The sequence below is a fragment of the Sycon ciliatum genome, chromosome 11, assembly GCF_964019385.1.
Source record: "Sycon ciliatum chromosome 11, ocSycCili1.1, whole genome shotgun sequence".
NCBI lineage: Eukaryota > Metazoa > Porifera > Calcarea > Leucosolenida > Sycettidae > Sycon > Sycon ciliatum.
The window spans coordinates 14,862,750-15,006,928 of record NC_088653.1 but is presented as its reverse complement, the minus strand read 5'-3'; the positions used below and the strand labels follow the sequence as shown (position 1 = coordinate 15,006,928).

General features: G+C 46.7%; 5 protein-coding genes and 3 long non-coding RNA genes across 8 annotated transcripts; 7 read left to right on the top strand and 1 right to left on the bottom strand.

The window, feature by feature from the left end:
* The first annotated feature begins 25,691 nt into the window (after window positions 1-25,691).
* Window positions 25,692-29,785, top strand: LOC135827126 (uncharacterized). The gene is made up of 2 exons (XM_065339651.1): window positions 25,692-28,289; window positions 29,087-29,785. The coding sequence occupies exons 1-2, from the start codon at window positions 25,692-25,694 to the stop codon at window positions 29,783-29,785; spliced, it is 3,297 nt and encodes a 1,098-aa protein (XP_065195723.1).
* A 5,209-nt stretch (window positions 29,786-34,994) lies between these two features.
* On the top strand, window positions 34,995-39,285 carry LOC135827125 (uncharacterized). The gene is made up of 2 exons (XM_065339650.1): window positions 34,995-39,112; window positions 39,276-39,285. The coding sequence occupies exons 1-2, from the start codon at window positions 34,995-34,997 to the stop codon at window positions 39,283-39,285; spliced, it is 4,128 nt and encodes a 1,375-aa protein (XP_065195722.1).
* A 2,039-nt stretch (window positions 39,286-41,324) lies between these two features.
* On the bottom strand, window positions 41,325-43,277 carry LOC135827124 (uncharacterized). The gene is made up of 2 exons (XM_065339649.1): window positions 41,888-43,277; window positions 41,325-41,338 (listed from the first exon to the last, which is right to left on the bottom strand). The coding sequence occupies exons 1-2, from the start codon at window positions 43,275-43,277 to the stop codon at window positions 41,325-41,327; spliced, it is 1,404 nt and encodes a 467-aa protein (XP_065195721.1).
* A 19,147-nt stretch (window positions 43,278-62,424) lies between these two features.
* Window positions 62,425-69,368, top strand: LOC135827123 (uncharacterized). The gene is made up of 4 exons (XM_065339648.1): window positions 62,425-62,685; window positions 66,838-67,014; window positions 68,173-68,247; window positions 69,205-69,368. The coding sequence occupies exons 1-4, from the start codon at window positions 62,562-62,564 to the stop codon at window positions 69,366-69,368; spliced, it is 540 nt and encodes a 179-aa protein (XP_065195720.1). The 5' UTR covers window positions 62,425-62,561.
* A 13,552-nt stretch (window positions 69,369-82,920) lies between these two features.
* On the top strand, window positions 82,921-84,201 carry LOC135827584 (uncharacterized). The gene is made up of 2 exons (XR_010555507.1): window positions 82,921-83,334; window positions 83,819-84,201. It is a non-coding gene; the product is annotated as an uncharacterized LOC135827584 (long non-coding RNA).
* Window positions 84,202-90,502: 6,301 nt separating this feature from the next.
* Window positions 90,503-92,377, top strand: LOC135827466 (uncharacterized). Its single transcript, XR_010555457.1, has 3 exons — window positions 90,503-90,573; window positions 91,255-91,485; window positions 92,213-92,377. It is a non-coding gene; the product is annotated as an uncharacterized LOC135827466 (long non-coding RNA).
* A 6,004-nt stretch (window positions 92,378-98,381) lies between these two features.
* LOC135827631 (uncharacterized) lies at window positions 98,382-105,651 on the top strand. The gene is made up of 3 exons (XR_010555519.1): window positions 98,382-98,464; window positions 101,766-101,936; window positions 105,517-105,651. It is a non-coding gene; the product is annotated as an uncharacterized LOC135827631 (long non-coding RNA).
* Window positions 105,652-120,576: 14,925 nt separating this feature from the next.
* Window positions 120,577-127,525, top strand: LOC135827122 (uncharacterized). The gene is made up of 3 exons (XM_065339647.1): window positions 120,577-120,823; window positions 121,945-123,061; window positions 125,959-127,525. The coding sequence occupies exons 1-3, from the start codon at window positions 120,577-120,579 to the stop codon at window positions 127,232-127,234; spliced, it is 2,640 nt and encodes an 879-aa protein (XP_065195719.1). The 3' UTR covers window positions 127,235-127,525.
* The last annotated feature ends 16,654 nt before the right edge of the window (window positions 127,526-144,179 follow it).

The following is a 144,179-nucleotide window of genomic DNA, read 5'->3' as shown; positions in this document are numbered from 1 at the left end:
TTGTGGCGATCAAAGAAAACGAGAATCAGGGAGAGAACGTCTCCTTGCCAAACTAATAATAATTATTATTATTTTGTGTTCAAAACTCCCGCGTTCGCGTGCGGATTCCGTATTTTACGACTTCTGTGCGAGGCAGGTCAAAGCTGCCATGGCAACTGCTGCTTGAAAAGCATGTTGCGACACTCGTGTGAAATCACGCGCTGTGTACTGTGCCTAGAACGCCCATTCGTGAAAAGCCATGTATACCTCGTGTGAAACGGCCCTTAGGAGTCAACGCCGTCTTCTATCAGCTTTCACAGGCGTCAGCTTTTCTCAAAATGTCGTCGAAGTCACACGGATAGCTTTGCCAAGTCATGGCGTTGGGAATGAGTCTGTGTCGATGTCGTTTTCGTCACATCGTGAGAGTAAATTGCATCGCAGCTCAAAGAAATTGGGCACGAAACGAATTGGGACCCATCCCGATCGTCAACATTTACCACACTTTCGACATGTCCTCTCTGACTCCATATCGATACGAGGAAGAACTCGTTTGTTGTAAACCAGACGTACATGTACTGAAGTGAGTGAGTTGTCATTTTTCATGCTTTCGCGCGGATTATTTCTTCGAGTTCACAGTGAGTTTTTCCAGCCAGCTCTCGACCGCGCATACGGTAAGACGGCAAACTCCGCGGGCGATCGCCAGGATTGCTAATCTTTTTGAAACAGACTGTAGCTATATAACTGGTTGTTTTAGTGATTCTTACTATGTGACGATGTTCCACTGATGATGGTCACACGAAAACGTTCTGGAATTGTTTCATTTTAATTGTTTATACATGGTTATGAGTGCACAATTGATAATTTTCATTGCTATTAATTTTAACATGCGGTTTGGGACGCCATGCAGTCCGGGGACAAATATCCAAATGTATTATTGTCTCCAGATCAACCAACGATTGTTATCATACTTGACAATTTCAAACTCTACGACCGCCATGCCAACTCGAGCAAAAAGAAACAATGGAAGACGGAGATTTCTATTTGTGCAGCCATTCAGGGAGGAGCACGAAGGCTGTTTTAACATTATAGGATTCGACTGTGCATGCACATCCCAAAGTGTACTTATCACATACCACGTGACCTCTTAGGCTGTTTGCAGTTCGATATACTTGCATGTGCAGGCCCTTGCCGCACATTCACACTCCAGTACAAACCATAATAATATGCAAATATGTAATGCACATAATGTGACATTCTACGCTTGAAAGCAGATCAGCATTCGAACGTTTTGGAACATTTGAATGCTGACATTTTCATTGCCTTCAGGTTGCAACAGCATAATATTTATTGCAAGAGGGCACAATGGCCCACCCAACATCTTCCAGTGAACACCATCGGCCATGGCAGTACAGACCCTCTGACATCACTCACACCACCCACATAGAAGAGAAGCAATGTTGATACTTGATAGTAAACACGTTACAAATACTACTGAGCTGAGTACATATAGGCCGTACACCAGGTTCAGGATGCATTGATCCATTCTTCTGCTTCAACTACCTTAGCTGCTCATTTCATCTATGGCTACAAGGCCGTCACAGCCAGCTGGGGCGGCTGAGGCCTTTTTTTTTGCTCCGGTCGCTGAATGTCTCAGTAGCTTGTCACTTTTGTGCCCTATTATCGCACTTTCTGACCGTTTATCATCTTGCATGCAGTCTTGGATAGTTACTGTTTAACTCGTTCTCATGTTCTTCTTCTCTTTTTTTTCATTTATTACTGCTTCATTATCTAAGTCTAATATATTTTTAGCACCCTGCAACAAGCGCGATGATCTCAGCTCAGAGCAAACGTGGCAAATCCTTGTCCATGATCGTGGTTTGTTGCAAAACAAAAAAAGTCTTTCATTGCAGTTGCACTGAATGGCAACAAACGCCTGGAAATACTTGCAATTGGTTTCAATTTTTGAAATCTTTTCCCCGGGGAGGGGAATGTTTGTCCCCGATCGTAGCGTCTTCTTCGTTTGTTGCAGAATCAAAAAGTATTTCATTGTAGTTAATAGCTACACTGAAATGGCACCAAATGCCCGGAAATTCTTGCAATTGGCTTCAATTGTTTAACCCCTCCGGACCCTCCCCCCCCCCTCGCTCGCATGGCCGCCCTACCTCCAAAGTCGGTTCGACGGGCCTGGGCTATGCATGCTGTAATCAGGGAGTCACATCATTGTGAAAGACTGATGACGGAGAGATCATTGAGCCTGTGTAGTCACAATGCTATCAGAGAAATACGTTTGGCAAATATAGGAATACTGTGGACAAAATTGTACACAATAACCTGCCTTGAAGCAAATCTCAGAAAGAAAGCGCTGTGCAGATATATGTCAGCCGCTTCAGATTCAGTCACTTCGTGAGATCCAATAATCATCCAACTGTACTGTTCAGCCTTCGGTGATCCACAGAGACAGACAATCTGTTCCGTCCTTCCACATCAGAAACAGAGACTGCAGGCAATGAAAGTCATCGTTGGGCCAACATGACCAGCTTTCAGGCATGGGTTCTCAGAGACCTTCACTCATGATAATGGCATTCACCCTTGGCTACAATTCTGCAAAAACACGTGAAAAGATTGCATCAAAACAAACTGAATGTTATAAAGAAGCAATTTAGGAAAAAAAGCCTATCGTATTTGTAGTACAGTGAAGCTAAGATACAACACCCAGGAGGCAGGCTATCTTGCTAATATTCTATGGATTAGCATGCCACCATCACTGCTGCGTCTAGGCACAGCGCCTGCTCATTACTTGTCAGTTTGTCCTAGTCTCCGTACCATTGTCTTTCCTTATTCTTTTCGAGCTGGTTATGTGAACATAGAAAAAAATGCCTGGTCATGGCACACCGGGTATAAAAATCATGTAACCAGCATAACGTTTCCACCAGTATTGATAATCTATCGTAACGTTATTATCAAAACTACGTAACTACTAAGAATGTGCAACTACTAACATAAGGTACGATCGGCTTCAAAATCAATTAATGATTATGAGCAAGCACGCATATATTCCTACATGTGCCATGTAGATAGAGATTAGGCTCAGTAGGCATGGATCCACAGTTCATTGTTCAGCTTCAACTATCATAGTTGTGATGTGCAAGTTTTGATCTTTGGCTACGCATGATGGTACCGTAAAGTACCGCCAGAGCGCCCCGTCTCGCGAGAGCGCCCCACCTTGATTTTACAGCCAAGGGAAGAAAATCGTATGGCAGAATGCTACTAAGTTTGTACGATTTGAGAACCTTCGTGTACTAAGGTCACACTTGGTATGCTTTTATGTGAAGCTCGAAGGTAAACTGGGTACGGATTGACTTTGTACAAGGTCCGTGTCGTATGACCTACAGACAGGAATCCACCTCCACAACTTGCACAAGGCGGCCACGAAAGGACGAGATGGTGGGGCGCTCTGGCGGTACTTTACGGTATTAGTGAGCCCAGTGGCCCACAAAACTGAGGTGATGAAACTTTCTGCCGTGGGCAGAGGGATCATCGAGTTGCCCACTCTTGGTTATGTACTCATGCCATTATCAACTATCAGTGCACAAGTACCGCTAGACCAACACTATGATTCATTGCAACAATATCACCAGGCACATGCATGCTACTGCACCCATCAAACCAAGAGTCGCACATAGGAAAATCTTTCCTGTAAGCCACAGCTATAAGGTGCTTTGAGTCCATTTTTGGGGGAAGGTTGCATTGCACGATGCACAATACCACATCGAGCGAAACTCTTTTTTTCACATAGCGTGAAGGGTCTCTCGAGAAATGCAATGCACAATGCATAGCACATCGCAGAAAATCATGCATTGCACCTGCAGTCTAAAACTGCTTGCCAGCCAGAGCTCTTGAGTCACATACACCAGCAGGCAGAAAGTGATGCCCATCACTTGTCACCCAACCTAAAAGTGGAGCTGGACTCAATTTCCCGAAATACGACCTGTGATGGAGCTGCAACAACCAGCGATGCAAGTTTGCAGTCCAATTATTTGAAACTGGCCCGCTATGTTGCTGAGAAGGTACTCAAGTCAACATTTGAGAAATTACCTTTTCGAAAAAATGTTCGGTACAAACCTGGCCGAATATTGTTTAAACTTTACGGTACTGTGAGAAGAAAACAACTATTTTATTGCATACACTAAGGTGCTACCCAGCATTATAGATAATTTTCACGAAACGAAAGAAGGACCCTCCTCCCCCACAATCCCCCCCCCCCCCTTGATTGATATCGATCACATCAACATGTTTTCGAAACAAAACTCCCCTTGACCCACCCACCAATAAACAAAACTTGTTCTCTTCCTTGTCAGGGACCGTCCGGGGTTACCAATAGTTGTTGCAAAACGAAAAGTTTTAGTATGTTTTATCCCCCACCCACCCACCCACCCACCTTTTCTGCAGGTAAAACAAATGCAAATAAAATATTTACACAAAAGAGAAAGACCAAGGAACTACACGTTACGCTATAATATCCACTAACAGCACCAGTTCCTTGACAATCAACTCATGCGATAACATTGCACGACACGGACCGACGATACTGAAGTTCTACAACTAACTGGCTAACCGCTCTAGCACATGTTGGATGCGCACCCAAACAGCCTTCAAACTTTGATGGTTCTAAGTTATAGAAATAACATAAGGAGGGGAAGTTGGTTCTTCCAACGAGGAGCACACGCTTGAGCAGCGAGTGGTGCTTTCTTTCAGGTTTGCCGAGCGGAAGGTGCAACGTGCTCCTTGTGTGCTTCGGATGGCAGTCGTGAGTCAGTCAAGTGTCAAGTTCGGCAAGAAACGTGTGCTCCTCTTTGGAGCAACCAACTTCATGACAATTACTGCCAAAGTCGCAAGTTCTAAGTTCATAAGGAGGGGAAGGTGAGCTGAATGTCTCAGCTGTTAAGGACGTTGGCGGATGTTCATGCATGTCGAAGACGATACTGGCAAGACCATTGGACAATACGGTCAACCACGATTCAAGAACGCAAAGCAACATTCCACTGTGGAATGTTGCCACCAATCAGCTCACACCGACTGTCTTTGCCTCTCTAGACTTCCAACTTCTTAACCAGGGGCTTCGGAAGTGGAAATTCAGAGCCCAAATCAGTGCAGTTTATTGATTCACATGATACTATGGGCAAAGAGTGGTATGGTCAATGCCGTAGTGACCGTACCGTGTCCGACACCCCTGTTAACTACAGGGCCGGGGACTGGCGCTGACCGTGACATTCCTGCTACAATCAACCCCAATGCCGCAGTGGGATACCGTGTGGTGCCTGGCAGAGCGCCTACTCTGGGCACCATGGCCAGCAATCGAGGACATCTGAGAGTTGTAATTTTTGTACTCCTCCGAGGTGTGATTTTCGGCGTGCTGGGCCATGCACAAGGAAGCCATCTGCAAAAAAACTGAAGAAAATGGTTGTTGATTGATCCTTTGATGTAAGCTTTGTTTCTAGTCAAAGCTATAGTTGCTGTTTGGAGCAGAAACGCTCAGTGAAATGGACTATTTTCTACATGTACTCATGCTGTACTCATGTACTCAGGCATGCAGTCGCACTAGTATTTTAGCTCTTTTTCTGGAATGGATGCTGCTCTGCGACCCTTGGTGAACATTTCCTGCGCTTGTGGAGCAGCTGAAAAGGACCACTGGCGTGTCTGGTTCCTGGTTTGAAAGTTGAGAGTCGACTTTTGTGTCTTAAAAAAGGAGTAGAGAGCGATAAAGGTACGTCTGTAGCTTTTTTTGAGTGCTCCTCGTACATTTTTGATCGCGATAGAAAATTCTCAGACCAAAGTCAGACCAAAGCCAGTGCGAAGATGGACGTACAGTTTTTTTGTGGATCTTTTAGTTGCTTCATCTCGTATCTATGTCAGTATTGTGGAGAGGGTGATTTTCTTACTCTAGGCTTCGTTCGGCTCGACATTGCTTCGTCCTCATTGAAAAGTGATCCTGAAAAAAGGTCGATTCGCAAAATTATGTTGATTTTCAATGTACGTGATGACATGGGATTGTTGGCAATGCTACACTTCCGCGATTGGCCAAAAACATGGGTTGGCTCCAACAAGGCCCTGCTTCCTTGTGTTTGTGTAATATTAATAAACCTAGTTGCCTGATGATCATAGTAATACGTGAAACTGAGAGTTGTGACAAAGCTTCCATTCTCTCTTGTGTATTGATAGTCCTCTAAAGCTTATAGAGAGTGTTGGAGCACATTTTGGGATGGTGAGAACTCCGAAACTCAAAGTTCAAAATCTTGCTGGTTCCGTCATACCACATGTGGTCAAAGTCGTGCAAGCACATTCACGCGGGTTACCATGAAGGCACTTGAAGCTGAGACCCAGTTCACACGGCGCTGGGCAAACTTTGCAGGTGCCTGTGTATCCATAGTGACCCCCAGGTTAATGCGAGGGAAATATATTTTTTGAATGAATTTTACCGTTTTTATGCTAGAGAGCTTGAAAGCTCAGGGGCCTAGGTCGTTATACATAATAATGTTTTTCAAACTGATGGAAATGTGTTTTTTTGCAATAGCCGATGATCGTATTGCAAAAACACCAAGCGAGGGCCCTGAGCTTTCAAGTTATCTCGTTGAGATGTGAACAAAATCTTGAGAAAGTGGTAATGGACAAAGAAATAACTATGACGTAAATGGAATGTGAAGAACAATAATATCAACTATGAGAAATGTTAGGAGCAATGAGACATGAGCGTTGCGAGAAAGCTAGTTCGATGCATTTTTATATTTCTCATCGTTCCTATTATTATCCTTCACATTCCATTTCTTTTTCCATCACCACTTTCTCCAGAATTTGTTCCTGACATCCCAATAAATCCTCCGTGAAATGACACTTCTCCAATTTTTCCTTGCCGTTGTAGTTAACGCTAGCTTGGGTGATGTGTATAACTACTGCATTAGAAGCACAGTTAACGCTAGCTTGAGTGATGCGTATAACTACTCCATTAGAAGCACAGTTAACGCTAGCTTGGGTGATGCGTATAGCTAATACATTAGAAGCACAGTTAACGCTAGCTTGGGTGATGCGTATAGCTACTGCATTAGAAGCACAGTTAACGCTAGCTTGAGTGATGCGTATAGCTACTGCATTAGAAGCACAGTTAACGCTAGCTTGAGTGATGCGTATAGCTACTGCATTAGAAGCACAGTTAACGCTAGCTTGAGTGATGCGTATAGCTACTCCTTTAGAAGCACAGTTAACGCTAGCTTGAGTGATGCGTATAGCTACTACATTAGAAGCACAGTTAACGCTAGCTTGAGTGATGCGTATAGCTACTACATTAGAAGCACAGTTAACGCTAGCTTGAGTGATGCGTATAACTACTACATTAGAAGCACAGTTAACGCTAGCTTGAGTGATGCGTATAGCTACTACATTAGAAGCACAGTTAACGCTAGCTTGAGTGATGCGTATAGCTACTACATTAGAAGCACAGTTAACGCTAGCTTGAGTGATGCGTATAACTACTACATTAGAAGCACTGGACACATAATACCTGTACTGCATCTAAGTAGATTGCTTTTGTGACATCAGTGCGTTGTGTGTGTGTGTGTGTGTGTGTGTGTGTTTTTCTTCTTCCTCAGTTCTAATAACTTTTTCTCTTTTTTGCTCATCATCTTCCTAATTTCCGCGAGGTCGCGTTTTTTTAAAATTTTTACGCTTGTAGTACGTTAGCTACCTCCTCCCGTGAAATTTACAACCTTTCCCAAGCCGGCCTGTATGAATCCCGTACTCGCCTTTCGTTCCGTTGGCCTGAGTACGTACTTGCACGCCCATATTTGCCATAGTCACCCAGCCTCTTTCTCTTGCAAAACCACACGGAGAAGTACTGTTGTTGCAGCTGTTATCCCAGAGCCGGAGGCGGCTTCCGTAGAGTGCTGCGGCCGAAGGGCCATCCTTAAGGGGGTCTGGGGGTTCTCCCCGAAAAAAATTGGAATTTAGACGGCAAATCCTGCACTCTGGGCGACTCCCTGTGCAAAATCATACATCGAAACTTTTCTCCCCCGGTTTTGGACGTTCCACGGCCACGTGGACCGACTTTTTGGGAAGGGTTTTTTGTTTTTTGTTTATTGGTACGGCCATGGCCGTACCGGCCGTACCAGTGGCGCCGGCCCTGTATCCATGCCAACTAATGTAAAGAGCTAGCTACATAGTATGAACTAAAGAAAACAAAGAGGACATAAGAGCTACAATGGACTCGGATGAAGAGCCAAGGATTAATTTATAAAAAAAAAGAGGAAGGACCAAAGAACTACAAGCTATGCTATACTGTCCACTAACACCGCCATTTAATAAACAATCAGCTCGTGCGATAACATTGCACGACACCAGTACCGTCAGTCAGTGTCGTGCAATGTTATCGCGGGAGCTGATTGTAAAGTAGCTGGCGGTGTTAGTGAATATCACTTGTAGTTCCTTGGTCCGTTTTTTTCTTATAAATAAATCCTTGACTCTCCACCCGAGTCTAAAAGAAAACAAATTACTTTTTTGGGAATGTCACTTCAAACACCAGTATTAAAAAATGTATAGACATCTTTTTTATAAAAATTATTAATAATTTGCACGCAGACAATTACTTTATTACTTTGTTGCTTTAATAGCAGAAAAAAAGAAAAAAGAAACGCTATTCACAATGGGGTGCTCGACCCATGAGGGGCGGTAAGTCATGATATTACCACTCACGACCTGGGCAGAAGGATGGTAAGAGGACTGGTTTGTGACTTTGTATTCACCTACCCTAGAACAGTTTTGATTATATACATGTATGATTTGACTCACTGTAACAACCAGCAGTGTTCTGCCACACTCCCTTATATGGACGTGCCGGTATGTCCTCGCGCAACGGTTTTCTGTAGCCATACTTGCATGTCACGTGCCCATTCTCATCGATAAAGTCAAAGCCTTCATACTTGCGAACCCCATGGCTGGATACTGCACTCGCCGGAAAACGAGCTCCTGAGAAACACAAGTCACGGCAAAGAGGCAAATGTACAAGTTGCTGAGCCCAAAGGGATGCGACTCACCTCCTTTTCTCAATTTTTATAACTTCCTTCGCACCTCACCCTTCTTACTTATCTGCTGTCATTTCACTGGTGCTTCTTACAGCAATATTGAAGTCATTTGATCAGTTAAACCCGACCTAGCAGTGAATTAAAAGTGGGAAGGCTTCCTGCAGTTTCATTAACAGTTAGGAGTAGAGCTCACATGCTCTCTTCCATTAATTAAAGGGGAAGTATACCCTAAAATCAAATTTTCACCAGTTGTAGTCTTCGGGGTGCCGAGTCGAATGGTCTTGGTCCGAGGAAGCTGAGACGCTCCCTTCCTCCTTTATTCCCAATCGAACTCGCGCACTTCCACCGAAACTGGGTGACTGCGCCCTACTAGGTAGGGATTTGTATGGAACAAGTCACTAAAAACGCCGTTTCGTTCTTATAAAAGCATGGTTGACCGCGATTGATCCATAATTATGTTGTAGTCTTTTGGCCGCTGAGTCGACTGGTTTTGGTCGAAAAAGGCTGCGATGCAGCGTTCAGCCCTTATTCCCAATCGAACACGGTTGAGTAAGTGGTCACGTGCTCATTTACAGCCTGTTTGGGCCCGTTTATGTCACTCGAGTTGAACCTTTGAACCAGGGAGTCGTAAAAGCCTCTTACGACTCCCTGCTTTGAACCTTAGAGTTGAACCTTGATTTTTAGTAGCCTGCACGCATGGTGCAGCCGGTGACCAAGCGACTGGTGTACGCTTGAGCACGTGACCGCTTACTCAACCGTGTTGGATTGGGAATAAGGGCCGAACGCTGCATTGCATTCTTTTCGGACCAAAACCAGTCGACTCAGCGGCCAAAAGACTACAACATATGGGCCAATCGCGGTCATCCCCCTCCCCCCTATCTCAATCTCAAATTCTCCCCATTATCATTTGCAAAGCCGGTGCTTCCCTCTTGGATGCACATGTTTCTTTTCTCCTATGTATCGGCGCACAGGAGTAACGATGATTCTTAGACCTTTGGTCGGAGGAGTTACTTTTGCCGCGCCCCACTTCCATCCAATATGCCACCGCCCCCGCTGTGCAGCATCTGATGGTACTGTGGTATTCAGTAAAAAAAAGAAAATCCGTGCTTTTATAAGAACGAAACGGCGTTTTTAGTGACTTTCCATACAAATCCCTATCTAGTAGAGCGCAGTCACCCAGTTTCGGTGGAAGTGCGCGAGTTCGGTTGGGAATAAAGGAGGAAGGCGGCGTCTCAGCGTCCTCGGACCAAGACCATTCGACTCAGCACCCCGAAGACGACAACTGGTGAAAATTTGATTTTGGGTATGCTTCCCCTTTAACACTGCAATACTTCAACTCATTTCACAATATTACAGCGTTTCGGCAAGATGCCTTCATAAGGTCCACAGTGATGTGCAAGCTCTCAAGCAAGCATTGTTAAAAGCCACCACCCCTGTCCTCTTAACTGTTTATGAAACTGCAGGACGTCTCCCCACTTTTACTTAGCTTGTTCTCCTCTTTCAGGAGTGAGGCGTCATGGTGTTATTTGCAATGGTCGTGCAAGCTTCAACGGACCGACTGCCCGCTATCATTTCTGCTACAGTGCCGGACAGGGGCGTTGGCCTGTATCAATGCTGGTTTGAGACCTTGGCCTTCATCATTGTGAGCCTGATGAAGGCAATTTGCCTAAAGGTTGCAATACTGTGAAATGAGTTGAATTATTGCAGTGTTAATGGACGAGAGCGTGTGGGCTCTACCAGTTACTGCATAACACGTTTAGTTTAAACTTTAATTTCGGTAATTTCGTTAGAGAAACCAGGCACGTAAATTTAGATTACACCTAAAAGTCACTACAGTACACACTGTCTGTGAAGGGTAGACTGGTCACCTAATTCTACGTTACACCTGAAACCTGGCAGGTCCCTGGCACCGAACGTTTAGCACACCTAAAAATACACGTTATGCAGTAATAGCAATGAAAAAACTAAGTGTGCACTCATAGGCATGACTGTATAAAACAATTATTGACTGTGATGGAGAACTGAGGATAAATTTATAGTAAAGAAAAAAAGACCAAGAAACTACAAGTTAAAAAGAGAAGAAACACATGAGAACGAGTTATGCAGCAACTATCCACGACTTCACAAGCGCTTCACAAGCCAAGGAAGTCCCAACGGGGCTCCCCACTGGCGAAACTACACAACCGGCAAGAGATGCGTCCTCGACCTCCCCTGGTCACCCAACCTTTGCTGCCGTGACCGCTGCCGTGACCGCTGCCTCCTCTTCCTTGCAGTCAAAACCCGATCTTTCTGATGAAACAGCTGACAACCACACTCTAGAAAACTCAGAAAGCATAGCAGATTCTCATGCCGACACCAACAGTATGGACTTGACGCAGACTGAACAAACAAACAACGACACTAATCTTCACCACAGCGACGACCTTATTCCAAATTCTGAATCATCCGTGGCTGCATGGTCAACAGCTCCAGCAGCACAAACGCAAACTCTTCCGGCAGCATCTCCTCCCACGATCCAATCACCAGCCACCTCCTTGCCTTGTTCGTCCGTTTCCCCCTCCAAGAAACGTCACACCACCGAGTTTGATACGTTGCGGTCGGACCCTACTGAAAGCTATTTGAAAAAAAAGAAACACTAAAAAATGATCCGTTTATGTCTACTAAACTGTCAAAGAGCAGTAAAGAAGATCTCCGAACTGACATATCTATTAGCCGCAAACTCTATTGATATTTTATTAGTAACAGAAACTTGGTTCAACGATTCCACTCATGATGGTCAAGTCTCCACTCCCGACTTCTTCCTACTCAGGAAAGACCGTGTAAGTGACACCCAGAGGCAAGGTGGCGGAGTTGCAATATACTACCACCAGTCTCTCAGTGCATTCATTTCCCGCAGGGCTGACTTGGAGCCTCCTCCTCCCATTGAATGCCTCTGCCTTGAACTTCGCCTCAAAACAACATCGGTTATGCTTTTCAACTGCTACAGGCCTCCGTGGCAGAATATTCAGACATTTTGCCAGGACATATCTGGCAAAATTGAACTTGTGTCAAACACTTGCAAACATAACATTGTCCTTGCGGGCGATTTCAATGCCAAAATGTCGACTTGGAATGTTGGAGACACCTCTACCCGCGAGGGCCTGACATTACAAGATACCCTGGACAATTTAGGACTATATCAACTAATGCGTGACACACCTACACGTTTCTCCTCCACGGGAACTTCCAAGTCGTTGCTGGATCTCGTGTGCACAAACAACATTGACTTTGTGAAATTCACATCTACGCTTGCACCACTGGGCGACCACACTCCAGTTATCTTCCACTTTGATGCATTGCCACAATCGGCCGACACGACACCCTCGAGGTGGGTGCCTGACTACAAGAATTCAAATTTCAAAGCCTTGTGTGATCACCTCACCCAGCAACCTCTCTCAGACTGTATGACTGGCGCGACTCATGGTGACAGCGCTCTATTTGCCTGGCAAGGTGTTTTTTTATCCACAGTTAATAACTATGTCCCGATGAAACTGATCACGAAGGGTAGCAGGACACGATCACGCCACAAACCGTGGTTTTCCACCAGTCTTCGCACGCTTCACCGAACTAAAGAACGACTTTTCAAGCGAGCTAAATCTACGGGCCTCCTATGCGACTGGGTCGCCTATAAATTGTCTCGCAACGCTTTCGTTTCAGCCAACAAAACTGCAAGAGATAGCTACTACTCCCGCCTGGGACATGACCTTAATAATGGGTGCCAAACTAGAACACGGTGGAACCGTATGAAGCGGCTATGTGGCATTTCCTCGCCCCTTGGGACAATACCAACTTTAGTTTCTGCAAATGGTTGTGACATAGTGAGTGACTTTGAAAAGGCAAACCACTTAGCAGACCATTTCGCACGACAAAGTCAGACTCAGAACCAACAAAATCACCAACGGCGTACACAACCCACAACACCTTGCACACCACAAGCACCACAGCTCAAAAATTTGTTTGAATTGGACGAGGTCACTCCTGGCCAAGTCTTTGATGAAATAAAACTGTTAAAGGTCCATAAGTCCTCGGGCGGACCCATTTCTAACACTCTTCTGCGGGAGACCGCCTCGGTAATCTGTGATTCTTTGGCAACCCTCTTCAACATTTGCATTCGGACAAGCTCCTTCCCTGGTCAATGGAAAACTGCCGTCATCACACCAGTCCCCAAACCAAAAAAACCATCGCACTCAGCTGAAGGTTATCGTCCAATTTCTATCCTGCCCAGTATTGGGAAACTTTTTGACAAGCTGGTAAACCGACAACTCGTTCGTTTCCTGACGGACAATAATATCCTCAGCCAGACACAATTCGGATTTGTTCCTAAACGGTCCGCAATTGATCAACTCCTTGTATTAACACACAATATATACTCTGCATTGGACCGGCGTTGTACATACAATATGATATTCTTGGATTTCGCGAAAGCGTTTGACAGAGTTTCACACCACGATCTTATCACAAAACTCACCTCGTTTGCCAACACCTCGACCACCCGCTGGTTTGAAGACTACTTGACGGACAGACGCATTCAGGTTCGAGTTAGTGACTCACTGAGTGACCCCCAACTACTCTCTGCTGGGGTCCCACAAGGCTCTCACTTGGGTCCAGCCTTATTCCTCCTATATATCAACACCCTGCCTTCGTTAGTGCAATCAGGTCTGTATCTCTTTGCCGACGATACAGCATTAGGTAACACATCGTCTTCCGAAGTACAAGAAGACCTGGACGCGTGTGGATCTTGGGCTCTCTCCGTGGGGGGGGGGGGAGATTACAATGCTGAGAAGTCAGCACATGTGGTTTTCTCCTCCTCAACGGACCCTCCTCCCTACACCTTCCCCTTAATAACAGTAACATCCCAACACTCAACGAGCACCGCTACCTCGGAGTCATCTTGGCTCACAACATGTCCTGGACCCCACATTTCCTTAAAATGATAACGAAATTTCGCCAACGCATTGTTCTGCTGTGCCACATGGCCTCTCGTTTACCGCCTGCCGCCATATTTGGCGCTTTACCGCGGATATGTTCGGCCTGTGGCGGAATACGCTAGCCAGCTTTGGTTCTGTGGCGTACCTGCACGAGATACCGGGTCACTGGACCGCCTTCAGGCAAAGTTGTTGTTGTTGACTTTTATTTTACTTCACCAATTGCACAGGCATGATTGCCTTCTTACCGGCCTATAGGTCCGGTTCTCACAGAAAGATGAAGAAAATTATATGAGGAAATGTATAGAGATAAAGACATGCAAGCGGTATGATTATTATTATAGAAATGTTTGTTATGACATTGTGTGTATGCTGACAAAGGTCGCTAGACGATACCTGTACCGGAAAGGCTGCGCAGCTGAGTGGAGCACTTCCAAATCCGAGCTCTTTCGTGCAGCCGGTTTGGAATCTCTCAGTTGGCGCAGACATATTGGAGCCCTCTGTCTGGTTTTTAACGTTATAAAGTTTCATCCACACCTTCTTCGTGCATGTCACTTCTCTCTTAGCTCTAGTGCTCGTCGCCCATTCTATCTCTTATTTGCTTCTGCTCAAGGTCCATATCGAAGCCGCCATGTTCTCTCTCATTCCCTAGCTGTATGGAACAATTTGCCAAAAGACATGCGTGAGATTGCACATGCTCATACATTCAAAAGAGACTTAAAGCGTCATTTCTCTCAGTACTGTTACGACATTGCTGGGATCCCTGGATTTTAAACTGTGTTTTTCTTTCTTTTTCCCGTCGCGTGTGCATGTGCTGCTGTTGTCTGGCGCACTCCTGCACGTACTTCTCTGACATCCGATGCTTCATATTTTTCTTTTTCCCGTCGCATGTGCATGTGCTGCTGTTGTCCAGTGCACCCTGCAAGTACTGGCTGACATCCCAGGCTTCCTGTTTTTGTTTGTTTGTTTTCTGACGTTTTCTGCTGGCTGAGCTCCTTGCTCTGTGTTTGGTCCGGAGACACCCCCTGATTTAGGTACCATTGCCTTTGGGTTATCCGTCATAATAATAATAATAATAATAATAATAAACTGGTTCAATGAATCCTCAACAAGCCGGAACTCGCTTCGTTTCCCGATTGCAAGAAACAATTCCATGAGCAAATCGCCTGTATTCCTAGCATACCAATTATTAGATTCTCTTCCTCAGCAATTAAAGTCCAGCAAACCCCTCAATGCGTTTTTAAGCTTGATAAATATACACGTACGTCGATCTTCATTTACTAATCATTGATTTCAATTCTCTTTGTGTATTACTCCAATCTCCAAAGTAAATCACATACGCTACCTGTACAATTCATTTGGGTTTTGGGTTGATTTTTATAATTGATTTTAGTTTTGGATCGATTTACTTTTTATTTCATTTTCATTTTCATTTAACTTGCCATATTTTTCGTGTGCATTTTTACCTCTTCTTGTTCTTTTATTCCATGTCTGGTAGCCCTCATTCATAAATATTGGTTGACACCATGTCATCCATGAATTGAGAATAATAATAATAATAATAATAATAATAATAATAATAATAATTTGGAAAGGATTGGGAGAACTTCAAATTCAATGGATCAGTCTGGAGTGAAAAACTTGTCGGCGCCTTCTAGGTTCAGCCTGGTCCCATAGCTCAGTGGTTAGAGCATTGCTCATGACAAGCAGGATCCCAGGTTCGAGTCCTGGTGGGTCTGGCGTTTTTTTTCTCTTTTCAGGCAGTTCACTTCCCCGACTGATCCATTGAATAATAATAATAATAATAATAATAATCAACGCAATAAATAGAGTACGCTGCGCACTCAGTACAAACACCATAAGCAAAACTTGTTTTCATGTAAATAAAGAAGCTTGTTCCTAAACGTTTTCGTCGCAAGAGACTTATTTAGGAACAAGCTTCTTTATTTACATGAAAACAAGTTTTGCTAATGGTGTTTGTACTGAGTGCGCAGCTTACTCTATTTATTGCGTTGATTACATTTTTATCTCCACGGAATCTTTTTAATAATAATAATAATAATAGTAGTAGAAAGGAAAAGGACATAATTATGGAAACGAGTTAAGAGTAACTCTCCACCACTGTAACTAGATACTAGTTACTCTTAACTCGTTTCCATAATTATGTCCTTTTCCTTTCTACTTTTATTATTGGCTCAATACCCGAGTTTCAAATAATAATAATCCCTGCTATACATCTACTTGTATTTATACGTTCTAATTATTATGCTATCGGCCTACATGCGATTCCCGGGCTGGTAGACAGGCGACCCAGCCAGCCTGCTAGTGGGATCTTGGCCTCGCACACAAATCCACACACAAAATGCTACTGCACTATCGGCCTGAATGCATTCCCCCGATTCACATTATACATGTATACTCATTCTCTTGATGATACCGTACTCTTGATGATAGGGGACATCAGGTACGGGATAGCGCCAGGCATGCCGATGGCACAAATAAACAAAAATATTGTGGCCAGCTGTCTTTGCTGGTACGGTACGGGACAGATACGGGATAGGGCCAGGCGTGACACAAACACCAAATTAAAGCTGTGTGGACCCTGGCTAGCGCCAGACGTTACTGAAGTAACGTCTTCTGCATAGCTACGGGAATAATAATTATTATGGACATATTTTCACCTAGCCTGCATATGTTTCCAATCCCACATTTACTCATTTCCCTTGTCTAATCCGCTTTGAATTCTGCGTGCATGACCGTCAGATGCAGTAAATGTCTGTGGTTACTGATCACGGCTCATTTCTAGTAGCACCTTATAAGCGCGCTCTTGCCGGCCAAGATAGATTCTTTTTTTCGTAGTTTACACACCGCATCATTACCCCTACCCAACTGCATCCAAATATGTGTTCTTTTCATTTGCTTTGAGTTTTTTTCATTTGCTTTGAGTTCTTTACATTTTAAAATTGTTTTGGGTTTTAGTTGCATTTCTAGTATTGATCAAGAAGGTATTTTTTCCCATACAAGAGGCTTGAGTCAGAAAACAACACAAAACGTATGAACTTCTTGCAGCTACTTTACTACTTTGCTGCTCACAGTGGTGCGCCTAGCTGCCTAGCTGGTGAAAGCTGGGTGAAAAGGGTCTGGCGTTCTAATGTGCACCAGAAATTCACGTATGGCATTGTCGACCGGTCGAAAACGCTTGCAAAAGACGATGCACGTGCTACGCGTCAACAGGGTTCAATGGCGTTATTATAGTTGATTGCCCTCTACATACCGACACAAAATGATGGATGGTCGGTCCTGTCGGCTTCTTTCCCATGCCTTGCATACCAGCGGGGAATGTAGCCAAAGTTCTCTGCCAGTTTCCTGCATTCCGAATCTGTTGATACCTTCATTTCCTTCAGTACGCTATTCCACAGTGTCTCGCTTGGCAGGAAATAACCCTTATTAAGATGGCACGCAGCCTGGGCAACATAGGCAGTTTTTATCCATTGGTATTTTTTGGTATGCAGAAGAATTTTCCAATGACCGCACAATCTTTCAACCTCCATGGTTGTGTCTCCTGGGGGACAAGAAAGGCGAAATGTCCAGGTGCAATAATCTTATGAAATGTGTGGAAACTGTTAAAGGGAAGTTAAGGCTAAAATCAAAATTTCACCAATTGTTGTCTTCGAGGTGCTGAGTCGAATGGTCCGGCTTGGTCCGAGGAAGCTGAGACACTCCCTTCCTACTTTAATCCCAATCGAACTCGCGCACTTCCACCGAAACTGGGTGACTGCACCCTAATAGATGGGGATTTGTATGCAAAATCTCACTAAAAGCACAATTTCGTTCTTTTAAAAGCACGGATGACTGCGATTGGCCCATATATTGTAGTCTTTTGGACGGTGAGTCGACTGGTTTTGGTCCGAGAATGCTGCGACGCAGCGTTCCTCCTTTATTCCCAATCGAACATGCTTGAAGAAGCGGTCACGTGCTCCTGCGTGCCCAAGTCACCTGGTCACAGCGCCAGCAGGCGACAACTTTCACACCAAGGTTCAACTCGAGTTCAACTCGAGTGACAGGACTTCACCCAAAAAAGGTCAAACAGGCTAGTAAGTTGTACCCTGCAGGCACGGTGACCAGGTGACTGGTGTACGCAGGAGCACGTGACCGCTTGTTCAACCATGTTCGATTGGGAACAAGGGCCGAACGCTAAGTCGCAGCTTTTTCGGACCAAAACAAGTCGACTCAGCGTCCAAAAGACTACAACATATGGGCCAATCGCGGTCATCCGTGCTTTTATAAGAACGAAATGGCGCTTTTAATGAGATTTTGCATACAAATCCCCATCTACAGTCCATTTCAAAACTATAGACGCGTACCTAGGCAAAAGCCGTTATGCCAGCATCTATACCACATAAAATTTGTGATCACTTTGTGCATAAATTTTTCCAAATTGGGCGTCTGTTATCCAATCCTTTAGAAACTATATGAGAGTAATTGTGGAGCGATCCTGAGCAATATTCCGAAAACTATTCTCAAAAAGGTCCAGCCAAATTTGAAATATTTCAAAAACCCTACGCGTCTATAGTTTTGAAATGCACTGTAGTAGGGCACAGCCACACAGTTTCGGTGGAAGTGTGCGAGTTCGATTGGGATTAAAGTAGGGAGGGAGTGTCTCAGCTCTCTCGGACCAAGACCATTCGACTCAGCACCCCGAAGACAACAGCTGGTGAAATTTTGATTTCAGCCATACCTTCTTATTTAACTAGTTACCATGTTAATATGGCTCAGCATCATTACAGCTCTGCAAAACCTGTAGCTTTTGTAGCGTCTGGCGATAGCCAGGCTCCACAACGCTTTATTTTATATGTGTGTGTGTGTGTGTGTGTGTGTGTGTGTGTGTGTGTATGTGTGTGCCCATGTGTGTATGTGTGTGTGTGTGTATGTGTGTGTGTGTCCGTGTGTGCGTGTGTGTGTGTGTGTGCGTGTGTGTCCGTGTGTGTGTGTGTGTGTGTGCGCGCGCACGCGCACGTGCGTGTATGTGAGTGTGTGAGTGTCACTGTGTGTGTGTGTGTGTGTGTGTGTGTGTGTGTGCGTGCACGTGCAAATTGATTTTCCGCGCCGAATTTCTGATGCTGCATGGATGTCCGACGTTCGTCAACAGTACTTCACGCTTTCCATTTCCCACGTTATCACCTCAGCTACGTTTTGTATGTGGAAACCCTATTATAACAGCAGTTTGTTCTTAACCTCTCAACGTCTATCTTCACTGATGAGCTATGTATTAGCGAAACAGCTGTCTGAACGAACGTCACGCGAAATAGCACGTCATCGTACATTTGAGATCAGCTGGAAGAAGATGACAACGTCCACTAATTTAGTATCTGTGCACACGAATCTGCTGAGTGTGTGACTCTGTGTGTCAGGTACGGCATCATCCCCTGTGGTTCCATGCCTAGCATGTACGTCTGAACCATCCTGCAAAGTTTGAATGACGTAGGTTGAGCGATCGCTCCGCGAAACATACTTTTTGAAATTCTCTTCATAGTATATCTTCCACCATTGAAATTTTGAATTTCTTGCTGAGAGGGGTGGCTTGCAACCTCGATATGGCTTGTTCCAGGCATGATTTGGAGCCATCCCCTGTTGAAGTAGTGGCGGGGATCTGCCCTGCAACTGCTACAACAAAAAAATGATTCGATCTGAGAAAGGGTGAGACCGCGAATCTCGGTTGAATATTGAGTATTTCAAGCCTTTTCACGATGAAGATGAAGTTCTTTTTGGAGATGGACATCGCGGCAAAGGACATGGTGTCCGACTTCTGGCGTCTGAAGCCAGGGGTCATTTGTCCAGTCAGGTCGGCAGCCTAACCATCAGTAAGCTTGTGTTTGGATCCCGTTCTGCTCGATGTGGTAGATCACAAACAATTTGATATTGCACAAACTGATCTCAGCATCGTGCGTACGGTATTTCATATTCAGAAAATCCCAAAGTGTCTCTGTGTGGCCGTCCTATGCCACGAGAAACTCCAATCAGGCTCCTATGTCCTCTGCCTTCATGATTGAATGTCCACTTCGTTTGAACAACGAACACCACAATTGAGGACGGCTTTGCAATGAAAAATACAGCTATACTGGAGCTGAAAAAAAGAAGAAAAAACGTGCTCAAGATGAGACTCGATTACACGCATACTCTCCCAGCAGGTGAAACGCAAATTTTTGTGAAAAATGCGTGTCGCCGACTGACCAGTAATTTCGCCTGACGTAAACGTTGTTAATATCGTCAACGGAAGTGTCCTCACAGTGGTGATGGTTGTGTGCAGGAGGGTCTAGTCGCCTGAGAGCACATTGTACTGGTGGAGGTGATACTCAACATTCTCTTCAATAACCGAGAGCTCTGTCGCACCCTGTAATAATTTTGTATTATCTGCCCGTTGCAGTTTCAACAGATACCTCTACATTTGTCAGCGCTAAATTGGACTGCCTCTTAGCTTTTGTCATAATTCTCTTCCACTCTCTTTCAGTCTCTTTCAGTCTCTCTCACTCTCTCTCTTTCACTCTCTCTCACTCTCTCTCTCTCACTCTCTCTCTCTCACTCTCTCTCTCTCTGTTTCACTCTCTCTCTCTCTCACTCTCTCTCTCTCTCTCTCTTTCACACTCTCTCTCACTCACTCTCTCTCTCTCTCTTCTTCACTCTCTCTCACTCTCTCTCTCTTTCTCTCTATCACTCTCTCTCTCTCTCATACACATCATTCTCTTGGTTCTATTCGCATATCTTTTTCGCACGCACGCACTCACACACCCATGAACTCTACCCCATATACTGTATAGCACCTTTATTTCGGTGTAATTTAAATTTCGATAACTTCGGTACTGGTTCTGGATCACCTAATTAAACATTACCGTAAAATCCCGCCAGAGCGCCCCGTCTCTCCTATCCGCCCCTCCCTGACTTCTTGTCAGGGATGTATCCTCGTATGACTCTGTCACAGTCTGTGATGCGTACTGTACTGCAGACGCGTGCTCGACCCCGTTGGAAATGTACGCAACAGTGCCCACCCTAGGTACCCTCTTGACCAGGGATCGCACAAACCCTGAGTTTTGACGGGTCTGTACGACTCCTGGCTCTTGACCTTTGGTCGGTGTACGAGATGCACGCACAGTTTTCTTTTCTTTTTTCACTCCAAAAGAGTTGGCACCTATGAATTCAGGGGATGGCCCACGCCTGGTAAAAAGAAAAGGAAAGAAAAAAGAATGTTTGGCACCTATGAATCTAGGGGATGGCCCACGCCTGGTAAAAGGAAAAAGAAAAAGTTTTCGTAGGGTGAGTACTTTTTCATGTTGCACTGAATGCGGTAAGTAGGACTCGCCCATCCGCCCCTCCCCACCTGAAGCGACGAGGAGGTAGGGGCGCTCTGGCGTAATTTTACGGTACACCTAAATTTTCCGAAATACCAAAAATATGTAAAAAACAAAACTTAAAATCATGAAAATCACTGTCAAAAAATCAACTTGTATACTGGCACTGTGAAAGCAGAAATTTTCGGTGGTGTAATATTTTCGGTATTCTCCAAAATCGGCGGTTCGGCGGAGGGAAATTTTCGGTAAACCCGCGTTCCAGGTAAGTGTACTAGTACTATACCGACATTTTCGGTGTGTTTTATTTTCGGTAAATATTTCGGCACCGAAGTTACCGAAAATTAAACACCATCGAAAATTTCTGGTTTTACAGTATAGCGCATGTATGTACAAGTATATGTATGTGGTCAAGAGTACATAACCCCAAGAGTACATAACCCTGGGGGTTATGTACTCTTGATGTGGTCCATAATGTGGAGCCTAGCCTAGCCGGAGATATGTAAGTGCCAAGAAGAGCGTTTTTTTTTGTTTTTTTTTGGTGCCACATACCGAATTTATCCTTACGCTGAAAGGTCAGGGGTTGGCTTTCACCGAAATTTTACAACACCGAAAATAAGGTGATATAAAGTATGCACGTACACACACACACACACACACATACACACACACACACACACACACACACACACACACACACTCATACACACACACACACACACACACACACACTCACACACACACACACACACACACACACACATACACACACACACACACACACACACACACACACACACACACACACTCATACACACACACACACACACACACACACACACACACACACACACACACACTCATACACACATTTCTGCATGCACCCTTTCCCATTCCCGCTTCTCGAATATGCTACAACTTCTTGCTCCCGCGCTCTCCCCTCACTTTCCCCACATTCCTGTATAATTCGTTTGGCCTGGGTAGCTGCATAAGCGCTTTCCTACATTATTATTATTAGTGTTATTAGACACAATCTCATAGCATGTGACAAGCATAGCTAATGCAGGGACAGAATCCCCTGAGACAAGGGCGTTGAGCCAGCCACGGCAATAGTAAGCTAGGAAAACAAAGCAAAAATGAATAAGCAAAAAATGAATGGAAAATTACAAAGAAAAACGATTAACGGAAGTGAGCACCATCAAAATTCGTGCATCACCCAGGTATTCGAGAATTCATTGCCATAGCTACCCAGGCCATTCATAACCTCCTGTCTCATCCTTCATCCTTTATCATCTCGAGTCCCTCGTGCGAACCAAGAACTTTGACTTCCATTATGCATGCGTGCGTGCCGTGAGACTTCAACATAAGCATTTAAATTGATACTTTTTTAATAAGGAAGTTGATTGTTCCAACTAGGAACACACGCTTCTTGCCGAACTTTACACTTGACTGACTCACGACTGCCATCCGGAGCACACGAGGAGCACGTCGCACCTTCCACTCGGCAAACCTGCATGAAAGCACCACTCCCTGCTCAATACACGATGTTTCGGGAATCCACCCCTCATCAGTTGAGCTTGAGTAGGCTAAGGAAGATTGTGCCTGAAAAGCACCACTTATATACTGCTCTCCAGGCCAAACCATCACCAGGGATACAAACTTACAGAGACGTGTGTTGAGCACACCGTGTATTGAGCAGGGAGTGGTGCTTTCTTGCAGGTTTGCCGAGTGGAAGGTGCGACGTGCTCCTCGTATGCTCCGGATGGCAGTCGCGAGTCAGTCAAGTGTCAAGTTCAGCAAGAAGCGTGTGTTCCTAGTTGGAACAATCAACTTCCTGACTACTCCCGCCGAAGTCGCAACTTCTAAGTACTTTTTTAATAATTGATACTTTTTTAGTTTACTGAATTTAAACATGAGCTTGTTTGAAGAGATGTGCAATGCGTTTAACATGTAGAGGAGAGTTTACTGAATTTAAACATGAGCTTGTTTGAAGAGATGTGCAATGCGTTTAACATGTAGAGGAGAGTTTAGTGCCATGAAAACAAATACCTTGTCATCACAAGTATGCACTTACTGACACACAGCATTGCTGGTAGTACACCGTCACACTTGATGGTAAAGTCTTGAGCAACTTCACCAAAGAAGTGTTCACCCCTCTTAATTCCACTCCTTGTTCCGTAATTGCAGGACCGTTTTCCAGCATACATTGCAAGCTTACGAGTTGTCTAAAACATAAGACGAGAAATTCCAACAGTCAGCAATCGGCGATCAAGAGTCATCTGTGTGTTAGTGATAGTTGTCGTGAGTTGTACAGAGATGATGTTTTCTCAGTTTTTGGCCCGTGGCAGATCTGTATTACATGTGTCTGTTTTGGAACTGCGTTATATATTCACAAGTTGTCCCCTGAACTATGTGTCCAGAAGGAAAATGTTTTGTCGCTTCAGTTGTTTGGCGCTAATCCTCGTCAAAGTGTCAGTAATGCTTCTCCTCATTGATGTTTTCATTATAATTATTTTAATCATTTCTTCACCTTCACCCTGTTGTTGACTTGTTCAGCTGAATTTTATTTTTCCACACGTACAGCGTGAGTTGTCAATCTATGCTTTTGCTCTAGAAGTTACTGTATTTGACAGTTGTTCCATTATTCCCTGTGTTTACCCATGATGAGAAGGGAATGAAAACGCTCGGTTTTTAATTGGCTTACCTGACTGTGTGTATTGCGTCGGTGCTGACACCTTTAATTCAAAATAATAATTAATAATACGAACATAGAAGTTGCGACTTCGGCGGTAATAGTAATGAAGTTTGTTGCTCCAACGAGGAGCACACGCTTCTTGCCGAACTTGACACTTGACTGACTCACGACTGCAATCCGGAGCACACGAGGAGCACGTCGAACCTTCCGCTCGGCAAACCTGAAAGAAAGCACCACTCCCTGCTCAATACACAGTGTTTCGGGGAATTCACCCCTCATCAGTTGAGCTTGAGTAGGCCGAGGAAGATTGTGCCTGAAATGCACCACTTATATACTGCTCTCCAGGCCAAACCATCACCAGGGATACAAACTTACAGAGACGCTTTGTTTCCAGCGTGACAAACACCTCGTGAATCCCCAGGTAGCAGCGTGAGTCAGAGTCGCTCATGGAGTTGTGCTAAACAGACGTTGAGAGCCAGTATAGCTATTCACAACGCTGTCACCTCCAACAACTAGCTTGTGCTCCTCGTTGGAGCAACCAACTTCATGACTATTACCGCCGAAGTCGCAACTTCTAAGTTCGTATTGTTGTCCCTCACGCGGACGTGCGACTAGTTGTTGGAGGTGACAGCATACACTGAGCTATGGTGTAGTCGTCATCCCAGCAGAGGCCGTTCAACATTTTCTTCAGACTTCGTAACTCACCGTCCAGGAGCGACACTGACTCACGCTGCTATCTGGTGTTCACGAGGTGTTTGTCGCGCTGGAAACGGAGCGTCTCTGTAAGTTTGTATCCCTGGTGATGTTTGTGCCTGGAGAGCACTATATAAGTGGTGCTCTTCAGGCACAATCTTCCTCAGCCTACTCAAGCTCAACTGATGAGGGGTGAATTCCCCGAAACACTGTGTATTGAGCAGGGAGTGGTGCTTTCTTGCAGGTTTGCCGAGCGGAAGGTTCAATGGACTTCTCGTGTGCTCTGGATGGCAGTCGTGAGTCAGTCAAGTGTCAAGTAAAGTCGGCGGAATAGCGCGAGCTCCGGTGTGGGAAGCAAACCATTTCTTACAAATAATAATAATAATAATAATAATAATTTGGAAAGGATTGGGAGAACCTAGCAGGCGCTGACAAGTTTTTCACTCATGACAAGCAGGGTCCCAGATTCGTGTCCTGGTGGGTCTGGCGTTTTTTTCTCTTTTCAGGCAGTTCACTTCCCCGATTGATCCTTTGAATTTGAAGTTCTCCCAATCCTTTCCAAATTTAATCACTTTCTTTCACCTCTGGTAGTCTCCAGAAACTGACCGAGGTTGGTCCCCTGGGGGAGGGAAAAAGACGCAAGTGCCATCAGTATGTGTGGCACGTGTTGTGAGCTGCCTTTGGAGTGAAAAACTTGTCAGCGCCTTCTAGGTTCAGCCTGGTCCCATAGCTCAGTGGTTAGAGCATTGCTCATGACAAGCAGGGTCCCAGGTTCGAGTCCTGGTGGGTCTGGCGTTTTTTTCTCTTTTCAGGCAGTTCACTTCCCCGACTGATCCTTTGAATAATAATAATAATAATAATAATAATAATAATAATAATAATACTCCCTAGACTTCTGGAGTGTGACCGTGGGTTGCGAGATGACACCACCTCGCTTGGCCAGATCAGTGACATGGTCTATGCTGGGGCCAAGCTTGTACTCTCACTGCTGGATATCAATACAGATGGTACCCCTGACACAGCTAGAGGAGAACGCTCCTTGCCTGCCTGGCGACAACGCCTTGAAAAACGTGTTTGTGCACTGAGGGCTGACGTCTCCCGGCTGACCAGCTTCCTGCGTGATGGATCCCTCTCTGACACCAACATCAAGCAGCACAGGATCCACCGGCAATATAAAGTCCAGACTTTGGACCAGGCCCGCCAGCTACTGGAGCATACGAAAATGCAGCTAGAAGCAACAGCCGCACGGATCCGGCGCTATAAGCTAGAGGCAACACGCAGGTCGGAGAATCGTGTTTTCGTCACGAGTGAGCGTCAGTTCTACCGCAATATGACCAAGTCTACGGAAATGCCTGGGCAGCCACCTGTCGACCAGGCTGCTGCGCATCCATCGGCTGAGGCTGTTACTGAGTTCTGGTCATCTATACTGGAAGAACCCGTGGAGCTGCGTGGCGGTGCTTGGCTTGATAATTTCGAGAGGGACTGTGAGGAGATTCAACAACAAGACCGTGTCATTCTTCGACTGGAGGACCTCAGGGACATCTTGAAGAAATCAAACAACTGGAAAGCCCCAGGACGGGACAAGATCCATGCATTTTGGTGGAAGAAGTTTCCGTCTATCCACGAGCGTATTGTGGTCTCCTTTCAATCAATCCTGGATGCAGAGACAGAGTCGCCGGCCTGGTTCTCGTTTGGTATCACCACTCTACTGCCTAAGAAAGGAGACCTTTCTAGGCCCGAGAATTATCGCCCAATAACATGCCTGCCAACGATTAGCAAGATATTCACATCCTTACTCGCTGCTGCCATGTGGCGCCATTTATCCTCAGAGGATATCTTTGCAGATGAGCAAGTTGGCTGTACTCCAGGGCGTGGTGGATGCCTTGACCAACTAATGATCGACAAGATGGTTCTAGAGGATGCAGCATCCCGTAGTCGGAATCTTTCGACATGCTGGGTGGACTTCCGCAAAGCCTTCGATAGCCTGTCTCACCAGTGGATCCGGAGATGCCTGTTGATCTACCGCTTTGCAGACAATCTTGTCTCATGCATCTCAAGCATGATGGATCATTGGAGAACGCAAATGGTACTGCCTGGTCAAACACCCCGTGCATTCAGTCGCCCAATATCTATCCACCGTGGCATTTTCCAGGGCGATTCCCTTTCTCCACTGCTATTTTGCCTGTCTCTAAATCCGATCAGTGGCGAGTTGACCAGGACGGGTCTTGGCTACCGCTGTGGCCCACCGGCCCAGGTGTGCCCTGTATCGCACCTGTGGTACATGGACGACATAAAGCTCTTCGCCCGAAACGACAATAATCTGCTCTCCATGACCAATGTTGTGGAGTCAATGGGCGACTGCATTGGTATGCGATTCAACCCATCAAAGTCTAGCTGGCTCACCATGAAACGGGGAAGAGCCCAGAGCGATCAGCAGTCTGCTCTCCAGACACTCCAGGGTCACGCCATTGCTAAGCTGCAGGCGGAGGAGTCCTACAGGTACCTTGGTGTCCCGGAATCAGCACATTTTCACGCCACCGAATTGAAGACCACAGCAAAGGCTGAGTTCGGCCGCCGCCTTCAATTGATATGCTCGTCTCAATTGAACGCCAGGAACTTGGTCAAAGCCATCAACACCTTTGCCATTCCAGTCATCCTCTACTCTCTGTGCATCGTTGAGTGGACAAAGGCAGAGATAGAAGAACTCGACCGACAGACCCGCCAAGCACTGTTTAAAGCACACGCCCGCCACCCCAAGGACTCTGCCGCCAGGGTCCACCTGCCTCGTGACATGGGTGGTCGAGGAATTCTATCATTCCGGGATCTCCTGGATAGAACCCGTGTCCGGGTGGCGCGGTACTTACAAGCCCACCCAAACGTGCCACTGTTGGCTGCTGTTAAGCGCCATCACGACAATGATGTGGCACCGTCAAAATCAGTTACACGTCAAGCCTCCAGACTTCTGGGTGAACTTGACCTACCCGACTTGGAGACTGCCACAAAAGTCATTGTCAAGAAGGCCGTTGCTCTCCGGTGCCTGGCCGTTATCCAAGGTAAGCCTCTCCATGGCCAGTTCTGGAGACGAGCTTCTGATGCTGGCTTGGACCTGGGCTTGAGTTTTCGCTGGCTGAAATCGCCAACGATCAGGCCTGCGACAGAGGGACTCTTGCTGGCTGTACAGGATCAGGCCATTGCGACCAGGCACTATCAGGTCACGGTGATTGGACGGGGAGACGTTGTGGACATTTGTCGAGTTTGCGGCACTCGCGGAGAAACAGTTGATCACATTGTGGCCTGTTGCCCAGCCCTAGCCAAAACACTGTATATCGAACGGCATGACACGCTCGTCAAGTTGGTGCATTGGGCACTATGCAAGCGGCATGGTCTAGGTCAGCCGGGAAGCAACCCGCTGAAGCATCATCTTGTGCCTGTCACGGAAAATCCTGATATGAAGCTCCTGTGGGAGTTCAATATCCCAACGGATACGCAAGTGCGCCACAACCGTCCAGACCTGGTGTTGCGGTCCAGCACACAGGTGCTGCTGATGGATGTCAGTGTTCCACTGGACCAGAATGTGCCCACAAAAATCGCCGAAAAAATAACAAAGTACGCTCCCCTTTGCCAAGAGCTGCGGCGCATCTGGCATGTGGATGATGTCCGCGTTGTGCCCCAGGTTGTTGGGGCGCTTGGTGGACTGACTGGTGTGTCCCTCTCACACTTTGTGTTGGCATTGGCAGGCACTCTGCGCATTGAAAGGGCTCAGCAATGTGCTATCCTGGGCACGCTGAACATCATCAAGTCGGTTCTTGGCATTCGGCATTAGGCTCCTCATGTTACGGGTAGAGCTAGTCTGTATAAACCTCCAATACCGCATTTGCTTTGACATCCATGAATGTGCAGTATGACGGTTCTCACAGCCTGATTTTTCTCTTGCCATTTGAGTATGTCCGGCATTCATCTCTTCCTCTATTTCTACAGGTCTATTCCTGTACTGGTAGTCCATTTTTGTAATTACTCTTTTTGTATTCGAATATGTCCTGTCCTCCTCCATCTTTTTGTATTCGAATATGTCCTGGCATCCTCCATCGTACTGCTTATTTCTGTCCGTCTCTCAGTTTCTGCGTCGGCTTTCAATATTTTTGCTTTGGTTTTAACAATCCTTTTTGCTTCGGTCTTCATTGCGTTGGCCATTTATCTATTTTTTTTTCTCTCATTACCCTTGGTCTCTTTTGGCCCGGTGATGGGGTTCTTACCTCATGTCATGACAACGTGAGTGAAATAAAGCCAACTCCATAATAATAACAACGGGTGGCCCACCCAAACGTGCCACTGTTGGCTGCTGCTAAGCGCCATCACAACAATGATGTGGCACCGTCAAAATCAGTTACACGTCAAGCCTCCAGACTTCTGGGTGAACTTGACCTACCCGACTTGGAAACTGCCACAAAAGTCATTGTCAAGAAAGCCGTTGCTCTCCGGTGCCTGGCCGTTATCCAAGGTAAGCCTCTCCATGGCCAGTTCTGGAGACGAGCTTCTGATGCTGGCTTGGACCTGGGCTTGAGTTTTTGCTGGCTGAAATCGCCAACGATCAGGCCTGCGACAGAGGGACTCTTGCTGGCTGTACAGGATCAGGCCATTGCGACCAAGCTCTATCAGGTCACGGTCATTGGACGGGGAGACGTTGTGGACATTTGTCGAGTCTGCGGCACTCGCGGAGAAACAGTTGATCACATTGTGGCCTGTTGCCCAGCCCTAGCCAAAACACTGTACATCGAACGGCATGACACGCTAGTCAAGTTGGTGCATTGGGCACTATGCAAGCGGCATGGTCTGGGTCGGCCGGGAAGCAACCCGCTGAAGCATCATCTTGTGCCTGTCACGGAAAATTTTGACATGAAGCTCCTGTGGGAGTTCAATATCCCAACGGATACGCAAGTGCGCCACAACCGTCCAGACCTGGTGTTGCGGTCCAGCACACAGGTGCTGCTGATGGATGTCAGTGTTCCATTGGACCAGAATGTGCCCAAAAAAAACCCCGAAAAATAACAAAGTACGCTCCCCTTTGCCAAGAGCTGCGGCGCATCTGGCATGTGGATGATGTCCGCGTTGTGCCCCAGGTTGTTGGGGCGCTTGGTGGACTGACTGGTGTGTCCCTCTCACACTTTGTGTTGGCATTGGCAGGCACTCTGCGCATTGAAAGGGCTCAGCAATGTGCTATCCTGGGCACGCTGAACATCGTCAAGTCGGTTCTTGGCATTCGGCATTAGGCTCCTCATGTTACGGGTAGAGCTAGTCCGTATAAACCTCCAATACTGCATTTGCTTTGACATCCATGAATGTGCAGTATGACGGTCCTCACAGCCTGATATTTCTCTTGCCATTTGAGTATGTCCGGCATTCATTTCTTCCTCTATTTCTACAGGTCTATTCCTGTATAGGGTCCAGCGGATAATGCTCCGAAAATGTTCGTATAAAAAAAATATAAAAAATTCACGGTTCGCGTGAGACTCAGCCAAAGGCCCAGTTTTCCGCATCCGCAGGAACGCCACCACCCTCTTGGATCAAGGCGCAGATGCAGCTCCTAAGCGGTGGGAGGTGATAATGCTATAATGCTAACCATAATGCTCCAAAAACTGCCTTATAATGCTGATCATAATGCTTCAGCAAGGGATATAATGCTCTTGGTTTGGGACAAAAATGGAAGAAAGTCTGCACATTGTCAAACTTCCAGGAAATTATGCATATCGTTGATCTGCATCTGAAGTTGCCACCTTATCTCTTACGAGCTCCACCACTTCTTAGCACTATAAGACATGATCGCTTCTCCATTGATTGCTCTCCATTCCAACTTTGATGCAGGGTTGTGGCAGAATAGTCGGTGTATCAAATCCCTCCCCTAATTATTCATGTAGCGAGAGATGAAACCATTATTGCAGGTAGTCATTCATTGTTGGGATGAAGTTAATCTTGGCAAATAGTATTCCTGCCTGCAGACAAGCTGTTACTGCGTCCACTCTGTGGATGATGTCTTCATCTGAAACACCAGACGTGAGGCCAGCTCCTGAGATCCGATCTCAGATGGAGAGCCCTCCAATTTGCGGAAATCCTGAAAACACGTGGTCAGAAGTTATTTTGCCACTTTACATCCTTTGCTTGTGCTCTCATCTTCTCCTTGAGATGATGTGTAGACGTATGGCTTGCCACAATACTCTTCCTTTCTGATAGCATTTGACTGTAGGCCTGGCATTACAACCATCCACAACTAACTGTATGTGCTTCATGAGGAAAGTAAGACAGGCGCTGCTGAGCAATCGACTTGGTACTGAGTCCATGAGAAGATCTAGTTCTTTTCGAGCCTCCTGATCTGGACTCAGCAAAGACAGTTCTTTTGGAACGAGCTCTTTCTGTTTATAGCCGCTCCTTCATCCTGGTCCAAATATAGCAATACAGTGTCTACTTCAGTATCGCTAGAGATGCTATCGCCAGAGCCTCTGGCACAACTAGAAAACTCTTCTTCGTCTGTTTGATACTCACTTCGCGTATGTCTCCTCCATAGCTCTCCATTATTCTAAAAGTAAAAGAAACGTCGTAAATAATTTCTCCGGATTTGTGCCACTTGAACTGTCTCGGCCTCGGTTGGGCATGCTTCACAAATGGCTTGTATACATTTACCTGACCACATCGCTACAATCATACCGTTCTTATGTAGCAATAGTTATGTAGCGTTAGTGCTAAAGGTGGTATGTGTCTACACACTATCCAATCACAAAGTCATGCGCCGGTACAATGCATAGTGCTCAAATGCCCGGAATGGGCGGAGCGCAGTATGCAAGAGGTACACACAAGGAGTAAAATAGGGCTGTTTCGTTGTTACTCAGAGTTTCATGGCAAAACCAATCATCAAACAACATCTCATGATCATGATTGTAGCCGATTGTTGCCAAAAACCTGGGATTTCCCGATATTATCCTCTATGAAACTCGTTATGCTGCTCAAACCTCACATAATGCTCGTTTTGTTCCTTTCTAATGCTCCATAATGCTCCGATGCTCGAATAGTCGTATAATGCCGAATATAATGCCGGCCTTATCCGCTGGACCCTATTCCTGTACTGGTAGTCCATTTTTGTGATTACTCTTTTTGTATTCGAATATGTCCTGTCCTCCTCCATCTTTTTTGTATTCGAATATGTCCTGGCCTCCTCCATCGTTCTGCTTATTCCTGTCCGTCTCTCAGTTTCTGCGTCGGCTTTCAATATTTTTGCTTTGGTTTTTACAATCCTTTTTGCTTCGGTCTTCATTGCGTTGGCCATTTATCTATTTTTTTCTCTCATTACCCTTGGTCTCTTTTGGCCCGGTGATGGGGTTCTTACCTCATGTCATGACAACGTGAGTGAAATAAAGCCAACTCCAAAAAAAAAATAATAATAATATAATAGCTATAAAGAGAACAAATTCTGCTGTCATCGCCACACTACAACAAAGTCTTGAAGGTTTACCAAAATCGATTTTCTTGTCACAATCATCAGTGGAAAGCCGTGACTGAAGAATAACCATGCCAAATCAATAATTTATATACATTCAATAATGTGTTACGAGAACACTGATGATTGTGACAAGAAAATCGATTTTGGTAAACCTTCATGACTTTGTTGTAGTGTGGCGATGACAGCAGAATTTGTTCTCTTTATAGCTATTATAAAATTGTTGTCTCCGCGTCGATTATTTACAAATAATAATAATAATAATATAAACAGGCGTCGAGGCGACAATAGTTTTAGAATTGCGATCAACAGAACGCGCTGAACCGACATTTCACAAAGGCTTTTATTGTATTCAAAAAACGAGTGGATACGAAGGCAGTGAAGAACATGGAAGAAAGAAAAAATGTGATATGGAAAAAATGATGAACAAAAAATTGTACTTCGAACTAGTTTTCGCACAACACTCCTCAGGAAGCTGCGTTGTACTAATGAAAAACAATCCAGAAAGATACTAATAAAGAGAAATGGAGTGAGAAGAAACAACACCTATGAAAATGATAATCCTAGCACTAAGGTAATAACAGGAAAAACTGCGAAAGCACTTAACGAACTTGTAAGGACTACTAGTATATTGCGAAACAAGATATGACACCATGGCGAACCAGAGCCAAGCAGACAGAACAAGCTGCTACTAAAACAATTTTAAACGAATAATGCTGTCCTTCTGGACACCCAGATTAGGCTTATGAATACGAAGAAGAACAACTGCTAATTACACCATGACCTATTTCAGTACGGAAGTACCGAGCCAACGGAATACACAACAGGAATGTGAGACGAGGGATGGGAGGAGACGGGACCTGATTGCAAAGAGGCAGGACGTCGTTGAGGAGGATTCGGCCAGTGAGTCCAGTGATTCCGGTGAGTGTGAGAGCGAGAATGATTGTGTGAGTAAGAGTGGGTGCGAGCGTGTGTTTTCTAGTAGGAAGTCATCAGTGTATAAGCATCTTGCATCTCGTCCTGATTGCTGCAAGGTTTATTCTGATTCTTCTTTTTCTGTGTTGTGCCGTGCTCGTCATGGTTATAAGTTGCAGTTGAGTGTGTTAGAAGCTGTTTGTCAACGTATTCATAAGCCTAATCTGTGTGTCCAGAAGTACGATTTTTTGTTCATCATTTTCTCCATATCACATTTTTTCTTTCCTCCATGTTCTTCACTGCCTTCGTATCCACTCGTTTTTTTAATACAATAAAAGCCTTTGTGAAATGTCGGTTCAGCTCGTTCTGTTGATCGCAATTTTAAAACTATTGTCGCCTCGACGCCTATTTAAATAATAATAATAATAATACGAAGTAGTGGTTGCAACTTTGGCGATGATTTGTAAGAAAGGGTTTGCTCCCCACACCGGAGCTCGCGCTATTCCGCGGACTTTACTTGACACTTGACTGACTAACGACTGCCATCCAGAGCACACTAGAAGTCCATCGAACCTTTGACTCAGCAAACCTGCAAGAAAGTACCACTCCCTGCTCAATACACAGTGTTTCGGGGAATTCACCCCTCATCAGTTGAGCTTGAGTAGGCTGAGGAAGATTGTGCCTGAAGAGCACCACTTATAATGCTCTCCAGGCACAAACATCACCAGGTGTACAGAACTATCACATGTCACATGTTGCACGTTGACACTATTAGTGTATTGTAGTTACGAATTGTGTACAGAACTGTCACATGCTGCAAGGGCAGTATTGTCAAGACATGCTAGGTCGCTTGCAATATTGGTGCGGTGCGTATTACTGCTATGCATTTCGCGAGTGTAATATATATTTGTTAGTCTGTTAGATCTGTTACATCACGAGTGCATATCTGTTACGTCTACGTCGAGACACATTAATTTTTACGATACAGTAATTGCTATGCGTGTTCGTACCACGACATGTTCACGAGCGGAATATCTTGTGAATCGTGCTAATTTATTATAAGCAGAATTGTTGACACACTAATTTGGTTGCAATGTACATGTACTTACTAGTACTTGATCCGTTGCATTATCGCCATCCGCGGCAACTCCGCTACGATCTACTTGGCGAAACTTACTCTCGCTGACAGGGTGTGCTGTCACCCTGTCGCTGGGTGCAAGCACCCCTTGACAGACACTGTTTTCACCTCCGTAATAACAATTCTTTAGTCTTCCACTTCAGCAGATTGCTAGTTTCTGTTTTGTTCTGCATTCAAATTATTATTGCTTTTCTTTTTTGTTGCACCTGCACTCCGCGCTGCACGTGCACGCGGACTTTGGCAGTCGCCATAATTAGTATCTCTATGGCTACGATGATTCATGCATTTTCTGTACGCTGCATTTTCTCTCTATGCCACGTCGTTGTGTACATGCATGCGGCGTAAGCCAATGCACGCACGCGAGCACGTTTCGCTGAGGACAGCGATTTGAGAGAGAGAGTTTGTCAAGTTTGAGAGAATGGTGGTTAGCTTCTTGCCCAGATTAGTGACAGTTGTGGTTGTTGTTTGCCTTTGCGTTTTCCTGGTTTCATTCTCTGCATTTTTAGTTGTGTTCCATGTCTGCATGTTGTTTTCCGAGTGTCAGTTCACTACACCAGAGTTCGAACAATTAGAATTTAATACAGTCTTCACCGAAAGGGAAAGAGTCCTAAACAACTGGTCCTTCGAGCCGGATCTCGGACTGAGCTTGTTCTGTAGAGTGTAGTAGTATGTAGACATTGTAGTAAAGTTATAGTGCTGTGGAACGTAAAGTTAGCATCATGTCCTCGGCGTTAGCTCCGCGTACGAGCCAACGCACAACCAAGGGTGTGCCACCATTGAGATATGGACACGAGGAGCCCGAACTCGCCGTGGCTGCGGATAAAAGGAGCTCGGTGTCCGCTGTCCCGTCCAGGGCCAGTAGCGGTTCCCAGCTCAAGGTCGAACTGAAAGCTACAGAGCTGGAAGCGGCGGAGGAGCTCGCCACCATGGAGTTAGATGTAAAGAAAAGGGAGATTGAACTCCGCAAGGACATTTGGGCCAAAAAGTTGGCGTTAGAGGAAGCAATAAAAACGGAGCAGCTGTCCCAGAGGAGTTCCCCGAGGCGGCGAGGGCATGGCTTGACTGCGGAGGCACTTGCCAAGTTTGACGATGCCTTGCAAAGATGTGGCAATACTCGTGTCGTCCCGGCCGCAAAGTGCGTATCATTGAGTTGTGTGGACCAGGGTCGCGTTGTCAAGCCAGCAGTGCAAGCTGGTGCCGAAACCCGGGGATATGATAGCCTGACTGAACATACAGCAGCAGTGGATGGCGCGCGGAACATGGACTGGAGAATGTTAGCCGCAAGGCAGTCAGCTGGCACGTCTGAGGCCTCCGACGATTCCGCAGTGTCATTCAGTCAGGCTCAGCAGCCAAGGCCAATCTGGCACTCAGCTGTGCGGCATCCAGGAGCTGCAGTGCAGCACACAATGGCAGTGCAGCACGGAAAGCGAGCCGTGCACCATCACCACGCTTCAGTGCACCAACCAGTAGCAGCTGCCTCGTACCTAGTGCGGCAGCAGCCAGTGCTCAATCAGCTACCTGTAACCGTTGCGGGTGCTCTGAGCATGCCTCAGCCGCAGCCGCCACCACAACAGTCACAACCGCAGCAGACGTACAGACCACAGCCTCGTCGAATCGTCGAACATCAGACGCTCCCACCCGACATGGCCCGCGTGCAGAAATGGGCAGACGGCATACCAGACGGTTGGCGCCAGGGCATCCGCCAGGCACAAATAAAACCGTTGGAGCTGCCAAAGTTTAATGGGGAAGAGAGCAGCTACATGAAGTGGCAGCAGCGTTTTTTGCGTCTGGTGGACGAGGACCCATATGTGTCCGACCACTACAAGATGGCTCGTCTTCGCGAAGCAGTGGCCGGTGGAGCAGCAGAAGATCTGATAGCGGACTTGCTGGACGGCGAGGGTGCGTACCAGTCCGCAATGGCTGAGCTGGATGCGTGGTATGGTGGCAGCCAGCGCGAGCTCGAGCGCCAGCAGAAAGAGCTGTATGCACTGCCACGCATTCAGCACGACAAAGACACCACCGCTCTGCAGACGCTCGCCATCAAGCTCCGCAACGTGCTGCTAAACATGCAGGCAGGCCACATCATGCCGGGAAGAGAGATGTACGTAACGGTAACACAGAAACTGCCCCGCAACCTTCTGCTGCGCTACATTGAGCGTTATGACGACGCCACTGGTAACGTGGATGACCTGTCCAGATGGCTGCTGGATAGAGTGCATCGCATGCGCCAGGTCGATGCTCGCATTGGGGACGTCTTGACGGTCAAAAAGCCGGAGAAAGCGGCTACAGGGCGTACGCAAGGCCACCACACCATGGCCACCGTTCCAGCAGCTAGCAGCAGAACAACGTCGGCCTCGGCACCAGAGCCACGAACAACGGTGTGCCCGGTGTGCCAGGGGCATCATGCCCTTGCTGTATGTGCTGAGCTGCGCAAGATGTCGGTGCGCGAGAGGTGGGGAGCGGTCAAGCCCTTGTACAGCGTTTGTACGAATTGCCTACAGACAGGGCATCGTTCAAATGACTGCTCTGCTAAGCCATGTGATGCGTGTGGACGAAAACATAACAGTTTGTTACATGTTTGGAAATCGGACAAGCCACACATTAATATCTCTACTACTGACGCCAAGGCCAGACACACAGCGGTCAGCAGTTCGACACAGGCAGCCAGGCAGCACACAGCATCGCCAACAGCCAGCGTGCCGTCAGCAGGTGCGGCACTGCACATCCTGCAAGAGCCAGCTGCGACTCTACGCGCGTCCGGTGGAATGGCGTTCATGACCGTGTCTGCCACACTAGTCAACAAGGACCGCCAGATGCAGGTGACCGCCCTGCTCGACTCAGCGTCATCAACGAGTTACGTCACCGAGTCTGTGGCCCAGGAGCTTGGACTTACGGGTCCTCAAGAGTCATTGCAGACCACAGTACTCGGAGGGAAGACAGTTAGTGGTACCCGATCGCACATCAATGTCGGTGTCCAGACTCAAGACGGCAGACTGGCCCAGTTTAGTGCGTGGGTGCTGCCAGCTGTAACGCCAATGAGTACGGTGGACTGGGCCCAGAACAGCGGCACGTGGGCAGGAAACATCGAATTCCAGCCGTTGCCGTCTCCCACAGTGGGCATTCTGATCGGTCTGAATGCAGCAGAGCTGCACACGTCACTGGAGGAGCGCAGCGGCCACTCAGAGAGCGGACTGATTGCCCGGCGCACACCACTCGGTTGGGTGTGTTTCGGCCCCTTGGGGAACAACAGTACTCCACTGCAACATACCTGCATCGCCCTGTGCACTGAGGCTGGCGTACAAGAAGAAAGTAAGCTCGATGAGATCGTTCACAAGTTCTGGGAGACAGAAAAGGTGGGCACGGAAGCGGCAGCATCCAATGTCGAGACGCCATCGCCAGCTGATCGCCAGGCCGAGTTACACACCAACGACACTGTGCGGTATGAAGACGGGCGCTACACGATGTCCATTCCATGGGCGAGCAGCCAGTCACAGCCTCAGCTGACCTCCAACCGCATCATGGCCGAGCAGCGGTTGAGGTCCTTGGAGAAAGCACTGGACAAGCGACCAGCAGTGAAGAAGCAGTATCACGAGGTCATGAACAGTCATATTGAGAAAGGCTACGTCAGCATGGTACCTACTGAGCAAGCTGACGGAGAGGACCAATGGTATCTGCCGCACTTTCCGGTGGTACGCGACGATAAGAGTACCACGAAAGTCAGAATTGTCTTTGACGCAGCGGCAGAGTGCAACGGTGTCTCGATTAACGACGAGATGTTGACCGGTCCAGCGCTGCAAAACGACGTATCCTCTGTGCTGCTGCGCTTTTGTATGGAGCCAGTTGCTCTGGTAGCGGACATCGCTGAAATGTTCCCACAAGTCGTTCTCGCAGAAAGTGACAGGAAATACCATCGTTTCCTGTGGAGGGTGGATGGAGAAGTCTGTGTGTTTGAGTGGAACCGGCTAGTGTTCGGCATAAAGGCATCCCCCTACCTGGCAGGCAAGGCGGTCAAGAAGACCCTGGAACACGTTGGTGATGGGTACTCTGCAGCAGCGGTGGAAGCCATCGACAAGTCCACGTATGTGGACGACCTGCTGAGCTCGGCTGCATCCGACGAAGCTGCGTGCAACACCCAGCAGCAAACGCAGTGTCTCCTAGCGCAGGGTGGGTTCCACTTGCGGAAGTGGTTATCGAACAGTGCAGCCGTCATGGAGTCCATCCCAGAGGCCGACCGTGCCAAGGAAGCGGTGTTAAACTTGGGTGAGCGAGATGCTCACAGCTGCCTACCAACAGTGAAGACACTCGGCGTCAGCTGGCATTCACAGTCCGACACGTTCACCTTCCGCTACCAGCAGACCAAGCAGAGCCCAACGAAGCGTTCAGTGCTGAGCGGGCTGTCGACTGTGTTCGACCCGAGAGGCCAGATCGCGCCATTCACTATCCGGGCACGCATCCTTTTCCAGGACTTGTGTCTACTTGGTGTTGGCTGGGATGAGCGACTCCCTAGCGCAGAGACGAAGAAATGGCAAGCCTGGTTCGGTGAGCTGCCAGGTCTCTCAGGAGTTCAGGCTCCACGCAGCTTCAAGGCACCAGGTGCACCAGAGAGCCAGCTGTCGGTTCACACCTTTGTTGACGCATCTGATCGAGCTATTGCCGCGTCAGCATACGTGCGTGCAGTGGACACTACCGGCAACGTCAGAGTAACTCTGGCAATGGCCAAGGCAAAGCCAGCTCCAATCCGTCGACAGAGCATCCCTCAACTTGAGCTACGTGGTGCGGTAGCAGGGAGTGGTGCTTTCTTGCAGGTTTGCCGAGTCGAAGGTTCGATGGACTTCTCGTGTGCTCTGGAAGGCAGTCGTGAGTCAGTCAAGTGTCAAGTAAAGTCGGCGGAATAGCGCGAGCTCCGGTGTGGGGAGCAAACCCTTTCTTACAAATCATCGCCGAAGTCGCAACCACTACTTCGAAATGTAATCTTGTTACCCTTTTTCCGTTTCCTCTAGCGGTACATAGTTATAATAATAGCTCTATTAATCGTCAATAATCGATGCATTTTCTGAAAGAGATTTCGAATTTTTGGAGATGCTTGCTTCATGCAAAACCATAAGAGACCGCTGTGGTCTTAAAGGGGCACTCCGGGCATTTTTTTCGGTGGTGTGTTCTCTTCATGGGGGCCTTATATGGCCCCCAAGGAACGGGGAATCGCGAAAACTAGACCCAAAAAGTCGATACTACAATTTCCTGGCCCTCATTATTATTATTATTATTTTATTTATTTTACTAGGGTCATCAGGCCGCGCTTCTACCAGGGGCACCTCAGGACGTCCTTCAGGTTTCTTAGAGTATGGTCCAAGTTATGAAGCTTGGGAATGTTGACCAAACATCGTTCTTGATCACCAGAAACTTCAAACCACTAAGATCTTCAAATGCAGAGAATTTGAATACTAACCACACGTGACGTCATAAAAACAATCAAAAGAGGAGACAAACGTGGCCCTCCCTGGCTTCATAATACATGTATCGACTTTTTGGGTCTAGTTTTCGCGATTCCCCATTCCTTAGGGGCCATACAAGGCCCCCATGAAGAGAAAACACCACCGAAAAAATTCCCGGAGTGCCCCTTTAATTAAGGCTAATAAGGGCCAGATCGTCGAGAGTATTCGGACCCAGTCTACCTCATTGTACGCACAGGTACGTCACGGTCAGGAAGAGAGGCTAGAGTCCTAGCCAAGCAGAGCTAGATCTATGGAGCCGGCTTTGTACCCACGGTATGCCATGCGCGGCCAGACTGTCTACGCCAAATCGGGACTTTCCGCACCCGCAGTGGTGCCGCCAGAGAGGTTACTGTATACTGTACTGTAACTACGGATGCCGCCGCACCGCCAGCCTCCTTCTTTGGCGACAATAACATCAAGAGGCGGTACGCCGTCCCAACAGTGACCCAGTTCCGTTGCGCTATTAGCAGATTTGGGACGAAAAGGGGAGGTTCGTTGTAGCCTTAAAACAAATAAGGAAGGTAGGCTTGGGCCATGACTCATTCTGCCTCGTCAAAGTAAAGAAGAACACAGTGAGCTGCTTGAAATAAGAAACTCTACTTCAGGTTTACCAAATCCAGTAGGGCTTGTAAATACCCAGGGAGCAATAATTGTCCAACCACTGTAGTTCAGTAATATTTTTAATAGTAGCCATTGCTGTCGCAGAATACGTATATTGGAGGAGAGGAAGAAGGTGTTGCCGAGCCATATCTGCAGGTGAGTGAGACATTAGGAAGTCCGTCGTTAGACGCACATCCTGTTAAACTTCCCTGTGAGGTCCTTCTCCTAACGCTTTCAACTCGTTCATGCACGTATATTGGCTTCACACACACACACACACACACACACACACACACGCACGCCGATGGACATTTTCGTCGGCGTAAGATGAAAGTTGCTTGTTCTCCACATACGGAATTATTGGGTGGGGGAAACTCGTTCAGGCACCACGGCTGTGGTTGTGAACATCCGCTCTTATTCTGAACGGAAGGTCGGCTGGACACGCTGCCTTGGTTGGTTGGTTGTGTATATTTGAATTCGCAAATCGAACGGACTGAACATGTCCAATGACAAGGAAAGCGAATGAGGTCCAAGTAATCCAGGAATGGGAAACTCGCCCAGGCGACACAGATGAAAAGAAAATATGGGAACAGAAAGCTCTCAGCAAAGGAAGAAGAGAGAAAGAAAGAAAGGAAAAAGAAATAAAGGAGAAGAAGAAGAAAAAAGAAAAGAAAAATCGGGGTCACGGCGAGAAGAAAGCTCTTAGCAAAAAGAGAAAAGAAAGGATGAAGGAGAAAATGGGGAGACAAATCGTGGTCACGTGGCCAAAGCCGGAGCAGTGGCATGACACAGTAGAAACGTACATGTGCTTACATATCACAACAACAACAGGAACAAACACGCATGAAGCATGGGCCATGCCGGCCCAGAAGCGGGAGACACCGACAGGAAGAGAGAAATTGAAGCCTTGCACACCCGAACCCCCCCCCCCCCCCCAACACACACACACACACACACTCAAACACGCACACCTGCACACACACCCACACACACACGCAAACACGGACACATACCCCCCCCCCCCCCCACACACACACACCTCAGACATCAGACCTGCCCATCGCGGAAGCGATGATAGCGAACAGCTATGTAAGGCATAGAAACTTGTGCTGGGATTACACCATTCAACAGCTTGCAACACACACACACACACACACACATACACACACACACACACACCTGTTCCTGTTCCTGTTCAGCACTGCCACAAGGGCCACGTGGCTCTCCTTAAGAGAGAACCGGGGAGGAGGGAGGTCGCTGGCATCTGTGTCGGGTGAGGTCGCTCCCGCGGCGAAAACGGCGGCCACAGTCGGGGCAGGACCATTCAAATGTCAATCGTGTTGCTGCAGTCGGGCGATGCGTATTACGGTGGCATTTGTGTCGTGATCTGTCAGACGGTCTGGCGAAACAGCGGTCACATGTGGGGCAGTGAGCTGCGCAACAGTCCCTTGCAATAGCTTGGGGATGGTCTCCACGGGGCTGAGGATCATGGGGTGTGCATTTATGCCGCGATAGCCCACCACGGCTGCGTAGCCACCGTTGACATTGGGGACATTGCACTGCACCGCGCTGCTCTGCTATGGGCTTGGCCCTTTCATCCAAGCACTTGTGACGGCGCTTGTCCGAAGGCCTGCTAAATACGCGTCGGCAGACAAGACACTGCACATTACGCACTGGTGACGAAGCTGGTTCCAGCTCACGGTAGATGTTCCTCCACCCTGGTCGTGACTGGGTATCTTCTGGCCAAGAGTCCTGTACGTCACATCGCTGTAGATCCGGACTCAGAGCGTCTCGCCAGCGCTTTCGTGGGCCGCATGCAGGTCGGGTCTCCGGTCGGCAGCCGAACAGAACAACCCGGGGTGTCCGTTCCATATCCATGCGCATAACGTGGCCAAACCATTCCAAACGGCGTTGCACAATCCGGTCCTTGATGGGCAGGGGTCTGGCATCATTCCACTGCTCCAGGATGGTGGTGTTGCTGATGTGGAAGTCCCAGACGTCAGAGCGTGACACACCCATGATGGTGCGGAGGCATCTCATGTAAAAAGATGACAGCTTGGCAATATCGGCTTGGAGTGGTACCCAGCACTCAGACGCATACAGCAGCAAGCTCAGCACACACGCCTCAAACACTGTTCGCTTGGTGGCCAGCGTTAGATTGTTATCCCGAAACACTGGGCGACTCAGAACGCCAAAGGCACGTGATGCAGCAGCTATCCTGGACTCGATATCCCGGGAGCAGCGGCCATCAGCGTGGATATTAGTTCCGAGGTAGCGAAACTCAGAGACCACCTCCACCGCATGGCCATTCAACATCAGCGGGCGCACATCCTCTTCAGTAACATGATGACCGGTGACCATGAGCTTGGTTTTCTCTAGGTTAACTTTGAGACCGAATGCACCTGCCACCTCAACAAATGCCGTTAGGCAAGTCTCTATTGCCTCCCGACGCGTGGCCATCAGGGCAGAGTCATCTGCAAATTGGCAGTCAAGGATGGAACGTCTAGTGTCTGTGCGGTGTCGTCGGAAGAACAGACGTTGCCTTGCATTAGTATGAATCGGAACACCAGCTCCGGGGATATCTGCGACGCGGGCATACCACCGTTGGAAGACTGCCCACATGAAGATGTTAAATAATGTGGGAGCCATGGAGCAACCTTGACGGAGGCCATTCCTCACAGCAAATGGATCGAGTCTATCACCATCAACGCAAATTGTAGCCTGCATAGAGGTGTGGAAGGACTGAACAATGGATAGGAGACGGGGAGGAACACCAGCTTTCTCCAGTACGCGCCACAGGCAATCCCGACTGACAGAGTCATAGGCCTTGCGGAGGTCGATGAACAGGAGGAAAGCTTTCCCTCGATGTTCAAATGCCTTCTCCACCATCTGGCGGACCACAAATATCATATCCGTACAGGATCGCCCTCGTCGAAAACCACACACACACACACACACACACACACACACCTTGGTCCTTGGTAACACTGCCATCAAATGGTCACGTGTCCCCTGTGCAGGGGTCGACAGCACTGAGTTCAGCATTGGACCCAGAAACGCCGCTCTACTTCCTGGACAGGAAATTAGCACAGCTATGCAGGTCGAAACCACGGGATGACTTGCAGCAGCGACCGCAGCCGAGACAATGCGCTCTGCAGCAGGGCAGGGCAACCCGCTGTTTCCGGACCGAGTCTGCCGATGCCACAGCCGAGACCGACGCCACTTCAGCAGCCGAGTTGGAGAGACACTTATGCGAAGCTAGCCCGCCAGCACTCAAGAACCATCTCCCGCACGCATTACATAGTCGGCTGCCGGACTGCTCAGATATGGGCTTCCTCCTCTCGGCCAGGCACTTGTGGCGATTCTTGTATTTCTGGTGGGCGAAAGTACGCTGGCAAACATCGCAGAGCACAGAAGTGTCACGCTGAGCCGATCGCGGTACTGGTTGAGCGGAATACGCACTGCGCCATCTCCCACGCTCCTGGGCGAGGTCGTACCATTCCGTGTGGTCGATGTTCACTGCGGAGAGGTCAGCTCTGACAGAGTCTCGCCACCGTTTCCGAGGACCGCAAGCCGGCCTCGGCGGAAGGAGCGCACCAAACAGGAGCTGGCGCGGAGTTCTACCGCCGTCCATCCTAGCTAGATGGCCTAGCCACTCCAGACGGCGGCGAAGAACACGTGTGGTAATATCCACTGGATCTCGACGATTCCAGGCCTCCAGAATGGTCTTCCTGTTGATGTGGAAGTCCCAGGTGTCTCTTCTACCGAGGGCTAAGATTGCGCACACACACACACACACACACACACACACACATGCACACACACACACACACACACACACACACACACACACACACACACACACACACACACACACACACACACACACACACACACACACACACACACACACACACACACACACACACACACACACACACACACACATACATGTACATACACACCTACCCACACCTGCACACACACCTAGACACAAGCCCAGCCTTCGGGCAGAAGTCGCTGAATAAAAACAAGCTGTACATGCAGCATCTGTCCAAAAGGAATGGTCGCAGCTCTTCCTCCGTTCACGATATTGGTGAGGAGTGAAATGTAACAAGCAGCGGCGGATCCATCGATCTCCACAGAGGGTTGCAGTGTATTCAAAAACAGAATAGCTGATACATGTACTGGTACATGGACACACATATGGTTGCGAATAGAACATTTACGAAATTGAGGGGGTTCCTCGGAAGCCCCGGAACCCCTCCTGGATCCGCCCTTGACAAGCTAAACTCCTCTCCACTTGGTTGATTTTGCACATGTTAAATTTCAGTTAGTGTGTAGTTAATACGAAGAACAGACCGCCAAAAAAGCTACAAGTTACACTATACTGTCCACTAACACCAGCAGTTACTTTACAATCAGCTCATGCGATAACATTGCACGACACTGAACAGCGATGCTGACGTCCTACACCTAACGGTCAAGTTGGTCCTCTCATCTTCTTGGGCTTTCTGCAAAGCTCGTCGAAAGAGGAACACATTGACGCCACACTTGCCACCACGAAGATCAAAAACCAGCGTCTTAGCTGCAACGCCAATATTCCGACAGAGGTTGTCTTGTATCAGCCAATTCGCCCTCCTTGCTCATAACAACTAATTTTTACTTCAAAATATCACAAACTGCCACGAGTCCGCTTGCCATTTTGAACTTGTTTCTACGTCACTGCACGCACAGAATGATGGGGAAATCCCTCATTCAAATCTGAACACACGGCTATTGAGCGACATTTGCACGGATTCGACTTCCGAGCTTCGTAACTCTGGAGCTGCAAATCGGAGCGCTCCAGCAATGGATGGCTGAGAGTTTTCTCTTCGATCTACATTTTTTCATTTTTGGAAATGCCCCATAAATGGCTGAGTTACAGTTGATTGAAATTCTGAAAGGTTTCGATCCCAGGCGACCAACAGATGTACAGCCCGTAAACAAAGGGTTGATACCCCGCTCTGGACCCAATCTTCATGCGTAGCAACAAGAAGGCATAGCAACACTGGTTATGTACCTTTGGAAACGTTGACCGTAGTTAACATTCCCACTGCACCCACAGACATTCAAGACAGGCCTTGTACTAGAATATAAGTCATGCTGGGAAAAGAGATCACAGTGCGTTTTAATGCTACGGATCTCACAAATGTAAGAGAAAGTCTTCTGTTTATTTATACAAACGAAAAAGGACCAAGAAACTACATACATACATATATTATAAAGTATCTGGTGGTGTTAGTGGATATAATACCGGTAGCGTAACTTGTAGCTCTTTTGGCGGTCTGTTCTTCTTATACACCAAATTATGTCAGATGGAGAGCCAAGGATTAAGTTGAAGAAAAGAAAAAGGACCAAGGAACTATACGTTTTGCTAAACTGTCGTTGTTGTGAATGGCGTCGTCGTGGGAAAGGTCTTCAGTGAATGTGTGTCAGATCTCGTCATGACTGTAACTCCTACTTGATTCCCTGGCTAGGTGCTTCTATGCTAGGCTATGCTATGCTTGATTTGTTTGAATTCTTTCTTGAGCTTTGAATTTATTGATTTGTATTTGACCTGTCTTACCTGTGTCTACGTAACTTGCTGTGCAGTATCCTTGATCGCTGTGTTAGATAAGTGCCCAGATGTCGTAACATCCATGCTGGATTAGTCAGTAGACTGCTCTGCGGCACTGTTTGACGACGTAGTTACGTTCCTTTATTTCGCTTCGCACTCGTAGTTTGATTTTCTTGAGTGCACGCACGGCGTATTTTTTGTGTTTAGTTTTAGTGACGTCGTGAGGTACTAATTTGGCTACTCGGACTGTACGAACTGTACTCGGGCGCGCGCGATCGAGTATCGATCTGGCTACATGTTGGCGCTAGTGCTTTTGACAGTTGTTTTCATTTTGGCGCTAGTGCTTTTGACGGTTTGTCTTACCTGGTTTCTAGGCAGTGCTTCTTCTCTCTCGCTTCAACACAGTCATGTAATTTCTTTCGTTTCCTTTTCTATCTTGCATCCTCTGTAATTGTTCGTGCCATGTAAATAAATACTGGTCGGTCTCAGTTCTTGGAACCTTTGAGTGTATGGTACACAACAGTCCTCAAACACCACCAGTTACTAAATAATCAGCTCATGCGATAACATTGCAGGACACTGATCGACGGTACTGACGTTCTACAACTAACTGGCTAACAGCTCTAGCACATCTTGGATGCGCACTAGAACACCGTTCCAACTTTGAAGGTTCTAAGTTATGAAAATAACATAAGGAGGTCATCAACTTGCTTGAACATTCGCCAACCTCCTTCACAGCTGAGACTTTCAGCTCGTGCTTATCTTGGTTGTGCTCACCTTCCCCTCCTTATGTTGTTTCTCTCTCTCTCTCTTTCTCTCTCTCTCTCACTCTCTCTGTCTCTGTCTCTATCTGCCTTTCTCTGTCTCTGTTTCTCTGTCTATCTGTCTCTCTGTCTCTCTGTCTCTCTGTCCCTCTGTCTCTCTGTCTGTCTCTCCGTCTGTGTCGCTGTCTCTCTGTCTGTGTCTGTGTCTGTGTATGTGTCTGTGTCTCTGTTTCTGTCTCTGTCTTCTCTCTCTCTCTGTTTCTCTTTGCCTCTCTCTCTCTCTCACTCTCTCTCTGTCTCTCTCTCTCTCTCTCTCTCTCTCACTCTCTCTCTCTCACTCTCTATCTCTCTCTCTCTCTATCTCTCTCTCTATCTCTCTCTCTCTCTCTCTCTCTCTCTCTCTCTCTCTCTCTCTCTGTGTGTGTGTGTCTCTCTGTCTCTCTGTCTCTCTCTGTCTCTCTCTGTCTCTCTCTGTCTCTCTCTCACTCTCTCTCGCTCTCGCTCTCGCTCTTTCTCTCTCTCGCTCTCTCTCTCTCACTCTCTCTATCTCTCTCTCTCTCTGTCTCTCTCTCTCTCTCTCTCTCTCTCTCTATCTCTATCTCTCTCTCTCTCTCCATGACTTGGGTTGATAAACAGTTTAAAGTTGAATGTACATGTGTGAATTGCGTGTTGTTGTTTGTGATTTGCAGATTTTCTAGCAATATGGCTCAACGGCATGGATTTCCGGCAGTCATTTTCCTGCTGCTCTCTGCCTGTATTCGTGAGTGCATCTTCTCTGTGATACCCCTGTATTCGTGCCGTTATGCTAGGTGCCTTAAAGACACCCTGGCCCTGGCACGGTGTGTTCGTATGTGTGTGTGTGTGTGTGTGTGTGTGTGTGTGTGTGTGTGTGTGTCTGTGTGTGCATGCGTGCGTGCGTGTGTGTGTGTGTGTATGTGTGCGTGTGTGTGTCTGTGTGTGCGCGCATGTAGGGAATTGGGTGTCGGTCTCTACCTGGAGACTTGGATCTCACTTGAATGACGCACGACTGCCATTCAGAGCACACGAGCAGTCCATCGAACCTTCCACTCCGCAAACCAGCATGAAATTCTATAGTGTGATTTCACAAATTTTCGGTGTACTTATATGTTCGGTACTTTCGGTGCATCTGTTTCACACCTTAAATTTCAATACGCCAAACAAACACTAACACACATAGTCCAATAGGGAACTGCTTCTCTGTACCTAAATTTCCTGTTCACCTAACCTGGCCTTTTGCCTTCATACCGAAAATACCGAGTACCGAAAATTTCTGAAATTAGAGCATAATCTTTTAGCATATTTTCCCACCGTTGTAAGAATGCTAATAGCGAGAAGGAGATAAAGGGCGTGTCCAAAAACACTAGCTGTTGAGCAGATGTTGAGATTCTTTTCGAAGATCATCCATTCAGCAGGCCCGATCGGTTGGGCGTTGGCGCGTCTGGTGACATTACTGTTGAATTCCTCTCCTTAAATTTGAGGCGATTCGTATGGTCATAGCTTACTGGTTTTAAAGGTATTATTCCGCTCTTCTGTGTTTTACAGCATTGCTGCTGGATGCCTCGCCAAATATACGTAAGTTTGACAATGGTAGAATCCCCCCCTCCCCTTTCTTTTCCCTAGTAGTCTTGTGAGACCTATGTAGGTTGTAGAAGATGGTATGGCCAGATATTCTTGTTCATACGTAATGTGTGCGTGTGTGTGTGTGTGTGTGTGTGTGTGTGTCTGTGTGTCTGTGTGTGTGTGTGCCCGCATATGTGTTCAAGCATGCCGGTGTGCTTGTGTACGTACATGCGTGTGTGCATGTGTGTGTGCGCATGTGTGTGTGTGTGTGCGCGCATGTGTGTGTATGTGTGTGTATGCGTGTGTGTGTATGTGTGTGTGTGTGTAAGGGAATGGTTATACATATGTGCAGCTTCAGCCCGGGCTGATCGACAGGCGGGCCAGCCCGCCTGCAAAGGGATCTCGGGGTTGTACACAAATCCACACAAAACCTGTGGTGCGTTTACATGCCAAGCGGGCTGGCCCGGGGAGGCGGGATCCCACCTTGAGGCACCCGGGACCCCGTCTAGCACATATAAACAGACCAGCCTGGGCCAGAGTTGTATTGTTATGGTGTCGACACTGCGTTCATACTACAAAATAGATACTTTCACCTTTTGAGGGAAGTTATAAAAAGGATTCTCGATATTGCCTTGAACATCTATGAAGCTTTTTGTACAGCAACACGAAGTATGTGCCGTGAGCACTGTTTTTGTCGACCTGCCTGATTATATTTTACAATGGAAGGGGAACTACTTGCAAAATGCTTCGATATGGACAGCTAAAAATGTGAAAACAGGAAAAAGAAACGAGGCGATACAACACACCAAGCATGTGCCATAGCGCGAAAAGAAATCAGCAGAAGAATATATTGTATGAGAAAAAATGTTATTAAGTTTATAACACGAGTATGGCTTGCAGCGCTGCGTTTCAGCCCGGGGCAGCACACTACAGTCGTAGTGTGTTCGTTGCACACTCACAACGGGCTGGCGTGTGCTCAGCGCATATAAACTCACTGCGGGCTAGCGACCAGCCCGGCCGTGCACCTGTAAACACTCTCGGCGGGCTGGCCCGCTTGCTCCAGCCCGGGCTGGCCCGCTTGCTCCAGCCCGGGCTGGAGTTGCACATATAATAGGCCCCTAAGTGTGCGCGTGTCTGTGTGTGTGTATGTGTGTGTCCAACCTGTCGGAAGGCTACCCTCTTGCCAAAGCATTTTGGAAGTTGGACTAGTTTCGGCTCCACAATCCAGTGTGTCGTTACTATATGAGCCGTCAGATGCGAAAAGGGTGCTTAGGGCATCACACAGCAAATCGAGTAAAGTGCTTCAGAGTGACGTCTGACAGGCTGTCATGTACCTGTCACGTGCATGAGTGAATCTTGACGTGACGTCATTTTCGGCTTTTTTTCGGCTCCACAATCCAGTGTGTCGTTACTATATACTAGTTTTCATGGCTGAGGTTGTTGGTACGTCTGTTGGCCCTGGGTTCCCAGTACCCAGTTCCCGAGGCTGGTTGGTAAAATAACTCGAATTCCACAAGGTACCAGTGCATCTAGTGTCTGCTTTGATCAAAGCAGCGTGCTGTCTAAACTGGTTACCCCAGCAAGTGTAGGGTGTGCATAGATATCTGTCTTTGCCGTCCCATTCCGATGTACTCCGTGTGGTGTAGACCAGGTGTGCATTGGGGGGTCGATTCACATGGCTTCGCCAGTTGTGTGGATTAGACAGTTATCTGGCGCTTGTCTTGATCTGTTTCAATCAGAATCAGATCCGCTATCGTTGCTATAAAGAGAAAATCTGTCGGTGCACATCCAGTGCATTTGCAGATTTGCGTGCTTCTCTTGCGACGGGCGTATACATGGTACATGGTACATGTGTGTGTGTGTGTGTGTGTGTGTGTGTGTGTATGTGTGTGTGTGTGTGTGTGTGTGTGTGTGTGTGTGTGTGTGCGCGTGCGCGTGTGTGTGTGTGTGTGTGTGTGTGTGTGTGTGCGCGTGTGTGCGCGTGCGTGTGTGTGTGTGTGTATATGCACATGCATAATTGCATATCCCTGTGTGTGTGTGTGTGTGTGTGTGTGTGTGTGTGTGTGTGTGTGTGTGTGTGTGTGTGTGTGTGTGTGTGTGTGTGTGTGTGTGTGTGTGTGTGTGTGTGTGTGTGTGTGTGTGTGTGCATGTGTGCGTACTCCAGCATGTGTAGGGTATGCATCGGTGATTGTCTTGCCTGTTTTATGCCGATGTACTCCGTGTGGCGTAGACCAGGTGTGCATTGGTTTGGTGGTCGATCCTCATGTCTCTTCGGGTTGTGTGCATTGGACACTTATCTGGCGCTAGTCTTGATCTGCCTCATTCGGATCTTGTCCGCCATTGTTGCTATAAGAGAAAATCTTTGGGTGCACATCCCCTCGCAGTTGCAGATTTGCGTGCTTCTCTTACGACGGGCGTATACATGGAGCATGGTGAACATTATGTGTCTGTGTATGTGTGTGCACATGTATGTGTGTGTGTGTGTGTGTGTGTGTGTGTGTGTGTGTGTGTGTGTGTGTGTGTGTGTGTATGTGTGTGTGCATGCGTGGGTGTATGTTCTTTTCCACACTGGATAGCCGAAATCCGATGTCCATATCACTTGTCAACTATCATAAAGTACTTCCCTGTGGATATGACGTTCGGTGAAGCAACCGCTCATTGTCAGATCTTCAATGCAACCATCGCTACTAAAGCACGGTGTGCGGAGGACTTTCTTCGTCCCACGGACAGCGTTGCCTGGTTGGACCAGACGATTGGGGGTTTGCAGGTTGCAAGTGATTCCATACCGTACAATCTAACATCTGAACCGCCACCCAAGCACAAGGTTGTATGTGAATTTTCACCAGGTAAGCCTAGTTCTTTTCCTGAGCCAATAAACATGCCAAAAATTTCTGTGCGTTTTCCGGTTAAGTTCTCCGTGTACGAGCTTGTGTGCGTGAGTGTGCACATTTGTGTGTATGCATGTGTGTGCTTTTGGTTGTGTGTGTGTGTGTGTGTATGTGGGTGTGTGTGTGGGTGTGTGGGTGTGGGTGTGTATGTGTGTGTGTGTGTGTCCTTGTGTGCATTGGTGCGCCTGTGCGGTTCAGTTGATTTTTTCATTGTTGTTATAGGTTCATGTTCTCCCAATGACCATTGGAAGATAGTGGATGTTGTCCGTCCGTCCGTCCGTGCGTCCGTGCGTCCGTCCGTGCGTCCGTGCGTCCGTGCGTCCGTCCGTCCGTGCGTTCGTCTGTCCGTCCGTCCGTCCGCCCGCCCGCCCGACCGCCCAACCGCCCGGCCGCCCGCCAGGCTGCCCGCCTGCCCGCCCGCCCGAAACCCTCCCGACCGCCCGCCCGCCCGCCTGCCTTTCAGTCTAATTTTCTCTCTCTTTCCCACTTTTTCTCTCTCTCTCTCTCGATCTCCCCCCCCCCCCCTCTCCCTCTCCCTCTCCCTCATGCTCAGTTTCTCTGCCTGTGTGAATCTGCTTATTTGCTATTTTCATTGCATAGAGAGCAGCCACACGTGTCTGAAAACTAGAGCTCACTACGCTGTGTACGCAAATAGAGCAACATTGGATCATGCAAAGGATCAGTGCAGGCGTCTAGGAGGACGGCTGCCTGCTGGAAGTGACGATGCTGATTGTCTAATGCACGCTCTGACGATAGTGAACGAAGGTTCGCCAGCTTACCTAGCCAAGCCCTGGGTGTTAAGCTATGAGGACCAACCACTCTATCCGACTAGTGAGAGCAGGTACACTTTGCAAGACACCAATAGAGGTTTCTGGCATCACCTTCATGCCAGGCACACTGTGGCATGTGCATTCAATCTCAGTAAGCCGAACACGTGTGTTGATCAGAATTTCTTGTTTTTGTTTTTGTTTGGAAATTTTTATTTTTCATTGCTATCAGTCTCGGCCTCATTTCCTCTGTGCTGCGGTGATGAGTCTTCAGATTGAGTATAATATATAATGAGAAAATGAGGCCGAACCTGATAGCAATGACAAATAAATTTCCAAAGTCAGATTTAAACCAGCCCCAGACGTCCCTTGCCAGAGTGCTCAAACTGACAAGTCAATGAGCTCTGCATAGCGCAAACAGCAAAGGCACTAGCCCACATGAGAGTACTCAACTGCTACAAGACCAGGAGCGAAATGCTCAATCTGCGGACAGAACTGTTTCGTCCGTTGTGGACTCATCAGCGCAGCACAGAGGAAATGAGGCCGAGCCTGAGAGCAATGAAAATAAATTCTCCAAAGCCGGATTTAAACCTGGAGTGCTCAACTGCTAGCAGAGTAGCAGCGAATATACAATTGTTATGTATTGAGCTCTCCACCTCCTCAGGCCCACTCGGTTTCTACTTAAGGCAGTCATAGAAAGACAGACAAACCATCACACTGCGATTTTACTTAGCAAGACACTGATGCAGTACAGGAGGGACTTGGGAGGTGGTACGACCAGAGGATTGAGCGGGCTGTGAAGGCGGGTCCGGGGTACTCTCCCTGGCAAATGTTGTAAAAAAGAGACACTAAATCCTGTGCTCTGTGCTCTTTTGGCACATTTTTTACTAACTTTTAGTCAGAGAAAAGATGTGAATTGACACGTACAAGAACGTATTAATGTCATGCAGATAACTGCTAGAATCATGGTCATGCTATAAAAATCAAAGTGACAATTATTTGATAACCGCAATCAACAACTATTAGTTTAACTTCTCGGGTCGCTGAATGAATGTCTCAGTAGCCTGTCAGTTTTGTGCCCTATTATCGCACTTTCTGACCGTTTATCATCTCGTTACAGTCGTGGATAGTTGCTGCATAACTCGTTCTCATGTGTTTCTTCTCTTTTTTAAGTTTTACTTCTCATAGATTTTAATAGAGCGATAAAAAGACCTAACTCTGCCGTCGCCATCATGCATCAACGAAGTCAAACGTTCTCCGAAAACCTTTGACTTCGTTGATGCGTGATGATGACGGCAGAATAAGTTCTTTTTATTGCTTCATTAAAATTGTTGTCTAAGAGGCGGGTATTCCCATAGATTTTCGGTACTTTCTGCATGTAATAATACTTTCTAAGGTTCAAACCTGGCACGAGGGGAACATGGATGCAGTGAATGGGATTTTCGGTCTTTGACCACTTGCTGGTGAGCTGATCTACTCACCTCCCATCGCTTTAGGAGCTGCATCTGCGCCTTGATCCTTGAAGGGTGGTGGCGTTCCTACGGATGCGGAAAGCCCGGCTTCCAGCCGAGTCTCACGCGAACCGTGAAATTTTTTAACTTAAAAACTTCACAGCTTAGATTCCACACCAGTGAGTAGGTAGACGACTCAAGCATAAAGGAAGCCATTGCCCTCGAACAATTTTGCAAAATCCGAAGTACAAGCGTGCCGCGCATACAGGGTTTAGCGCCAGCCGCTGTGCAACATGAATTGTCATGTCATGCGAAAGTGCATCATGCGCCACATGCACTACATGCACCAACATACAGCAGAGAGTACAAAATAATTGGTTAAGCGGGTTTGTCAACTGACGACCGCTCTATCCAGTTGCTATTCACAATCGCATGTATGTCCATGTACAAAAACAAACAAAACACACAAATGATACCGAAACACACTAACGAAATACGCAATAACCATATGAAACTTAGTATATGATTTCGCATGTTAAACAGACAAGGAGGAGTGCGCTAAAAGAGTGGGTATGCAAAAGCTCAGCTCATGAAGCGCAGGAAGTGCATACGAAGGTGCATACAACAATCATTGCGCGTACAACCCTGTACAGACACAAAAAGATTCAGCAGTTTGATTGCGAGGGTGCTAGCGTCTTCGACGGCAATCCAAAGCATACATGGATATCTGGAAGACGTTCCCGAATCCCGATGGATTCTCTTATGTTACTTCTGGCCACCCTTGTCCCCAGAGCATCACCTTCTTCTCATTGCCTTCACAGTGGAACTGCTGAATCTTGCTGTGTCTGTACAGGGCTGTACACCCAGTGATTGTTGTACATAATTCGTACACATTTCTTGTGCTTTATCTGCTGAGCTTTTGCGGCGATACATGGTTGTGTGGGGTATTGAACAGTGCATAGCTGATCTCTGGTTGTGTCGGGTGTAGAACAGTGCATAGCTGATCTCTGGTTGTGTAGGGTGTAGAACAGTGCATTGATGATCTCTGGCTGTGTAGGGTGTAGAACAGTGCATTGATGATCTATGGTTGTGTAGGAGTTGAACAGTGCATTGCTGATCTATGGTTGTGTTGCGTGCAGAACAGTGCATAGCTGATCTATGGTTGTGTAGGGTGTTTGACCGTTTACTCATGATCAATGGGTTGCATATGGAGTGCTTCATTGCTGGTGTAGTTGATTGGATTGTTTGTTTTTTCTTTGCCTTTCCCGGTTGCCTGCCTGACAGGGGAATATTTCTGTGAGCAGTCTAATGGTGCAGGCGGAGTAGCAATGGTCCACTATCCTATCACTGCATTGGACAGCCAGGAAAAGACGGAAACGTTTTGCAAGGCGCAAGAAGGTCGCACTGCCAACACCGGTGAAATACACTGTCTTTCGGAGTTCAGAGATATCATTTACAAAGAGACGGGCCACTTGGAGAATGAACTTGAGAATGAGGTGTGCGTTTTCGATCCGCGTAAGTTGATTGGTCAATACACTTATATATTAAAACCGGTTTTAAGTGAACACCCCACGGTGCAAGCAGAGGTGGTCTTTAGAACCGGGGGTCCCATACATTTGCGCCATATGGGATCACGTACACACACGAGCATGGATTTCCATGTACTCAAAACGACAGCTGTGGGGCTTAGTCCACATTTGTGCAGGCGAAGCTCCCATGAGTTTAACACCCCACTCAAGCCCATGCAGCGCACCCTACGCTTTCACGTGTTCATATAAAATTAATATTGTCACTTCGGTGGACTGCATGCTCTGCTTTCCGAGCGCACCTCAACCCTGTTGCAGTCAAGCCTCTTAGCCAGGATAGCACTTTATACCGCAGTGAAACCTGTCCATCACGACCGCTAAAGGGATCTTCAAAACAGGGTCTCTGTTACCTGGTGGTCCACTTATCCAGGGTCGTTTGCCTGGACAGGGTGGGTGTGTGTGTGTGCATGTGAGTGAGTGTGTTTCCATGTGTGTGTGTGTGTGTGTGTGTGTGTGTGTGTGTGTGTGTGTGTGTGTGTGTGTGTGTGTGTGTGTGTGTGTGTGTGTGTGTGTGTGTGTGTGTGTGTGGGTGCGTGCGTGCGTGCGTGTGTGCGTGCGTGCGTGCGTGCGTGCGTGCGTGCGTGCGTGCGTGCGTGCGTGCGTGCGTGCGTGCGTGCGTGCGTGCGTGCGTGCGTGCGTGCGTGCGTGCGTGCGTGCGTGCGTGCGTGCGTGCGTGCGTGCGTGCGTGTCCATGTGTGTGTGTCCATGTGTGTGTGTGTGTGTGTGTGTGTGTGTGTGTGTGTGTGTGTGTGTGTGTGTGTGTGTGTGTGTGTGTGTGTGTGTGTGTGTGTGTGTGTGTGTGTGTGTGTGTGTGTGTGTGTGTGTGTGTGTGTGTGTGTGTGTGTGTGTGTGTGTGTGTGTGTGTGTGTGTGTGTGTGTGTGTGTGTGTGTGTGTGTGTGTGTGTGTGTGTGTGTGTGTGTGTGTGTGTGTGTGTGTGTGTGTGTGTGTGTGTGTGTGTGTGTGTGTGTGTGTGTGTGTGTGTGTGTGTGTGTGTGTGTGTGTGTGTGTGTGTGTGTGTGTGTGTGTGTGTGTGTGTGTGTGTGTGTGTGTGTGTGTGTGTGTGTGTGTGTGTGTGTGTGTGTGTGTGTGTGTGTGTGTGTGTGTGTGTGTGTGTGTGTGTGTGTGTGTGTGTGTGTGTGTGTGTGTGTGTGTGTGTGTGTGTGTGTGTGTGTGTGTGTGTGTGTGTGTGTGTGTGTGTGTGTGTGTGTGTGTGTGTGTGTGTGTGTGTGTGTGTGTGTGTGTGTGTGTGTGTGTGTGTGTGTGTGTGTGTGTGTGTGTGTGTGTGTGTGTGTGTGTGTGTGTGTGTGTGTGTGTGTGTGTGTGTGTGTGTGTGTGTGTGTGTGTGTGTGTGTGTGTGTGTGTGTGTGTGTGTGTGTGTGTGTGTGTGTGTGTGTGTGTGTGTGTGTGTGTGTGTGTGTGTGTGTGTGTGTGTGTGTGTGTGTGTGTGTGTGTGTGTGTGTGTGTGTGTGTGTGTGTGTGTGTGTGTGTGTGTGTGTGTGTGTGTGTGTGTGTGTGTGTGTGTGTGTGTGTGTGTGTGTGTGTGTGTGTGTGTGTGTGTGTGTGTGTGTGTGTGTGTGTGTGTGTGTGTGTGTGTGTGCATGGTGGGCCCTGTATGCGTGGATACGCACACGTGTACTCTGCGTTTGTTCTTCATTGGGGTACAGGTGAGAAGTTTTGTCCAACTTCTACACGGGTTCTGAAATCTTTTCCGAAGAGGATGACATATCGAGATGCGGCAACACACTGTTTTAGAGTGAATGGACGGCTACCAGACAGGCTGGAATGGGACTGTATCTTATCTAGCTTTCCATCCACAAATGATAGATCAAAGTCTGCCTGGCTCTTGATTGATGACGGGCATGGCAATATGCTGTCCACTACTGGTGTTGCATACAATATACAGCACAAGGACCAGGCGCTCAACTACGTTATCTGCTCTCTTGAACATGGTAAGTAGTGGTCAGTAACATGTCCTGATAAGAAGTAGCTACACACACATACACACACATACGCACACATACGCACACATATACACACATATGCACACATACACACACATACAAACACATACAAACACATATGCATACACATACACACACATATGCACACGCACGCACACACACACACACACACACACACACACACACACACACACACACACACACACACACACTCACACACACACACACACACACACACACACACACACACACACACATACACACACACACACACACACACACACACACACACATACACACATGCACACACACACATGTACCCCCACACCCAAACACCCCCCCCCCCCACAGACACACATACACACACAGAAAAAACACGCACAGAAAAAACACGCACACAGACACAGACACACACCTACACCAACACAAGTGAACACACAGGCACATACACCCGGATGTATGTACGGTGTACATAGCCTTCTTGCCAGGACGAGGAGGGGGGGGGGGGGGTACGACCAGCGGGGGACGATATTCCCAATAAATGTTGAAGGTCAGCAATGACAATAACGTATGCGACTAGGGCACTGAGCATACTTATTTATTCAACACAACATGACTCAGCAGCGACATAAGATAACCCCGCTTACCGTCAAGGAGGTGTGTGTGTGTGTGTGTATGTGTGTGTGTGTGTGCGCGCGCACTGCTCATGCGTCTGTTCTTGATTTCCTTGACTTTTCAGATTCAGATTACCATGCTAATTCAACTTACCACTTTAATGAGATGGATCTGGTTATTGCTCCGAATGCTCTTTCTTCCCTGCAATATAAAACCACGCATGTCTGCCCCAAAGGTACCGAGCACATCAAAGTGGCTGATCTAGAGCCAATATGGACAGAATTACAGAACACGCCTCTTCGTCATATTTCATTTCTACATGGCATCTTCGGCAGTTCGGTAGGTTTATATTTGGAGAAGAGTGTCCGACAATGGTTTCAATTAACAATAAAGCTTACACAATATCCGTATTAGTTGGGGTCAATTGACCCTTACGAAATTAAAGGGGAAGTTAAGGCAAAAATTAAAATTTCACCAGTTGTAGTCTTCGGGGTGCTGAGTCGAATAGTCTTGGTCCGAGAAAGCTGAGACGCTCCCTTCCTACTTGAATCCCAATCGAACTCGCGCACTTCCTCCGAAACTGGGTGACTGCGCCCTACTAGATGGGGATTTGTATGCAAAATGTCACTAAAAGCGCCGTTTCGTTCTTATAAAAGCACGGATGACCGCGATTGGCCCATATGTTGTAGTCTTTTGGACGCTGAGTCGACTGGTTTTGTTCCGAAAAGGCTGCGATGCAGCGTTCCTCCTTTATTCCCAATCGAACATGGTTGAACAAGTGGTCACGTGCTCCTGCGTACACCAGTCAGCTGGTCACCGTGACTGCAGGGTACAACTTACTAGCCTGTTTGACCTTTTTTGGGTGCAGTCCTGTCACTCGAGTTGAACCTTGGTGTGAAAGTTGTCGCCTGCTGGCGTGGTGACCAGGTGATTTGGGCACCCAGGAGCACGTGACCACTTGTTCAACCATGTTCGATTGGGAATAAAGGAGGAACGCTGCATCGCAGCCTTTTCGGACCAAAACCAGTCGACTCAGCGTCCAAAAGACTACAACATATGGGCCAATCGCGGTCATCCGTGCTTTTATAAGAACGAAACGGCGCTTTTAGTGACATTTTGCATACAAATCCCCATCTAGTAGGGCGCAGTCACCCAGTTTCGGTGGAAGTGCGCGAGTTCGATTGGGATTCAAGTAGGAAGGGAGCGTCTCAGCTTTCTCGGACCAAAACCATTCGACTCAGCACCCCGAAGACTACAACTGGTGAAATTTTAATTTTTGCCTTAACTTCCCCTTTAAACCCCTTTGCCCCTTGTAGTAATACGTGCAAGTTTCGACCACAGGGGTTGGATGATTTCTTCGTGCACAGCCCTGCAATGTTTCGCCGCATCGAGCTGGGACTTTCCATGTGGGTAGCTGAGTTATCAAAGCAATGGGCGCACATGATTGAGGAGTAACATGAAACATTTTGGAAATCACAACTGAAACAAGGGCCTCGCTAAATGCGCGTATTGCAACTTTTCCTAGTGTCCCCAGATGCTTTTTTTTCGCATTTCGCTTGAGCTGTGCCCAAAAAGCACGATCCCAAATCTGTGAATATTCAGGAATTTTGACGAAATATATTCTAAAGCTGTGAGTTCATGTTTGGATAGTTAATAGGCAAGGTAATACTGGGTACATATATCGGAAATATGGAGTAGTTCCTAGCCATGTAGGGTTCGAATATTCCATTTTTGACAAGAATATAAGTCACACCTTTTAATACAGTACGCTTCAATTGCAAAGAAGATTGTGTGATTTACAATCAAGAGTTTACAATCGAGAGTGAATGCCTTAGTTTTTTATCCGCCGGCACTCATCCAAAGGCCATGTATTTTACACCAGCTCGGCTAGCATCCAACAGCCAAATATGGATATCCATATCAAGATTTTACACCCACTGGACAAGCATCCAACAGCCTAAGGTGGATATCCATATCAACGTTAAATGATGGTAGGGAAACAATTGTCCTAAAAAAATACCTGCCCACCCAATTCTTCCTCACTATTTCTCCTCTCTTACTCTATCATCTGTTATTGGGCACTGGCTAACGCGAGAATAAAGATTTGAAATGCGGGAGGTTTCGAGGAAAGAAGGACCAAAGGAACTTCTAATGTCTTTGCCTTGGAACTGCTGACCCGAAAACCCTATTCTTTGAATCTTGTTTCTGTTGGTGTCTGCAGCGAACATGGTCACTGTATACTGGAGAGCGGGAATGCTCCTGTGGTGGCCATAGTCGAGTTGGTAGATTGAGGTACGAGAGATCCTATGTACTACGGAGGCATGACTGGTACCTGCTCTGCAATGAACAACCGCCAGCATTGCTTTGCGGCAGTAAGTTTGCTCATAGGATGCAATGGCCGCACCACAAAGCGTTGTTGTTGCTGTGGTTTTCTTTATTTGAATTCGCTAGAACCAAACGGGGGAGAACTGTCCAGTAACAAGGTGGCGAATGGCACCTCTCTTGTTTGACACATGAAATGCCAGAGCTTTGACACATGCGAATCATAGTACATATTAGAAGTTTCTCCGCGTTGGCATCAATGCAATGTAGATATACACAGCATGTATAGCTTTCACATAAGCCGAAGCGACAACAGCCAAACAGGATATTGATGGCGATATAAAAAAACATACTTCCTCCGTGTCATCGAAATTGTCGCAGTTTGACTAGTGACTTGTCACTTGTTACTGACAACTCCATAAGCTAAGCCATTCAAAACTTATTACACAGTATGATAGTCTGAAGACTAGAGTAACGTTCCAGGACTGTTGGACTGAGAGTTTTCATGCAGAGATGAAGTCCTCGTCGTCGCTGATGTCAATGGACGCAAAAATATCGTTCCGGAATATTTCAAGGAAGGTTGAAAGTTGGTCACGCCTCATCTCAAACACTTTGACTTTCTCCACAGGACAAGAGCTGCTATGCTTGTCGTCTGCTAGCTCTGGATGATTTCTACTTCACCACCAAGGAAGCCTAGTAAGAATACACGATCGTTGCGAGGTCGATTGATTACCGTCGGCGGAATCACCTCGATCTTGAAATGAACTTTTTTTAGCCGTGGCATGCCCATTTATTTTAGCTGTGTGGTCACAGCTCATGCAGGTAAGTGTACTATCACGTCCAGCGCGCCCTCTTTTTCAGCATCACTGGTATACCATGGTACGGCACCTGCGCGTGCACCACTAGCGCTACGTGTAGAGTCTACACGGCTCTTGCAGGTACAATCATGTACTGAGTGTCTCAGCCAGAGCGACAAATTTTATCGCTGTTGCAGGCATTTAGTTTGCTGACCCCTCGATGTTTCTCCAAGCACTGCTACTTGTTCCACGAAGTCATTCTCACCCAGCTAAGGTAAAACAGTAATGAGGCTTGAGTGAATGGCCATAAGCACGAGAAATGTGCAGGCTGCAACGCCTGACTGATCTCAGCGAGTCGAAATTACCATCGCAGCGACATCAGCGAAGAAATTGCGTCTAGTACAAAAATTCCAGCTTCCAATAACAGAAAATAGAACTTTGCCGTCACCCTATACTGATGATTATCGCGTATGTCCGATTCCTTGCCTCTGGTACGAGTGCTGGTGAGTAAATACCCCGTTTTATATCAAAAGTCAAACTGCGACAATTTCGATGACGCGGAGGAAGTTTGAGATATAAAACGGGTGACGAAAATAGAAAAAACAATTAAAACGAGCAAACGAACTTGAATCTGCTGTTCATTGCATTTTAGTACTACCAGAACATTATGGACAACGAAAGTGATATACTGTAAATATACAAATTTTCGGCAGCTATTTAATTTCGGCTATATTCGGCACCGACCCAAAACGCCTAAATTAAAACGCCGATGAAATTTTTCACAGCATCTGTCGCACTATACCATGCCCTCTACCCCACGCCGAAAATAAATCGCCGCCGAAATGTCAAAAATCGCGAAGTGCCGAAATTTTGTATATTTACAGTAAATAGATTTTCATCCAGCACATGCGTTCAGTGGGAATAAAAAACTGAATAGAGTGGTTGTCAGTTGACTAACCCCCTGTTTCTTTACAATGGAGAAAGGAATTTTATCTATTTTCCTACTTCAATCAATCATTAGGAGAAAGAATATGTGTGCAGGAGTCACCGGGTGCAAGCCGCACAGTGAGGTCAATAAATTTGCACATGGTCAAAGAGGGCCCAAATGTCACACGGGCACTTGCCATGATGTGTGTGAGTTTATGTGCATGGTGCCATAGCTAGCGCTGAAGCACATACTATCTCACTGTTAATATGGTACTCCTTTCCTCCATTTCTGCACTCACAATCAGCCTCTCTCGAATTGTCGTGGCAAAAGAAGAGAGAAAACTTGGCTGAGAAAGATAATAATTTTGGTGTGTGGGGTTGAGGTCGGGTAAACAAAGAAGAGTTGTAACATGCCTTCGGAGGCAGAACTGTTTGCACGGTAGAGTATATGTTGTGTGAAACTCTGTGTTTCTAAAGTGGACTTGATCTGAGAAGAGGAATTTTTTTTCATAACTCAAGACTGAAAATGAGAGCATGTGGTGATGCTACACTTCACATTCATGACATTTCTATTTGATTTCAGTCTCTATTTGATTTCAGTTGCTCCACATGATGAAAGCACTAGTTTTCAGAAGCACTGCGTCTCAATTGGTTATTTTGAAAATTCACCTCCCCCTTTTTACAAGGTTTTGTGTGTGAGTGTGTGCGTGTGTGTGTGTGTGTGTGTGTGTGTGTGTGTGTGTGTGTGCGCGTGTTTCCACCTTTCTTGTAACCCAGGAAAGACTACTCGCAAGTCCGAAACTTTGTGCGGAGATTGGAAAGTTCTTGTGCACACCAAGACTTTCGAAAAGCTAACGTACGACAATGCCCTGGATGCATGCCGCAAGAACGTCGGGTTTTTCCTGCCAAGCGAGGCACTATGGAATAGCGTATTGATGGAAATGAAGACTGGCACTGGTGAATGCAGAGAGCTTGCCGCAACATTTGACCAAATCCCTCTCTGGTTCACACGGCATGGGAAAGAAAGAGACAGAGCGCTGTTTTCATCAATTTGCGTTGGTAAGTGGAGGCTATAATATGCGTGTGTTCACCTCATTGGCCTCGCTCGTTCCTCATTTCTTTTGTCCACTTGGCTTACGTGAAGACTAGCCAAGCTTGCTTGGAGATGTCAACGCGGACAAGCGTATAATAATTATCTGTGTACCTAAGCTTTCGAAAGGAGCAAAAGCGAGACCCAGGGCTAGACTATGTGTACAATATATACAATAGTTTATCAGGTGGGGTTTTAGGCCGCGGTCTCACCAAGTTCAGCCGTTTTTGGCTTGCGCCGAAAGTGGCTTGCGACTAGCCAGCTGACGGTCACACCAAAACTGGCTGATGCGGGCATCGCTATCTGTATTTTATTATGTGCAATGGTGGTGATCCAAATAATTTCCCCTGAGAATCACCTTACTTTGCCGATGATGAAAAATACCAGGCTTTGTTGCCGGACGAAGCGACACGTTTTCGAATTTGTTGATGAAGACGATACTGAGGAGGCCCTCCCTTCATTCGCAGCAAACTTTTTCAGTTTTTCTAAGATCCAGGCGCGTTTGCTCGTATCCTTTTTCATTGTCGTCTGATACCGCGGTTTTGCTTCATACCACAGCTCGACCAATTGGTGCTCCAGTCCCACGATCCAACTATCCATGGCTGACAACGAAAACCCTCAAACACTTCACACAACTACGGTACAATACAAGAGAAAAAGAAACTACCTGACTACAACAAATGTCAACTCAAGTTCTTCAACTCCTCTTGCACATTTGCCCTTCAGCCAAAATTATGCAGCCACTTTCAGCTTTTCAGCGCTTCCAAAAGGGCTGAAAGCTAGAAGTGTCTGGTGCCCCGATTTTCAGCCGTTTCCATGGAAACCTCAGCCGAAAAAAGCGCTTTATTTGGCTGAACGGCTGAATCGGGCTCGGTGTGACCCCGGCCTTAAGGGGATGCATGGCTGCATATGTGTAGGATGGCTGGTGCATATCATCCATGGTCATTATGTGCATGCTAAACCTAGGTGGAAATTTTTAGGGGGGGGGGGGCACGTGCCTCCCCCCCCCCCAACATGTCTCATTCGGGCCACGCACCTGCCAAGTCAGTACGTAAAGCTGTGGCATTCTTATTACAGTCAGACCTCGCTTATCCGGTCCTCTTATATCTGGATCCCGCCATCCAGAAGAAAATATCTAGGTACAGATTTACAGCATACGTAGTGCATCCAACATAACAAGTGTTCGGTTATCCGGTTCCTTCGCCTAACCGGATATTTTTGTGGAAAGCGGATGTGTAAGGTTAAAGAAAGGGCTGACTGTATTGCTTTTTTTTAAAGCTGATCATAATATCCAAACGAAAGAAGGCTCGGAAGCATTCCCACAATTTTACACATCCAGTCCAGGGATGAATTTATCCGGTATCGCATCGCAGTTTGCTACGCAAAATCGATCTACTGCTACTCAAAAATGACAGTGACACGCAGAAAACTGCCATACATACATGTACATCCTATCCATGCTTTTTGTAGCTTACGCCACAATTGAGATTTTGCATAGAAAAAACTGTTATATGCAAAAACATGGCAGTAAATTCTTCCCTGCAGTCCACAAGTCACTTCTCATAAGTTATGGAAAGTTTACTGTGAAAACATGCAGTCAAGCCCAGGGTTACCAAACAGAGGTTTGGAAGGCCAGGAAGGCTAGGGAGGCGTTGCTAGACAAGAGAAAAGTGCTAGGTGAGTATCGCGTCAATCCTACAATACATTGCGCACATTATTCCCTCCACTTCCCTCCAATATGCCACCGCCTCCCCCCCCCCCCCCCCGTGGTGCAGTATCTGATGGTTCTGTGGTATTCAGTAAATAAAAAGAGGAAGAAAAATAGGTGTACGCATCAACGCGGCAAGGCCCAGTCAGCACTACCTGTCGCAGACGTCGGCTGCTCTGGCTGGGCCATGTTGTTCGCGAAGGAAGTAACTCGGCGTCCTACTAAGCACTGGAGATGGCAATTAATACCCGGGACATCAAGCGCCCACGTGGCCGACCCCATCTCAGATGGATTGACAATATTAAAAATGATCTAAAGCACGCCAATATTGATATTTCTGACTGTTTTGAACTGGCTCTAGACAAGAAAAAATGGCTGATGCTTGTGGAAAAATGTGCTGCGCTTGCATAGTTGTTCTTACTGCAATACGTTCTAACAATAATGAGATGCCTTTTGTTGGCTCTTCTGCCTGGATTTTGTTGACAGATGCGTTAAGCCCATGGATCCTTCCATGAGTGACATGCGAACTGTAACTATTATCATTTTCCCGTTTGTCTCTTTCCCTCAAACCAGTTAATATTTTATGACTTGGGGCTCCCCGCGTGCTAGTTTGTACGTGAAGTGTGTGGGTTACAGTGAGGGCTGCGTCCCACCCGCCTGTGTGGATTCACAGGAAGTGTGAGTTACGAAGTCTGAAGAAAACGTTGAACGGTCTCTGCTGGGACGACGACTACACCATAGCTCAGTGGTTAGAGCATCGCTGGCTACAAGCGAGGGTCCCTGGTTCGAGTCCTGGTGGTGACAGTCAATTTTTTCTTCAGACTTTTCCCGTTTGTCTCTTTCCCTCAAACCAGTTAATATTTTATGACTTGGGGCTCCCCGCGTGCTAGTTTGTACGTGAAGTGTGTGGGTTACAGTGAGGGCTGCGTCCCACCCGCCTGTGTGGATTCACAGGAAGTGTGAGTTACGAAGTCTGAAGAAAACGTTGAACGGTCTCTGCTGGGATGACGACTACACCATAGCTCAGTGGTTAGAGCATCGCTGGCTACAAGCGAGGGTCCCTGGTTCAAGTCCTGGTGGTGACAGTCAATTTTTTCTTCAGACTTTTCCCGTTTGTCTCTTTCCCTCAAACCAGTTAATATTATTATTATTATTGAGTTAGGAAGTCTGAAGAAAACGTTGAACGGTCTCTGCTGGGATGACGACTACACCATAGCCCAGCGGTTAGAGCATCGCTGGCTACAAGCGAGGGTCCCTGGTTCGAGTCCTGGTGGTGACAGTCAATTTTTTCTTCAGACTTTTCCCGTTTGTCTCTTTCCCTCAAACCAGTTAATATTTTATGACTTGGGGCTCCCCGCGTGCTAGTTTGTACGTGATGTGTGTGGGTTACAGTGAGGGCTGCGTCCCACCCGCCTGTGTGGATTCACAGGAAGTGTGAGTTACGAAGTCTGAAGAAAACGTTGAACGGTCTCTGCTGGGATGACGACTACACCATAGCCCAGCGGTTAGAGCATCGCTGGCTACAAGCGAGGGTCCCTGGTTCGAGTCCTGGTGGTGACAGTCAATTTTTTCTTCAGACTTTTCCCGTTTGTCTCTTTCCCTCAAACCAGTTAATATTTTATGACTTGGGGCTCCCCGCGTGCTAGTTTGTACGTGAAGTGTGTGGGTTACAGTGAGGGCTGCGTCCCACCCGCCTGTGTGGATTCACAGGAAGTGTGAGTGACGAAGTCTGAAGAAAAAGTTGAACGGTCTCTGCTGGGATGACGACTACACCATAGCCCAGTGGTTAGAGCATCGCTGGCTACAAGCGAGGGTCCCTGGTTCGAGTCCTGGTGGTGACAGTCAATTTTTTCTTCAGACTTTTCCCGTTTGTCTCTTTCCCTCAAACCAGTTAATATATGACTTGGGGCTCCCCGCGTGCTAGTTTGTACGTGAAGTGTGTGGGTTACAGTGAGGGCTGCGTCCCACCCGCCTGTGTGGATTCACAGGAAGTGTGAGTTACGAAGTCTGAAGAAAACGTTGAACGGTCTCTGCTGGGATGACGACTACACCATAGCCCAGTGGTTAGAGCATCGCTGGCTACAAGCGAGGGTCCCTGGTTCGAGTCCTGGTGGTGACAGTCAATTTTTTCTTCAGACTTTTCCCGTTTGTCTCTTTCCCTCAAACCAGTTAATATTATTATTATTATTATTAAGAAAAACAGTGTAGCCGTGCAATGCAGGATACCACATTGCGACTCACTGGAATCCCACCCTCACCCCTGTTATTCATTTCATTTACTTTTGGGATAATTGTCAAAAGGATTTCATGCGCGGTTTGTATCTCAATGCCTAATATTTTGGGTACCAGTTTTGAAATAGTTCTGATCAACTCTTCCTATATATTCCTTTGTGTTGCGATTTGTGAATACCAGGAGCACGTCTGCCAGGTGGCGCAGTCTCCAGCCGCGGCATTCGCCGAGACGAAGGTGTCAACTACATTGAGGAGAGCAGTCATGTGAAGTGTCTAGATGGCTACCGGACATCATTGCGTGAGAGCATACCCGCCAAGCCATATAAGGGTATCTGGCAGAACACTGCTGGTTGCTACAGTAAGTTATCATATTCCTATTCTTCTTCTTATTATTATTTTTTACTCTGTTCACATAACCAGCTCGAAAGAATAAGGAAAGGCAACGGTACGGAGACTAGGGCAGAAGTGACAACTTATGACCCGGAGCTGCACCGAGACGCAGGAGTGATGGTGCGACATTGATGACTCTGCCGACCTGAGGTCTCGGCGTCACGGCCAAAAACACGCACACAAAAAAAGGAAAGAACGTTTTAAGTTTCAAGGCAAAAATATCTCTGAGAACAATAAACTTGTACAAGTAGTTTTGACGGTATGCGATCTAGTTTCACCGGTGGACAGTGTGTCATAACTCGAAGCATTCCGTGCTTCTGAGTATGTCTGAGATTGCAAAAGTATGTATGGAAGTCGATCTCTCCGATTTCGTTCGAAATTCGCGGCAACTAGGTTCCTACTAATTTTGGGTGTAAATCAATCGTGCGTGGCGCTTGGAAGGTTTCTGAAGGGAAACTCAAACAGGCATGCCCATCAAAAATAGTCGAAAATCGCATTCTATAATGGCCTACAACGAGTCACGCCAGAGGGTACACGGTCGAGCTGCGAACAAAATTCCATCAAGCCAACATTGCATCACCTTCGAAGAGTTCCTAGAGCAGTATGGCTTAGCCACGCTAGCATCCCAGAAACGAGGGACATCGCCCCTGATGCCACATGTGATCGTCTTGAGAGTAGCCAATTTGCAAGTGCAGATAAAACAGCCAGCTACGTGCTCATTTGGCACGAGCTCTGCACCGACAGATATTGGAACCCACCTTTTAGCACTGAAGATATGACTGCCATCTTCCTTGGGGGTTTTCTTGACATGACTGTGATATCAGAATACAAGAACACTCTGTGATGTCAGAATACCAGAATACTCTGTGATGTCAGAATACTAGAACACTCTGTGATGTCCGAGCAGAATACAAGAATACTCTGTGAAGTCAGAATACTAGAACACTCTGTGATGTCAGAATACTAGAACACTCTGTGATGTCAGAATACAAGAATACTGTGTGGCATCAGAATATACTTCGACGTATTGCTAATGCTGCTGTTTTCTCCTGTATCAGATGTCTTTTCCTGACTTTCAACCATGGTTGAATCAACTGTGCCTGGTGTGTGTCTCGACCTTGTTTAGAGTATGTGAATGAAATCAGTAGAAGCACCAAACTCGCTCCAATAAAAGAAGATGGATATCAGCTTGATTACCAACGTAAGTCCAGTGTGCGTATGTGTCTTTGTGTGTGTGTGTGTGTGTGTGTACATGTGTATGTGTGTGTGTGTGTGTGGGGGGGGGGGTGTCTGTGTGTCTGTGTGTGTCTGCATGCGCACGTGCCTTTGTGCGTGTGTGTGTGTGTATCTGCGTGTGTGTTTTTGAGTGGATTGATGTGTTTGTATGAGTGTGTAATACTGACCAACCACTAAAATCCCAATCCCTTGACATGACATGCAGAATCCCTTGATTTCTCTCAAAATCGCTAAATGGCCCAAAAAAACAGTGAAGAAGAGCCTTTCCCACCAAAAAAGGTTCGACAGCACAGACTCTTTGTACAGCACAGTTCGACCATGCAGTGCACTTCGATCAGTCGGGGCACGCCTAGCGCGCCTGCCAGTGCAGATGGTGCAGGCTAGGCTGGTCAGGTCTTAAAGGTGCGGAGCACAGTTCGAAGTGCGGGTGCGCACCGTGCATACTTTGAAGAAGAAAAACCCCCGGGGCATTCGAGGGCGAAACCATGGAGTTTTCAGAAACTAAGTGGATCAGACAAAAAGTGTGACTTTTCCGGGAGTTTGTTTGAAATGTGGATCAGCACATGAGGCGGGGGGGGGGGGGGGGGGGGGGGTTCACAGGAGTCCTTGTACCCTCTCCATATGAAGCTAAATTTCGGTCGAGAAACATGCACAATAGCGTGATCTGCATGCACAGTACTCTTATACTTAGTAACGTTGGGAGCATGCTATGAACTTTAATGCTGTGCGTCATGCGCTCGAAACTATTGCCTATTGCCACAAACTGTGATGGTCCAAACAAGAGCAGAAACAACCTCAGGCGTGCACACATCGTTGTTTGTGATCTGAAGTGTGCTACGCACATGCACAGCCACATTCCCAAGAAAAGCCCATGTTCCCACTGCAAGCTTGGCGCTCATGCCCGGGATCTCTTGATTTGCAGGCGAGCCTCATTTGCGCTGTGGGCCCACATTCACAACACCACGCCGTGAGTGTTGGCCAAGAGCACAGCGTGGAGAGTTGGACGGTTCAGATTATTTTGAAATGGCCAAGTTTGTCGCTAGTACCGCTGAGCCTCATTTGGCCAGTTTGCTCACTGGCTGTTGAGAGCCGAAAGTTGAAATTTGGAAGCACTGAAGGACCACCTAGAAATGATATCACCGTAAGAATCACACCCTTCACACCCTGACCTCAGTGAAGTGGCCAAACAAATTTCAGTGATTAACAGGATGGTCAGAGCATTGCTGAGGAGAGGCAAGATTCCGGGTTTCGAGTCCTGGTGACCTGGTGGTGGGGCTGGCGTTTGCCGTTTTGTTTCTCTCTCTTCAGGCAGTTCACTTCCCCGACTGATCCTTTTTAATTTTGAAGTTGTCTTAATCCTTAACACTTTTAGACTATCATCACTGGAGTCCAAAACCTGGCTGCACCTTCTAGTCCCATAGCTCAGTTGTTAGAGCATTGCTCATAACAAGCAAGGTCATGGGTTAAAGTCCTGGTGGGCCTGGTATTTTGTTCTCTTTTCGGACAGTTCACCTCTCCGGCTGATCCTTTGAATTTCAAGTTCTCCCGATACATTAAAGATGATTTTCTTTTTAACAGTACAGTCAGACCTCGCATTACCGCACACATTCGTTTTCCACAAAAAATATCCGGATAGGCGAGGAAACCGGAAAATCGAACACACATACTGTATATGTATCTGCATGGCATATGCTGTAAATTGGTAACCAACGATTTTCTTCCGGATGACGAGAGATCCGGATAAACGAGGACCGGTTAAGCTAGATCTGACTGTAGTGACTCTGGGATCACTGGTCGATCCTCTGGACAAGGGCAGATCACTGGTCGGTCCCCTGGACAAGGGCAGATCACTGGTCAGTCCCCTGGACAAGGGCAGATCACTGGCCGGTCCCCTGGACAAGGGCAGATCACTGGCCGGTCCTCTGGACAAGGGCAGATCACTAGCCGGTCCTCTGGACAAGGGCAGATCACTGGTCGGTCCTCTGGACAAGGGCAGATCACTGGCCGGTCCTCTGGACAAGGGCAGATCACTGGCCGGTCCTCTGGACAAGGGCAGATCACTGGTCGGTCTTCTGGACAAGGGCAGATCACTGGCCGGTCCTCTGGACAAGGGCAGATCACTGGTCGGTCCTCTGGACAAGGGCAGATCACTGGTCGGTCCCCTGGACAAGGGCAGATCACTGGTCGTTCCCCTGGACAAGGGCAGATCACTGGTCGGTCCCCTGAACAAGGGCAGATCACTAGTCGGTCCCCTGGACAAGGGCAGATCACTGGCCGGTCCTCTGGACAAGGGCAGATCACTGGTCGGTCCTCTGGACAAGGGCAGATCACTGGTCGGTCCTCTGGACAAGGGCAGATCACTGGTCGGTTCTCTGGACAAGGGCAGATCACTAGCCGGTCCTCTGGACAAGGGCAGATCACTGGTCGGTCCTCTGGACAAGGGCAGATCACTGGCCGGTCCTCTGGACAAGGGCAGATCACTGGTCGGTCCTCTGGACAAGGGCAGATCACTGGTCGGTCCTCTGGACAAGGGCAGATCACTGGTCGGTCCTCTGGACAAGGGCAGATCACAGGTCGGTCCTCTGGACAAGGGCAGATCACTGGTCGGTACTCTGGACAAGGGCAGATCACTGGCCGGTCCTCTGGACAAGGGCAGATCACTGGTCGGTACTCTGGACAAGGGCAGATTAACTGGTCGGTCCCCTGGACAAGGGCAGATCAGCATTATCTAAATGTGCAGGTCTGCTCAGGACATAATAACTCTCACTCGTACGTAAACCTCGCTAGTACGAGAAAAATCAAATCCCGCGCCGAAACAGCATCACTCCCATACAATTGTTGTTCCACACAACGTACTCCTATGCAAGGTAAACCTGGACATAACGCACGCTGCGGCGCGGTCCCCGACGTGCGCACTCTCGATGCAAAATAAATTCACGTGCATGGTACGTCTAAGCGGTAGCTGTAGCTAGGCAGTTTAGGCCAGTTTAGTCCTACATAACGTAAACCTCGACATAACGCACCCTACGGCGCGGTCCCCAACGTGCGCTCTCTCGATACAACGTAAATTCACGTGCGCGGTACAATCAAGCTGTAGCCGTAGCTAGCCAGTTTAGTCCTATTGTGCATATATTCTGTGGCATTCATGGGATCTGATGTCGATGGTGGTACAGTGCGTATATGTTTGCACGGTGCAATCCGCCTTGTAATACCCTTCATGTTGAGGTATATCTTGTATTTTACACACGGTTTTCTACATAACACAACTCTCGATATCACTTTTTTCGCATGGTCCCAGAGATTACGTTATATGGAGAGTAGACCTGTATTATAATTACTTGTCCTATTCATCGTGTTATTTCTCCTTCTCTGCTCATTTTGTATGATCAAAATCTCATTCTAACTGTACATAACGGAGACCCCCTCGATAGGCCTAAACGGCCTCTGGGGAATCCTAATGAAAATAAATGAAGTACTTGTAAATAAAATAAATGATGTCACCGGCATTTTGTTCATCGTTTCTTTCTGTTCCGATCCTCTTGTCTACTGCAGACTGCGATCCTGGTAAAAGTGCTAATCCTTTTCAGAACACCAGTATTGATGGCATTCTCCGTTGCCCCGGAGGAGAAACTTGGAAGTGTTCATACAAATACGGTATTTATTGTCCGCAAGCTGAGGATGAACACAAGCCTTGGCCAGTGTGTAAACAGAATCATCGTATGAACTATGCCGACTGCCTTCCGAAAAGACGTAATTTATTTGTTACTGTGATTGCATACGAAAGTGAGCGTGAAAGTGTGCGCTCGTGAAGGTGTGTATATGTGTGTGCACGCGCGTGTGCGCATGTGTGCTTGGGTGCAGGATTGCAGGAATGTGTATGTGCGCATGTGCGTAATCGTATGAATGTGTGTATGTGTGTGTGTGTGTGTGTGCGCGCGCGCATTCGCATGTGTGCTTGGGTGCAGGATTGCAGGAATGTGTATGTGCGCATGTGCGTAATCGTATGAATGTGTGTGTGTGTGCGCGCCCGCGCGCATGCGCATGTGTGCTTGGGCACAGGATTGAAGGAGTGTGTATGTGCGCATGTGCGTAATCGTACGAATGTGTGTGTGTGCACGCGCGTGTGCGCATGTGTGCTTGGGTTCAAGTTTGCAGGAGTGTGTATGTGCGCATGTGCGTAGTCGTATGAATGTGTGTGTGTGTGTGTGTGTGTGTGTGTGTGTGTGTGTGTGTGTGCGTGCGCGTGTGTGTGTGTGTGTGTGTGTGTGTGTGTGTGTGTGTGTGTGTGTGTGTGTGTGTGTGTGTGTGTGTGTGTGTGTGTGTGTGTGTGTGTGTGTGTGCCATCCTTATAGGCAATGCCGACTGCATTGAATAGGAAAGAAGTAAAACACTCAGAGAAAGGGAACGACAAAAGGGATAGAAGTGAATTACCACACCAAGCACAGAAGCCATATAATTTGTTTCGACCTTTCATTCCATTACTCTTCAGGTCGAATACAATAATATATAAGTGAGAAACCAGATCCACTGGTGCATGCGCTCTTCTGTACGTGATGGAATCTCGTTGCTATGGTGATGGAGCGGGAAATACGATTACTGAGCAATGAGTATATTGTACTGTCTTATAGTGCATTTAAAAATATATAGACGTGTGATTTCACAAAACCGTTAGGCCAGCATGTATACCACATCAAATCTGTGACCACTTTGTGCATAAAAAATTCGAAGCCCGCAATATGCGTGTTAAAACAAAATGGCGTCACGATTTATTGAAAGTGGTATAGTTGGTGGAACGAGTGTTCAAAACCTTTTGAACTTCATACTGTTCGTCTTCTTTTTGACATGCTCTCTTTCCATCATCCTTAGCTTTTGTTTGTTGTGAGCTGTTTTGGCTTTCTCCTATACCTCTGGGTGATGCCAAGTGATGGTTTTGATAGGCTGGCGATTGCTGTGAGCGAGAGTTTGCCAGTCGGCATCGTCCTCGCTATAGCGATGAAAATACTAGTTACTGCGTACCTGGCAGATATCACAACACAGCTATAGCGGGATTCACAGAAGCTTTTTGGCGATGCGACACGCGATGCGACAGGCGCGAAACCGGGAAAACCCCAAATCGCAGCCATGTCGCACTCCACGCAACTGCCGCAACTGGGCCATCACAGGCCATCGCCGAAGTTGAACTTGGCTCTACTTTTGCGATGCGATGCGATGCGACAAGCGATTTGGCGTACGATTTTGACCTTTTCTACAGCAAAGTTGTACAAAGGTTCAAGAGTTGCCTATAAATTTGTACAAGTTGTATCAAACCGCGCGAATATCATGGTGACGTAGGCAAATCAGCAAGATGTTGTCGCATCACTGACTTCTTCTGTGAATGGTATTTCGCGAGTTCGCATCGCACGCATCCGTCGCAGATCGCGTCGCATCGCGTGTCGCATCGCAAGAAAATCTTCTGTGAATCCAGCTTTAGCGTCCAGGAGCAAAGGAATCTTGGGTTTTCACTGGAATCTAGTTCCTCCAGCGTCGTGTAGCCCACCGTCAGTGAATGGCCGTCCAGAAAGGTTGAACCTGGTCTTCTGTAGCATCTCGCAGTCCTGTGAGGCACACCGTGTACGCCTGCCATGTATTGTACAAATAAAACTCATGCAGTAGTGGACTCTACAGTGATGAGTCTCAGCCTGTATGCTGCAAAAGACACAGGAAATGTGACTGGTGTCTGTACACTGGACGCCAACACCCCAGTCTTCTCCTGCAGGAATTGTTTGACATTGACATTATGGAGTGGGTCGACATTGACCTGGTTTGGCAGCTATCGTAATAGTATCTGCCTGGTTGGATGTAGCAGGTTGGCGTTTGCTTGTCGTCCAGTCCGGAATTTTCTTGTAACTCACGGTGGAGTACGCGCAGGGTTTGTCACAACCTACCGCCACTGCTGACGGTGGCGACTGGTTCGTCAATGGCGGTGACCAGGCTGACTGACCAGCTTCAAGACAGCGGCCTCGTTGTCAACCCAGCCCAAAGGCAGACTTTATCGTTTCAGCCTCAGCACCATGTTAACGATGCCCTAGTGACTGTGTGTCATGGATTGCATTGCCATCAGCGGTCATTGCCGTTCACCTTGGTGTAGCCCTGAACAACTGGCTCAGCCCATGGGAGCCTCAAGAGGACAAAGTTGTTGCGAAAATAGCTCAACAGATTGGTGCATCGTGGTGTAGGACATAACTAGGACTTCCCAGCGCCTATTTGTCCAGGCTGCGATACGACGTGACATGCTGTACTGCACAATCTTTCCAGCACTGCTTGGCTGGCAATTGGACAGACTGCAGGGGCCATGCACATGCAGGCTTCCTGTTGCCAGTGCAGCATTCTGGAACGTTCTTTCCTTCGGAGTTCCACGGAATAATAACTTTCTTTTCTTCAAAGCAAGTTGCTTATCTTTCTGTTGTGCTCATAGTGTCATAGTGTCCATACAACAATAACCTACTGCAATGTTCTATTTTCCTTTCCATTCCCCAACCAATGAATACTACAATGTTGATTCTCTTTCTGAATACTTTAGTGTGTGCCCGCGCGCGCAGATGTGTTTGTGTGTGTATACCTCACTCGCAATTCGAAGTTCTGTTTCCCATGACTGAAACACTGCCTGCCCTTTCAGGATCTGCAATCATCTGCGGATGGGCATTATTGTATTGTGTGTGTGTGTGTGTGTTTCATTCAGAATCAGATCCGCTATCGTTGCTATAAGAGAAAATATATGGGTTCACATCCAGTGCATTTGTAGATTTGCGTGCTTTTCTCGCCACAGGCGCGTACATGGGAAGTTGTGTGTCTGTGTTTGTGTGCGCGTGTGTGTCTGTGTGTATGGGGATATTGTCTGTATCGGCTTTTGGTACTGCCGTTCAAGTCTGTGCTTGCACGTGTAAACATGATATTGTTCGGTTCTGTGCATGCTGTGTTGTATATTATTGTATTTATGTGCGCATTTCCACGAACAGTGCAGATGAGTGTGGACAGTGCATTCATCCCTCATCAACCACTTCCCCTTTCAGACTTGGGCTACGAGAGTTTTTCTGCGTGCCTCTCATTTTTGTTTGTTTCTCTCTGATACTGTATTGATGCCGGTACCTGTACCTCGATGTGTTCCTCTATCTGCAGTCGCTTTTATCGTTCGGTCAAGTTAACGTTTCTTGTGCTCTATTTATCGTGCGTATCAAAATAAATAATAATAACAGAAGTCATGCTAGAGTGACGACATGTGCATGTAGTAGGGTTGATGCGATGGGACGTTACAATTAGGTGGAACAGAACACACATTGGGCAGATTGATTGGGCATCATTGATTGTGCTCAGTCCAAACAGTGAACATAATAATTATCTCCAGTGACAGACTGTAGCGGCTAGCCTCTAATAGGTAGCTGGCACTAGTCGCTACTGCTTGTTTCACATGTGCCGCCAGAACCCCTGTTGTGTCATGCTATAGATGCACATGCCCTATTCTGGGGCATACTGAGGTACTTTGATTTTGTTGACTGCATGTAGACAGCATCCACTAGTAGTACGAGCTCATAGACCTTGGCTCTTTGTAGGTCAACCACCATCGCATGGATCGATCGGTGACTATGCACTTGGAGGTTGGAATAGCCCGCGCTGAACATATCTTGCCATGGCCCAGGGAGTAAACTTACTTACTCGACTATCCCGGCTTTAGTCATCCAGCATCAGTGGCGCAATTTGTCCATACCATGTTGCGAGCTCACAGTTGTTCGGGCAGGTTTTGAGCTACACCACGAAACAAAGCGAAATAAGCACGACTGTAGAGCAAGGAAGCTGCGAGACGGCACTTCCAGGACTAGAGAGGCAGTAGAGATGTGTTCACAGCATGAGCAACCTCTCAAACCCTGCCGGTACTCCACAGTTAGGGGCCGTCCAAGGTTACCAATAATATTATTTTCAAAACGAAAAGTTTTCGTTTGGGGATGGGTGGGTTTGATAGAGTTTCGTTTCGAAAATAATTATTGAATGCAGATGCCTAGAGAATGCCCAGTTACTTCTGGGTGTCGAAAATTGACGTCAATATTTAATTGGAATTCGTTTTACCTGCAGAAAAGGTGGGTGGGTGGGTGGGGGCTGAAAAATACAAAAACTTTTTGTTTTGTAAAAACAATCAGTAACCCCGGACGGCCCCTTACAAGAAAAAATTAATGTCGGACTGGATGACGAGCCAATGCAATCCTGCTACACCCACCCAGGCAGATAGCTGCCAAACCAGGCCAATGTCGACCCGCTGCATACCGGTATGTCAATGCTAAACAGATCCTGCAGGAGAAGATTGGGATATTGGGGGCCAGTGTAAAGACACCAGTCACATTTCCTGTGTCTTTTGCAGCGTACAGGATAGACTCATCACTAAAGAGGAGTACAACAACTACTTCTTTCAGATGTCCTCGATTGCTGGCCATGGGTAGTTTTGTGCCAGATTGTGCACGTCTGATGGTTCAAAATGTGGTTTAGTTGGTGGACTCGATCGCATAACTTACTTGGCTTTTGTGATCTCATCAAGGTGCAGCCCCATAGCCTCGGCGTTGACGGTAAGCGTCCGCTTAAGGTGCTCTAACGAGAGAGTGCTTGGTGTGCTAAGTGTCCACTATCGATGGTGGACACTTAGGGGCACTCTGTGGGTGCAGGAAAGAAGCGTTTTTGGTCAGATCACGAGAAGCGGGAGATTTGCGGCCAAACGCGCGTATCTGGGATTTCGGTAGCACAAGTTGCACGGCAACACGCCATGAACAGCAACTGATCCACAAGTAGCTGAACGATCCTCGCTTTGCACCTGACATTTCAAGCGGTGATGATTTAGGTGCGGAGGCAGCCGCATTCTTGCCAGTTGAGATTGACGGTGTGGCGTCCCCATCATCGGCCTCATACATATCAGTCGAGGGCACACCACTCGCCGCTCGGCGTATTGATATAACCCTCTCGGACGGGCGGCGTGTTCCGGTGAAAGGATCGACGGCTCTTTCTGCGGTGCTGGTCTTGGATGAAGGATTGGCGACATGACCCCAGTGCCAAGCAATACGCGGGTGTGGTTGGCCGCATGAGTGACGGATATGCGGTGCAGGTTTAACACACTATTGTGCCTACATTTTTTCATGTTATAATTACAATGTCAATTGATGGATTGGCCATCGAAATATGTAAACGAGAGGGCTTGACAGCCCAGGGGTCCTCGCTATGCTTAGTAACCTAGATCCGGACGTGTGGTAATCCAACTGATAGAAACATCTTCGCAAAACGATTTTCGTTCACATTTTTTTGTATTGCAAAATGTGTCTATTGTTGTTCAGCATTGAGCAATCGAAAGGTCTATTCGCATTAGACAGCTCTAAGCTATTGGCTCGACCAAAAGCTAAACAAAGAAACTTTAGCTCGCAAACGCACATGGGCACAAAACTCAAACACTCCAATTTCCAGACAACACCCTCCCTGATGAGATTCTAAGTGCATCCTTATTCAAGCAGTGCATTTCAAACTTCTACTCTTCTTCTTCTTTCTTCCTGACAGGCTTCATTAATAATTACATAAGTTATCCTCAAGGTCATCGCTATCATAATATATATTTGGAACGGGAGACTGGGACATTCAAATGCCTGTGGCCACATTTTGAAAGCTGCACAAATCCCCAATGCGCAGGTGGACGAGACCGCACTTCTGCGCTCATCAAATATCTTCGGGCTTACCTTAATATGCCCTACTGCATGCCTTTAGGTGAGTTTTGATGTTGGGGAAGACTGCCACCCACCTACAGATAGGCGACCTTTGCATTGATCTCTCTGCCATGAAAGGATGAGAGATCGGGAGAGCAAGAGAAATACCGTAAAACGTCTAATTTTAGGTGTATTTAAAAAAACAATCGGTGCCCGGGACTTGACTGGTTTCCAATGTAGTTAATTATTTTCGGAATGTGGAGGCAGGAGTCGAAAAAGTAGTCGAACTTTTGCAAGTATGGTGGCGAAAGTGCATGGTTTTCCGAAAATACCTTTTCGGCTCTTTCTTGTTTGGGAGCGCATATTTAAATATTTTTCGGGTGTGACTTTTTGTTTTCTGCTGCCTGCTTTCGATTTCGCTGAAGTTTCCACGTGTGTAGTTTTTGGTTTTTGCTGCTCTCGCCATGTTGTCTGGATCTTCTCAGACTCCATCCTCTGCCATGGAGCCTACTGATAGCACAAGTGACATTTTTCAAACTTTGGAGCAGGGTGCAGGTTTTCGCGCTCTGAGGCTCCCACAGTTTCTCGCCAGGAAACCGGCATCAGGCCGGCCTGGTTTCAAACATTAGGTATAGTAGTAGTAGTAGGAAACTAGGTAGACATCGGATAGCTTTGGCCTACCTCCGCCATGCCTCCAGCAAAAGCTGCCGTTCGCGGGCTGACGGATTCGGAGGTAAAATTGTTGTGCTCCCTCCCCGGGATCGAGTCTTCGATTTTAGACGTAGTAAAGACGCTGGCAAAATTTGCGACGGAGTCCGCAGACCGCGAGACACGACTAAAGAATAGGATCGATGATTTATCGAGGCAAATTGCAGGCCTGAACGAAGAGGTTGTCGCCCTCAGGGAGTCCGCCATTGTCGCAGCAAGTGCTTCTCCCCTGACTCCTCCAGCAGTTGCCCACAACCAGCACAGCCAGCGTACAATGGAGAGTACAGCGGGAAGGACCAGCAAGCGTACCCGTACTCGTGCAGGCCAGGCTGCCACGTGTACCACTGATGCAGACGAACACCGTAGCATTTCTCGTAGCGTGGGTGACTCTGCCAGTGACCATGAAACCTCAAGGGAGGATGAGGACAAGTCCCAGGCAATTGAGCGGCCCACTGTCAAGCCCAAGCCACTGAAGCTAGAGCCAATCACGGATGACACGTGGAAACTGGTATCAAACGAACCTGACAGAGTGAAGAAAGCCGTAATCTATGTGGGCAATTTGAACTCACATAGCAGTGAAGAAAGTGTCAAGGAATTCACTGAGCAACGCTCTGCAGCAGTAAACAAACCGGTGAAGGTTAACCAGTGCAGCATACACACCACAGAAGATGGGAAAGTGTCTGCCCGCTTGATGATCGATGCGACTGACCTTGAAATCGCCACTGCTCCAAACTTTTGGCCTCGCCCACTGTACGCGCGGGTTTGGCGCCACCGTGAGCGCCCGAAGGGGGACACCTTGTCCGGCTCACACAGTGACACTCTCAGTGATGCTCCAAAGGGGGACACCTTGTCCGGCTCACACAGTGACGCTCTCTCCGAGTCCTCCGACACTCAAGCTCAAAGCTCCAATTAGATCCTTTCGGATCCTGCTGACGAACACATTTGGACTACTGAGTAAACTTGGTGACTTTCACCACGCTGTACACGTTCACCAACCTGACATTGCCATTGTCACAGAGAGCAAGCTAACCCCTGAGAAGGCTACTGATTCCGAACTGTCCTTGCCTGGGTACTACTCCCCACTGCGGAAGGATCGAACAGCTCATGGAGGAGGAGTTGCGGTTTGGGTTAAAGCCAGTCTGGCCCTCCGAGAACTCGATGACATCCAGGTCGGTAATGAGGAGCTAATATGGCTGAGTGTCAGAACTGTGGATAAGAAGTCAGTGGCTGTGTGTGCTGCATATCGCTCTGGCTCCTGCCACGACAATGACATCAGTACCCTTGAAGCCATGAGTGCTGGCATAGACCTGGCCCGTAAATCTTGTCAATATGTGGTATTGGCTGGAGATTTTAACGTACACAACGTGGATTGGCTCGGCAGCACCAAGACAACTCATGCAGGTGTGTACACTGAAGACATGTGTGCTTTTCACTGCTTGGAGCAGCACGTGCATGAGCCCACCAGGGGCCTTAACCCACTCGACTTAATAATGACTGACCTACCGGGAGATGCGACCGTCAATACCTTAGCACCTCTGGGAAACTCTGACCACGCCTGTGTCCTAGCTGACTTTCATGTAAGCACAGCAGAGGAACCACCAGTGACCAGAACTGTCTGGCGTTACCAACGCGCAGACTGGGACAGACTCCGCCACTTCTTTAGAACAACAGATTGGCAGTCCACTGTCAGTGATGATCCTGATGCAATGTGTATGCACTTGACCCAGAATATTCTGGAAGGAATGCGCTGATACATACCGTCTAAGCAGTTGTGCATGAAACCATCTAACCCCTCTTGGTGGACACCCGAATGCACTGAGGCTGTAGCACAGAAACAAAGAGCATGGAGGAGACTCTGCGCCGACCGGTCAAGTGCCCAGCTCAAAGCCCGTTACAATGTTGCCAAGCACTCGGCTAACCATTGCCTGGCAACTGCCAAGCAGGCATTCACAGCAAGCCTGGCGCAGAAGTTAGCCTCTGGGTGTATGGCGTCTGGTGAATGGTGGCGAACCATCAAGAAGGCCTCTGGCCACGGAAACAGCCCATCCATACCTACTCTCCGCAGCACCGATGGTACGGAGCACGACACCAACCGCAGCAAAGCAGAGTGCATGGCCGAACACTTCGCCAACAAATGCAGTCTAGGGGCAGACGACCTATCCGCTCCATTTCCTTACGTCCGACCACGTACTGACCGCAACCTCTGCACCGTCCGGTTTCGCGAAACCACAGTCGAGCGAACTCTCCGCCAGCTCAACCCCACCAAGGCCACTGGTCCAGATGGGATACCTGCCCGCGTCTTGAAAGCTTGCTCTGCAGAATTGGCACGGCCGCTTTCAAAACTATTTACATGCTGTCTTCGCTCCGGTATCCAGCCACAACAGTGGAAGGTTGCAAACGTAGTTCCAGTCCACAAGCGCATGTCTAAATCGTCGCCATCAAACTATCGACCAGTGTCGTTACTGAGCATCCTCTCCAAGGTCATGGAGACCATAGTCAACAGGGCAATGAGCCACTTCATGGAGACGAATCACGTCCTGTCAGAACGGCAATTTGGATTCCGTCGCGGCCACAGTGCAGCAGACCTGCTGACTGCTCTCCACCACCAGTGGGTGCACACCGCCGGAGATAAAGGAGCTTCTCGAGTGCTGGCCATCGACATTGCTGGAGCATTTGACCGGGTGTCTCACACTGGTGTGTTGCACAAGGCTAGAGTGTATGGCATCTCGGGAGACCTGCATCGGTGGCTCCAAGACTACCTCTGCAACCGCACACTTCAAGTTCTCATCTCTGGCCAGACATCAGCCAGACGCCCAGTTAAGGCTGGGGTGCCACAGGGCAGTATCCTGGGCCCCAACTTATTCTTGGTCTACGTCAACGACCTTGAAGACCACCTCCCAATCGGCTCCAACCTTGCCTCATTCGCCGATGACACAACCCTATACGCCGAAATTGCAACGCTCGCTGCTGTTCCTGACAACGCTAGAGTACTCCAGGCTGCTGTCGACCTAGTATCCAGTTGGGGCTCGGATTGGAAAGTGCAGTTCGAGCCAGCAAAATCTCAGGCCCTTACAATTTCCCACCATCGTCGGGACTGGCCAATACCCCCCATTGTCTTCAATGGAACTCCTGTCGAGGAGCAGCCCTCCATCAAAGTATTCGGCGTCACGTTTGACCATCAGCTAAAATTCAGCCAGCATATCCGAACTGTTGTAGTCCGAGCAATGCAGAGACTTGGAGCCTTGCGCAAGGCATTTCACTTGCTGACTATTCCTGCCCGGCTTCGAGCCTACAAAGCCTTTGTCCGGCCGGTTATGGAGTACTGCCCAATCGTCTGGATGGGGGCAGCTCCTTCCCACTTGAATCGGCTGGACTGGGTGCAGGAGCGAGCCATCAAGGCAATACATCCGCAATGCTGGCTTCCTAGCCTCATAATTCGCCGCACCATCGCTGCCCTCTGCCTCCTGTATAAAGCCCTTTGCGATAATTCTCCCGCTCTTCTCTCGAGAATGGCTCCACCCCCGACACACCAACCCAGGACCACACGCCTCACCCACCAGGCTGTACGACTGTCCACCGCGCATCCCCATCAGTTACAGAATGTTCTTCCTGCCAATTCCCGGAACAATGTGAGCCGAGCCTTTCCCCACTCCGTCATCCCAATTTGGAACCAGCTGCCTACCTCTATCATTCCCCACCCATTTCACCCAAAGAACATCCAAAAGTTCAAGACAGCAGCTTATCACCATCTCCTCAGAACGAACTGGCACTGGGCCACTCATAGCATACGCGAGTAAGAGGGTACAGTGTCCTACCCTGCTTGGACATACATGTAGTCTCTCCTCACGGGCAGTCTCCTCTTGAATTTAAAAGTCTAACAGCGTTCACATCAATACTCAACTTATTCTTTTGCTCACTGCGCAATACAATCTTTCCATTTTCTTTCTTCTGTTTTCTTTTTCAATTTAATCCTCCCCACCCAATATCCCTTTGGTGCGTCCATGGAGCTATGAAGCCGAGACCTCTGGTTGGCGGAGCTTAAAGGGAAACTGAACGCCAAAAATAAGTATGGCTTATCCGAAGGAGAATTGGGCACTGATTCCGATGAGCTATGTCTCGAGCCGATCAGAGAAGAGGAACTGTGTCAAATTTCATAAATAACACCTCCCATATTTGGAAATTGGCCTTGATGACGTGCGTACTGCTTAGCTGTCACCATGCTGTGCATGTTCAGCAGTGTAATTGAATGAAAGAAAACAATTACTTTGGTGTTTTGCAGCTCTGTTTCGTTCCCTGACGGTAACCAAATCTAGATGTAGGAATCTGTTGAGCAGGAGAGTGACACATGTCTTCCCGAAGGCTGTTCAGGCTGCAGTGGTGATGAAGAAGACACGATCATCACCCCGAGATCGATCGTAGCGAATTGGAAAACTCATGGTGAATTTGCTTCCACTCCAAGGCAATGTCGAGGTATGAAGGGTGCTTGTACTGCCTTCCAAAGTGAAGAGGAGATGAACATGGCTTTGCATAGCTGTTGTTCTATGCCAACTTACCTACTCTTGCTGATACCGTAGTGGCATATTGCAAATTTCGTGGACGAACAACTCTAATCACTAGTGGCTAGTGAGCAACACTAACAGGTGAGATTTTTCAATTCGACAAAAAATTGTTTTTGTTTGAGAACTGACAGTGGCAGTCATTAGACTCAGTAGGTGTCTCTCTGCTGCTTCTTTCCCTTCATCGGTAGGGTTGTGCTTGAAGTAAAAATAAATAGAAAATGTGGAACAAAAATCTGATCATGTAATTAGAATTTGAACTTCAAAGTATGTGTACATCAAATCACAAAAATGACTGTCAAGGTGGTGCTGTGCATTGAAAAAGACTGGGAGCTGGGAGCAATGGAAAGGGTAGAAACGAAACCAGTAATGCAGAGTATTCATAAGGTAGAGGGAGATGCAAACGGGAGAGGAGTAGTGAGCACTTCAGTTTGAAGTAGTGTCAATAGACAGCATCGTGTTGCATACGTTGTGAATATTGTGTGAATCTAATAATTGTCACAAAATTGATATCCAAAATTATTATCCCCTGAGTAGTATTATGGTGTTCTCCTGTGCTTACATGCAGAGCCTTGACGTTGCTGGACGAGCGACAATATAAATTACATAAACATGTAGCTCGTGATGTGGGATGACTGCCGTATCCCATTGCCAACGCAAACCCATCCTGTGTCAGTGCAGCTATCCAGCGACTTGAACTCCCCGGACCAGATGCCGCTGCAGCTGAACACCATGCCGATGGAAAGCCAGGAGTTGATAGCGAAGCATTCTGGTCTGCACAGTACAAGGCAAAGAACAATTATGCATTATAATGCATTGTAATCTTTCCCACACTTCTTTGTAAAAACAAACAAACAGTGCCATTATCACAACACTTGATCAAGCATCTTGATGGAGGTATTTTCCATTGTGCTGGCTCAGCATCTGCACCAGGAAGACCATGTACACTTACACGTATCTTGTGTGTGTGTTCGTGCGTGTGTGTTTGTGTATCTGTATGTGCACACGTGTGTGTGGGGGGGGGGGGCACGCACATGTGTATGGGTGGAGTGTGTGTGTGTGTCTGTGGGATGGGGTGCACGCACATGTGTACATGTGTGTGCGCAATACAGCATGTGTGTATGTGTTCGTTGAACACAGGGTGTACTCCTGATTACATAAACTTCGTGATCATTGTGATGTCACGTGCTTTGAAGTTGAACTTCGCAATACATGTACTGATGCTTGATTAGATTTATGTTCAAAATGTTCTATTTATTTTATTTTACTTCAAGCACAACCCTACCGATGAAGGGAAAGAAGCAGCAGAGAGACACCTACTGAGTCTAATGACTGCCACTGTCAGTTCTCAAACAAAAACAATTTTTTGTCGAATTGAAAAATCTCACCTGTTCGTGTTGCTCACTAGCCACTCGTGACTAGAGTCGTTCGTCCACGAAATTTGCAATATGCCACTACGGTACCAGCAAGAGTAGGTACGTTGGCATAGAACAACAGCTATGCAAAGCCATGTTCATCTCCTCTTCACTTTGGAAGGCAGTACAAGCACCCTTCATACCTCGACATTGCCTTGGAGTGGAAGCAAATTCACCATGAGTTTTCCAATTCGCTACGATCGATCTCGGGGTGATGATCGTGTCTTCTTCATCACCACTGCAGCCTGGACAGCCTTCGGGAAGACATGTGTCACTCTCCTGCTCAACAGATTCCTACATCTAGATTTGGTAACTGTCAGGGAACGAAACAGAGCTGCAAAACACCAAAGTAATTGTTTTCTTCCATTCAATTACACTGCTGAACATGTACAGCATGGTGACAGCTAAGCAGTACGCACGTCATCAAGGCCAATTTCCAAATATGGGAGGTGTTATTTATGAAATTTGACACAGTTCCTCTTCTCTGATCGGCTCGAGACATAGCTCATTGGAATCAGTGCCCGATTCTCCTTCGGATAAGCCATACTTATTTTTGGCGTTCAGTTTCCCTTTAATGGGCCCCACCACCACACTCCATCATTCACCCCAGTGTCTGGAGATATGTGGATTTTGTAGAAAAAAAAACAAGAAAAAAAACAAGTAGTTGCCCAACGTCGCCCTCAGCAGTGTTTGGCTCGACCTATCCCTCAGTCCGGCCTCGGCTTCGAATCGCACACAAATTCGATTTGACCTGCACATGGACTTGATCCTGCTCAGGAAATCGACGAGCAGATCGTCCTCGTCGATGTCTCCATAGTCGTAGGAGATAAGAAGTAGTGCCAAAAGGTCCTCACAGTCGTCACTCGCCATTCCCAACAACTTTGAACAAGGACTTCATGATTTGACTTTTTGAACTGTGCATGTGCAAGCGCTGCAAGATTCGGACGCAAACAGTTTTCGGTTTTGTCGCCTTTGACGCTCTCCATTTTGTTTTGCATCGCAACCCCTGGAAACGAAGTCGAATCAGATTTTCGGAATGCAAAACCCTGAAAATGCCCTTTTTCGGCACGCACTTTTTTCGGAAAAGCGCAGTCGAAAACATTCCGAAATTCGGAATGCAAAAGGTCTCTAAAGTTTGCCCTCGAATTCAAACCTGTCAAAAGACGTTGACGTCACTTTCATCCCACCCTGGCGGCAAAGACGTTTGATGAAGTGTGTGCTCTGCTGAGTGTCATTATACAGTTTGTTGATCAGCAAACACGGTGTCATACCCGTTTACAGCTTGAATACAAAATCAGTTTAATCCGGGAGAGGATAATGGATTTCTGTACCAAGCTCGAACGAGCTGCAGGTCCAAGCCAGTTAAGAGACCATTTAGAACATGAGTGGCGCGTGATCAGCAATGTATTGCATTGCATTGTACTGTATTTCCCAGATTTTCCCAGAAGCTCAAAGCCTGTCGGGGAGGGCTCCTACTCACAGAAAGCGCTGGCGCTTGAGAATGCGTAAAAGAGTGCACAGAACGAAAACACCTAAATTGAGCAAAGCCTGGCTGTCCTTTTTATGTAGGAAAAAATGATCGTGAAAATCTGGTTCTCTTTTCCGCAACTGTGTGTGTGTGTATATCATGTAGGATCGTTGACGGCTGGGGAGCAGCACTGCTACTATAGCCATGACAAGACAACAGTTGATCGGGCTAGTATGGCGTGTGAGGACAGGGGAACACGACTGATGACGTTGGACGAATTACTAGCAATCCGGAACAACATCCTCGCCGACGACGAAAGCTTCGTCGATCGCTTTATCTGGGTGTTCAACCCAGTCACAGCTGCTCCACTAGCTGTCAAGATGAGGACACGTGAACAGAGGAATGACCTGGTCACTGCTTACATCATTTGCAAGTCATCAAGTGAGTACAGTGCTCAGATCCAGCATAACATGTTGCCTCCGTCAGGTGTTTAGCCTCTACATGGAGCAACTTGCAAAGGCCCTATAATCTTTGGATCTTATTGGTCAGTCCATGCATGGTTTGACCAGATGACTTAGGGATAGGGGGTTCAGTGCCTGGTGTGCACCCAGAACAGAATGCTAGAGGGCCAAATCCACTTGGAAAAGTTATATATGTGCACGTGAATTTGTTGCAACGGTGCTGTATAACTGCCCAATAACAGACCTGCTGCAGCAGTAAACACTGACAAGTTGCTTGTATTTAGAAATGCAAAACTGTTAGTTTTTCATTGATTATTTCCTTGTGGTGAATTGTTTGTCCTTCTTCTCTTTAGCCGCACTTGAAAAGAAGAGAAGTTGCTGGACCAATGACACATTTAGCATCTTTCCCAAATCTCACCAGCACTTGTATACAAACTATTCCCAAGCCATACATGTCTGCGAGAGTCCACAGCAGGCTAATTCAATTATACCGCTCCCCTTCCTGCACTATTGCCTGGATTCAGTGTCACGCTGGACGCTGACCTACAACTCATACTGGATACTTCAACAAGACATTCTCCATCCTGCTCGTGCCAACGATCTGCAATCGCATCCCGAAATGGAAAGACGTCAGAGGATTTGCTGGAGAAGTAAGTACAACATTACCACTAAACTAGCTACAACTGACATAACTCCAAAGACGAGACAAGGTAGAGTGATCTTTTTTTTCATTCTGATTCTTTATGAAATAGAGGTTGCGACTTGGGAGATGATTTTGTTTAGGAATGGGTTTGCTCCCACACTGGAGCTCGCGCTATTCCGCCGACTTGACTTGACACTTGACTGACTCGCACCTGCCATCCAGAGAACATGAGTAGTCCATCGAGCACTGTGTATTGAGCAGGAGTTGTACTTTCTTGCAGGTTTGCCGAGTCTAAGGTTCGATGGACTTTTCGTGTTCTCTGGATGGCAGTCGTGAGCCAGTCAAGTGTCAAGTCAAGTCGGCGGAATAGCGCGAGCTCCAGTGTGGGAGCAAACCCATTTCTAAACTGAATCTTTATAATAACAATAACGAGAGCAAAATTCATTATGCCGTCATCGCCACACAATAATGAGGGCCATGCTAGTTTTTCAAAACCAATTTTCATGTCACATTCATTAGTGGAATGTCAGGACTGAATGCTATCCATACGGAACAATGATTGAGAGTACATTCAATAACTTGTTACGAGAACAAAACAAAGTGCTAGATAAACAAGCAGAAGGGTTACACGATAAAAATTATGTTGATACTGAATGCAAGGAGTGGGGGGGGTAGTAACGCCAGAACTGCGCAGTGAGACAAACATGCTGTGAGATTACGGAAACAATCGTTCTTACTTTTTGTCTCCCTCTATCTGTGTGTCTGTCCGTCTGTCCGTCCGCCCGTCCGTTCGTCCGAGTTCTCCATAGCCCAAACAGCAAAGGCACAACCCCACATGCCTTTCTATCTATTTATCTACATTCAGGCATGGTTTAAATCTGGCTTGGGAATATTTATTTTCAGAGTTCTTTCCGCAGATTGAGTATCTATCTATTTTTTAGAAATGTCACCACCAGCTCTCGAACCAGGGACATTGACTTGATTTCAAATGCATCACCATTAGTGTGCAAAGTGAATCGTTCTGGTTGACATGCAATGTGCATGTTGAAACATTCACACATAGTGCAGGTGGCTGGCCAGAAATGACCTTGAGTTGTAGCCTCAAATGCCCCGATGCATTTAGCATGTTCTTTTCATGCTCCTGTTTATTATGTGTCCGCACAGAGCGTCCCTGGGATGATCAGTTCACTGTGAAGCATGAATGTCGCAACTACGACCTTTACTATGTCATCAAAAAAGCCAGAAGCAGCTATGATCATGCCGCAGACGAGTGTAGACAAAGAGATATGACACTTCCTTTCACAGAAACTAAGGAGTGTCTTTCATTGTTTGTCAAGAAACTTGCTATACTTCCAGCTTGGATCTATGGTGAGGCAAGCACCAGTAATGATCCCCATGCTGTGCAAAATGGCCAACTAAAGTCTGTCATCTGCGCTAAAGGTAAGGACAATCCCCAGTTGAGTGATGCAAGATCTGAGTTGAGTGCTCCATGGGATTTGGGTTGAGTGCTGCAGGGGATCTGTTTTGAGTGCTGCAGGGGATCCGGGTTGAGTACTGCAGGGGATCTGGGTTGAGTGCTGCAGGGGATCTGGGTTGAGTGCTGCAGGGGATCCGGGTTGAGTGCTGCAGGGGATCTGGGTTGAGTGCTGCAGGGGATCTGGGTTGAGTGCAGCGGGTGATCTGGGTTGAGTGCTGCAGGGGATCTGGGTTGAGTGCTGCATGGGGATCTGGGTTGAGCGCTGCGGGGGATCTCAGGCTGGATTGAGTGCTGCGGGGGATTTGGGTTGAGTGCTGCGGGGGATCTGGGTTGAGTGCTGAGGGGGATCTAGGTTGAGTGCTGCGGGGGGATCTGGGTTGAGTGCTGCGGGGATCTGGGTTGATTGCTGCGGGGATCTGGGTTGAGTGCTGCGGGGGATCTGGGTTGAGTGCTGCAGGGGATCTGGGTTGAGTGCTGCAGGGGATCTGGGTTCGTTATCTTTATAGCCCAGTGGCCAACTGCGTTTGATACAGGGCACGGAATGACAGTTTCGAGGCTGATTTGGAACTTAATCTCAAGTACAAGGGGTAAATTTGTGATGACAATCCCCCCTTCACCACCTCCAACACCTGAAAAACCATGTTTACGTAAAAACTGGGCACCCGGTTTTTTTACCCCAGAAATGGGGTACTATCAATAGTACCCCATTTTTTCGGGCTGGGGATGACCCTAACACAAAACCGGCTCGACACATACTACTGACACCAATACACACGAAACTTTCCCCTTTTACCCCACTTCACACACTTCCACCATGTGCACAATTACACAACTGCAAAGACCGAAACGAGACCGACCCAGGGAGCACCCATCACCCACACCAGCCGTGAGTATGTTTTTTGGAAATGTGCCCTTACCGGATTTTGCTCGGTAAAGCGCTGAATTCCGCTTTCCAATATCATTCAGATTATGGCAGTGAATATGCTACATCAGTGCTCCCAGAATATCATCAGGTGCTAATTCAACTACACGTCCATTCATAACACTAAAGAAAGACAGTGAAACCTCGTTAGGAAGAACACTGATAAGACAAATGTTTGCCTATGAAGAACTAGTATTCGTAGCTGTATTGGATAACGCCCTGTGTATTCACTTGGCAAAACATACGAATAAGAAGAACTCCCGTTATTGCGAACATGTATCATCGATCCCTTGATGTTTGTCCTAAAGAGGTTTGACCGTATGACCAAATTTTATAACCTGTCACTGCAGGCCGCGTGACGCATTCACCCTAGTTGGTTCAGCCTTGTCCCCCGGTTGCCACTTGTTCACTTGCGCTTTTGTAATTCCTGCCCGCTTCAAAAATGATGCTTTAAGGTTTATCATCACTGCAGGCTTCACCATGCAACATCACAAATTGTTACAGATTTACATGTACATATTTCCTGGATAATCTTGGGAAAAGATTTTTTTCTGAAAAGCGATATAATTATGTACTAAATCTAGCACTGCCGACTTTGCGCTAACACAGTTTGTGTGCAAATTTGTGCTTCATGTTTTGTTTTTGCATGCAGAGCGCACTTGGAATGATGTGAAGCAGGAATGTGGTAATTATTATGATCTTCACTTCATCAGACAGGAGAGCGTGGGACACACTTTTAACGAAGCCCAGCAACTATGTCATGAAAGGAGTATGACGATTCCATTAACAGACGTACAAGACTGTGTTTTCTGGTTTGTCACAAAACTTGGCGTAAATCAAGCTTGGATCTTGGACAAGGAAAGCGGCCAGGTTGGAATCAGTGGGAGATCCGCTCAGATGTATCAGCGAACTCGTTGGACGGTCATCTGTGCAAAACGTAAGAACTGTGACTAGGTGATACCCAGGGCAGATTGAGTTTCTTAGAGAGCCAGCTAGGGACCGGTGGATTCTGCTCGAAAAGGTGGCAGATTCTGCTCGAAAATCAGTGAAATTGGCAGAATTATGCAAACCTTATCGCGGGCAATTCCTCGAATTCTGCTCCATTTTTTATCCACATACCAAACATGCATGGAACTTACTAGAAAAAGTACCGAATTCTGCCAATTTTTCTGCCGGCAGAATCCGCCGGACCCTAGAGCCAGCTGTGTGACTTTAATAGAGTTTTTGTTGTCTCTATGCCTGTGTTGCCTGGTAGTATTCCAGTCCTGCTTGTTTCCATTACAGAGATGTTAGAGTTTTTGTTGTGTGTTGTTTGATGATTCAAGGCCACAACTGCATGCAATATTGAATCAGAATCCGCCAGACCCTAGAGCCAGCTGTGTGACTTTAATAGAGTTTTTGTTGTCTCTATGCCTGGTAGTATTCCAGTATTGCTTGTTTCCACAACTGCATACAATATTGAATTCAGCATGGTGTGTTCCATGCCTTGTGACTTGGTATGAAGTTCAGAAAGCACGTGCCTGTGTTACAAACCGCTAATTTCTTAAAGCGCCACCACCGACTTTGTACTAAAAATGTTTCCTGTGGAATTTATATCTCCATGCTTATCTCCTTGCAGGGCGCCTGATGGTGTACAAATGTCGCCGTTACCACCTGTACGCTATAAACCAAGCAACCATCGAACATAGAATGGCCAAGAAACAATGTGAAGATAAACAGATGGCCCTTCCAAAATACAGGACTCAATGTTTTCAGTCGTTTCTCAAGGTACTTGGCACAGCGCTAGCCTGGATTGAAGGACTTCCTGACCGCTATTATAGCGACCCATGGCCCATCGTCTGTGTAAAATGTAAGAACGGCGACTTTTTGTTTGCTGGAATATATATGGGCTCTAAGCCCTCACGGCTCCGGCTGTGCGAACGTTGTGCAGAGCTGGCTGTTTCGATAGCCCATCGGCGTTCGTAATGCTGGTATTGGCTAGACCTATGCCAACGCCGGCTGTAAATTCCTTCTTAAAAGATTACTCTTTAGTAGTGATTTTATTGGTTTCATGTCTGTATTAAGTAGCATCCCGGATCACATTAGACCATGGTGAGCATTGCTGTTGCATGTCAGGAAAAAGATGGCGAGAGGAAAAGGAAAGAAAACGAAAAAGTCAGAAAATACCGTGAAAACCCCACTCCTAGACGAATTCACGGTTCACATCAGGCATCCGTAGTGGCACCGCCCTCTGTGTATCAAGGCGTGGTGAAAAATTAATAAAAAAAATGATGCTGCTTGATAACAAAATGATACAATCCCTGTTTCAAGACCTAGCCTGCTAGAAACTGTCTCAACACAAGCCGGTACAGAAATAGCAACACGAATTAGGATAAATGAGAAAAAAAGATCCTTTGAAAGTGACCGGCTTCATCAAACCTAACCCCAAACCATGTGGCTACACTAATAGGTATTGACACTGAGGGCTGCAATACAATTCTTCACCTTCAACATCCAGGAAGCACTGTCCGACAGGTGAGATTGCCAGCGGGTGAGTTTGTTTCTCCCATTACATTTTTTGCCCAATCTCTGTACAGCGGTATACTGCAACGTGCCTGCTATTGCTAATGGAACAGCCGACAAGACAGCCGTCAGATTTACACACGATGTAGCGTATTCGTGCAATAATGGCCATGCGCTGGTGGGAAATCCGACAGCAAGTTGCAAAGCTGATGGAACATTCACTTCAGTGCCTGTCTGTGAGGCCAGTGAGTACCACTGTGTGCGTGTACACCATGAAAACGGTGCCTGAAAAGAACGTTCATTCCAAGCGCCACTAACTGCAGTCACACTCCACAGAAGCACCGTGAACACACCACCCATTACACACCACCCATCACACACCACCTATTACACACCACCCATTACACACCACCCATAACACACCACCCATAACACACCACCCATTTCACCAATAGTGTTCACGCTTACCGTATTTCCCCGATTATAAGTCGCACCTTTGTACACAAAAATTCAAGGGTGAGAAAGGGGGTGCGACTTACAATCGAGCATGACATACTACTGAAGAGAATATATCGCAACAATATTGCTCAAACCGGAAAATTAGGTGTGACTGATAATCGAGTGCAACTTGTAATCGGTGAAATATGGTCAACACATGCTATTATAATGGGGGGGGGGGGGTGCGCTTATGTCCGGACATACGCGCATGCGCTTATATGTGTGGTAGTGCGGTAGTATCTAGAAACAGTGGTGAACAGTTGCTCTTTACTGTTATCCATAACTTCCTTTTCCTTTTTTTCATTTATAATCTATTTACTGTTGTTCAATGATCTCATCTGTTTATGAATATGTTCAGATGCTGCACTGACCGGCTACCAATATTGCTCTCAGGTTTCGGCAGTCCTGAAACGGACACATGACTACAAGTACTTCAATTATACAACGGCCAAGGCAGTGTGTCACGGTCAGGGTGGTAAACTTCTCACTCTAAATGCATATAAACTTGGCTGTACATCAGAGCTGCTCCATGGTAGCAGTGGTGGCCTCAATCATTATGTCGCCTGGCTTGACCCGAATTTTCCCGGAAGGTATGCTAATGTCACAAAGAAATGGGTGCCGGGACCTCTGTACGGGGTTAGTGAAGTGAAAAACCAACTATACGCTGTGTGCGAATTCCGTAAGTCATCCACAGTTTGTTTTTTGAAGCAAAGGTGCTGTCTACCAAATATAGGCACGTTTGTTGCACCTGGTTTGCTCCTTGCTTTCTTCTGAACCCTCTTTAGGCAACTTGAGTGCATTTTGCCTTGCAGGATGAATGCTGTGGTGGCCAAATGTCAAGTTATTCAATCAACGCCCTTACTGCAGTCAACACATGAGCTCATACTACGTTTGCCCCTGTGTTTTTTCCCTCGATCACAGCTTGTCGTCGTTCGTCTCAAGGACAAGATCACATCCGTAGCATATCAACCAGCGGTGTTGTCACCTGCGATCCTGGATACATCTCATCTAGTGCACCAGTGTGCTCATCTGGCTCATTAATTGCCAAATGCAAACGTACGTAACACTTACACGATTATTTCGTTCAGCTCTTGCCCTCTTACTTCTCATCAAAAACGTGATACATGACCATTGCTAGCGCCAACCTTAGAGTCCATTCATTGGACTCCGCCTGGCATTACAGATAGAGTGTTTAATGAAAATGGGTTAGCAATTACCTAACATATAGATTTGAACTGGTATGTTGAGCCAAAGTAATCCTCGATTTAAAGAAAGGACAGATGACGTTACGAGTCATTGACTTATTGGCCACCAACGAGACCACATCATATACGGTCAGAGAGTGCGACAGAAAGAGATTGTGAGATGAGCTGATTTTATAAAGATCTGGTTACGCTCGTGGACAGTTAGTCATAACTCGTAACATTTTGTCCATTCTTTTAATCCACTTCCTCCGCGTCATTACTATTGTTGCTTCCCGTAGCGGTTTTCAAATGTATTTTCCCCACTCGAAGCAAAGACATCGGCTAGAACTTGGAGCAGAGCATTGTCGACGGACGAAGCTCGAGTTTGTGGCCTCTCGATTCGCTGCACTTGTGGCTGAGGTTGATGTCTACATCTGCGGCAGACCCTGCAGCACTCAAAAAGACGCTGAACAAGAAGTGCGTTCAAATTCAGGTCGTGAAACTTCGTTTTCAAGCGATCCATAACTTCAGGTGGCAGATGATGACTTCAAACCAGTGTCCCGCTGGTGCTCCTCCGGCAGCGACTCCACGAGCCTTTCTTGCAACACACAAAGGCGATGCTTTCCATTGAGTTCTGTGGACTTATAGAACAACGGGTTCTCTTGCAAGTCAAAAAGACATGTCTAGCAATACCTTTGCATTTGCGACTCCGTCACGATCAGGGATGTGTTGGCCTTGATTTCGGCAGAAGATTTCCTTTTCCCCCATATGGGGATCTTCGCCTTTATTTGGCACGCCGTCGTGGTTTCTGCCATCACGCTCCAACAGCGGTCTGCACCACGATCTTTGGTTTTGGGAAGGGCTCTGGCCGTTGTACCAATTCTTATACCACCAGCCTCTACTTGCATGTCATCTGCCATCATGACAAAAAAATAAAACTGCCACCTCAAAAAAATCAGCCTGGCACTGGAAAAGGAAGTTTCGAAGTGGATGCAACACAAAAAGGAGTGGTGGATGACCGTGCGCTATGCTGCACATCTCAACACCGGCCATAAAGTCATAATATTTGGATCGTGATTTTGTGATCGCTCACAGGGAAAGTTGCGTACTTTTGTGCCTGGCCATCGGTACAAAAACCAGTCTGTTACTCAGTAACAGTTTGTGACTGCTCACCGGGTTTTTTGTGACTGATTGGTTACGGGGACCGTGATCGAACACTGACTCCCACGTATACACATAATATAATGAAAAAGATTCAATGTCGGAGGCGGTCTAAACGAAAATTAATGATGAAAAATTCAAGTGATTTTTTGACTATGTAACCAACATGTTCCAACCATCGAAAGTCATGATGACGGAAACCTGAAAGCTGAAAAGGCCTTTCCAACATTTTCAGTAGCTTCGGAATCTGAGCCAGGCAGGCATAGTGGGTTGGTTAAGGACCATGATTGATAGGACAAGCACCTGGTTCAATCCTGACTAGGAGCAAATTTGTTTCTGCCATGCTGCCACCGACAGTCAACTGGAAACTTGTGGTCGGGTTCAGGGGGTACATGGATTCAGCCATTGGCTTTCTTTGGCAATTCTTTGCCATTAATTGTGAGACACATCCCCTCACCCCACCGTTTAGCATTGCATCTGCCACTGGGTTCACCAGTTGTTAGCAGCCGTCTTGAGGTCCTTTAGTCAATGGACTAAATGATTTTACATAAAAACTCAGATGTTGAGCCAATAGTAATACGTAAAGACAAAAGTACCTATAATTCACTAGTTACTACTAGGAGTCAACCAAGGTAACAAGATAATTATACCGTCATAATTTTTCTTTATAGTGCCACAACAAGGCTGCCATTGGAACTTTGCGTACCTGAGCCTTCCACGTTGGAAGGTTGTTGGTTTGCGCTTCGTACATGTGTTGGAGCTAGGTGTCAGGTCGTCGAATGTCTCAATATCCTTGTCAGTGTTGTGCCTCGTTGTCGCACTATCTGACTGTGTATTATCTCGTTACCTTGGTGGACTGTTAGTCATGACTTGTAACTTATAGGTCCTTTTCTCATTACATAATTTTACATCTGGGCTGAATGCGTGGTCTAATTAAAAAAAAAAATTCTAATTCTTTTGTACAGCTCTATACTGTGATGTACCTGCAATTGCTAATGGAACAGCCGACAAGACATCCGTCAGATTTACACATAGTGTAACCTATTCATGCAATGAAGGTCACCCACTGGTGGGGAATCCGACACAAAGTTGCCAGGCTAATGGAACACTCACTTCAGTACCTTCCTGTCATGCCAGTGAGTACAACAACCTGCACCTGCAAATAATGTGGTGCTACCTTTGTGAATGATGATATTCGGCAGGACATGCGTGTATCATGAAAATGGTGTAGGAAAATAGTGTACATTCCGCAAATGAGGGTACAGCACCTGCCCATTAGTTTTCCTTTTGTCCTAGTTTCCGTACCATTGTCTTTCCTTATTCTTTTCGAACTGGTTAGGTGAACATATTTAAAAAAACAAAAAAACGGATCACCGACAGCAGTGACACACCCCAGATACTCTGTGATTTCCATAAGACACATTTTTCTTATATTTTGGCCGGACGTGTGCTCCACTAACTGACCTCGTTTAGACCACCTTGAGGAAATATGCCAGAGTGGTGCCAGTATGTTTGAAAGTGTTCTTAAGCCTCCCCTTGAAAGAAAATTATTTTGGCTTGAGACCGAACATTTATTTGGTGTTTCCGCTATCAAAGAGGAGCTCCCTTCGACCCGCAAAGCTTTGAATGAATCTTTTTTGTTTGTTTCCTGAAATTTATGAACGGCCCCTAACGTGTTCAATTCCGTTGAACGGGCGCTACTTTCAATGTTTTGCCAAATAACTACGTACGAAGCAAAGCAATGGGGTCATAGATACCAGTCCACTTTGTATCACTGTTTTACATAGTTGTAATCATGATTTGAGTTTTGGGAGACTTGGCCTGGACATATAGTTGTTTTCATAAATGGTGGTGGAGGAAGCGGATCTGCTAGCCAAGCTCTACAGGAAAGTGATCAAGAGAAAGACGCAAGGCGGTTCACTACACACACAGTACAATGATATAGCCCAAGCGTTTGATAACGTTGGCCACAATCGCATTCTTCACAAGGAACAGGTATGGAGCATCTGCTTCCTTTCTAAAATAGCCGAGCGACTGCCTGTCAAACCGTCATCTCAGGGCAGTTGTCATTGGAAACAACACGAATGGCTCATCAACTACGAATGATGGCAGCTGGGTGCAATTGGGAGGTGCTCTATGGGGAGAATGATACTGGCAGAATACGCCAGCAAGGAGATCAGCCTTTACTAGATCACCTATGGTCGTTGATACTCCGTCTGTCAGATTGGGAATAGGAGCGTGCGGCTTGGATAAGTTGCAACGGTTGTTTTGGCTCTGCGCCACTACATGCACCCTCCACGATACTGTTCTCTTCTCTGGAGATGTTCTAGCCAATGTGATATCATGATTAGTACATTAAACTGCATTTAGGATGTATTTTACAATATAATAAATATACATATCTCTTATTGGCCACAGGCCATCGTGAAAATAAAAGACTTCAAAAAAAATACATACACCCCTGTAAAGACTCTCCACTGTGCAAGTCCCTAGAACGCTGCAATGCCCTCCCTGCTAGCATTCGTGACGTTCCCTTCCGGCCTGCTTTTATACAGGAAACCTGCTCAATGCTGATTAACTCAATCTGCTGCTGCAACGCTCACCCTCTCCCATACTTGTAAAGTGCAAAGTGATGCAACTCACTTTCAAACTGCATAACCCACAGCCCCACCCACAGCATTTCACCTTCTCATGAACGTATCTCTTACTGGCAATGGTACCATTGTGATAATAAAGAATTTAAATAATGTGCTGCGAAGAACGGAACAGTTCTGTCCGCAGATTGAGTACATAGTGCATTGCATAAACGCAAACTAATCATTATTGGGGGCTGTCAAAATGGAATATTTAAATATTTGAATTATGTAAAAACGGTGAAGACGATGTGCAATAAAACGATGAAAATATGAAGAAATGGTGTAGGGAAAAATATGGATTCAAACAAGTTTTCGTACAACACTCATCAGGAATCGTCGTTGTACTAAAGGACACTGAAACAAAAATTGAACTATTATAGAAAATCTAAGTTAGAGAAATAACACTAAGAGCAACAACAGTGAAATTTACAAGTGTGAATTTTAACAATCAAAGCGAGAAAGTGTCTTTTAGTACATTGACGATTCCTGATGAGTGTTGTACGAAAACTTGTTTGAATCCATATTTTTCCCTACACCATTTCTTCATATTTGAATTATATTTTGACAAAGTCATCAGCATGTTGCAACCAGTGCAGGTCCTGATGAAAGATTTTGAAAGGATAGTTTGTTTGCCCCAACAAAACAAATAATATCTTTCTTCTTGGTTTGTGTTCAGTTGTATACTGCGATGTACCTGCTATTGCTAATGGAACAGCCGACAAGACATCCGTCATGTTTACACATAGTGTAACATATTCATGCAATGAAGGTCACCCGCAGGTGGGAAATCCGACACAAAGTTGCCAAGCTAATGGAAAACTCACTTCAGTCCCTTCCTGCGCTCCCAGTGAGTACAACTGTGTGCACGTGCCTTGAAAAGTGCGCCATCAAGTAGTCGATTGTAGTTGCTTGAGTAGAACACATACCTGAGTATATTGTGGATGCCTTTTCTGATCAATTTTTCTACAATTCATGGCAAATCTTATCGAGGCTTTCCTCTACAGTCATTCTAGCCATTGTGATAGTGTTAATTGTACAGGAGACTGTATTTAGGATGTATGTAACCGAATATTATTATTATGAGCAAAGTAAACTGGTGCACGTGTCAAACACCAAAGCAGCAAAGGTCAGTTCCAGAACGTGGTCTTGTTATATTCATCAATTGAATATCGTGACTGACAGAAACGAGGTAAACAGCAGTACGATCTTATCCACTTGAGTTTAAGGTGACAGCGTGAAAAATAGTAGTAACAAATACCATAGAATCCCGCCGATAAGCCCATGGGATTATCTGTTTCACGAGGACATTCCGGTGGGCTTATGATACAAGAACATGGGCATGGGCGTATCTGTTGACACTCAAATCGTGCAAATGAAAAGTACCAAGGAAGTGAGGAGTACCTTACTGTAAGCCACTGTGCAAACTGTGCAAATAAAAACAACCGATGATTGTGTTGAAAAGTTAAAAAAAATGTGTAAATAAAAAGTTCATACATGTAGTAAGTACAGGGTCCGAACAAGAGTCACATTTTTTGGAGGCCTCTTTTACGGGCATACGGGCAAATTAACACAATGGTTTAAAATGCAATAAATCATACACTGGAGAAGAAATCAGAAACGTGCATGTGTAAAATAAAGAATTTTAAACCCAAACCAAAAAAACTGCAAATTTTTTTGTTATAATTAAAAATAAAACTCAATCAATAAACTCAAGAGTCACTCATTTTACCAATGCATTTTCACATAATATTGAGCCCCAGCCAGCAGAAACCTGAACATGTGTAATTTTTTCAAAAATTATTTTTTCCCTCGAAATTGTTTCTACACTATTAATCACTCAAGGTATCAAGTTTGGTGGCAATCTGATAAGCGAAAGCATGAAAAATAGAGTTTGAAGTCACACAGGTCAAGATTCGGTACAGTTGGCGCCGCATCCATGCCTAGTGACTCCATGCAAGTTGATCCTACAGTTTCTAATTGTGATGTGGAACAGGTACATGTAAGTAAACAGAATGCAAGTCAGGCTTGCCCTCTTGGTGCAGCAGGCATGAGTAGTTCAGAAGTGTGACGATATTCCGTATACATCACTACCTTCTTTACAACACCAGAGTGCAAAACGATGATTGGTGGCTGGCCTTCCAAATTGTGTTCAGGGACCTCTGTGCTGGCAGTTTGAGTGTTGTCCCAAAGCTTGCCATACTGATAGATGTACTGACCAATACCACTGACATCCACTCCCTTGCACACTTTCACTCAGACCATGATTTCAGCATAATTGTATTTCAATGATATGAGCGAATACTCGCGTTTTGTAGCACGTGAAGATGTTGCCCCAAAGCGTTCAGCCTGTTAGAGTTTTTAGGGATCCCCTTTCTCAGCACAGGCAGCAGCCAGCTTGGCGTCGTCTGACAAGGTAGAGTACTGATAATACTACGCTGTTTTGCGCCGTGAGAAGCCCTCTATCAGTGTCTGCAACATCATTGTTGTCGATGTAGAAAATACTAGAAATACGGATCGCTCAGCGGGTCGACATTCAGCTTCTCCTCGCAGTCGCTATTACTCCAGCACTGACTATCGTCGTCACCAGTATCCAGTGTCGATTTCATGAGGGCTCTTCATTGCTATGCATATGAGACTCGCCACTGCTGGACAAACTCAGCGAGATCGCCACCAAAGAAATAATTCCGATCGCGAACTAACTTTCAGCGCCGCTTCGTACAGGGAATCTCACGCTGACAACTCTGGACCTAAGCCTTTATCGCGACACCTGTCGCCATCGCTGTGTCTAAACTCAACCTCCGTGTGACGAGCTCTCACCTAGCGCTAAAATCAATTGACCAGCGACATTTGAAGACACTTGAAACTCCTTTGACAACAAAGACACCCACTCGATCGAAAAAGAATCTTCAAAAGCCAGCTCACTGCGCGTCCCAAACTTTGACGTCACATTTTGATGATTGATATCAAGTACACAAGTGCTGGTTTTCGCTGGCCGGGGCTCATATATGTTTCACACTACTATGCTCAGAACTAGCCTATCACTCTGCCCTGTTTTGCGTATTGTCCATCTTAACCTTAGTTGTCATAGTCGAAGAGCAGGGCTGTTTTACGGAGGCGTTTGGTTTTGCATGATTCTTGTTCGCATAGCTTCCCCTTTAGCCCTTTGGAGCTGATCGTTCGAATTCGAACGATGCCAATGTCATGTGTGCAAGTGCACTCAACGAGTCATAATTCAGTCAAATCGCAACCGAATTCAACCATCGGAATACCTACGAGGTAGCAGAGAATCTAAGCTGTCGGCTCGATACGAGCAAGTATAACAGAGCGGCAAGTGCTCGAACGTTCGCTCGATTTCTCATGCGTCAGCGAAGTGCAAATTTCGTTCAAAAGAGGGATTTTCCCTCTTCCTGCCCACGCAGCGTGTGACATCACTCCCAGCGCTTTTTGTCACGGCTTTTGTGAGTCTGTTAGAAAACATTTGAATGATTTTGAGCTAGCAAGAGTGAAATTGCGAGACAAGGACTATTGCCGTTTTGGATTTGGTATTCAGCTGGCGTTCCTGGCAGTCAGTAGCAGACAGAAATCGCTCTCCTGAATAAGTTTGGGCTCGCTGTTATCCTCGTTCCAAGAGCTTTCCAACGAGCTCAAGATCGTCAAAATCGGTGAAGTAGAAGCAGTGTTATGATGGAGATTGGAACGAGTATAGTTGCAATTGCAGCTATCTCTTGGCGTGGTGTGATTTCCAAAGGGTTAATATTAAGAGATCGCCGCAGCTTTGAGACACAGAAATTGTGCGTAATCTTGCTTCAGGTCCTTGAATTGTCGTTTAACTGTAGTGTCCAATGGTCTTGCCAATGTCGTCATCGACATGAATGTACATCCGCCAACGTCCTTCAGACCTGATATTTTCAGCTAGCGCTTGCCTTGGTTACAACCTTCCAAATTCTTCACTAACTCGAGGTGTTAGTGGACATTATGGCGTAAATTGTAGTTCATTACTCCTTTTTCTTTTCTATGAATTGAAAGATTTGAATGTGTTTGACTAACTCATCAGCATGTTACAACCAGTGCATTTCCTGGTGAAAGATTTTGAAAGGATTGTTTGTTTCCTGCCAACAAAACTATCTTTCGTTTTGTTTTGTGCTCAGTTGTATACTGCGAACCGCCTGCTATTGCTAATGGAACAGCCGACAAGACGTCCGTCATATTTACAAACAATGTAACCTATTCGTGCAATGTTGGCCTCGGGCTTATTGGAAATGCGACGCCAAGATGCCAAGCTAATGGAAAACTCACTTCAGTACCTTTCTGCGATGCCAGTGAGTACAACTGTGTACGTGTGCTTCGAAATACCATGAAAATGGTGCCAGCAACTGAAATACCGTGTTTGCTGGAATATAATGGGCACCCGAGTGTTGACCCTTTCTGATCAAGTTTTCGGCAATTCAAGGAATAACCGGAATTTAATGCGATAATGGAATTCAGAAAATTCTCGACTTAAAAAAAAGAGCACAGTAAATCCTGGTGTAAGCCACCTCTGGGTTTAGCGACCACCTGCTCTTAACGACCGTTTTTCCATGCACGGACAGTTCTGCACAGACACTGTCGGAACTTGTTCTGAAGACCACCTGGCCATCACGCGTTTGCTTGCACCGCGGGGCGGTCGCTTAAACCAGATTTTACTCGATACATAATTAGTAAAGTGTAGGGAGTTTAAAGGGGAAGTTAAGGCAAAAATTAAAATTTCACCAGTTGTAGTCTTCGGGGTGCTGAGTCGAATGGTCTTGGTCCGAGAAAGCTGAGACGCTCCCTTCCTACTTGAATCCCAATCGAACTCGCGCACTTCCGACGAAACTGGGTGACTGCGCCCTACTAGATGGGGATTTATATGCAAAATCTCACTAAAAGCGCCATTTCGTTCATATAAAAGCACGGATGACCGCGATTGGCCCATATGTTGTAGTCTTTTGGACGCTGATTCGACTGGTTTTAGTCCGAAAAGGCTGCGATGCAGCGTTCCTCCTTTATTCCCAATCGGACATGCTTGAACAAGCGGTCACGTGCTCCTGGGTGCCCAAATCACCTGGTCACCACGCCAGCAGGCGACAACTTTCACACCAAGGTTCAACTCGAGTGACAGGACTGCACCCAAAAAAGGTCAAACAGGCTAGTAAGTTGTACCCTGCAGGCACGGTGACCAGGTGAATGGCGTACGCATTAGCACGTGACCGCTTGTTCAACCATGTTCGATTGGGAATAAAGGAGGAACGCTGCATCGCAGCCTTTTCGGACCAAAACCAGTCGACGCAGCGTCCAAAAGTCTACAGCATATGAGCCAATCGCGGTCATCCGTGCTTTTATACGAACGAAATGGCGCTTTTAGTGTTATGTTGCATACAAATCCCCATCTAGTAGGGCGCAGTCACCCAGTTTCGGTGGAAGTGCACGAGTTCGATTGGGATTCAAGTAGGAAGGGAGCGTCTCAGCTTCCTCGGACCACGACCATTCGACTTAGCACCCCGAAGACTACAACTGGTGAAATTTTTATTTTTTGCCTTAACTTCCCCTTTAAAACGAGAAATATCCACCCGGACTGTCACTAGAGACCCTACAGTCCATTCATCGGAAACTGTCCCGCTGGCTTTTGAGAGTCCGATTTGGGCTGAATTGAGGATCAAAACCCCACTTTAAATCGCAAAAATCTCGGTTTTGGATCTGCTTCTCCATACATTTTGCCATGGCATACCTGTCCTAATTTTGTAAAACCTGGCTGAATTTCTATTTCCCTGTTCTTGGCCTTTTCTGGCCTCAAATGTGGCAAGGAGTAATTGCACGGGTCACACAATGCAGGATGTACTGTTGTTTTCACGACATCTACAACTATGTGCGGGAGACACCAAAAAGTCAGGATTAAAGTTTCCAATGAATGGACTGTAGCTTTTATCTAGCGGTGCTTTGACTTGTTACCGCTAAGCTATGGTGTTGTCGTCATACAAAAAACGACAGTTTAACATTTTCTTCCGACGACACTACTGCTAGCACAGTTCGACTATTGATTTACCCCAAAGTACATTGCAATTTGTCTGGAACTCGAACTCAGCCACATATGACACGTGACTCCAACACTCCAACACAGGTCTCTTCACTGTGAATACATAAATGTCCCACCATTTTTCTTTCGGTCCTGGCCCCTCGTCACCGCATGTTGGTGCGAGGTTTCGTAAATGTATCGACAAATTTATCCTGAAATTATCGATTTGTACATACACACTTCAGAGGAATCGAAAGCGTTTCTGCTGTAACTCTGAGTTTCACCGTTTTTACCGATCATCAGACAGCAACTTGACAACATTTTTCAGAAGATCAGATTTATATAGGCTACAAGCTTGGATGGTACCGCGAATGGATGATCCGGGCTGATAGTGTTATTATGAAAATGTGTACATCGGTATGTGTTCCCTATTGGGTCTCCCACCCATCATGCATTTCAAGTGCATTTGTCAATAGACAAAACAAATGCATACATCATAGCTTGCACAACGGTGGCAAACTTCACAACTGTTTGCTGCATTGCACTACTGACACAACTGCATGAAATCCTCATAGTCGCAGCCTAGTGCGCACCTGCTATTTGGGATCTGAAATAGTGCATTTATATAGAACACTATACACTACTTCAACAAATACAGTACAACCCGAACATCACCGACAGCAGTAATGTTTTTTTGTTTTTTTTGCGGTTTCTAAAATGGATGTTGGCAATTATTTAAGTCTGCTTGGTTTTCACATTTTTCGTCACAATTTGCGGTTTTCCCGAATAAAACTTTGTAAGTAGTCCTGTTCCACAGACGCTCCGTGATTTTCATACCATCCGCCTTTCTCCTGTTTCGCATGTGGTGTGCTCCACAAACTGGCCGCGTTGAGCGCACGGTGAAGAAAACACAACAGAGTGTTGTCACTATGTATGCATACGGTATGGAACAGTAGTGTGAAACTGGAAAGTTTAAAACAACCGAAACGTTAACTGTCACATGGAAATTGTGGGCACAAGTTATGCGATCAAGTCCACCTACTAAACTAGATTTTGAACAATGAGACGTGCACAATCTAGCACAAAACTGACAAGGAATGCTGAGACACTCCACTGCACAATTTTAATTTCAATTTCCATGTTACAATTATTTTTTTCCTTGGCTCACCATCAGAGTTCTTAAAAAGTTAACCGTTTTGTAATTTTGGCATGATAATGTGCAGAAAGTCTAATGATGCTTCTGCAACAGAAAAAACATGCATCGATGTATGCGCATCATTACACAGACATCTCAAACCGGGTTCTTAATAACGTTTCTTTAAAAACATCGAAAAATGATCCTTAAAACGTTAGATTTTGTGACTCCTTAGACTTTCCAGTTTCACAGTACTTCGAAAGACAGGATTATGCCACTGATGGCAACATGCCAGGGTTGCACTCATAACATACAATGCAGCGTGGGAATCCCTTTTCGAAGGTCCTGGTTTCTGTTGTTCGGTTGAGGCTCTGCTCTGACAGGAACACTGCTGTTCCGTAGTCGTAGGGGCCCAGAGGAGCATCATCACTGACTCCAACAATACGAACTTAGAAGTTGCGACTACCGCCATCCGGTATTAGAGATGAAGCTGATGGTTATCTGTAACTTATAACATCCTGGCTTCCCTCATCACGTATGCAATGGAATGCAAGCTTGCAGGGGAACATTATAATATAATTATGGTAGTTTTGTTGTTCAACTGTTTTAGAATTAATGGCTCCCTCGAAGGTATTGAGCACTTCTATGCAGTGGGTCACTACCTGCGTTTGTTATACATACACTGCTGCTGATTTCCTGCAGCTAAAGTGATTTCATCTGTGTATGTATTCAGATGCTGCACTGACCGGTCACCAATATTGCTCTCAGGTTTCGGCAGTCCTGAAACGGACACATGACTACAAGTACTTCAATTATACAACGGCCAAGGCAGTGTGCCACGGTCAGGGCGGAACACTTCTCACTCCAGCAGCATACGACTCTAACTGTACAAAAGAAATCCTTCCTGGTAATGGTGAATATCAGGCCTGGATTGGCACGATTCCGTTTAGATCACGTGGATGGAAAGCTCTCACTACACAGAAAGGAGCGGCACGCTATCCCAACAGTTCAGTGGACACGCCATTATATGTCGTATGCGAATTCCGTAAGTTGTCCACAGTTTCAAAATGGTCAAGGATGCTTAACGCAGCGTCATTGCACTTGAATAGCTTGCAGACAACCTCAATGGAGCACTGCACTACACACAAATCCATTAGAAGGATCATTTCAATGTTTCCGTCTTCATGACCATCATCAGTAATGAAGTGGACATGCTTGGATAAAAACAGCAGAAGAAAAAAAGGAAGCCTAACCAGAGCGGGCCTAGAAAAGTGCAAAACACATCGTGGCGAATGCAGATCCACAGTTTGTGTAAGAAAAGGCTTTGTCTACCAAATATAGGCAGGTTTTTTTCGTCTGGTTCACTCCTTGCTTTCTTCTCAACCTTCGAAGGGCATCATAGCCAGCAATCGCATGTCATCACGTACATTGAAAATCAACATAATTTTGCAAATCGACCTTTTTTTCAGGATCACTTTTCAACGAGGACGAAGCAAAGTCGGCCGAACGAAGCCTAGAGGAAGAAAATCACCCTCTCCACTTCACCATCACGATACTGACATAGATACGAGATGAAACAACTAAAAAATCCACAAGAAAACTGTACGACCATCATCGCGCTGACTTTGGTCTGACTTTGGGCTGAGAATTTCTATCATGATCAAAAATGTACGAGGAGCACTCAAAAATCAGCCACAGACGTACATGATCGCTCTCTACTCCTTTTTCAAGACACAAAAGTCGACTCTCCACTTTCAAACCAGGAACCAGACATACCAGTGGTCCTTTTCAGCTGCTCCACGAGCGCAGGAAATGTTCACCAAGGGGCGCAGAGCAGTATCCATTCCAGAAAAAGAGCTAAAATACGAGTGAGACTGCATGCCTGAGTACATGAGTACATGTATGAGTACATGCAGAAAATAGTCAATTTCAGCGTTTCTGCTCCAAACAGCAACTAGCTTCGACTAGAAACAAAGATTACACCAAAGGATCAAACAACAACCATTTTCTGCAGTTTTTTTTGCAGATAGCTTCCTTGTGCTTGGCCCAGCACGCCAAAAATCACACCTCGGAGGAGTACAAAAATTACAACTCTCAGATGTCCTCGATTCCTGGCCATGTTTGACAGCATTTTTTCTTTCCCAGGACGAATATGATTGTAAAGAGGTCTAATGGCATGCTCCATTAACCTTGAACTGCCTTCTATATGTGAGATCAAACTGTTTCTGGCACTGTGTTCTTTTGTCCTCGATCACAGCTTGCCATCGTTCAGCTCAAGGTCAAGATCACATCCGTAGCATATCAACAGGCGGTGTTGTCACATGTGATGTTGGATACTCGTACAGTGATCCAGTGTGCTCATCCAGCTCACAAATTGACAAATGCCAGGGTATGTATAAAAATTAATAGTCATTGTTATGTGAAACAATCATTTGGTCGAAATGTTGCTACCTATCTCCCCTCTGTGAACGATACTGATGAAGCAAAGTAATGAGGCAACATAATAATGCCAGGTCACTTTGTTTTGCTGTTTTTTTGGGTCTACCGGTTGTTAGCGGCCGTCGGTGGTTCCGCGAGGAGTTAAAGTAATAATAATTCCACTATAACCTGCGCAAAATGATGCTTAAAAAGGACTAGGTTTCCACTTGGATTCTTGCCACGTTAACTAAGTATGTTTGAGCGAGGACAATAAGCAGAAGAGGGTAGGATGGCGAGGGGTTAAAGTCATAATATTTCCACTCCGCTGGCTTTATCAAAATGGCCAGTATGGATCTACAGTGACAGGGGGGTCAGATTTCCGTAGCCAGCACTGTAAATCCTTGGGCTAGTTTGCTTCCCGACAACAAAATTATCTTTCTTGTTTTGTGTCCAGTTGTATACTGCGATGTGCCTGCTATCACTAATGGAACAGCTGACAAGACATCCGTCAGATTTACACATAGTGTAACCTATTCATGCAATAATGACCTCCTGCTCGTGGGCAATCCGACGCCAAGATGCCAAGCTGATGGAACACTCACTTCAGCACCTGTCTGCGATGCCAGTGAGTACAAATCTGTGTGTTTGTGTCTGTGTGTGTGTATGTGTGTTTGTGTGTGTGCGTGCGTGTGTGTGTGTGCGTTTGTGTGTGTGCATTGAAAAGGGCACCTGAGTATAATGTTTTACCCCTTTTCTGATTTCTAGGCAATCAAAGAGAATTCACATCGCCACAGCGAACCCATTTCAGTCTTCAATATGGAAACTTACCCTTTTTATAGAAGAGAAAGGGGGACCAAGGAACTACAAGTTACGCTATATTGTCCACTAACACCACCAGTTACTAAACAATCAGCTCATGCGATACCATTGCACGACACTTAACAACGATACTGACGTTCTACAACTAACTGGTTAGCAGCTCTAGCACATCTTCGATATAACCCCCCACCCAATGTCCAATGGTCTTGCCAGTATCGTCATCGACATACATGAACATCCGCCAACGTTCTTCAGAGTTAAGACTTTCAGCTCGTGCTTATCTTGGTTGCGCTCACCTTCCCCTCCTTATGCTATTTCCATAACTTAGAACCTTCCAAGTTTGAAGGCTGTTGGAGTGCGCATCCAAGATGTGCTAGAGCTGTAAGCCAGTTAGTTGTAGAACGTCAGTACCATCGGTCAGTGTCGTGCAATGTTATCGCACGAGCAGATTGTTTAGTAATAATTAATGGTGGTGTAAGTGGACAGTATAGCGCAAATTGTATTTCCTTGGTCCCCTTTTTCGTCTATAAATGAATCCTTGGCTCTCTATCTGAGTATATTCCTGCTTACCTTTTACGTCGAAAATGATACCCTTTTGCGAGGTTTTTTCCACAGGCCATGGGTATGGCCAGTATTGTCCAGCTCGAGTATCGTAGGGCCAAACATGTAGCCTTTGTTATATGAGCTGCGGGGAAGAACGGAATTGCTCATGCCAGCACCGGCAATACACAGCATTGTAATCATTTCAGTGCCAAATTCACTAAATGCCCGATTCGAAGATCCTAGATCCTGTAACGTTTGCTGAAGAATTAGCTAAACCTCTCCGCTTGAATGATGAAGTGGCTCAGGTAGAGAAACTTCTGATCGAAGCATGAATGCTGCCAGAGCATCTATGTCATGGAGTTGTCTGGCGACTGCAGATTAACATGAACTGCACTAGTCGAAAACGAAGCGAAACAGCAACGTTTTGTTCGTGTTGCGCAACGCGTGCGTAGGCTGCCACGCTCGATTGACTTCCGCTGATCTGCGCGATCGTCGTTGATCACGACTCGACTTTTTCAAATGTTACCCCTACTTTCTTTATTGCTATCTACAGGACAGCTACTGAAGGGTCTCTGTACAAAGAAACAGGCACCTGCGATGTACGTGACCGGCTCTGTGCTCGATTTTAGTATGCACTGTCAGCATAGGTCGAAGTCCACCTACCGGCACCTAAGGTTTAACACTATCACTATTCTACTTTTTCTCTGATCCACTTTGTTCCTGAAAACTCCAGGGGCTCAGCCTCCAATGTCCGGGTTTGTTCCAAAATATGGTCGGTGCACGCTCGCACTTCAAACTCTGCAAAGAACGTTCCTCTTTTGTTTCAAGACCTGAGCAGCCTAGCCTGCATGATCTGCACTGACAGACATGCCAGGCACATACCGACTGATCGAACTGCACGGTATGCAGAGTCTAGAATTCCTGAGCCGCCGAACGTTTGCTTGGCCGGAGAAGATCTTTTTCCCTTTTATCCAGGGACTTTAAAAGAAATCCAGGGATTCTGCATATCTTGTCAAGGGCTGGTCAGTTTTCATTCGCACTTGGGAAATTCTGCGGGATTCGGGAGGGGGCTGGTTTATACAGTGCTGGATTAAATATACATGACTGTCCCGCCCAATTTGCAGGGATTGTAAGAGAAATCTGGGGATTCTCCATATCTTGTCAAGGGTCGGTCAGTTTTCGTACTCGGGGACTTCTGCGGTATTCGGGAGGGGATGGTTTATACAGTGCTGGATTAAATATACATGACTTTGCCGCCCGATTTCCTGCTGTTTTCGCCACAAACTGATCGTGTTTAGTCCACCGTGAGGAAAATACCACAGAGTGGTGTGTGTGTGTGTGTATATTTGGAATCACACTTGAAAGTACATTGCTAAGACAATGACGGCGGCATTCTGATGAGTGGTATGCCCTGGTTTCACTCTTAGTTATAACCAAAAACATGCCCTGGGACAATGGGTGTTGAAAGGCCCTGATTGATTTTTTCTTGGGTTTCTTGACAACAACATTTTGTTTCTATTTTGCTTTCAGCTATTTGCGATGTACCTGTTATTGCTAATGGAACAGCAAACAAAGAATCCGTCAGATTTACACAAAATGTAACCTATTCGTGCAATGATGGCCACCCGCTCGTGGGAATTGCGACACCAAAATGCCAAGCTGATGGAACACTCACTTCAGTACCTTTCTGTGATGCCGGTGAGTTCAAATGTGTACATGTACCCTGACAAGGGCGCCAGCAAGTATAGTGATGTATTTGCTTGAGTACTGTATGTCAACATATATTTGACAGCAGTGCAGGCCAAAATCTGATGCGGACTAAAATGGTTTTCAACCCTGGGAAGCCGAAATGTGAATGGGTCGAACATTTGTAGACTTATAGTACTTGCTGAGTACTGCATTGGGTAGACAGATAGTTTAACATCTGAGCACCTGAGTATAGTGCTGAAACCATGGTGGGTTTTAAACGTTGGATTGCTCTTCAACTGAACGATCCGTTTATCGATGATATTATCGTTAGCAAAATAAATATTGTCAGAATTTTGTTCAAAATTTACTCTGTTTCAACAAGATTATGTGTTTCACACTATCTGCATTAGTGAAAGGGTAGCTCTGAAACAATTTAGTCTTGAAATCATTGAACATCAGAACATGAGCCAGTCCTATGGCAGCCACTTACTCACGGCGGAAACTGATTCAAATGTCACAAAAAAGGGATATTCAGTACAACCAAATGGGTAATCTATAAGTTAACGTAACGATTAATTGTGTCAATCATCAGGATCTCGTCAGTGAAGGTTCATAATGTAGAATGGCTAACAGATAGTGAACTTCACCCTTTTGTAGCAATAAAGGGAAAACATAATGGCCCATCTTCGGTGCAAAAAGGGGGGAAACGTAATGGCGCATCTTAGGCGCGAAGATTAAGGCGCGAAGGTTAAGGCTAAGCAAAGGCGATACTGATAGATTAGACTGAGGATACTAGTATGATAAAGTGTGTTTGTGAGAGTACAGACTGTAATATAGTGATAGCCAGGTGTGACTTCGATAGATGGCACAGCAACGCGAGAGGCCCCTGCGGCATTCACTCCGTCCACTCACTCACCACACAGCACAACACCCACCACTCTTATAACATTCCCCAAAATCATGAGGTATGCACTGGTATGCAAGCCTGCCAAACATTAGGTATATACATTTCTGTATTGATCTGCAGTAGCTAAATGACCTCATCTGTTTATGTATATGTTCAGATGCTGCACTGACCGGCTACCAATATTGCTCTCAAGTTTCGGCAGTCCTCAAACGGACTCACGACTACAAGTACTTCAATTATACAACGGCCAAGGCAGTGTGCCAGGGTCAGGGTGGTAAACTACTTAGCGCAGCTGCATACTACTTTGGCTGCACATCAGAACTCTTTCCTGCCACTGGTCTCTATCAAGCCTGGATTGGTGATACTCCGTTCGGATCACCTGGAAGTTACGCTTATATCACACCGAAAGAAGGGGACCGCTTATCCGCCAGTTCCACCCTAAACACACCACTATACGTTGTGTGCGAATTCCGTAAGTTGTCCTCAGTTTGCGCACGCGAAACCTCTTCTTCAGAAGGCTTTATCAACCAAATATAGGCAGGTTTGTTGCACCTGGTTCACTCCTTGCTTTCTTCTGAACCTTCTTCTGGCAACTTGACTGCATTTTACTTTCCAGGATAACTGCTGTTGAAGCGAAGTCTCATGGTATGCTCCATCAACCCGTACTGCCTTCTACATGGGGATCAAACTAGTTTTGCCACTGTGTTTTGTTTCTCCTCGATCACAGCTTGTCATCATTCATCTCAAGGACAAGATCACATCCGTAGCATATCAACAGGCGGTGTTGTCACATGTGATTTTGGATATTCATACAGTGATCCAGTGTGCTCATCCAGCACACAAATTGACAAATGCCAGGGTATGTGTGCATTGTAATTGTCAGGTGATAAACTTTGTAAACTTGCGTGATGGAGCCACTGATGCCAGAATAATTGTACCATTGTTCTCCTTGTAGCACTGCTTGCCATGGTTGATATCATGATCTAGGTCGTAGTCTGCAGCTGTTTTGAAAGTAGTTGGTGGCGAGAAACCCTTCCCAGTGCTTCCAAGCACCATTTTCTATTTCGACCGGAACAGATTCTGGGTGCCGGTTTGTCAGTATGACGATTCCGAAAACCTGTACGAAACACTCTAAACTTTAGCATGGCAATTGTGAAAAGCTGGACAAAACACTCAAAACTCCAGTATGACGATTGCGAAAAGCTGGACGAAACACTCAGAACTTCAGTGTGACGATTGCGAAAACCTGGACGAAATACTCGACTGAAACCCTCCCAATTCTCCCATCCTTCTTAACGGTAATACTCGACTAAAACTCTCCAAACCTTGCTCAAACTGCCAGAGGTCAGCGAAAGAGTTTCATTCATGACCGTATTATTTTGTTTGTTTGCAAAAGTATTCACGAGAAATACTTTTCGTTATCATGCACGATAAAATTTGGACACGCGTTTGGTACTGGGCATTGTGTCGCCCATTCTACTTTTCATGCGGGCAAACCTGTTGGATGCTGAAAGTGTGCGCTGAAAATGTAGTGTATGAATTATTATTGCAAAAGGGACAGATGCAAACAGGAAAATTCTGGAGAAAAAGATTGTGACCAACAAGACTGAAACCAGGGACCTTGGCTTGAGGTCAGCGATGCTCCGAGTAAACACTGAGCTACTGTGTAGGCGTTTTCCCAGCCGAGACCGTTCACATTTTCTTCAGACTTCGTGACTCACAAATCCGCAGAGGTGGTTCGGAATCAGCCCTTACTATGTCCACACACTCCACGTGCTCCTGCAGTACACCAGTCACTTGGTCACCATGCCTAGCGGCCCTAGCCTAGCGCCTGCTGGGTACAACTTACAGCCTGTTTGACCTTTTTTGGGCGCACTCCTGTCACTCGAATTGAACCTTGGGGTGAAAGTTCTCGCCTGCAGGCACGGTGACCAGGTGACTTTGGCACGCAGGAACACGTGACCGCCTGTTCAACCATGTTCAATTGGGAATAAAGGAGGAACGCTGCATCGCAGCATTCTCGGACCTGGGCCAATCGCGGTCATCCGTGCTTTTATCAGAACGAAATGGCGCTTTTAGAGACATTTTGCATACAAATCCCCATCTAGTAAGGCGCAGTCACCCAGTTTCGGCGGAAGTGCGCAAGTTCGATTGGGAATAAAGAGGGAATGGAGCGTCTCAGCTTCCTCGGGCCAAGACCATTCGACTCAGCACCCCGCAGACTACAACTGGTGAAACTTTGATTTTAGCCTTAACTTCCCCTGTCAGATGTCATAAGCATTCGCTGATGAGCGGTTTGAACCAGTGCAGTACCGATACCTGCTGGACCACTATCCTCTTTCTTGTCTGTTCTTCTCTCTTTTCATTGCAGTACTCCCAACAGCCACCCCAACCAGTGGTAAGAACTCTAATGCCAAACCAGTTTCTAGCACCACCATGGAAGGTGAAGGTTCGCCTACTCAAAAAAAATTAAGTAGTGCTTCCTCTTATCACGATTACAAAAAGGGACACACTAACTGGATAGAACACTAGTATTAGTTCATTGGACAGTGCAATTGGGCAGCTGCTTGTTCGCTCGCTCATTGTGTGGGCTTGCTGCTCTGTTTCGTCGCTCTCTATAGCCTTGTTCACATTCGACGCAACGCTGACGGTACGGGACGTAAGGGTCCGTCGGGACAGCTGGGGTGAGCTGTAAAAATTCTGTATGATTCGTACGACACAACATGCAGCAGTAGTTGCGATGTTCAACCGTGAACGGGGCGAGTCAAAAGGCACAGTCTGTGAGAGGGTCTAATTTCTTGTGTTTCAGGACTTCTTTTCAATTATTTCTCTTTGAGTGAAGCGGAATCAAGTTCACAATACCAGTTTTTTTCATGAAGACCAAAAACTTAGCCATGAAATTTGTGGCATTCAAATAATAGCAGCAGGAAAAGAGAAAGCAGTTTGTCTGTCACTCTATTGAACCATCCCGAAATACTACTTCCTCTGAGTCATTATAATTGTCGCTTCCCGGAGCGATTTTATTATTTATTTTGTCCACTCGAAGGGCAAAAAAATCAGCTAGAGATTGAGGCAGAGCATTGTAGAGCGACCAAGCTTTAGTTTGTGGCCTCCCGCTTCCCTGCACTGGCAGCGAAGGTCGACGCATTCATCAGAGTTTGAGGCAGACCCGTCAGCACTCAACAATACGCTGAACAAGACGCACGTTCAAATTCAGGTCAAGAAACTTCATTTTCAAGCAATCCATGCCTCCAGGTGGCAGGCGATGAAGGCAAACTAGCATTTTTCAAATACACTGTAACGACATTCCAGTGCGATAGGGCAAGCAGTTCCGCACCTTCTTTCCTTGGCAAGCTCTTCGCTGATTTTGTTGGTGTTTTCAGACCTGCTATCTTCGCAGCAACATGCGCCACACGTAGTGCATTTCAGGAATTCGAGAACAATTTGTTCTTGCCTTCGTCAACTTCAGCATTTCGAATTCAGGAGAGAAACCAAGATTCTTATACCCGATCTTGCAATCCTGATAAATCAAAAGGAAAGCTTTGCAATAATAACAACAATAAAACATAGCCTGTAAAATGTAAAAAGTCACTGAGTACAGTTTAATTCAATATCCATGTCCAGTATTTATAATAAACATAATCTGCTGCAATTTATAGATTCTCACATGCGAGCAACCTGGGCCTCAGCAACAACCAGCTCAGCAGACTCCGGATGCCGAACCGATCGCTCACGGAAAAGACCCCGTGAACCCCGCAAACACATGATGGATGATCGCAACAGGGCAAATGAGAGACGGCATCTGATGTAAGATATTACGTGGGAGTACTGCTCCTTCCTCCTTTCCGCTCTCAATAACGCGATTCGGCGATAGAGTGATGTCGCCGCTCTTCCCATGCCACCACTTGCCGACAGCACAAGTACGCTCAAAACGACTGCCCCACAAACCACTGACCGCTACATCAAGCCGCGCATGCTCCTCCACAATAGCAGACCTGTATCTCATTCTCTCTCCAGTGAGTGGCTGCAGCTGTGGCTCAATGGAGACATTGTGACAAGTCTATTGAAGGAGAGAGGCTGTCACATCCCGGATCTCATTATGGCGGATAATGGTAAACCCACCAAGGGGACATGACAAGGCATGTTTAATACCATTGTCCCGTCCACAAGAGCAATGAGTTGGTAACCTCGGCGGCATCCAACCATAACGGAGGCACAAGCCGTCCATGAACTCAGCTTTGCTCAGTGAAAAGCCATACTTTTTCAATGGACGCCAAGTCAGCCAACTCGAGGCGCCAGGTTCACGGGCGAGGACAATGGTGTGTCGCAAGGCGTCCGACGCATCATTGCTGATATGCCGTGCCGACTCCGCCTGGCTATGACGCACTTCCTTCTTCCTCTTTGCCTTCTCCCGCTGGATGCCAATCAGAGAATTCCCAATATCAGAAACACGATCCATGATACGCCGGGAGAGAGATGCTGTGATGGCGACAGACGACTCATACTGGGCGCACAAAGTCATCGGGCTGACCAGGCCCAGGCCACCCAAACGACAGGGCATTGCTAGTACTTCCCTCTACACTGTGCCAGGCGGTGGCCGACCCGCCATTGCTGGTATAAGCTTCGTGGTTATCACGTCCTCCAGTGGCTGGAACTGGGACGGAGAAATAGACTGGACGCGGCATAGGAAAGCCCAGCGACTTCTCAAGCCCGAGACATATGCATAATATGCTGCCTGGGGCTGCGAGCGAGCGAAATCAGCCAACCGAGTTAGCTCATCAGCCCACTCCCGGACCTTAGTCGATACAAAGTTCTCCTTGAAATCAGCTGAGCCGATGGCTGCCCCCAGGTACCGGGCTCCATTACACGTAACGACGACACTGGTGTCGCTGAACAGCTCAAGTGCCTCACGATAGCAACGCTCCTTCACCACCAGAATCGACTTTGATGCATTTGGGAAATATCCATAAGCTGGGCCATCACTTGCCAAGATGTCCCACCAACGACGGAGCCTACACAACACACTCGCCGCTGCGGAGTCATCTGCAAACCAAGACTGGATAGTCCCGGCTTGTTTTGCTTTGTGCACGAGAGGCATCATGCCAATGGCATACATGTACATTGCCAGAGGGAATCCTGATAAATGCTCACGCGAACCATGTGGGACGGCACGAACTCCAGGAAAACGATTCACGGTCTGGGGCAGAATAGTGCGGAGCGCGATGAATTTGTTTGGTGCGGAAGAGAGCTCCGATAAAGTCTGAGACCACCAGGGCTTCAGAAACAAGTATACAGTGCGCAGGAAGGGTCGCACCTATGTTCAAAAACAGAAAACAGTTATTACCGACAGTCTGACTAAGACAAGCCAAGTCACATGAACATTCCGATGTGCGAAGCGACAATTGCAATGACGCGGAGGAAGTACAAGTGACATGAGATCTTAACTTGCTCCTCAAATTGTGTTTGACATTCTTTAAGCTATCATGGGAAGCGTGTGTTGATCCTTATGTTGTGTTCCATCACGCCCTGTCGAATGTGAAGTAGGCTTATCACTAGAAAACTTAGAGCTAGAGAGGCCATGCAGGGCTTTATGTTCTCGGAGAAGTCGAGTTTCAGTTTCGCCAATCATGGCTGTCATCACCTATGTTGCCACAGCTCAACCCTCGATTCGGCTCAGTGTGTTGTGAAAGTTCGCGTTCCTTGCATCGTATATCTTTCATGGCATGCCACAGAAGGCCGAGGAAGTTATCATGACTCATTTCATTGCAGTTTGTGCCCTAACCAGTCCATTAAAAATCCATCAGGAATTTTTTGTTAACGGAGGAAGTATATTAATGATTGACAGTAGGAAGAGGTGTCTAGAGCAGATTCGCTCGTTCATAATTTACTTAGCAACAATATCAAAACTCGTTTATCAGTCAATTCTTATAACCAAGAGGGGCAAGTTGCAGCATTCGGTCTTGTCCAGATTCTTATCAACCCCCACACCACAGATTCTTATCAACCCCCACACCACAGATTCTTATCAACCCCCACACCACATCGCTGCGCTCTCCGGCCGACCTCAACACGTTGCCACAGCACACCATCGGCAAAACGACACTTCAGTTGGTGCTCTGTTCCTTCAGACAGCGGCTGTTTCGATCATAAGGATCTCATCAGTGAAGGATGACTGTAGAATGGCTAACAGATAGCGAACTTCACCCTTTTGTAGCAAAAAAGGGGGAAACATAATGGCCCATCTTGGGCGTGAAGATTAAGGCGCGATGATTAAGGCGCGAAGATTAAGGCTAGGCAAAGGCGATACTGATAGACTACACTGAGGATACTAGTAATATAAAGGGTGTTAATGAGAGTACAGTTATCCTGACGCCGCCTCGTACGCAAAGAAGCCCATCGCTGACCTCCTTCTCCAGCACGAGAGGCAGAAGAAGCTGCAGTATAACGAAAGGATTGTCAATGTTGACCGTGGTAACTTTACCCCGCTTGTCTTCACCACGGCTGGCAGTGCATCCCCAGAATGCTTGCGGTTTTTGAAGCGATTATGCGCTATGCTGGCACAGCATGATGGCAAGCCCTACGGCGAGGTTATGGCCTATGTCAGATGCCGTCTGTCGTTTGCACTCCTCCGAGCTGCAGTTATGTGCATCAGAGGGGCTCGCTCTGCATACCATCGACCGGTAAATGCATTGCGCCCACTAGCCATGGCTGAGGGACGGATGTAACAGTGGTGTGTATAACCTCGCTAATGGCAGTGTCCTCAATGCTAATGGACGCGTCATGTTTTTGTTTATAATTTAAGGTGCAATTTAGCGCTGATGTGGGTATTTCTTTGCTTTTCATCATTTGGTCCTTTAAAATGAAGCGGCTTTTATTTCCTTTTTTCTTCTTTTGCACCGAGATATTATTTCTTGCTGTTTTTTACCGGATGTGTCACGACTTTGAATTGAATTGAATTTTCCTGAATTGATTTGATTTTTAGCGTTATGAGCGGCTTTATTGACATTGCTTTTCAGATTGGATTTTTTATTTTTTAATAAACAAAGAGTGAACTGCTTAACATATCTTGCACGGCACAAAAAAGAGTACAGTCATGTAGTGATGGCTAGGTGTGACTTCGATAGACGGCACAGCCTAGCACGGCAAGTAGCAACGCGAGAGGCCCCTGGGGCATTCACTCCGTCCACTCACTCACCACACAGCGCAGCACCTCGCCACTGTTATAAGGTTCCCCAAAATCATGAGGTATGCACTTGTATGCAAGCCTGCCAAATACGGTAGGTATATACACTTCTGTATTTGATCTGCAGTAGTTAAATGATCTCTTCTGTTTATGTATATGTTCAGATGCTGCACTGACCGGTCACCAATATTGCTCTCAGGTTTCAGCAGTCCTGAAACGGACACATGACTACAAGTACTTCAATTACACAACGGCCAAGGCAGTGTGTCAGGGTCAGGGTGGTAAACTACTTAGCGCAGCTGCATACTCTCATGGCTGCACATCAGAACTCTTTCCTCGCAATGGTCTCTATCAAGCCTGGATTGGTGATACTCCATTCGGATCACCTGGAAGTTATGCTTATATCACACCGAAAGAAGGGGACCGCTTGTCCACCAGTTTCAACTTGAACACGCCACTATACGTCGTGTGCGAATTCCGTAAGTTGTCCACAGTTTGCGCAAGCGAAACCTCTTCTTCAGAAGGCTTTATCAACCAAATATAGGCAGATGAGTTCCGTCTGGTTCACTCCTTGCTTTCCTCTGAATCTTTTTCAGGCAACTTGAGTGCATTTTGCTTTCAAGGATAACTGCTGTTGTAGCGAAGTTTCATGGTATGCTCCATCAACCCCTACTGCCTTCTACACGTAAGATCAAACTAGTTTTGGCACTTTGTTTTGTTTTTCCTCAATCACAGCTTGTCATCATTCAGCTCAAGTTCAAGATCACATCCGTAGCATATCAACAGGCGGTGTTGTCACATGTGATTTTGGATATACTTATAGTGAGCCAGTGTGCTCATCCAGCACACAAATTGACAAATGTCAGGGTATGTATACATAGCAATTGTTAGGTGATACAACCATTTTGTCAAAATGTTGCCACCTATCTCTCCGCTGTGAACAATACTAACGAAGCAGAGTAATCAGGCCACAGATGCCAGGTGACCTTGTATTGCTGTTTAGGGTTTACCGGTTGTTAGCGGCTGTCGTTTGTTCCGCGAGGGGTTAAAGTCATAATATTTCCACTCCCAACCTGTGCAAAATAATGCTTAACCCTTTACCGGTCTACCATAAGCGAACCGATACTATAGTATGGGTACGTTTGGCTCTCATTTTTTTGGGGTCTTGTTGCTAGGAGACAGCTAAACAGGCGCTCTACGCGTAGCTGAGGTCCAAGGCTTTATGACGATGTACAAAACAACCATGCTTACCATACAAATTTTTGCCGTATCGATCGACTGAAGTTTGTTGAAATTGGAAAAGACGACCATCCGCCATGCGTGTATTTCGAGAATGCGAGTGCATCTCTTGGGGCCGTGTTTGACAAGCGTTCTGAGAGCAGTAACACCACCAGTCCAGGCTGGATCTCCCGGGAGGTTTTACAGTGTAGTGTGTTGAGAAAAAGAGCTCCGTTGAGTCCTGCTAGTTCAAAAATATATCGTCCACGAATGAAGAAATAACATTCTCCAAACAGAGAGGAAGCCTTCTTGCTGCCGACACGGCGACAGCGACTGTCACAAGGACACGTCAGGTGCGATCAGCTGATTCGCCTGGCCGTGAGAATCACGGCATGCGTAAGCTCGCGCCTGAGTGCTCATCTGAGTGAGAGTGAATCTGACGCGAGCAGCCCTGAGATGAACAAACCGAAGCTGCGATATCGTGGAATGGGAATTGCTGCTGCTGGCGTATCGCCGATGGCGAGGTGTTGGTGCTCAATGGCGGTATTGTAGAGAGCCTGCATTTCTTGTAAAGACGTAGCCCTTACCTGATTGTTTATCGTACGACTTCAGCTCCATCACGAACTTGGTATGCCCTTCGTGCTGTGATGTTCGTGTATTTCATTCGCAATTGTATTTTCTCTCAACTTGAAGGGCTACCATGGGCCCTACCCTTGCCTGGACCTAGTCATATTTGAATTTTCTGGAGGCGTTCAGGCATACTGATTTTGAAAATATATGGTTTACCCATACCTACATCACATGGTTCTTGAGTTATTGCTGGTTGTGTGTACATGTATTTGCGTGACCACCCCTCACATACATTGAGTTAGACCGGCAAAGGGTTAAAGGACTAGTTTTCCACTTGGATTCTTGCCACTTTAACTAAGTATGTTTGAACGTGGACAATAAGTACAAGGGGGAGGAATGGCGAGGGGTTAAAGTCATGATATTTCCACCCCGCTGGCTTTATCAAAATGCCTAGTGCGGATCCATATCCTTGGGCTAGTTTGCGTCCCGACAACAAAACTATCTTTCCTGTTTTGTTTCCAGTTGTATACTGCGATGTGCCTGCTATTGCTAATGGAACAGCCGACAAGACATCCGTCAAATTTACACATAGTGTAACCTATTCGTGCGATGAGAAGCACGTGCTCATGGGAAGTTCAACGGCAAGATGCCAAGCTGATGGAACCCTCACCTCAGTCCCTTTCTGCGAGGCCCGTGAGTACAAAGCTGTGTTTGTGTGCATTGAAAAGGGTGTAATACTGGACCCCTTTCCTGCTTTCTTGGCAATCCTAGAGAATTCACATCGCCATAGCGAACCCATTTCAGTCTTCAATATGGAAGCTTGCCCTTTTTATAGAGGAAAAGGTCCAAAGAACTACAAGTTACGCTACAATGTCCACTAACACCACCAGTTACTAAACAATCAGCTCATGCGATAACATTGCACGACACTGACCGACAGTACTGACCGACAGTACTGACGTTCTACAACTAACTGGCTAAGAGCTCTAGCACATCTTGGATGTCCTCCCCCCCCCCCCCCACCCAATGTCCAACGGTCTTGCCAGCATCATCATCGACATACACTAACATCCGCCAATGTCCTACGCAGTTAAGACTTTCAGCTCGTGCTTATCTTGGTTGCGCTCACCTTCCCCTCCTTATGTTATTTCCATAACTTAGAACCTTCCAAGTTGGAAGGCTGATGACGATACTGGCAAGACCAGTGGACAATACCTCCCCCTTCTATGTAAGCATATAACTTAGAACCTTCCAAGTTGGCAGGCTGTGGGAGTGCGCATCTCAGATGTGCTAGAGTTGTTAGGCAGTTAGTTGTAAAACGTCAGCACCGTCGGTCAGAGTCGTGCAATGTTACCGCATGAGCTGATTGTTTAGTGACTGGTCGTGGTAGTGGACATTATAGCGTAACTTGTAGTTCCTTGGTGCTTTCTCTTTTCTGTCAATTTATCCTCGGCTCCCCATCCAAGTGGATGCTTACATAGAAGGGGATAACTTTGGGTTTAATAGCAGGAATATGACTCCCAGTTGCAGTACTTGTCCTTGTAGTTAAGATGTCCGAAGCACTAGCTGATTAGCGGCTTGGACTAGTGGAGCACCAATACCTGCTGGAGAACTGTCTGTCTTTTATTCTTGTATTGTATTTTGTATTTTATTAAATTTAAGCATTTCCCAAAGGCTTTGGGCCTGTCGAGGGGATCTCCTGCAAGAAGATTGTAATGACTACTTTATGTAGAGGGAGCAGTTAATCGAGGATAGGCTAAGGAAATAGATCGAGGCATACAAGTCTTGTCTGTTGTTCTCTCTGTTCATTGCAGTGCCCCCTACAACCATTCCAACCACCACGCCAGCAACAACCGCCCGCAAAAATCTAGGAAACACTGCTGGCAGACCTACTACACGAGGGGACAGTTCGGCTGAATCAGATAGCGGTCCCAGCGATCCTGAGACAAAGAGCCATACGCCGACAGAAGAGAACAATGGTACACAGAGCCACAATGTTAAAACCAAAGCTGCAATCGCCGCCAGTCCTGTCGACGAGACTGGGGCATCAGACGACAAAAGTACCAGTGGGAAAAACTCGAATGCCAAACCGGTTTCTGGTACCACCCTGCAAGGTGAAGGTTTGCCTACTTCAAATAGTGGTTCCACTAATCCCGATAAGAAGTGGAATACCCCGACAGGAAAGGGCAATGGTGCACAGAGCCAAAGTGTTAGCACCAATGCTCCAATCGCCACAAGTCCTCAAGAAAAGACTGAAACATCCGGTGTCAAAAATACCAGCAGGCACAACTCTAATGCAACACGCATGCCTAGTCCCAAGACTGAAGGTGAAGGTCCGGCTGCTTTATATAGCGGTTCGTCTAATCCCGAAAACAAGAGGGACACACCGATGACGAAGATCAAAAGTTTAAATAGCCAAGGAGTCGCCTTTCCTTCAATAGCCTTAAATCCTCAGGACAAGACTGGATCATCAGTAGACAAGAGTACCAGCAGATACAACACTAACGGTGCACCCGTTTCTAGTATCCCTCCTGAGATCAAGAGTGATGCACCGATAAACAAGACCAATAGCACAAAGAACCAAAGTGTTGCGCTTATTGTCCCAATGGCCTTGAATCCTCATGATGAGAATGACACATTGGACGACGAGAGCGCCAACGGAGACAACTCCAATGTCTCGTTCGCTGCGCTGACAACCTCCAAATCGTCCGCACGATTTATCACTGAAAGTTCTCGCAGAAAGGGCGCCAATGGTGATGGCAATGGTGATGATGACAACGACAGCATTGTGCTTCTTTTCTCACCGCTGATTTTTGCTGGCTGCGCGGTCCTTGCTTTCATCGGATTCATGGTGCGACGGAATCGCTTGCGGAGAGAAGAAGCTTACAAGATGGAATTGGAAAACTTCGAAGACGCATTCCAAAATCCCAAGTGAGTTTTCTTCGGTTTGATGCATGCATGTAGTTTATCAGGATGCAGATAAGGCTTGTTTGGAATTTATCGTTCAGGCGTAATCGATAAATGTATGGTCCAGGTTTTGTGTGTGCGTTTATTCGTGTGTGTGTCTGTGAGCGGGTTTCTTTGTGTGGGACTGTGTTTCTATGTGTGTGTGTGTGTGTGTGTAGATGTGTTTACGTGCGTATATTATTAGTATGTTTTTGTCTGTGTGTCTGTGTGTATGTTTGTGTAAGTGTATGTCCATGTCATGTGTGAACGCGTGTACGCGTGTACTTCAACTATGTGTATGCATATGCACAATGAAACTGATACGCCACACACGGTGGAAAGCACGTCTCCGGGTTTGGCCCTGCCAGGGCCACATGGTCAGTCATGGCAGTAAAAAAAGGACGGTACTAGTATATGTAGGTAATCTAGAAGAAAAGCAACGGGAATGAGTTATGAAGTGACTATCCACGACTAAAACTAGGTGGTAAGCAGTAAAAAAAGTGCTATGGTCATGGATAGATAGTTAGTTAGTAGCTCAATAGGAAAAAACTCGATCCGAAGATTGTTCAGTTTTACTTTTTCTACACCTTCTCACATGTGTATGGAGTGAAAAAACCCATTCCTTGGCGGGTAATTGGGTATAATCTTGCCGTACTGTGCCTAGAAATATATACCATTTTTCGATTTTGCGGAGTTTTTAACACACATCTCTTCAGGAAATATTTTCATTAGAATGCTTTATCGAGGCTCTCTTGATGCTCTGCTTCGTCCAGGGATGTCCCTGGAACAAACCTGGAGCATTGGGGAAGTTGTACTAGCGTTGAATTCAACTATTTAGTTTCAAAAGCTTGTGCGGGTTGCGAAATTTTTGTCCGTGAACTAAGAGCGTATATTTATATGCTTGAGAAAGAGGCAGGTCCACTACGGACGTATATTTACGTCCTTAAGAATGAGGCAGGTCCACTAAGGACGTATATTTATGTCCTTGTTGTGAATCGCATACTGATGAAAAACTTCAGGAGGTGTGTTTGTTCAAACAATCATAACTCAGCTAATCCAAGTATTTAGATCGAGAAAAAAAACTCTCAGGTTCCGATAGCAATAAATGCCGAAGCGATAGGCCAAAGGACCGCGGACGTATTGCGCTCGACGGCCTCACAGCTTTACACGGCCACAACTTGTTTTGTGGCGCGCACGGGCGCTTGATTTTCATTTTTTAAGCATTTTTCACCGTTGGTGCCATGACAACTGTAGTTCAGATTGATCAGTGGACTCACGGGAGTGTTCAGAAGAAAAAATTGATCAATATGAGCAAGGACAGTGGAATGGCGGGTGAAAGTTCAGTTTCTTTGACTTCCGTTGCGAAGCCATGACTTTTGGGATAGAAACGCTTAGCTTTATAGCTGGTCTTCGACCTTGTGGAGACTTGTGCTTTAGCTCGTCGTTATTCTCGTTGCAGCTGCTTTCCAGGAAGGTCTAGATCTAGTACATTGGAGAATGGATGCCCGAGTGACGAACTTTTTAGATGCTGTGTGTTTTCGGTAAAAATGACCCATTTGAGCTGGTCGTTAGTGGACAGGTGGCAATACCCTGCAGTATTTGAAAAGGTTCAGGTGTGCTTGATTCTAGGAAAACTGTGTTCCAGCACATGCATATTCAACGCACGGCATCTTCTCGTCTGCTGTGTGGATACCGTAACTTCACACATTTTCGCTGCACTTTTATTTTGGGTATTTTCGGTCCATCTGTTGCACACCTAAAAAAATTATTCACCGAACAAACAATATTACACATAATCCAATGGGGAACTGTTACTCACGAAAATCCGGTGGAACAAAAAAAGTGATTAAATGTCTCTACTCACGAGTTTCATGCTGAAACGCAATCATCAGGAGACTGGGGACTGGGAACTCTTACTCTGTACCTAAATGTTCTGTTCACCTAACCTGTTCTTTTGACATCATTCGGAAAAATTAATACTGAGCACCTAACATTTCTGAAATTGGAGTGCACTAATACTAGATATTTTTGGATTTGTTGCCAAAGGGCTCAGCTACTTGAAGGTGTAATGTTGTACATGTCAACGTTATTGGTTTCAGGGTGCTTCAAGAAGTACTTTCTCTTTGAAGTGCTCAGACCTATTAACCATGGACTGTGTTGGGCTAGGTTACCTCTTGTTGAAGTCAATGGTTCTAGTTGAGGTCATGAGATCCACACACGCTAGTAGCAAGTATTACCTTCACTGGAGGCAGTGGTCAATGCAGCTGGATCCCGGGGCGGATAACCTGAATACGCTTTCTGCTCCTTATCTTCCCTTCTTGCTGAGGGCTTGTGAGCCCTTAAGTAGGAACCTTTCAAAATGTACCCAAAGGGAGAGAATTTCGATGGTTCACTATCCAATTGAGCCATGTTTCCAACATTCCTTTCGAATCTCTCTCACTCTTTCTCTCCCTTTCTCTTTCTCCCTTCCTCTCTCTCTCTCCCACACACTGTCTCCTCTCCTGGGGACACCTGAGTAACCAGATTTGGTAGTGAGCATGTGCAAGTGTGTGTGTGTCTGTATGTCTGTGTGTGTGTGACTGTGTGTGTGTGTGTGTGTCTGTGACTGTGTGTGTGTGTGTTTGTCCATGTGCCTCTCTGTGTCTGTGTCTTTGAAAGTAAGGGCACAGCCCTGGCAAGTCAAGAGGTGTAGGGCGAAAGTTCCACCCGTAGAGCCTTTCGTTGAAACACTGATGCGATGCTTGAATACCTTGCTTGAAGGTGTAGTGAGGGCTGTGTTCAAACTAATATGCTAGATGAAAGTATAACCGGGGTACGCATCGTGGCATCCATTTCAGTTGTGTTGTTCTCTTCATTCCAAATGCGTGACTTGTCAACTGCAGAAACTTGGATGAAATGAACAAAGCGGAAGAGGCAGACCAGACACAGGACCAGGAACAGCCGAAGAGTGAACTAGCAGACGAGCACATCACAGCGCCACAATCTGATCGCTCTAGCACAAGTAACCCGCACGCCCAGGAAGTCCCTCATATACAGGTGGGACAATTGCCAGTGTTCTTGCCAGAGGATGTGTCCGTTATGGAACAGGACATCGACGCGCTTGCCCATATGCTCGGGTCGCCCCTTCCACCCAGGCTGGCACAGTCCCATTCCACTGGGAGCGCTTATGGCTCACAGTGGTCCGTGGCAGATGAGTTGCAGCTTTCCGGTCGGGACCATGGATGCGCTTTGCCTATCAGCAGCACTGGTATGTCCGTCAGTCAACCTTCTGCTGCCGAGATTGGCAAGCGCTTACACCTTGAGCAACATGGTGCAAGTGGGCACAAATCCCAACCGCAGTGTTTCAGTGTGGCAGATCTCACACAGGCCCTGGCCCATAGGGCTGGGACCCACCAGGGCTTGCACACACTGCCGGTCAAACAGCGCATGCTTGGATCAAGAGGCCTGTCCAAGTCGAATTCAAACGCCAGCGTTCACAGCGCCCATACGTTTGTAGCAGACAGTATGCAAGACACAGTCGCCGGATATCTCAAGGGTGCGGTCAGTAGCATTGCTCGTGGCGACAGCTTCCGAAGCACGGCTAGCTTCAATTCTCCCACCACAACACTGAACCAATCCCAGGACCTAGCTCCTAACAGCTACCAGACCTTCACGGTGGATGCCATTTCGCAAACCGAGTCCTTCTACGACGATGTGATGGCGGACGAGGTTCCGAGGAGTCCGTCCAAGAAGAAGAAGAAGGGATCCAAGAAACAGTCTGCCCACGCTGCAACTGGCCTGGATCAGGCATTGGAACCCAGGGGTAACGTTGAGCCGTCCTTTTCCGCCGATACTGTCGGCTATGATGAAGTAGAATGCCAGGCAAGTATGAGTAGCTACGGTACCGTGACCCGAACAGCTGGCTTCGACCGACCACGAATGAGCAGGGCATCCGGAATCGAACGCCGCCAATCAGAGCTCGTCGGGCAAGTCGATAAGCGGGGAGAAGCCCAGGTCGCCCTGAGCCTACCTGTACAGTCAGATCTGGTCACGGAGATTGACGACAAGGAGTACGAACCCCTGACTCCCTACCAGCTGGCAGCTGCTGCCGCAGCCTCGGCCAGTCGCGAAAAATCCGCACAGCGTGCACAGGCAACTTTAAGCCGTGGTCTAAAATAAAACCTTAACTTTAACGTGGAATGTCCGCCGAACGTTTAGTAGTAAAATCACTAACTAAGCACAGAAACTCTGCTCTCTTCTATGGTTTGTGCCCAGCTAGTGTGTTTCTCCGGTATCACGGACTAAAGAATAGTTAGGAAGCGGGGTTCACAATATTTATACAATTGGTGTCATTCATTTTGTACAATTTATTTCGCTTTTGCTTCAGCGTAGTGCTGAGGTTCATTCGCCCGCTGGTATTGTCCTACTTTCCTCTCTCTGTATTTATGTATCCCTTTTTCCCTAGCTCTCTCTCTCAATCTCTCTCTCCTCGGTCTCTATCTCTATCTCTCTCACACACACACACACACACACACACACGCGCGCGCACACACACACACACACACATAAACACACATACACACACACACACTGCATCTCCCTCACCTTCTGTCGTTCACATGTACTCGTATCAATGGATGCGAAACCGACTGTTTGTGGTGCTTCGTTAAATTGCCTTCAACAACATTAATTCATGCGGTAGTTTGGAGGCAGTGAAAAAAACACATTCGCAATCGGTACCTTCGCAAGCAAGACGCAAATCCACACAATTCAGTAGACACTTCCTTCTATCAAACGTATTCTTTCCCTTCTCCACAGGATAGTACACGGAATGTTGGAAATTTGGAAAAACACATAACTATAATAATTATTATAGAAAAGAAAGAAAAAGTCAACACTTCAAGATAGGCTATAAAATGGTTAAAGAGTTAAAACCTCAAAAACAAAAAGCTGCAAGTTGTAGACAAACACGTTGAACACATCAGGGAACACTTGTCACACTTTCACGAGGTGTGACACCAACCAACTGCAACGATAACACCTCGTGAAAGTGTGACAAGTGCTCCCTGATGTGTTCAACACGTTTGTCTACAAATTGCAGCTTTTGTTTTTGATTTTTTAACACTTTTGTTAACACTGACACGCACACATGCTCGCTCTCAGAATCACACCCACACTCGCAAGTGTGCAACACACACACACAAAAAGTCCCAATGTGCCTGAAAACAAGGTGTGAAGAGTAGTGGGACCATGAAAAAAGATGAGATTCTGCCACCAAACCGCCCTTGCCCAGTTTGGTAACAGACATGGCATAGTCAAGTGGTGTGCTTCACTGTCCACTGTCCTGGTGATCGTAGTAATACGTGAAACTCAGAGTTGGAACAAAGCTTCCAATCGCTCTCTTGTGTAACAGACATGACAGATAAGCCCAAAAGAATAAGGTGTTTCCTGAAAGTAGTTGGAGATCTGAAAGTTTACGATTTTCAATAATCACTGGTTTGAGGGAAAGACACAAATTTTCTGGTGGTTCTGCTGGTGACAGTAACTTTTTTCTTCAGACTTTTCCCGTTTGTGTCTTTCCCTGAAACCAGTTAAATGAATAATAAGAAGAACTTTATTAGCAAATGAAAAGGCGACGAGGAGACAACTCTATTAATGCGATTAATAGTATAAGTGAAGCGGACATTACAAAATGATGAATGAGAATACATGTATCTAAAATGGTTGTTCCTAATCTATTTTCTTGAGACCATCATCAGGGAAAAATCCTCTCACAATAGAGGCTATACGGAGAAACAAACTACTTATAGGTTATAGGATAAGTAGTTACCTGCACCTCGCACTTCCTCACTCTATCACATTCACCTGCTTCCACGCCTTCATTTCACTCACCTTTTGTAGTAGCTCACACCGTCGGAACACTCTCACATCTTTTCTTCTAATTTCTTTTGTCTTCTCTCCCACTTTATTTTTTTTCACACCTCACCTTGTATGCTTCCCACTATCCTATAAGTAGTTTGTTTCTCCGTATAGCCTCTATTGTGAGACGATTTTTCCCTGATGATAGTCTCAAGACCAACGCATATGGCCGATTGGTTTGCAGGCCTGCCTGCGAATCATGAGGTCCCGAGTTCAAGACCCGCGCTGGTAGCAGGGAGCGTGTAAAAAGACTTTTTACGCGTGCTGAACTGCGCCGACACCCACGGTCAACTGGGTACTCACAGCTCGGAGTGAGAATAACAAGGATGCAGTTTACAGTGTTATGGGCCGTTACACGCCCGATTGGTTGAGAGACTAACCTCCTCTCCCCTGACTCACTTGTGAGGTCTGCATTCGCCACTAAGGTTAATAGGCATAGTGGTGGCCTGCGGATGCGAAGGCTAGTTTGTGTGTTTCTGAACATTCAAGCGATGCCGACGCGGATCCCGCGAATATTATTATTATAGTCTCAAGAAAATCGATTAGGAACAACCATTTTAGATACATATATTCTCATTCATCATTTTGTAATGTCCGCTTCACTTATACTATTAATCGCATTAATAACTTTATTAGCAATGGAGAGTGGAATGCGAAATTACTGGCTAAGTTGTAAATTCAGTGGTATTATATTAGTAAGCAAACGTTGTGGAGACAACAGCATCAATACAACCACAATGAGAACTAATTTGACTCTATGAATTTCCTATAATTTATGTTGGCATGAATCGGAGCATAACGTGAAACGACGATTGTAGGGCACATAACGAAAAAAAGCGAAAGTATTTGTTGCGATTAGATTCGGATGAAGAGCCACTGATTAGTTTATAATAATGAAAAGTACCAAGGAACTACAAGTTCCGCTATTAGGCCATGGCAAAAATTAACTTTGATTCTCAAGTACGCGCGCACCGATTTTTGGCGGCCCGCCGACGAATGTTGTTAATTAATTCTATGCATGCATATGCGCGCGTGAAAACGGTCAAAGGAACGAATCAGGGAGTAGTAAAATACCGGTATTTTTCTACTCCCTGGCCTGAATATATGAACATGTGACCATGTACATAATAATTATGTGACCCTATCTTTGGAAATAAAAAAATTGTGAGAAATAAAATAAAAAAATCGCTCGCTCGCACCGATTTTCACAGGCTCATGACCTGAGAATCAACTTTATTTTTTACCATGGCCTTATGTGAACCACCACCACCAGTTACTTAACAATCAGCTCATGCGATAACATTGCACACACTGACGAGCTAATGGGCAGTAAGAAGTAGAACCGAAACGATCGTCGTGTGAATCTGCTGATTGCTACAGCTGCCTATTGTCCATCTTAATTGTCATCGCCGAAGTACAGCACTGATTAACTGAGGCGTTCGGTTCTGCATGGTTAACATTCGCTTAGCTTCCCCACCAATTGATCTTTGAATGTTTAGGGCCACACACGTTGTGTAGTTCACGTACGTTTTCTAAACGAACAAAAAGTCGAAGGATTTTTGTACTTTTGGCATGATGACGTGCCCCAATACCGATGGCTACCAGGGCTGTTACTGGTACTCCAATAGGCATTGGCAGATTCTGCTCGAAAAGCAGTGAAATTGGCTGAACCATACAAACCTTATTGCGGGCAATTCCTCGAATTCTGCTCCATTTCTTTATCCATATACCAAACAAGCATGAAGCTTACCAAAAAAGCACCGAATAGACCATTTGACAAAATAAAGTAGGGGGGCGTAAGGGGGCAAGGCATGGTCTATAGGGGGGCCCCATCCAAAGTTCTATTTTGGTAGTTTGCTTTGGTAGAAACTGTCTAAACTTGATCCAAAGCTCTACTACTATGTTCTGAAGATGTTGCAATCAAGTAATGTAAGACACGTATCTGCCGCATTGGAGCTAGTTGTGAAAACCTTTAGACCATACACTCGATGCACATGCTCAGCTATGGCATTTAGTATGTGGGCGACTTCAAAGTTCTATTTTGGTAGTTAGCTAGGCATCGGTTGACAAGACCACCAGCCAGTACAACCATAACACCACACCTGGTTCTAGCACAATCATACAAAGAGAAAGATCAACTCGATCATATACTGGTTCCTCTAATCCTGAGATCAAGAGCGATGCACCGACGAGCAATATCAACAGTGCAAAGAACCAAAGTGATAAGATGATTGCTGCTTCAAATCCTCAAGATGAGACTGAGATATGGGACAACAAGAGTGCCAGCGGAGGCAACTTAAGCGTCACGACCGTTTCTCCCAATAACTCCAACTCATCCGCACAATTTGATAGGGTGGGCGCCCACAAACACAAGGACCGGAATGGTGGCAATGATGGTGATGACAATACTGACAAGGATAGCATTGCATTTCTTTTCCTCCCCCTGATTATCGCTGGCTGCGCGGTCCTTGCCTTCACCGGATTCATGGTGCGATGGAATCGCATGCGGAGAAAGGAATCGAATATGATGGTGTTTGAAGGCATCGAAAAGACATTCCCAGAACAAACGTGAGTTTTCATTGGTTTGATGTATGCATATACCTTAACATGGATATGTAAAAGTCCGTCCAGCAATTCAACGATTCAAACTTGACACAGTTCCATTCGAAATTTATTTTCTGAAGTTGCTGAACTTATCGATCATCGTAATCGATAAATGGATGGTTCATTGGTGTGTGTGCGTATGTGTGTGTGCGTGTGTGTGTGAGAGTGTGTGTATGTATGTGCGTGTGTGTGTCTGTCTGTATGTGTGTATGTGTCTGTGTCTGTCTGCGTCTGTCTGTGTGTGTGTGTGTTTGTGTGTGTGTGTGTGTGTGTGTGTGTGTGTGTCTGTATGTGTGTATGTGTCTGTGTTTGGCTGTGCGTATGTATGTGTGTCTGCGTGTGTGTGTGTCTGTGGGTGTGTGGGTGTGCGTGTATATGTATGTGTGTGTGCGTGTGTGTCTGTGGGTGCATAGACCAATCGTGAGCGCGCAGTCCAAGAGAGTGTCATGGCTAAAATCCCCCCGGTGCAGCCTTTTGGTTAAAGACTAATTCGATCCTTGACTACCTTCACTTTGCCTGAAGAAATTGTGAGGGGTGGGTTCAAACAAATGTGCTAAAATCAAAATATAACCGAAGTATGAATCGTGAATCCACTTCAGTTTTGTCGTTCTCTCCGTTTTGAATGTGTTACTTGTCGATTGCAGAACCTTGGATGGGGTAAATGAACTTGAACAGCCAGACCAGACGCAGGTCGGGACACAGCCGAAGACTAAACTAGCAGAGGAGCACTTCACAGCGTCACACTCTGATCGCTCCAGCATACGTAAGCCGCAAGCCCAGGACATCCCTCACATAGATATCGGAGAGTGGCGGGAATTGCCAGAGGATGCGTCCGCTTTCGAACAGGACCTCGACGCGCTTGCCCATATGCTTGGGTCGTCCCTTCCAAAGAGGCTGGCACAGTCCCTTTCCACTGGGAGCGCTCACAGCTCACAGTGGGCCGTGGCAGATGAGTCACAATTTTCTGGTGAGAGCAGTGGCCGAAATTCACCTAATAGCACTGCTGCCTCGCACGTTAGTCAACCATGTGCTGCCGATTTCAGCAATCCCATACACAGCGAGCGAGATGCTGGTCAAACTGTTGGACATGAGACACAAATGCAGCATGATGGAACAGCACACAGGAACACCACAGTGTCACGAAAATATAGATCCAGTGAGCGCAAAGCCCAATCCCAGTGCATCACTGTGGCAAATCCCGCAGAACCCTTGGATGACAGGGCAGAGGCCCACCAGGACTTGGACACACTGCGTGTGCAACAGGGCATGGTTGGATCAAACGGCCTGTCGATTTCCAACGACGGCGTTCACAGCGACCGCACGTTTGCTATACATACCCATATGTATAGCTCGGTCAACAAAACAGCTGACTTTGACCGACCTCAAATATACAGGGCCCCCAGAACTGAACGCCACCAGTCAGAAGTCGTCAGCCAAGTTAATGAGCGAGGAGAAGCCCAGGTCGCCCTGAGCCTACCTGCACAGACGGATATGGTCATGGAGATTGACGACAAGGAGTACGAGCCACTGACTCCCTACCAGCTGGCGGCCACGGCCGCTGCCTCAGCCTGTCGCGAAAGATCCGCACAGCGTGCCAGGGCAACTCTAAGCCGGCAGTGCAGCACAAACCCGAAACGCCAACATGGAGCGTTGGCCTAAGATTGTGTACTGTGTTCATTCATTTTTTTATACAACATCTCCTGGCTCACTGTAAGCTGTAAGATGAAGGGTGGTAACCGACCACGGCTAACTAACAAATACGTATACACTGGATGTAGGCAGAAACTCTGCTCTCCGATATGCTTTGACCATATGATGTGTTTTCTAGAACTAGTTTAGGATTCTAAAGTTCACTATCTGCACATGGAGAATGCAATTCACACCGGGCGAACGGAGGCATGATTATCATCCAGCCACGATAATTATTCCGCTATGCTTCTCCTTGCTTTTGAATTTGCAACAGTTTAGTGCATTTTGCAATTCGCAGACTGATAATACTCCGGGTTAGAGTGTATTCCGGATCTCGCCACTATTCGAACACGGAACACAGTTCTCAAAAACACATCATGCCCTAGAAAGATGGGATCCACGCACAAGAGTTTGTGCGGGAAGGAGCACCGTCATAATAGAAAGAGAAAACGTTTATTTCGTACTTTTCTTTTACTTCCTTTTGTGTACCTCTTGCGTACTATGCACTGCCCACTCCGGGCATTTGAGCACTATTGCAGGTTAGGGCGCACTGCCTCTGTATTTCATTTCTTTTTTAACTATGTTCACATACCCAACTCATAAAATAATACAGAAAGACAAACGTGACAACTACTGAGAAGGGGCTGCACCGAGATGCAGCAGTGATGGTGGAGCATTGATGGCTCTGCCGACCTGAGGTCTCGGTATCACGGCCAGAAACACGCACCAAAAACAAAAGATAGAGCTGTAAGGGTCAGCAAAAATAAAAAGAAAGCAACGGCAAGCAACGGCTAGTACTAGTGTGCAGCGCATTCGTAGCAAAGGGAGTCGTTGACGGGGCACTAGAATGTAGGTGGGTCGACATGCAGAATGTCCGTGGACCATCGCCAATCCTGTCGGCGGAGGTATTCGTTGACGTTGCACTTAAACTTTTGAAGATTTTTGTTGGGGCAGAGTCTAGAAGAGCTGGCGGCAGGGAATTCCACAGCTGAATTGCACAATGTGGGAAGCTGCGGAGAATGGTGTCTGGTGCTTGACGCGGTAGGGGATTTCGTAGCTGGTAACTGTGGCCGGCGGCCATGCGGAGATCGTTTTGAGTGCGAGTGGCGTCACGCGGCTCAAGCCTTGGTGGGAGGACTGCTAGCAATTGAGTCGGACCGGTGATGAAATGCAGTTTGTAAGTGTATGTTATTGCAGCAACGTATCGCCGTAGGCTGAGGCTCTGGAGCTCCGTCCCGGGACCAATGATGCGCAATGCACGGCGTTGGATGCTATCTAGGCCTGCAAGATGGGAAGGAGCAGCTCCCATCCAGACGAGCGGAACATACTCCAAAACGGGCCGTACAAACCCCTTGTACACCGTGAGGCGGCCTTCTCGGGAGAGATAGGGCGCAGCTCGCCGCAGGAAGCCAAAACGCTGTTTGCCACGTATAGACACTGCGCGGATGTGCTCCGCGAAGGACAGCTTCGGATCAAAAGTCACCCCCCAAGAGCTTTATTGTGGATGACTCTGGCACAGGGTTGCCTCCAAAGAGGAGAGAGGGCAAGGTTAGCTGCGCTCTTTGCAGCGTGACTGTCATAGCCTGGGATTTCGACGGCTCAAACGCTTCACGCCATTCCTTGCCCCAGTCTGACAGACGATTGACGGTGTCCTGAAGCAAGGCAGCAGCAGTGGGGAGGTCGTTACGGAGAAGAGTGTACAATGTCGTATCGTCAGCATAGGCTTCCAGCTGCGTGTTCCCAGCAAGGCATGTTGAGTCGTGTCAAGAATTCAGGTAGGATTCAGTACTAGGCAGTAGTGAAACGTGAGTGGTAGTCTTTGCCGGTTTCTGAGGGTATCCTGGATTTGGTGTGCAGTGCTGTGGAAATGGCTTGCTGTGGAGGTCCCAGCACTGGAGGTTGTATCAAAGGTACGACCTCGTAGCACGTGCTAAACCTAAACAAATTCAAAATTTGACTTGTGTCTGTGTGATTCTGTGAGAGAACGTCCACTCGTTCCGTTGTGACAGATTCCAGGGCCTCGTTGAGGGGCCCTACTCCATCACTCATGGCTGCTTCTGGACTTGTTTTAGGTTTGAGTCCCGCGCACGGACAGAATGGGCACGAAAATGTGAAAAATTTGTAGATGTAATTGTTTGGCTCCTGGGTGGCTCGCACACCGTGGCACTATGCCAGGAATTTGAGTTTTTCCGGCGTGGAAAGCCTGTCAGTGAGGCGCAAGAACTTGTAAATCATGTCCTGAGGGCCAGCATAGTGGCAGGGGTGTGTGGTCAAAATTTCACTCAAATTCATTGAGAAACACCAAAGTTACGGTCAATTGAATGCTATATGAAATTTATGGGTAGGCTGCCCCCTTAAGTCAGTGTATGAGAGATTGGGAGTGAGCAAGGGACGCAAATCTACCTCCCAGATGGTCGCATCTACTGCACACTCACGGACTCACACACAACCCTCCCCCCCCCCCCACACACACGCAATCAAACACACACACACACACACCACACACTCACTCACACACACACACACACACACACACACACACACACACACACACACGGACACTCACACTCACACTCAGACATGCCTATCACAGAAGCGATGAGAGAAAACAGAAAAATTCATTATGTTAGTGTCAACGTCATAGTAATATGTGCTGAGATTACACCGTTCCACAGCTTGCAAGGCTCATGAATTGACAACCACTAATTTAGGCTGATCTACACAGCACAGCTGATGGAAGTGGCCTTGTTGTTTGGGAAGGTCCTTGCTCAGCTCTCTATGTCGCGCTAACCATGGTGATCGACACGTCAGAGATCAAGCGTCCACGAGGACAACCAAGCCTTTGGCAGATAGACGTGGTGAAATCCGACACTTCCCCTATTGGACAGACGCTCGAAGATAGCCGCAACACCTCACGGACCAAAAATCTATGGCTGAACTTGATTGAGAACTGAAGATCATGCAGTGTAACACTTCAGGTACTTTTCACCGTCTAGAACAGGAGTGTTGTATCTGAGTACACTTTCACGTGCAGTGCTGGCAACTGAAATCCGACCCCTGAGCAGTGAGATCATATCGGAAAGAACCAACACGGGATGGTAAAACTACGAAACAGAGACCGCTGGAATGTGGACGCACCGCTCAGAGGTCGGATTTCAGTTGGCAACACTGTGCATGATTGTACGCTATAGATTGTATTCTCTCTTTTTTCATTACAGCCATTCCCTGTGTAGTCCAGAAAAAAAGGGAAATGAAACGTTTGATAACTGATGTTACGTCTTCTGGACCGGATCCGTTAATTCATTGCGTGGATGCATGCGAAATTGACTACTTCGAGTAGTCATCTATGATAGTTTCAATAGTTTGTGTATATGTCAGTTATAGTAGTCCGCAATGCTGCTTTTCTAATTCTCGTTATGATTAGCATGCAATGTACTACCTGAAGTACTGAATTTACTTCTTTTGTAATCTATATTCTAATGTATCTTCTACCTTTTCTCCCTTACGAACATACATTCTCATTTTCCATACTTACTTTAATAGGAGACTCCCTTCGATAGGCATCTATTTGCCTCTGGAGGATCCGTGAAATAAAAATCAATCAAAATCAATCAATCAAAGTAGTTCTTGAATTTTGTTTGCATACAACCTCCATTGCTTTTCAAGTACTGGTGTATTGGTTTCGTACGCGATTCTTCTTGCTGCTATCTATTTCATGATGAAACAGTTGGCAGATGCGTGCAACCCAATTTTTGGCTGGCGCACACCTCACCGCACACCACGGTATGCACCCTCTGTTGGGGGTTGCAATGAAGCCGAAACGCTATGGTCGGTCTAGCTGCCCCTGGCTCTCCACACTCCTGCCATTCCACATGTCTCATCGCTGTCTTGCTGCTTTGTGCCGTCAAATGGTATTTTTTTTGTAACACGGACATACACGTATAACCTGACTGTGTGGACAGCAGCGGGAGCAGCAATGTATGATGCAACCAGGTACGCAATTTCATCTTGTTTGTTACTTGGGAATAGTGTGCTGCTGGATGGCAGTCGTTTGATGGCAGTCGTGAGTCGGTCAAGTGAGAATTCCCTTGAGAATTCGAGTGAGAGTTCCAGTGGGAATTGAAGTGAGAATGCAAATGAGAATTCGAGTGAGAATTCGAGTGAGAATTCCAGTGAGCATCCCAAGGAGAATTCGAGTGAAAATTCCAGTGAAAATTCCAGTAAAAATTCCAGTGAGAAATCAAGCGAGAATTCAAGTGAGAATTCAGGTGAGAATTCAGGTGGGAATTCGAGTAAGAATTCGAGTGAAAATTCGAGTGAGAATTCGAGTAGGAATTCGAGTGAGATTTTAAGTGAGAATTCGAGTGAGAATTCGAGTGAGAATTCTAGTCTACAGGAAAAAGGCTCGCACAGGGACCAACACACAATTCCCCAAGTAACGCTGATGTCGTACCAATCTTTTCTTCACATTGTTGTCCCCGGCGCGGCCTAGCGAATTAGATGGTTTGACGGCAACAGCGTGAAAGCCCAACAGTGCTCAGCGTTTGTTCAGCACCTCCATGAGCGACACTGACTCACGTAGCTATCTGGTGTTCACGACGTGTTTGTCGCGCTGGAAACGGGGCGTCCCTGTAAGTAACTTGTATCCATGGTGATGTTTGTGCCTGGAGAGCACTATAATTATGAGTGGTGCTCTTCTGGCACTACCTTCCTACTCAAGCTCGACTGACAAGGGATAAATTCCTCGACAAACTGTGTATTGAGCAGGGAGTGCCGCTTTCTTGCAGGTTTGCCGAGTGGAAGGTTCGATCGACTTCTCGTGTGCTCTGGATGGCAGTCGTGAGTCAGTCAAGTGGGAATTCAAGTCGGCAGGAAAAGTGCGAGCTCCCACGTTTGGAGCAACACACAATTTCCCTTACTTTTTGCACGAGCTGAAAGTCTCAGCTGTGAAGGACGTTGCCGGATGTACATGTATGTCGAAGACGATAGTGGTAAGATCATTAGACAAAACGGTCAATCCACGACTCAAGGACGCATAGCAACATGCCACAGAACTTGCGTGGCTCTAAAGATGTTACTTCTCTTTGACTTAGAACCTTCCAAGTTGGAAGGCTGTTGGAGTGCGAATCCAAGATGTGCTAGAGCTTTTAGCCAGTTGGTTGTAGAGCGTCAGTACCGTCAGTGTTGTGCAATGTTATGGCATCAGCTGATTGTAAAGTAACTGGTGTTGCCAATGGGTATTATAGCGGAACTCGTAGTTGTTTGGTTCTCTTTTTCTTTTTTTGCCTCATTTAATTGCATTTAGGTTGTGTTCCTAAGCCTTCCAAACCACGGGGATGAGGGGAGGATAGTGTAACGGTGCCACCCTGTTCCTTTCACAGAATTATCACAACGAGTCACAAAATCTAACGTTATAATGACCAATATGTTTTAGTTATTTGAAGAAACGTTATCGCGAGATGTCTGTGTAAAGATACGCATGCAGATGGGTGTCCAGGCACCGGCGAATTATGCCAGCAGAAAAATTGGCAGAATTCGGTGCTTTTTTTGGTAAGCTTCATGCTTGTTTGGTACATGGATAAAGAAATGGAGCAGAATTCGAGGAATTGCCCGCCATAAGGTTTGTATGGTTCTGCCAATTTCACTGCTTTTCGAGCAGAATCTGCTAATGCCTATTAGAGTACCAGTAACAGCCCAGGTAGCCATCGGTATTGGGGCACGTCATCATGCCAAAAGTACAAAAAAACCTTCGACTTTTTGTTCGTTTACAAAACATACGTGAACTACACAACGTGTGTGGCCCTAAACATTCAAAGATCAATTGGTGGGGAAGCTAAGCGAATGTTAACCATGCAGAACCGAACGCCTCAGGTAATCAGTGCTGTACTTCGACGATGACAATTAAGATGGACAATAGGCAGCTGTAACAATCAGCAGATTCACACGACGATCGTTTCGGTTCTACTTCTAACTGCCTATCAGCTCGTCTGTGTGTGCAATGTAATCGCATGAGCTGATTGTCAAGTAACTGGTGGTGTTGGTTCACATAAGGCCATGGTAAATAATAAAGTTGATTCTCAGGTCATGAGCCTGTGAAAATCGGTGCGAGCGAGCGATTTTTTTATTTTTATTTCTCACAATTTTTTCATTTCCAAAGATAGGGTCACATAATTATTATGTACCATACACGCTCTCAGTCCACTTTGTCACTTAGTCTTCCTTTAGCTTCTCGCCGCTATGGTTTATACTCGCTTAGCTTTCTTGGTTCCGATCGTTGGAACGCGCTTCCTGCTGATATTCGCACAATCTCCTTGCTCAGAAACTTCCGTTCATCTATTCAACAATTCATAGGGTACCCTGTAAAAAGGCCCTAGGCCTGTGGGACTGCCCTATTTAAAATTTAATAATAATAATAATAATAATAATGTACATGGTCACATGTTCATATATTCAGGCCAGGGAGTAGAAATATACCGGTATTTTACTACTCCCTGATTCGTTCCTTTCGCATTGACCGTTTTCATGCGCGCATATGCATGCATAGAATTAATTAAAAACATTCGTCGGCGGGCCGCCAAAAATCGGTGCACGCGTACTTGAGAATCAAAGTTAATTTTTGCCATGGCCTAATAGTGGAACTTCTAGTTCCTTGGTACTTTTCATTACTATAAACTAATCAGTGGCTCTTCATCCTAATCTAATCGCAACAAAATAATGTTTTTCACTGTTTTTATTTGACATTATCTTTCTTCGGGAGAATGAATTTGAAGACACCACTGCAGCTGTACTTATGGTTGATAAATATGGTGGTAAAGACACACCTGGCAATATGGCGGTAAACACACGCCTGCCCACACACGCTCTCTAGGCTGCAAAGTTCTGGCACAGAGCTCTCCTTCTCACCACCACCACCATCAGTTCGCGCCTGGCGCCTGGTCGATGCATGGTTGGCGGTATCCGGCATAGCAGGCTGGTACATCAAGCAGTGCATGGCACATAGCTGATGACACAGCAACGACATAGCTCGATTGCGACGTACGTTTCGTCCCCGCTGGACTCATCAGGCAATCTTCTTCTTGGATGTCTTCACACGGAGCTTGACTCGGGAGAATGAATTTGAAGACACCACTGCAGCTGTACTTATGGTTGATAAATATGGTGGTAAAGACACACCTGGCAATATGGCGGTAAACACACGCCTGCCCACACACGCTCTCTAGGCTGCAAAGTTCTGGCAAGAAGAAGATTGCCTGATGAGTCCAGCGGGGACGAAACGTACGTCGCAATCGAGCTATGTCGTTGCTGTGTCATCAGCTATGTGCCATGCACTGCTTGATGTACCAGCCTGCTATGCCGGATACCGCCAACCATGCATCGACCAGGCGCCAGGCGCGAACTGATGGTGGTGGTGGTGAGAAGGAGAGCTCTGTGCCAGAACTTTGCAGCCTAGAGAGCGTGTGTGGGCAGGCGTGTGTTTACCGCCATATTGCCAGGTGTGTCTTTACCACCATATTTATCAACCATAAGTACAGCTGCAGTGGTGTCTTCAAATTCATTCTCCCGAGTCAAGCTCCGTGTGAAGACATCCAAGAAGAAGATTGCCTGATGAGTCCAGCGGGGACGAAACGTACGTCGCAATCGAGCTATGTCGTTGCTGTGTCATCAGCTATGTGCCATGCACTGCTTGATGTACCAGCCTGCTATGCCGGATACCGCCAACCATGCATCGACCAGGCGCCAGGCGCGAACTGATGGTGGTGGTGGTGAGAAGGAGAGCTCTGTGCCAGAACTTTGCAGCCTAGAGAGCGTGTGTGGGCAGGCGTGTGTTTACCGCCATATTGCCAGGTGTGTCTTTACCACCATATTTATCAACCATAAGTACAGCTGCAGTGGTGTCTTCAAATTCATTCTCCCGAGTCAAGCTCCGTGTGAAGACATCCAAGAAGAAGATTGCCTGATGAGTCCAGCGGGGACGAAACGTACGTCGCAATCGAGCTATGTCGTTGCTGTGTCATCAGCTATGTGCCATGCACTGCTTGATGTACCAGCCTGCTATGCCGGATACCGCCAACCATGCATCGACCAGGCGCCAGGCGCGAACTGATGGTGGTGGTGGTGAGAAGGAGAGCTCTGTGCCAGAACTTTGCAGCCTAGAGAGCGTGTGTGGGCAGGCGTGTGTTTACCGCCATATTGCCAGGTGTGTCTTTACCACCATATTTATCAACCATAAGTACAGCTGCAGTGGTGTCTTCAAATTCATTCTCCCGAGTCAAGCTCCGTGTGAAGACATCCAAGAAGAAGATTGCCTGATGAGTCCAGCGGGGACGAAACGTACGTCGCAATCGAGCTATGTCGTTGCTGTGTCATCAGCTATGTGCCATGCACTGCTTGATGTACCAGCCTGCTATGCCGGATACCGCCAACCATGCATCGACCAGGCGCCAGGCGCGAACTGATGGTGGTGGTGGTGAGAAGGAGAGCTCTGTGCCAGAACTTTGCAGCCTAGAGAGCGTGTGTGGGCAGGCGTGTGTTTACCGCCATATTGCCAGGTGTGTCTTTACCACCATATTTATCAACCATAAGTACAGCTGCAGTGGTGTCTTCAAATTCATTCTCCCGAGTCAAGCTCCGTGTGAAGACATCCAAGAAGAAGATTGCCTGATGAGTCCAGCGGGGACGAAACGTACGTCGCAATCGAGCTATGTCGTTGCTGTGTCATCAGCTATGTGCCATGCACTGCTTGATGTACCAGCCTGCTATGCCGGATACCGCCAACCATGCATCGACCAGGCGCCAGGCGCGAACTGATGGTGGTGGTGGTGAGAAGGAGAGCTCTGTGCCAGAACTTTGCAGCCTAGAGAGCGTGTGTGGGCAGGCGTGTGTTTACCGCCATATTGCCAGGTGTGTCTTTACCACCATATTTATCAACCATAAGTACAGCTGCAGTGGTGTCTTCAAATTCATTCTCCCGAGTCAAGCTCCGTGTGAAGACATCCAAGAAGAAGATTGCCTGATGAGTCCAGCGGGGACGAAACGTACGTCGCAATCGAGCTATGTCGTTGCTGTGTCATCAGCTATGTGCCATGCACTGCTTGATGTACCAGCCTGCTATGCCGGATACCGCCAACCATGCATCGACCAGGCGCCAGGCGCGAACTGATGGTGGTGGTGGTGAGAAGGAGAGCTCTGTGCCAGAACTTTGCAACCTAGAGAGCGTGTGTGGGCAGGCGTGTGTTTACCGCCATATTGCCAGGTGTGTCTTTACCACCATATTTATCAACCATAAGTACAGCTGCAGTGGTGTCTTCAAATTCATTCTCCCGAGTCAAGCTCCGTGTGAAGACATCCAAGAAGAAGATTGCCTGATGAGTCCAGCGGGGACGAAACGTACGTCGCAATCGAGCTATGTCGTTGCTGTGTCATCAGCTATGTGCCATGCACTGCTTGATGTACCAGCCTGCTATGCCGGATACCGCCAACCATGCATCGACCAGGCGCCAGGCGCGAACTGATGGTGGTGGTGGTGAGAAGGAGAGCTCTGTGCCAGAACTTTGCAGCCTAGAGAGCGTGTGTGGGCAGGCGTGTGTTTACCGCCATATTGCCAGGTGTGTCTTTACCACCATATTTATCAACCATAAGTACAGCTGCAGTGGTGTCTTCAAATTCATTCTCCCGAGTCAAGCTCCGTGTGAAGACATCCAAGAAGAAGATTGCCTGATGAGTCCAGCGGGGACGAAACGTACGTCGCAATCGAGCTATGTCGTTGCTGTGTCATCAGCTATGTGCCATGCACTGCTTGATGTACCAGCCTGCTATGCCGGATACCGCCAACCATGCATCGACCAGGCGCCAGGCGCGAACTGACGGTGGTGGTGGTGAGAAGGAGAGCTCTGTGCCAGAACTTTGCAGCCTAGAGAGCGTGTGTGGGCAGGCGTGTGTTTACCGCCATATTGCCAGGTGTGTCTTTACCACCATATTTATCAATTATCTTTCTTTACGGAATTGTTGTTGTTGTTCGTTTTGCTACTCTTTCTTTTTCCCTCCCCTTATTTCTATTTATCGCCGTGGTTGGCAATCACCCACTCTCGTAACACTGGCAGGTGTTTCCACCGAGTCTTGAGATGTTGTAATAAATAATGATAGACAAAAGAATTTCGTTCAGAATCAGAACGGAGCTCGTGAGAACTGCGCCACAAAAAAAAGGCAGCTTCTTTTGTATGTAAATCCGCCGTGCTTTGGAGTTTCAGGCCGGTTGAAGCATCTACAGAAAGCTGGGAGTCTCAGCAGTGCGCTAGTGTACATACCAGCGCCGGGGGATGCACATTCATCCAGCAACGATGGAAAAAATGACGTCACATCAAGATTCACTCATGCATGTGACAGGTACTTGACAGCCTGTCACTCTGACGCACTTTACTCTATTTGCGCTGTGATGCCATAAGCACCCTTTTCGCATCTGACGGCTCAAATACTTTCGCTTTTTTTTCGTTATGTGCCCTACAATCGTCGTTTCACGTTATGCTCCGATTCATGCCAACATAAATTATAGGAAATTCATAGAGTCAAATTAGTTCTCATTGTGGTTGTATTGATGCTGTTGTCTCCACAACGTTTGCATACTAACATAATACCACTGAATTTACAACTTAGCCAGTAATTTCGCATTCCACTCTCCATTGCTAATAAAGTTCTTCTTAAGTGTTAATATTATTCATTTAACTGGTTTCAGGGAAAGACACAAACGGGAAAAGTCTGAAGACAAAAATTGACTGTCACCAACAGAACCACCAGAACATTTGTGTCTTTCCCTCAAACCAGTGATTATTGAAAATCGTAAACTTTCAGATCTCCAACTACTTGCAGGAAACACCTTATTCTTTTGGGCTTATCTGTCATGTCTGTTACACAAGAG

Coding starts and splice junctions, on each gene's coding strand:
- LOC135827126 (XM_065339651.1), top strand. CDS start 25,692: ATGGTCTATGCTGGGGCCAAGCTTGTACTCTCACTGCTGGATATCAAT. Junction 28,290..29,086: donor CACAGGTGCTGCTGATGGAT/GTCAGTGTTCCA, acceptor GCTGCTGCTAAG/CGCCATCACAACAATGATGT.
- LOC135827125 (XM_065339650.1), top strand. CDS start 34,995: ATGTCCTCGGCGTTAGCTCCGCGTACGAGCCAACGCACAACCAAGGGT.
- LOC135827124 (XM_065339649.1), bottom strand. CDS start 43,277: ATGATATTTGTGGTCCGCCAGATGGTGGAGAAGGCATTTGAACATCGA.
- LOC135827123 (XM_065339648.1), top strand. CDS start 62,562: ATGGAAATGAAGACTGGCACTGGTGAATGCAGAGAGCTTGCCGCAACA. Junction 62,686..66,837: donor GTTTTCATCAATTTGCGTTG/GTAAGTGGAGGC, acceptor TGTGAATACCAG/GAGCACGTCTGCCAGGTGGC. Junction 67,015..68,172: donor GAACACTGCTGGTTGCTACA/GTAAGTTATCAT, acceptor GACCTTGTTTAG/AGTATGTGAATGAAATCAGT.
- LOC135827122 (XM_065339647.1), top strand. CDS start 120,577: ATGCCTAGTGCGGATCCATATCCTTGGGCTAGTTTGCGTCCCGACAAC. Junction 120,824..121,944: donor AGTCCCTTTCTGCGAGGCCC/GTGAGTACAAAG, acceptor TGTTCATTGCAG/TGCCCCCTACAACCATTCCA. Junction 123,062..125,958: donor GACGCATTCCAAAATCCCAA/GTGAGTTTTCTT, acceptor TGTCAACTGCAG/AAACTTGGATGAAATGAACA.